Source organism: Gymnodraco acuticeps, unplaced genomic scaffold, assembly GCF_902827175.1.
Source record: "Gymnodraco acuticeps unplaced genomic scaffold, fGymAcu1.1, whole genome shotgun sequence".
Taxonomy (NCBI): Eukaryota; Metazoa; Chordata; class Actinopteri; order Perciformes; family Bathydraconidae; genus Gymnodraco; species Gymnodraco acuticeps.
The window spans coordinates 3332783-3476961 of record NW_022990042.1 but is presented as its reverse complement, the minus strand read 5'-3'; the positions used below and the strand labels follow the sequence as shown (position 1 = coordinate 3476961).

Below are 144179 nucleotides of genomic sequence, written 5' to 3'. Positions count from 1 at the left end.
GCATTATGAAGTACGTCAAAAAGTGACTGAAGTAGCATCCACTAATAACAATATTAAACTGTAAAAGTGTGATTGTGCACATTAGCAGTAGTATTTCCCAACAGTATTTATGCTTTTATTACCCGAACAGTAAGTTGCCTTGTCTGTCATGGCACAAATATATTTCAACTGAAATTTCAAAATACTTGACAAGGCTGCTGTGTGGTAGCTATGGTATTTTCTGTTTGAAATACCACAAGTTATTAGAAGTAATGATACACGCACCCACAGGGTCAGTATGATATAATGACGGCTGGAATATAATAAACAAATACATTTTGTGTGCAATTATTTACTTTATGTAAGATGTAATTACAATTAAAGCTGCAAGCAGCGTTGAGCGGGTCTTCGACGCTCCGCAGGCTGTTGTCCACATGTCGACGTGTGTGTCTAGGTGTCTCGAGGACTCGGCCGTTGGCAAACGTGGGAAGTTTCAGGCCGATCGGACAATATATTTAGGAATTACAGCAGTATCATAAACATTGTGTTTGATGGCGAGTGATCTGTCGCCATGGCAACGGAATTTGATGACACCCCATAATACACCTAGATGTTTTGAGGGCTGCATCGTTATGAAACCTGTGAAGTTATGTGCCGTTTGGAGCATGTTAACTGGAGTTATGAGAAAACCGTATTTCACGGCGACCATTTTGTTACCATAGCAACGACATTTGAGGAAATCTCAAAATGGACACATATATGTGTTGAGGGCTTGACGGTTAGCACACATGTACAGTTTGAACAGTTTTTGACCATTTACACAGGACTTATAGCAATATCGTGCTTAACGGCGAGGGGTGTGTTGCCATGGCAACGGCTTTTGGGGAAAACTCATTATTGTCATATTGAATTACGACAACACCAGGTTTATTGGTGAGGGACGCGTTGCCATGGAAACGGCATATGATGACATCCCATAATTGGCGGAGAGCTGTTGAGGGCCGGACCATTAGCCATCATATGAAGTCTGGTGCCGTTTGGACGATTTTCCATTGAATTACGACAACACCATGTTTCATGGCGAGGGATCTGTCGCCATGGCAACGGCATATGATGACATCCCATAATTGACATAGAGCTGCTGAGGGCCGGCCCATTAATGATAGTCTGAGGTCTGGTGCTGTTTGGACCATTTTCCATTGAATTACAACAACATCGTATTTTTTGGCGAAGGATGCGTTTCCATGGAAACGGCATATGGTGAGATCTCAGATTTCACGTAGAGCTGTTGAGGCATGGACCGGTGATATAAAAGTGAAGATTGGGGGACGATGGGACCGTGTCCATTGGAGTTACAGCGACACCGTTGTTTATGGCGAAGGATCCGTCGCCATGGTAACGCCAAATTAAGTAACATCAGATTTGACCTAGAGCTGTTCAGGGCCGTAGTGTTAACCATCATGTGAAGTTTGGTGGCGTTCTGAGAATGTCAGTTTGAGTTATGACATCATCGTGTTCCATGGCGAGGGACCGCCTAGCATCGAGCCAACGCGAACTTTGGCGCCAAATAACGGCTACGCCGTGCGAAAGGAAAAAACTTCCGTGATAACTTTGAATTGCCCATGTCTCGAGAAGCTACCTGACGAATTTCGAGTCGTACGGATAAAGTCCCTAGGAGAAGATAGATTTCGTATGAAAAACGCGTTTTTCCGATACCAAATTCAAAATGGCCGACTTCCTGTACGTTATTTTATACCCCTCCAAGAGGCTTTTTGGTTCGTCTCCGCACCCTAGATATGCGTAGCAAGTTTTGTTCGTTTACGTGAAAGTTAAAGTGGGGGGAGTTTACGTTAAAAACGGAAGTGGGCTTGGCCTACACAATTGTTGACGCAAAGTTCCGGAACCAATTAAACATTGAAATGTTCACCACTTCTGACGCACGTGCAACATTTGGTGTTGCGGGGGTCAAAAGTGCGCGCACTTTATTAAAATAATAATCATAATAATAATCGGTCCGATCTCAATAATGGGCTAGTTTACTCGCATGGGCTACGTACTGCCATGATTTAGGCCACTTTTAATGGGCTTTAGCCCCTCGTTTTCCCTGTTTTTCGTGGGTTGTGTGTGGTTATCGCTCGCTTCGCGAGTGACTAAATTGATCGTAACGATATCAATTATGCGAGATGCAGTCACGTGGGCGGAGCACGGCTTGCACGGCCTATCAGCCGTCATGATTTCCGAACCTTTTCTGTGCTTTTGCCGGTCGTTTTCCCTGTTTTGGGTGTGTTTCGCAGGTTTATCGGTCGCTGCGCGACCGATTTCAATAGGGTCTTCGCCGACCTAGGTCTCAGACACTAAAAAAAAAGCACACTGTAAACAGGCCACATTTTGCTTGATGTTCATTAGGTTTTCAAAACTTGTGCTTTGTGCACATTCATTGGATCTGATCCAGTGTATCTGATATCTGCCGGGATCAGCCTACACTTTGATGGCTGGTGATTCTAATGATGTTCTTAACCATCACAGGTCACTACAGCAGCACATTAAGCCACTTCCTTATTCATTATAAACACTTTAATGAGACCCAAATGAATTGTGTTAACTAGGGCAAAAGCTATTTAGAATACCTAATAAGATTAAGGACTGTATAGTGGGCCGGCGATGCTGAGAACTGCAGTGTTAACATTAAGATGCATTCTGTAATGTAATGAGGTTAGCTGTTATTAGCTGCTGTAAGAGGATTGTGGTTTCTGGTGGTGGTGTCTACAGGTTGGATATTAAGGTTTACAAACTCAATTTAAACACTACTGAGGAGTAGGAGTAATCAAAAATATGTACGTGTTCACTTGATTTTTTACTACCATTAAAGGGAATGTTTACCCTTAAATGGAAGTTGTGTATTTAGATACATCATATTTTATTGTTTCATTTGCTAGTTTAAACCACTCTCTGCTTCTGCAGAATCAGAACAGGATAGATTGAGTGTAATGATGCTCATTGGCCCTGAAATGACTTATCATCTTAACACTTCCCTCATGCCTGAAATAAGTTCTGTGGTTTACACAAGCTGGGTAGATTGTTATGTTTTGTACTGACATAAAATACATCAATGAATACCCTAACAGTTGTTTGTTTATAGCCTAACGTTAGCTTTTTTATGGCTGAAGGGCATTTCCCTTAAAAAATCTAAAAATGGTGTTAATATGAGATTATTAACTTGCGGAACAAAACGTGATAAGTACCATAAATGAGCTTATTTTCTGCTATTTACCGAAACTCAATGGAAAATCCCCATTGCTTCTTGTCAATGGAGACTGATGCTAACTTGCGGGTCGGACTACAAAGATGTCCTCACTGCAACACTCTATTTCTGTCCTGGGAGGGGTACGAACATTCCTTGATTATGTTTAGGCGACAACTTAGGTTAATGAAATGATTGTAGTTTATATGTAATAAGTACGTTATTAAGTTTGTTTTGTACTTAAGTAAGTTGAGTAGCTAGGTCTGTTGCATAGTTTGTGTAGTCAATTATGTTGCGTAGTTAAGTATGTCACGTACAGTGGTGACTGGTCATTAGGGACAGGCACAGCCCCACCTAGTGTCAGTAGAAAGTTCAAATAATAATTCCAAATAAATGCTAAAAAAATACATCTTAAAATATATTTTAAGATCATGTTTAATCATCTGATTTGTCTGTACATTGCTGTTTTAGTCTGTGTTCTTCTAATTAGTGTCTACAGTGTGCCTATTGAGCCGTTTTGAACGACGTGGGTCAAGCCCCGATCTAGCCCCTCTCTCTCACTGTCTAAGTGAATGGGTGCTGTAAAAACTACACTGCGCATGCACAGAGTATTTTTCTATTCAATGTGTGCGGCAAAAAAATAATCACCATAGGGGCATTGAGCTGCCATCCCCACCAAATGTCATCTCATAATTCAGAGAGCTGATTGGCTGTAAGTACGTGTGCCGCGAAAATAGTAATTGTTTGTAAAGAGGAGACGAGAGAGAGCAGCGTATAGTGATTACAATCAGTAGAACGCAAAGAAAATGAATGAAGTTGACCATTTACTTCAGCTTTGGTAAGTTCATTTGATGTCTTATCTTTTGTTGATCTTCTGTGTTTTGCCTATAGGCTATTACTCTGCTGGATCCGGTGATGAGTGTCTGTGTTTTCCTTATACTCCCCCCCCCCTCTCTATCGGAACCATGGATAGCGTACAGCTATTTGTTTACGTGTTTAAAAAAGCACCAGAAGCTTCTAAGTTGTTCGTGCCCCACCACTTTTGTACACATAAAAATGCCACTGGTCGCGTAGTTAAGTATGTTGCGTAGTTAAGTATATTGCGTAGTTAAGTAGGTTGGATAGATACATATGTTGCGTAATTAAGTATGTTACCTAACATGTTGCTATCTACAGACCACAATTCAAATATTTTATAAAAATGTAACTTAACAATTACTTTAAAAAGTAATCGTTGACTTTTCGTTTCAAGTTGGAAACAAATTCAGATTTCTGGGGTTAAAGCCCTGTGTCTTTGATCCATCCATCCCAACCTACTCCCTATGTTGAAATGTTTGCTCTTTATTCCATGTGACTTGACTTACTGGTTAACTATGGTGTAAGTAAAAGAGTAGAAATGCAGTTGATCCTAACCCTAGGTCTACTGACCAAGATGTCTTTCTGAAGACTTGCTAATGAAAGGACTAGACATAAGCAGTGGTGTAGTGGGGATTTTTTTACTGGGTGGACGGGGCGGGGTGGACGGAGAAAGCCTACTATGGACGCGCTCGTGAACTGTCAACGGGGGGGGGGTACACTGTGGACCTCTGTGTCGCCTGTCAGCTCAACATGATGCCGTTTAAACAATATAATAATAAAGGGCGGTGCCGGCCGTCAGCGAACCGATCCGGCCTTTCTGCGCGACTGTCACTCAAATGTGGGACAAATAATAAAAATGCTGTGTGTGCAGTCCCGCACAAAGCGGGACACCTGGTCACCCCACGCTTCAAATAAAGTTGCATAAATGCTTGAGCTACGTTTTTATTATAATTATTGTGAAATCTGCCTATTATGTTTTTGTCATTATTACAACAAATACACACTTGCAACTGATACCACTGACAATGATTTTATATGTATTAGACTGTTAAAAATAAAATCATGCTTCAAATAAGTGGGGGTACGGTGTACCCCCGCGTCCAACGCTCACTACACCACTGGACATAAGGAATACAAATGTTTGTAAGCTATATGATTCTTTCAGATCTTCCTTGAGAGAGAAATTACTGATTAATTGTAGCCTTCAATGACAGATTGTAATGTAGCCGTTGTTGTGGGTGTCTCTATCAAGACGGATGTTCAACATTACTAAAACAAATACAATTTAAACCTCATTATAAATAAATTAAAGAACATTTGAATGATTAAGTCTAACATTGACCTTGACTAAACATATATCCCAAGCTACAGCCGGTATCCAATGTATATTCTTAAAGGTGTCACGATCTGTCTGTGTTGTGTTTTGTCATGTCTAGATCTGTCTTTGGTTTCCTGTTTTATTTTGAAAAGTGTTCACCCCCCGTCTTGCCTGTTGCTTCCTGTCTCTGTGTTCCCTCCTGCCTGCTTACCTGATTGTGTTCACCTTGTGCCCCTGTGTTTTCTCCTCCCTCCTCACCTGTGTCTTGTTTGTGTGATTAGTCTTGTGTGCATTTAAGTTCTGTTTTTTCTGTCTGTCATTGTGAGATTCTTGACGTTGTTGGAAGGGTTTATGTTCTGAGCGACTTTATGTTTGGTCTTGCCTAGTTTTTTACTTTGTTTGCCTGTCCTAGTTCTGGAAATAAAGGATTCCTGCTTTCAACATAATCTTCTGTATTTGGGTCCTGTGTACCTTTCCCTCCAGCTGTAACAGAAGGTCTCCTATTATACTATTGTTAGGCATACATTATAGGTCTCAGATATATCAAAAATATTAAAAAAAATACATGTCTATGAAGTGTTTGGCTCAAAATAGCAAACAGATCACCCATTCTAGCCATGCCTCATACCCCTCTATTTCAGCCCTTTTACTAAAAGTGCTGATCCTGAGTTTGTAGCTTTAAAAAAAAATAATAATTGTGAAGAGAAAAAAAAGAGGGGGTGGAGCTTATGCCTGCTCATGCAGGAGAATTCTACCGGCAGTGATTAAAGGCCATATCATGTTCAAACCCACATCAAGGATTATTTATGAAACAGTATGGAGCTCAAATGCTGATAGTATGATAGTATGACTCACCTTTTTATATCATACTCCAGCACAGCAGTGGGGGCGCCAGATATTTTCTTTTGGGGCTGCTGTGGGGTAGCTTGACGTTTCATAGAGGGTGCTCAAACATTAAGGGTTTCCCATTAATGCACCAGCGCTACAGTTGAATGTTCTACTGCAACACGCACATACACAGTGTACCCACGACTGTTACAAGGGTTAGGGTTAGGGAAGATTTTTTTTTATATTGAAATTAAATGCATCAATCTGGTGCACTTTGAGAGCAAAATTAAGAGATCTATGGATACATCTCTCAACACCCTGAAACAGAACTGTAAACAGATTTACTATTTCTTGATGGATATTTTACAAATCACTCCCCTTTTAAACTTTATTCTTGTTTTACTGTAATATAGTATTTCGTACCTGTTTATCATTTATGCTCTAATTTTGTTATACCTATAATGATCATATAAACGTGTGCCTCGGAAATACTTATTTACATTAATCGTGACCAAAACATTTTGAGACCAACTGAGATAACTTAGACTAAAGTTAACTATCTAAACACTGAGAGAGTCCTTTACTTCACCTGAGTTGAGGTTATCTGAGACTCTCAGTCTGACTGGAGAGAGTTCTCCCTCAACCTTGTTGTTGAAAAAGCTCCTAGCGTAGCTAGCACCAGATGCTAACCACAACGATCTCCGGTACCGGTGCGCGCTCTCTCCATCTCGCTCGCTCGCGCACGCACACAAAAGGGCTCGTGCCACACACACACACAGAGCAGAGCTTGAATGAAACACAGAGACCCAGAAGTAGGCTACTTGTACTGTACTGTAGCATATTATTTTCGAATCAATCCTTTTTCAAATTATACATTTCACAGGGGGTGCTATGGCTATCCTGGGGGGTGCTTCAGCACCCCCTAGCGCCTGCCTGGTGCCACCACTGCAGCACAGTGTTAGTGCTGCTTGCTAATTTAAACAAAGCCCTTGTTACGTCCAAAACACGTTGCGCATTGATTCTGATAGCAACGTTTCTGATAGGGCCGTGGGTGTAAAGCCAGCCCACATTTCCGATATTACGTCATATCGGCAGCAAATCTGGATCAGCTCCGTTGTTCCCCCGTTTTTAGAGATGTGGGTACGGAGGAAAAGAGAGAGGGTTTTGTTTTCTGACATAAATCCGGCCCAAGCTCTCCTCCTTTGTCTCTTCAGTTAACCCTAACATCCTTTTTCATCCAAAGATCAAATAAAAAAGACAAAAATTCTAAATACACTGAACAAAAATATAAACGCAACACTTTTGTTTTTGCTCCCATTTTTCATGAGGTGAACTCAAAGATCTAAAACATTTTCTATATACACAAAATAACCATTTCTCTCAAATATTGTTGACAAATCTGAAAAAATCTGTGATAGTGAGCACTTCTCCTTTGCCGAGATAATCCATCCCACCTCACAAGCGTTTATATTTTTGTTCAGTGTAGTACAAATCTAGCAGGAGACACTTCAACAGCCCTGTCTCAGACCATGCTTTCTCAATTGTACTGGGATTACAGCACATACAAACTGTCGTGTAATGTTGAACATCTTTATACAATATGTTAAAATTGGTACTTAGAGTACCCAGGGGAATATTCTAAATTCATGGAGACCTTTTTTTGTTTGGAATAAAACTAATTTAGGTATTAAAAACCAAACAAAAACATTTGGTAGTCGCCAAATACCTCTCACATTTATACATTCGACCCACCTTTTTTTTCATGCAATTTTGAACAATCTGAACACGAGCGGAAATGGGATATTCAATACATTTCTTGCAATATTACAAAATACTTTGTACACACAATTTGAAATTTTCCATTTCTTATTTTTTTACCACAATCTTTTTGAATCGTCTTCTTTTGCCATGTATTCCAACCAGACACATCTAAAGGCTGATGTTTTGTTTTATAATTCAACAACATCAGGGTCTCAGTAACCTTCAGGAGTAGAATCTCAACACTAATGAGCTTTTGCAAGACAGCATCATGCACATTTCTCAAATACCCAAATGTACGTTTTCGTCGCCCAGGTAGAATTTGCGTCTTTCTTGCATATTTGCATTGACTTTATATGAAATCGCACCATGCACGGTACTCATTTTGTGCCATTTGTGAAACCACCATTGGAATTCAATTTAAATTTGGGATACCAAAGGATTGCAGCATATCTATTGTCTATGGATCAGCTCAATACTTTGATACCATCACACGTTAGTCATTGACTTCTTTGGTTTCTGACTGAGAGATAAGCTCATGTTTCACGAGTATTGACTGACCTTTCCTAAGCCTTAGAAATAACTTGTTGGAATTAGTCATTTAGTTGGTGTTTTTTTAATGTTAAATATTGCTCAAGGGTTTTAGAGGTGACTTTTAAGCATCCAGGTGGCACACAGAGCAGGGTTACCAACCGTTATACCGGAGAACTCTGAAAGAGACACTGTAATGAAAATGTCCTTGAGAGTGACCTGAATCTCAACCAGCTCCAGGACTACTGGCCTGTAGCTGGCTCTGACCCCTGACCTGACTGTGCAGGGGAGTAAGTGAATAAAGAAAAGGATCCCCCTGCTTTTAGGCATGATACACTATCTATTCCCCTCTGGCTGCATGGATGAGATAGCAGCAGCGGTCAAACAAGGCCAGTGAAAAGCAGGAGAACTCAGAATTATGGAAGGCTAAATTGCCCCACATTAGTATTTATACCTAAAATAATGACAGAAAAATACAGGAACTAAATCAACTCCATTTCCTGGCTGTAATCTGTTCCTTGTGTTAAAATAATTGTTGGAATTGTATGAGATGAATATATTTAACATAAAAAATCACACTGATATAAGTAAAATATGACGGCAGCAGATAACACAAATTGCTGGACCTGCAAAAAAGGCCCTTCACTATTAAATATCCAATCTGTGTCACAGCAGGAGGGTGTCTCATAGTCCGGCAGTCAAACATGTAATACATTTCTCGCTGTGGATCTGCACTGAGGTCGAATGTGAAATATCAAATGTCTTCTCTACTAAGTTTTAGCAGTCCGCCAGCGTCAAGGCCAGCTCCAACATCTTTCACGGCTGAAATAGGGGAAACTTCCCCCTCATTCAACCTGAGGAGGAAGGCCATTTCTTGCTCTCCTTTTTGGCTCAATCAGCCACGCAAATGCTTTCAGCTAATTGATTAAAATGATGTCTTTACTTCACGGCAATGTCATTAGCATCCTTGTGATTTTGGCAGCTGTATCACTGCATCTCTACATGCATTTGCTCAGTTGCTGGGAGCGATCGAGGCCTATCCTTGCAAGAGTCTGGACTAAAATTAAAAAGCAATACACGTTGATGTGAGAAAGGGAGATTTTGTTTATGTGCGTTGGCAGAAAGCATCTAGAGAGGTTATCCCATTTATGCATTTTCTCATGTATCAACAGAAAGTGTGATTTGATTACAACGACAGGCCTGAGCTGCAGCCTCTTCTCAAGAGTAAATGTGTATTGATCAAGAAAGACTTGGGCATGTAAATTCTGATTTGTTTGTGTGTGTTGTCTGAGGCAGAGTAGATGTGGAGTAGAATCCATCACTATTGGCATGTGGACCTGATTACTGGAGAGACTCTGAAAGTCTCATAGACCTATGATAAAGAACTCTGTCCAGGCCTCTTTACAACCACATCACTCAGGGTGTCTGCACAATAGGAACAGAGCATTGCAAGAAAATCACCTCGTCTTGGCACAACCGCCTCCATCCCGGCAGAGATTCTTGCCCATCTGAACTCTTCAAGGAATATTTTAAGGAAGAACAGGTTGAACAGGATAAGAGCCTAAACTTAAAACAACATTAAAACACACATATTGTGGCAGATGTTAGAACGTGTACGAAAAAATATGTAATATTATATGGAGACTGAATGATGGAATCCGACTTGCATTTGATTTTCATTTGGAATGGAAGTAAGATGCAGTGGCTGAGCTAACTTGTTTACAACAGCAGGCGAGGTGGTCCATTCTGATTCGAAATACCAGGCTGGAAAAAGAAAATAATAAAATGTGAAAAATGATCTTTCCAGCAGCGGGTATGGTAATCAGGATGGAGTTAGCATTTTGCCAGTGCAAGCAGAAAAACACCTGTCTGACTAGGCTCCTGACTCATTGAGCAAGTCCAGACAGTACATCTTGTATGAGTAACCATAAGCGGATGTAGAAATGTATCATCCTGTTTAGGGTCTCCAGTTCCAACTGAGGAAAATATCTATTCATGTTCCACGAGAAGATGGATTACTCAAAAGAACGTGCACAAAACTGATTTTCAGCTCTTTGGTGGTACTGTGACTCCAGTCCTAACCCTAACTCGTCACGAGGTGGCGTCATTGAGTTTGTTTTGCCTGTCAAAAGGTCTAATGGGAGGCTAATTTCTGAACAAATACTTCCTGAGCTGTGTTCAGAGGGTCAGTCAATGGGTTACATGGTTCATTAGAACCAAATGACCCCTGATGGAAGGCACAAACCATTTAGGGAGGAAGTTATTTGGTTGATTGTGTTCATTAATGGTCAATACAAGGATAATCATCTTGGTTAATTGATTAATCGTTGTCAGGAAGAAGGTCAGAATGCCCAAAACAATTCCCTGAAGCCAGAGAAGATCAAATTATTTATTGTGTCTGGCCAACACTCCAAAATCAAAATATATTTATTTTTTCATCTCAGTGTTGGCTTGACGGTTTTCCCAACAATTGTGATTTCACCTCATTGAAGGGGTTCAGACATAGGTCAATTGCAATTAATCCTTTCATTTCATTCATTACAATGGTCCAAACTATCCAATATGTACCAACATTACATTTGTCATTCATTTTGTTCATTATTGGTAAGTCCGACAATACTATTCTTGGTTAATCAATTAATCATTTAGGGTATAGGATGTCAGAAAAGAAGATACTTTTGTACCCTGAAAGGTCAAGATTGGAGATAAGAATTTCAAATTAAGAGACCAAATGTACTCTTTGTATTTCAATTAGAGTGTCTAGTAATTAAGTTCAGTGGTGCTAGTGGACTAAACGGCGGATAAACTGTGCCGTATTTCTGCTTCAGATGAGGATGGATGATAGGCTAACTTTAAAAAAATATTATTTTTTTTCAATGCAATGCGATCTACCCACACTACCTTTGCGATCGACGTATTGGGCACCCTGGAGTCTGAGTCCTCCAGATTTCCGTGGGGATAGCTGTGGTTCTGACCTCCATGTTAGTCGGCTTTAGCGCAATCAGCTATCCCTGGTGTAAACAAGGCAGTCATGCGGTTGCTATATAACAATGTCGTAAATGCACAAAAACAAACAAAATCTCTCTCTAGAAGTAAGTAAAGAGAGGGCACAGCTTAATACATGACTAATAGATGTTAATAAAAACTAAAATAACAAGTAAGATCAAATAAGAAAGCTAAAAGTTAAAAATAGTCAAAGATAAGATATACTGTATTAATCCCAAATTGGGTCATTTTTCTTAATGAGAAATAAAAAAGAGTAGAAAATACAATATACAATATAAACAGCTCAGAATATAAGATGAAGCACAACTGAGAGCAAATAGGAGTACAAAATCTAGCAGGAGCAAATTCAACAGACTGTATGCACGGTCGGCAGAAGATATAATAACACCTGCACTAAGAACATCCATAACATTCACCTGTTTGCAACTTACACATTATGTATCACTTAGACTCTTATGGCACTACTTCTATTCTATTTTATTGTATTTACTTGCACTATTTTATCTGTTTTATTGTGTTGCACTGTTGGAGGAGCCTGTGACCTAAGATTTGTATCGACATAACTACACTGTAGCTATGTACCAAGGACAATAAAAGCCTTGAATCTTGAATCATTGTCAAGGTTTAAAGAGGTAAACTATCTAATATGAACTCTAAAAAGTCAAGTTTAGACACAAGAATTCAACTCAAGAGTACCTTAGACAAATGCATTCTATGATATATGTATATTGTATATTACTACTTCCTGTATCATGTCAGCTAGTCTAGACCATATATATATAGTCAGTTACTGTAATTAACACTATCGTAAAAAAAGCTGATGGTGTAAAACCCCGATTGTAGGTTAAATAAAATGTAAACATTTATAGCTATATTGTATTGCAATACCACAGTGTAGGCAACTGAATCTGATGTTTATTCTCAATATGTGTTGAGTCATTTCCCATATCACAGCCATTTCATATCAAACCAGGGGAACATGTTTGGGCTTTCTCTTTTGCTTCATGCTGTGAGCTGACAATTTTCACTTTATGCTCCGCGCCTTCTCATCCGTGGAGAGGGAGCACCTGTGAGACTGCTAACAGGGAAGTGATGTCATGTTGCCGTGCACGCTGTGCTTCTCAGACACATTGTCTATAAGTGGAGTTCATTTCCTGGAAGCTCTGAACCTTCTTGTAAAGTCTAAAGAGGGAGATCCCACGGCTGCTCAAAAAGCTGTGAACCAGACAAAGCTGTGAAAACCGTTTCACAAGAACAGCGAACGGTTAAAGTTAAACCTCTAATCTGGCACGCTGCATATTATTACATGTACCACAAACTGATAGGAAACTAATGCTTTCTCATGATATGATTATTATTTGTATTTTCTTTTTATTTCCTCTTGGCCAGTTTGTATTATTCAGGCTTATTTCTATGAAAAGAAAAGCTTTCATCTTTTTCTAAAGAATGTTTTCTCTTTGATTGTTTGCAGCTTCTGCGATTGTAAATGTAAAATTATATACAGAGCGAAGAAAAATACAATTACTCAAATCAATATTTATTGCAGGATGTAACATGATATTGTGATGTCTCTCTGGATGGGCCTGCTGTGCCTCATTTTCACAATTGTATTGATTCTACTGTTAGATATTGATTGGATGTAACATAGCCAAGGCCGTTAAGGTGTATACATTGAACATCCAGCTGCGTAACACAGCTTCTCACCAGTATGTAAACTAAGGCCTATTTTACGGACACACAGGTACTTTCAAAAAGGGTTTCACAAAAAAAGTCATCCACACAAGCACCTTTTTTCTTTTTAATAAAACAGAAAAAAACACAATGGAATTGCTGTCAAGGCAGATTTGTCCACCTCTCCCCCCCCCCCCCCCCCCCCCACACACACACACACACACACACACACACACACACCACACACACAAACTGACACCTTGCCAGCAGGTCTGTGTAGTGTTGGATAATGTAGCAGTGACCTCTGTAGAGCAGCCTTTTTTACTTAATAAAGTGTAAAATAAGTTCATATTTTTGATACATTTAGGTAATAACATTTGGACATTTCTGTTCTGGTTGGATGTACATTATTTGACCTGTGGTGCACAAAATGCCGCCTTATTTTTCACGAAGGTAATAATGGAGCACACTGTCAATACAAGCTAAACATTTTGGGTATGCTGACTACAGGTCAATACAGAGTTTCCTACAATCTTTACTCTGATCGGAGTTTTACAAAATCTCCTTTGTAAGTTAACCTAAAACATTGTTTGAGGTGCAAAGGGAAGGACAGATGAATTGAAAAAGCATGGTTGCAAATATATCTGTTTAAGTGTGGATTAAGCATAACAGTTTTAATTATTTCAACTTTGATCTTGATTTCCGCTGAACTTTCGACGCACAACCAATCCGACATTCTGACATGAAGCAGCGCAAGATAGCAGGGGGGTAACCATAGGAACAAAACTTAGCTTAATGTTTTTATTGCAAATTTCGGCACCCTTCCTTGTGGCAAGCAAAGAGCAAATTCCCATATCATGTGAAGGCAGCTTTAGACAGTGTTAGCACATTGTCCACCCCAAAGATAAATGGTAAAAGAGAAATGACCTTTAATAAAGAAAAAAACATTTATATAATTCAAGTCACCTAGCCAACATGTCTGTATGATTGTTGCTATTTATCCTCTGGCTCATTAATACAGTAGCGTTTCTAATGGAGCCAAGAAGAGCTTTGATTGGGGCCCATGTTAACCGCAGGCCTCGCATATTCTGCTTAAATTAATTGGGTTCATGTTTGAGACAAGATGAGTCCAGCAATGCAGGTTACACATGATATGTTACTTTTTGTTTGGCATTCACTGTACAAGCAAAGCAACCACCCGGAAGGAGTCATTACTCCTTCATCTGCACTAATGCAAGTCCAAAGCTGAAAACATCCAAACTGGGTAATGAATGGTGGGCAAATAGTGTTATTTTACACAACACAGGCAACAACCTTGATACTAGATTACTTGAGATACATCTTGGCTTGGAGTGGGAGAGAATTGCATATAAAGTTGTATTTACAATTTACCAGGGTTGCCAACTTTGGGTACCTGGCTGGAGTGAGATTTTGATATCATGGGTTTAATTACACATATGCGCACTAAATGACTGCTATCGTGCAGCGGGACCTTAGCATATATATGATATATATACAAATACACAATATTGGACACAGACTAAAAAGGGCACACAGTTTCATTCACTAATGAAAGTCAAACACATGTTTGTTTCCACTGTTTTATTGTGTGCCTGTCGCGATAAGCAATTAATTGACTTATCGTACGATAAATAAAAATGAACTCCATAACTTTTCTGACCTCGATAAATTGCCATTTACATGAGGATGGACTAGCAGTTTGAAAGGATGTATTTGAATTATTATTATATATTATCATTATGTCAATGGTCTAAAATGGTAATACAACGGTGCCGACAATATTATCGTTTATCGCAATCATTTCCGGGAAAATGTATTCAACAAAATTAATTATCGTGAGAGGCCTATGAAACACACACACAGACCTTGGATCTTAGATCTGCGCATGCGCAACACGGGTCGGGGATTGACCAACCGGCTCCCACTGCTCTGCTGTCTGTTAACGTTGTTAAGAGTGGTGGGAGCGGGGAGGGAGCGGATCGACAGCTCCAGCAGCTCCCACTCAACATTGTAAATAACCAACCAAAAACGATCGCCGGTTCATCTTGTTTTTGGCGTGAGAATAGTTTGGCCAGCGTGAGAGCGTGAGATTGAGAGTGAAAGCGTGTGTCACACGCCAGATGCGTGAGAGTTGGTAACCTTGAATTTACTGTAGATTTCCACCCTACAGTAGTTGACTGTAGGCCAACTCATGTTCAGCCCACACGGTAACCAAGATCAATCGGAATTATCGGACACTTTTGCCCCTTGGTTTGCCTCATTAGTGATAAACATGGGCAGGCATGGTGACATGTCAATATTGTGTAAAGAAGTCAATATTCAAATGGTATGGGTTGCATAAAGTGGTCAGATCTTTTTTCATGGTTCATATTTGTATTTTGGATTTCTACTGGAACATATCAACACTGATTTAATGTCCAAAAAATCCATTATTTTATTAATACAGTCTGTTTGAGTTTACATTCTGCCAGGAATGCTCCATTTTAACACCTGCCTCTTGAAGCCCCCCAGTCCAACAAAGCTAAGTGTGCTCTGATTGGCTTAGGGAAAACAATCAACAGTAGTTCTCACGTCAATATTTGATATTCTCGGATGGGCCTCAAGTCTCCATACTTCTGCATATAATTTTAGTGCAATCCATAATCATGAATGCATGAATAAATGATGAATTGTTATTTCCAAGTACTTTTTTATCTTCCAGTGTATGAATATGTTAACACCAAATAGAAATGGAATAGAATATATATTGTGGCAAACGAACAAAAATAGAAGAAGTTCTTCAGTCCTCGTCTCTGGTTTGACGTAGGCTTTGCGTACCCTCTTGGGAAAGATCAAGGCCTTATCGATGCCCAGCCCTCAGCTCAGCACCCATATGCCTTTCTTTTCATCTTTTTTTATCACAAACCTCCACACTTGCGTTGTCCCATTTTTAGTGTGTGTGTGTGTGTGTGTGTGTGTGTGTGTGTGTGTGTGTGTGTGTGTGTGTGTGTGTGTGTGTGTGTGTGTGTGTGTGTGTGTGCAAAATGTGCAGACATGCCAGGCAGACTATAGACTTACGTGAACAGATGTTCTTAGACAGGAAGTAACAACACCCCTCCTTCCCCCTTCACCCGTCAGCAGTTTCAACTCCCTCGCTTCTCCTTTTACCAGGCAGCATCCAAAACACATTCATAAAGAATTATTTGCATAAGCTACTAACAGCTGTCTTATGTGGTGCCATTTTACAGGAACACAATGAGATGAAATTAAATGACATTAACTGTTTACCATACCATGTGATTTCCTCATAATGTAACTGTTGGTGTCAGACAAAACGTAATGCTTAGTTCAGGCACAATTCCTATAAATTGTTTATCCCTGAGCTAAACTGCTTTTAGCTTTCTAACCTCTTCTCTGGCAATACATGCATTGGTTCTCCATGCAATGTGATAACACTGCATGGAGTACCAAACAAAAGATGTGGTGTTGGAGGAAACATAATAAAAAATGTAAATTAAATTATTATTGAGAAAATGATTTCACAATTCTAATCATTTGTACCCAGCTGGTGGGAGAACGTCATTTTATTGATTTTGTTTGTTCTCTTATTTGGTATGTTGACATAGACGAAGGCACACAGTGAAGCTAACTGACTGCTATTTAATTCGGTTTCACTGAGTACCTGAAGGGAAAAGGACACTGCAGCTTCAGTTTATCAGGCCCACTGGCTCATAGCTGTACAGCAAAGAGCCTTTGCTTCACATAATTAGTTGTTTTAATCGATGGGTATTGCTTTTCATGTTAGAAAATAGAGGCTTTGAATTAGTCTGCAGATAAGTGAATACAAAGTTAATATAATGTTCCACTTGCTCTACTCTGACTGCTGAACTGCTTTTTAAGTCTGTGCCATCTAGCTAGCAGCTGGCTGTAGCGTTAGCCAGCTGCTAGCTAGGAGCGTGCACAGGTCTAAAGGAACTCAATACTTTCTACTATTTTCCTCCAAAGCCCTTCCTTCTTTTCTATTATCTATAAAGTTTATTATATTATGTTTGAACCACGTCTTTGAATTAGCCTGCAGATACACAGGTGTATGAAAAGTTGTGGTGCTTATACATGACAGTAACACATGCATCACTTCCGGGCAAAAGTGGCTCCGCCCACTTTTGGGGGAAAACAAAGCTGTCATTTTGAATGGCGGTCAATACAAATTCTGAAGTGTTTGCCAATCTGATCAGAAATGTAAGAAAACCGTCTATGTTTGGATCTTCAAAGAGGCCGATTACAATGGTCAGACATGCAAACAATTACATTAAATCATTAAAAATCAACGATCGGGCTCGATATATGGTTAAATATAGCAGTAGGCGATCAATGTCCATAGATGAGAGTAACATCTACGTAACTTCCGGGCGAGAATTACGGCCCCGCCCACTTTTGGGGAAAAACATTTGAATGGCGATCAAGCCTGAAGACACATAGCTCCTCTTTTACTGTCCTTTTTTCTTAGAGGAAGTACAGAAAAACGTAACTCTGGATTTTTTTTTTTATGTTTGATGTGCAATAAACGACACAGCTGCTTTTTGGTATGATAAAACTATTATTTTCCGCCTCGCTCATGCGAAATTACGGCCTCGCCTACTGATTTCAATGTAACCATATATCGAGCCCAATCGTCGATTTCAAATGATTTAATGTAATTGTTTTCCTGACTGGCCATCTTTGAAGATCCAAAAATCCACGGTTTTCAAAAATATCTGATCGGATTGGCATTCAAATGACAGCGTTGTTTTCCCCCAAAAGTGGGCGGGCCGTAATTTTTGCCCGGAAGTGACGTAGGTGTTACTCTCATCTATACATCAAATATTTGTTTACTTACTGTAACCTACTGTACTCTGTCTATGACTGCTGAACTGCTTGTGAAGTCTGTGGTGGCTAGCTAGCAGCTAGCTACAGCTAGCCACCTAGCCCTCCCTTCTTTTCTCTTTAAAGTTTATGAATTAGACTCATAAAATCTGCAACACAATGGTCAAATTGGTTGTCTTCGACATTTCACAGCGTTTGCTTTGAAACCGTTTTTAACTGTTGGGAGAAATATTTTTATCTTTCGGTATTATATCACATTGTCTGGATAAACAGGGCTTGGAATCTACTTAGCTTTTAGGGTCCTGATTTATTTCAAAAATGACCTCCAAAACTAAAACAATTTCTCCTTTTCTGCTCAACTTGAATGAGCCAAATGTGATGTAAAGTAGTATTGCATGCATTTGTATAATTTCACGATCAACCCACAATGCGGCCATTGATGTTTTTTTATTTGCCCACATTAAAGTTGGGCAGTGATGATTGTCAATCTCCCTTAAAAATATGCTGACAATTTGTTTTGGTCTACAAACACACCAAATACAGCAATAAAATGATGATCAACAGTATGATGATCTTTATTCTCAGTGAGTGTACACTGGAGGCTTTGAGTTTCCAAGTTGCATACTGTACCAGTATGATTATTATTCTCCTGTAGCAATTTGTACATTTGTTTTGAACACTAAAGAAACATTGTCAAGGTCCTCCACTGATATTTTTAAAGACAGATTTTTAGTATTTCTATAAAGGAGACATCACATATATCTAGCACCCATTCCACTGTGTCACATAAGTTTGTCTTTCTTCATTAAGGCGCTGATGTTCTGGAAAGAGCAGAGCCCACAGTCGGCACAGGCACATTTTTATTATTTAGTCCATTTCATTCTGTACATCTCTGCAGTATCTGGCCTTGCTTGTTGGGCAAGTGGAATTGCTGAATAAAGAAAACGCCCGGGATCGCACAATTAAAATGAAGCTCAAAAATGATTAAATCAACAACATTAACCATATAAAACCATTGTAATAGTGACAGTGTACAAATATCACGAAAATCTACCAAAATCCCGTAGTTGGTTTTAGGGGCCCCTACAGTATGTTATTAGATCATAATTACTTGAGGACAATGTGTTATTGAATAATTATAATAATTTCTAAGGAAACAGTTGACAGGATGTTGGACCCAGGGGCTTTTCTGTATCACTGATGGAGCTGTTAGCTGCAAGTGGTAACACCATTACAGGAAGTAGAGCAAAAGGTATGGGAAATGAAATGCGAGCAGGTTTTATAAAAGACGAGATGGTTCACCGCGTGATGGGTAAAAAAAGTCAGAGAGCTATTTGTGGTGTGCCGCTTTGCACAACAGATACACACAAAACAGCATGGAGACGCTTCTTTTTCTATTTCCTCAATTCAACTACATGTCCCCAAAGGAGGAAGCGTATTTCAAAATGTTTGGTCCACAACACTCGCAGGCACCAAAGATGAAGGACGATTTTAGCAGGTTGGTGTGTGAAACTCAGCTGTTTTCTATTGTTTACTTGTTTTAAGAGGAACTCATTTCATAGTCTGTTTTAGTAAATGTAGAAAAACAAGTGAACTTTTGTCATGAGTAGAGATATAGCATGTTTCTTTGTGGTCTCTTCTTACTAAAAAGCAACATAATACTGCATGATCTAATGTTTTTATATAATACCTGAAAATGAGTGCAGTTGGCACCATTTAAGGCTGATAGACTTCCAAAAGCTGTCCTCCATGATGAGTCTCTCCATGAACACGCTTACAAGCGAGACTTTTCTTCCAATTTGTATTGGACCACAAAGACATGTTGTGTAATTTATGGCACTTTAGCAACGTGTCTGCGAGGAGTTATTCTCTGATAAGTTGCTGATTTGGTTCACAGTATAAGGGCCTGACAGTTTGTGGAACTTGATGTATTTCCTCCTGTGTTTGCAGACAGAAAGACAAGGAGAGGAAGAGCCGACTCAGCCTTTTTCTCACCAAGTCGGGCTCTCATGAAAACGTCAGTCCCCATAAAAAGACAAATACGCCACCCAGCAAGTAAGGCAAACTGCATTTATATCAAATATTATGTTTGACAAGTATTACTCATGTTTAACATCGGTTTCCAGTACCCTCCATGACTCATTGCACACTGGCAGCAACATGGCATGTAGACGTGTCAAAGCACACCTCAACACTACTTGCTGCATCAATAGGGAAGAGCTGAGCGTATCTCTGATTTTCTTGCAGCATCTCACCAGAGGCGGCTTTGCAATGGAGCGACTCCTTTGAAGAACTGCTGAAGCACTCAGGTCAGATTAATGCCCAAAGGTTCACTAGTACGTCGAGGCAAATTGTTGCACAAAAGGGTGTCTTCTGCCCTCAAACTGTTTGCTACATTTGAATTGTTAACTGATAAGAAGTGCTAGGGGCAATCAATAGTTAATGGAATGAGAAGTGCTAGTTTCACTACATCTTTTAATGTTTGTCCGCACAGATAGCAATACAGAAACTGTGCAACTTCCTCATAAGCACAGAAGTTGCATTGTAGTGTCACTTTGAAACACTGTGAACCACTGAATATGCTCATTTTGGAATGGTTTTATTGATAGCATTCAAGATGTATAATACTATAAGTATAATTATGCTATTGAAGGGTTATGTTATTGCTAAGTTATTGTTTGTACAGTTGGCCCTTTTTAGCGACTTTTAAGAGGAAGGAACAGAGGTGGAAGAAGTATTCTGATATGTGTGCAGTACAAAGAGTACCATTATGATTGTGCACTAAAATACTCCCTCTTATATGATGTTTCAGAATTAATATTACTGCTACATTAATGCATATGTTTCTTTTAACAGCTTTTGATTTATGAGGGTTGCAAATTGTAACTCCATCTACACTCCATATTCAGCAAATGTATCCTCATACACAATTCATACAGTATGATATCTTACAAAAAGTCATTTTTCAATGACCACTCCATACATACATGAAGTCTTTACAAAATAAACTTCTGTCTCCACAAGAAACAACTTGGTTAGGTTTTTCTGTGGTTTAGGTTAAAATAACTAAGTCACGTAGTTACGTGACAAGTAAGTCAATGTTTAGGTTAAAATAGCTACTGAGGGGGCTTTACGTACTGTAGGTACAGAAGTTGCATGTCAACTAAATAAATTATAGTTTCACACTCACACAGAGTGGTCTGGTGTTTTTGGACCCTCCTTCTACCCTGACATCATACCTACATGTAAAACCCCCGCTCTTTTTTCATACAATTTCCCAAATAAATAGAACAAATATCATAACCATATCAACACATCTACACACATACGAGATCTGTTATCTAAATGTAATCAAAGCCAAAGGTCAGACAAATGTAATGAAGTAAAACATAATTCAGAATTCATATTTGTATTGTGTGCCTGTGAGATGTTTACGTTCTTTAATGTTCATAAGGTCTTTATTTTTCTCATACTGCCTGTTGCAGTTCACCCTCTGTCTGAAACCAGAGCCCATTCTGCTCTGATTTGTTAGATGGCCGGCTCTGTTTTGGTCAACCGCTTAGAGATGTCCCGCCCCTTAGCCTTTAGAAGCGCAAGTGTTACAGAGTGACTATGTTACGGAGGTTTAACAAAGGAGGATCTTAGCCTGCTTTTGCAGACAATTTACATGCACAAAAACCTATATAACATGCTACAGGAAAGGGTAACTGCCAAAAAGCATAATAGGGCCCCTTTAAATTCAACCAGTGGTCCTTAACACATCCTGATAATCTAATGTGAGCTTTGTTTACCCAAAGGTACTGACAATATACATTTTATGTTGAACAGTATTGCGTCTTTGTATTGTGTTTATAGTAAATAACCCACGTGTTTTTGCTGATGGGAACTTGGGTCACCCTCGCTGCGAGGGGGACCCAAGTTCCCATCAGCAAAAACACGTGGGTTTGCTATCCTGGCTCCAAAATGGTGGAATGAGCTCCCCATGGACATCAGGACAGCAGAAGGCTTACACATCTTCCGGCGCAGACTGAAAACTCATCTCTTTCGACTCCACTTCGAGCGATAGAATTACTAACAAAGCACTTATATACTGATAAAGGGCTGGCTTATCTAAAGCCAGTTGAGTAGCACTTGAAATGTTTGGCTCTATGAAACCTGATGTACTTATATGATTCTGTTTTCTTCAAGGTTGTGTCTTCCTGGTCGAATGTACGTATTGTAAGTCGCTTTGGATAAAAGCGTCAGCTAAATGCAATGTAATGTAATGTAATGTAAATAACATTGTCTTTGTTTCTCTTCATTAGATGGGGTGGAAAGCTTCTCTCAGTTCCTCAGGTCCGAGTTCAGTGAGGAAAACATCGAGTTCTGGTTGGCCTGTGAAGAATACAAGACCATTGATTCTGAGACCAAGCTGCTGTCCAAAGCCAAATATATTTATACGGTTTATATTGAATCGGAGGCGCCTAAAGAGGTACGGCATGGCATTTATATTAATCATAAACTGTGTAGGCCTAGATGTAATGCTGCATAATAGGCTATTATGTTGAGCTGCAAAGGCTCAACAACGCTTTACCTTTGCCTTTGGCTTTTGTAATGCTGTTGGAGGTTTGAAATATATATGTCATTATATGAAAATAACAGTGGGTGAATTCTTAAGCATTGCATAGTCATGAGCCTTCAGTGGTTTGACCTTTGCGAACAATCGTTAGGAGCAACCGCTTGCTGAGGTCATGCATGTAGTGCAAAGCAGCTCAGGTTATTTCTGTGTGACACAGTCGCAGTTTCGAAGGTTTCCGTTCCATGCAAGGATGCTGCGACCATGCTTTCATGACCTGCAGTGGATCTGACCGTTGAGAGTGTGCTGTCTGGTTTGTGGTTTCCACAGTCCTCTGCAGAACTGCAGAGAGCATCACCCACACACTTTCATTCTAACATGATCGCCTGTGTAAATATGAAACATGCTGTGCTAGCGTGAAAGAATAAAACAGCTTGAGTGATTTGCAGAGATATCCAAATGTAAATGAATGTAACCTTCAATATTTAAGGTGGGAGAGTTGCAGTTTGATATGCATTCATATTTGAGAGCTGTGGTGAATATTTTATATTGCTGTGTAAAAAGCTTCATCGCTGATATTTTAAAAAGAATGTCTTGCCAACATTGTCCTTATCAGTATTTAAACCTACAATTCATTCACAAAAGCAGGCATCAGATGATTAACACATGGGGAGCGGATGTTTGTCAGTGAATGCCTTCAACCGAATTAAGCTAAGAGACGGCCAAAACGGAGAATCTCTCCTCATCAGCTCTCAGTCTCTTTTATCACCAAACAGCAGGGTCATGAATAAAACCATATTTTAGCTTTGGCGCATTTGATTTCCCCTTTGGAAATACATTATTGTATTCAGGTCGGGGAGAACTTATTTCTCAGGAAAAACAACATGCATACAGACGGTGATTAATAAATGGACAGGCTTACTAGGCATAGGCCCAGGGGCCAAACATTTCTTGTTGTGAAGTCACGAGAAACAAAGATGACTAAATAGAGCAGAAAACATCCGAAAAGAGATGCAAAACATTCAGAAAGACGAAAAACAACTAAAAAGCAAATCTAATAGACACAAAGTGACCGCATTTGAACACAAACAGACCAAAATGACATGCAAAACATCTACAAAGAGATCCACACCAATAAAAAAGAGACAAAATACAACCAAAGAGAGGTGCAAAACGCCTGCAAATACATGCAAAATGACCAACAAGATGTATCTGTTGGCCTGAAGCTCCTGTTCTTCATGTATGTAGGGGTGCATTTGCCCTGGTTACGCCCAGGGGGCTTTTTCTCCTTTTCCATCTATGCTTACGTGCAATGCCTGCACTGTCATAAACCTTATCCAAATCATGACAAAAAAACGGACTAAACTGTGCATCATTGTATATGGTGTATTATTTGATATAGATGTAGTTGAGTTTTCATTCATTGTGTTTTAAATAATTTTCATTCATTTAGGTCAACATCGACTACAACACCAAGATGGCCATTCAGAAGGTCATGGCAAAGCCCACAATGAGCTGTTTTGAAGCAGCCCAGATAAAAATCTACAGCCTGATGAAAAAGGACTCCTTTCCCAGGTTCCTCAACTCTGACATTTATTTGGGTCTCACCAGGAAGAAAGGGCCTGGGGCCAACATGTTTCGCAGAAGGTCACGCTCCTGTGTATTCAATGACAGGGGTGAGGCTACAAATGAACCTTTGGCCTGGTAGAGATAGCATTTCAATGTTGTCCCTCACTCTGTGAAATAGATTTTTAAATAACAGATATTCCATGAGTAGCATCATAATTGTTTAACCGCACTGTGCTAATTAGCCACAGGTTTGCTTCTGCAGATCGAGTGGGTTATTTGCTTTCTTTTCAAGAAATATATGAGAATATTGTTACCACTCTCAAGGATGTAAGATGAATACAGCTACAGCCGTCTGGTTAGCTTAGCGTAGCATAAAGACTGGAAGCATAAGGAAATAGCTAGCCTGGATGTGCACAAATCTCTAGCAAAATACACCTAGCATTAGGAGTAACATGTTATAGCTCTACTGTTTAATCTATTCATTGACTGGATAAATTAAATGAGGGTAGCCACCGGGACGTAACCCATTGGTTTGCGGAGTTTGGCATTTTAGCCATCTTGGTTGTCTGAGACCAGAAGTGGCCATATTGGAATGATAGGATGAAGCTGAGGAAGAGCAAGGCCCTAATGAGGAACCAGCTAAAGCTAGAGCTAGCTAGCTACTGACTTCAAGCTAAATGTGGGAAGCTTATTTTGTTTAATTAAAAACATGCTTATATTACAACACAGTCTCATGGCATTTCGTGTTATAGTCACAAAATTAATCTATTGATTTGTGTTCACCAACACAATTTCGCCATTTTCTTCGTGTCACACAGAACGATTTTAAAAGCAATGTAAATAAAAATAAATTAGAAGGAAAAACAGATTTAAAAAAATACAGAATTCAGTATTCTGAGGCTCTTTGCCCCATTTATTTTCCTCACGGACAGCAAAAAAACCGACATTATACAATTTAAAATAAAAGGGATAGGGTTAGGCTTAGGGTAAGATATTGAGTAAGACCCGACCGGACAAAAAGACGTGGTGGAGGCACGAAACATACTACCAATAGAAATACATTGCTTTTAAAATCGTTCTGTGTGACAAGAAAAAAATGCAAAAATCGTGTTGGTGAACACGAATCAATAGATTCAATTAATTTAATTTTGTGACTATAACACGAAATGCCGTGAGACTGGGTTGTATATTACAAGTAAAAAATGACATGTTGGGTTGCGGGAATTACACCGAAACTTCCTGGAGTCTTTGTTTGTTACCTGACAACTTCACAAAAATGAGGACAACAACACTCTAGAAAGATAAGATAGCTGTATCCCCTCATTTCCGGCTAAGCTAAGCTAACTGACGGCTAGTGGTAGATTTGTATCTATCCTACAGACAATTGGTATACATTTTCTCATCTCACTCTGTTTTATCATCTTGGCAAGAAAGTGAATTAGCGTATTTCCAAAGATGTCGAACCATTAATATACTACCCCTCTGTACAAGAGATGACACCACTAGCCGTTCAGCCATACGAATACGTTTGAAAAGTTACGAGGCAATTACTTCAGACAAATGTGGTTATCTTAAAATAATCTTCACCCTCTGGCCGGATCAGAACTGAGTATTCACTTTGCACATATGGAACAATCTCTCTATTTACTTTCCTTGGGGTCAAAATACTGCTTGTGGATTAAACCTTTATTGAAGAATTGTATGTTACTTTAAATCTTGCAAAACTTGAATGACAGGCAGTGGGATGTTTCGAGACAGAATCTCAGCTGAAGTGCCTGAACGCTACCGACAGTACCCAGTCAGCCGTACAGGCAGCCACACTGAGGCCCCTCTCCTTCTTCAGAAGCATTACACTTCAATTGCTTTATCTTCCAAACCAGCAATAGAACTGTATATGTCCATAATACAGTTGAAATGGCAAATAGGCTAATTGTACCATTTCTAATAAAAATGGACTAGATTTTATATTTATATTTAAAAAAACCTTTCAGTCTACCTTGCAGTGATAGCCTGCAGCTTAGGTGACTGCAAAGCACTGAACGCTTTTAATGAGGGATTTACAGTATATCCCTCTTTATAATGAATTAAAATGTATCAATTCTCAGTCCGAAAATCCATATCTTATATGAATACTAATATGAAATTATTATATAACTTATGATTGCTGCTTTTTCAGTTTGCTGCCATCTAATATAATTTATCTATGTTCATATGTTGCCTTGCTGTTCTAAAATGTATACTAAAGTCAAATAAACACTTTTTAATAAAGTCGTTTTAATGAGGGCTTCAGTGTTATTAATTAGTTTGAACCACATCTGAATGTGAAAAATGGAGACATAATGTGTACATATTAGACTAGTGGAAAATTGTTTTTATGTGTTGCTCCCTATTCCAAACCGCTGAAAAATGAATAGACCTTATCAACTCCCATTGCTCTAGCACAAAACTATTCATGTGACTGTATATGTATGCACAGGCTACACTTCTGACAAAGACAAATACATTTGAATTTGGAATGTCAGAGATCCCACTGAGTTCACCCCCAAAGTATGTGCGTGGAAAAAATAAAGGAGTAATTAATAATGTCAACTGCATAGAGAATACACACATATTAGGGCTGTCAAGTTAACGCGTTAATAATGTGTATTTGTCCTCGGCCCGCCCCGTAGTTTCAGAACCCAAAGGCTTGACGTTGTTGTTGTTGATAGTTGGATGGTGGGAGAGGGGGGGGGGGGGTGCTAGTGAACTGTCAACTGGCGGGAAGCCTCACTGCGGGGAAACGGCGGACCTCTGTCGGCGCAACTTCGATGAGGTCGTTTAAAAACATAATAAAGTAAGGGCGGTGCCGGCCGTCAGCTAATAGCTGGTTTAAATGATTTATTCAATGTTTTGAACAGACATCCCCGGTCAACTCGTTTTTCTTTTTGTAGTCCTCGCTGTTCGCGTCTGGATATCGCCATCGTAACCACAACCTCACACACTGGTACTGAATGTGCATCAAAGTCTTCCTACCGAGCCAAATATACCAAAAGATTTATGTAAACGACAGAAGAAGCGATCAAAATGGGTATTTCAGTCGAAGGCCACGTCCCTCACCTCTGTAAACCAGTTGATCGGAAAACCAGTTAATCCGGAACGCTGGCCGTCAACCGTACTTGACGACCGGCCGTTCTGTGGTTCTCCAGATTCTACAGACGGCCAGTCCGCCCCTGCTGACAGCCCAGCTCCTGCCGCTCGCTTGCAGCAGACCACGCTTGAAAGTTTGCCGGGGAGACGCCTGGACAACAACAGCGATAGCTAAATGGGTGGCTACAGCTTAACATTGTGGAGGACGAGGGGCTGCGTTAGATAATTCGGATCGCATCCAACGTGTCGACTGCACATCACAGCGCATTATTTTGACCCTAGGTGGGAACTTCAATCTCATGCTTTGACTGTTATGAAGACAGAGGAGAGGCATTTTGCCGACAACTGTAAACAGGCTTGTCTGTTTGAGCAACTGGCTCAGTGCAAATAAGTAGACAGGGTTGGGAGAGAGTGTAAGAGAGAGAGGTTCCAGGTTGTTGTGTTGAGAATATTCAGGAAATGTTTTGTCACATACATGAAACTCATTGTTCCAATGATAATAAACAAACATTTGCATAAAGCATATTTGTCCACTCATATGTTGATAAGAGTATATTCCTCTAAGGTACATTTAGAACAGATACATTTTTTTGTGATTAATTGGCGATTTAACTATGGACATCATGTGATTAATCGTGATTTCAATATTTTTACATTTTATTTATCACATATACAACACAGAAAGAGTTGGTTTATCTTATTTACATAGATGCCAGGGTTCTTTCAAGAAGCCTTCCCAGACATCTCAGCCTAAATAACTATAATTTTGAAAAATAAACTAAGAAACAGAATTCAATACCTCACATTTCACATGAATTAGGCATCCACGAGTCCACTCACACACGGAGAAGATGGGAAAATGTAATGCGACTACTGAGTTCTGTAGAAACAGCTTCCAGTTTGTGTTTGTGAGGCAGACATCCTCTCCACTTTTAAGAGTATGCTTAATACTTTCCTTTTTGATAAAGCCTATAGTTAGGGCTGGCTCAGGCTTGCCTTTAACTGTGGGGTTTCTTTGGGAGTTTTTCCTTGTACGATGGGATGATCTAAGGACACAAGGTGTTGTATTCTGTACAAACTGTGAAGCCCCCTGAGACAAATGAATAATTTGTGATATTGAGCTATATAAATAAAATGTGATTGATTGATTGTCGATTGATTGGATGAAGTTGTAACAAATGTCGAAGGAGCTGTCCTGGTAAATTCATTACAGTTTAAGATTACCTGCCCACTAAATACAAATTCTCATTGGTATTTAAATGTGTGACTCAGTCTGCACAAAAAGCCTCTGAAATGATCCACAAGTCAAACATGATCCACTGGAGGGAAACAAAAGACTGAAAGAACAGTTAACCTAACAATATAATGCTTGTAAAACTAAATGAGAACCAGTACTACATGTATAAAACAAAACAAAAAACACATTCTCTCAAACAAATGGGTTGCTTTTTAAAAGATTCCTCAATCTTAGCAAAAGTCAGTCAGAAGTTTTACACCCTTGGGCTCTGGTACTAAAACTTTTTCACCACATGTTCCCAATTTAAGAACATATTTGTTTCATCTTTGAAGCTTTTATCTAACTCTACGTGAGACAAATTTAGTAACAGAGTTGCCGACTCCCAGGCTTAGATATTGACTTGTGAAATGTACCCCATACAAATCCGTTTGCACTTGATGCTGCTGGCCTGCAACGATATTGACAGTCTCAAGGTGAAACTTTGTACTTGCAATACTAAATGCCAAACCAAAGTGTTGGGACCTCAACAAGGAGATTGTGTTTATATGGGGGAAAACTAAGATTCAGTTGAATGATTGGCGGGCAACCTCCTACAACTCTGAAAGCGACCACATGTTCGCCAATGAACAGTTGAGTGGTTTTCTTGAGAATTTAGACAGATTCTCTGCTGAAGGCTAAATATCATTCAAACCATTTCTGTAGAAAAATACTCTACCATCTGTCAGCTGCATTGGGCCAAGTGGAAACATGCTGAACATTTTGTATCTTTGGGTTATTTTTCACTGAGGTCAAGTAGATGCTTGACCTTGAATTTGTCTATAATTTAATTTGCTCAATATGTTATTTTTAGGGCCTTCAAAAATCGGAAAAGATCACTGCTGAAAAGAAAAAAGTAACAAATCTCACCGCAAGGATCCCTGTTGTTTGCTATTTTCATGTTACAAGTCGAGACAAATAGATGAAACACTTTCTAATTAAATCACTGGCATGCTTACTGATTTACTTTCAGGGCTTTGAAAACTAATTGGAATAGGTTTTTCGTGCACCAGCCCCCACCCTGCAGGAGAAGGGTCAAAACCATGTTTGTGATCGGATAAATAAAACAAGCAGGACCAACAGCAAAGAGAAATTGCTATCAATGACAGAGAAAGCTAGACAAATGGTGCTGTTGTCGAATACAGATTGGGGGCCTGAAGAGGACGAGAGTGCCACCCTGTGTAAGGTTGGAAAAAATGTATCTTGGTATGAAGTGCTTTGCTGTATCACCAAAGACACTTGGTCTAACCCATTTCAATTTATTTGGGAATATATCAATGATCTTTTACAATAAGCTTTTTCAGCGTTGTCCCTTTTGCTGTGGATGGATACACTGACTGTTCAGAACAACTTTTGATCGAAGAACATGAAAGGCTGAATTACAACAATACAGAACATCTTGAGAACTTTGCAATGAGTTCACAAAGACACTCCCCAGTACTCCTTTCCTGGCTGTGCCATTTTTGAAAAACAAATTTCTTGACCTGGTGCGTCTACACACATGCAAATACGGGTAGCCTGGGTGTTTTCCATCACCTGTTGTGATTTACATTATTGGTTTGTTTGGACCCTCAACATCTCCACCACTGACAGGACAGAATAAAACCATGGGTTATAACACACTGGAAGTATTGTATCTGATATACTGTTTGGTTTACAATTTAATGTTCCTTTTTTTTACAGCTAAGGGACATTGCTCCACATATAGCTCAGGATAACGTGACTATGTATGTTCCCTTCGGCTTTGTAATGGCAAGTCAGAAATATCTTTCTTGTGTTGATCTATTTGAGTCTTTTTAAAAAACTAATTAAGGACAAGAACATTTAAATCAAACATCGTTTGATGAAAGTTGAAAAGTACACTAAAAACACTGAAAAGAGTTCTGGGAGTTACAATCGTGCTGGTTTCCTTGAGAAAAAAATCAATATGTTCTTTCCATTGGAGTACTGCAAAATATAAGCTCTGTGTAAAACATAAACGATGAGGATACTAACACTTTTAGTGTTTAGTGCAAGATGGTCTACACAAATGAAAGTTTTACTTTTCTGAAGCGTAACTCCAATCGTCAGAAGAAAAAGATAACGGCTAAAAACAAACCACACCAAGGATTCATAAATTCATGTCAAAAACATAAAGGTGAACTAATGTTCAGCTTGATGGCATGTATAAGTAACTGCCTTTTTAGAGACAAGTAAAAGCTTTGCTTTACTTAATCTAACCCTAACCCTAGAACCCTAAACCTGTCATAGAACACAACGTAAAACATTTCTTGAGCCTGTGAAAACCACCAACCTTACTTCAGGCATCTTAAAAAACAATATTAAAAGAAAACCTTGACGGCAAGGGAACGAGGAGTCCAAAAATGGTAGTAATAACACTATTGACACTTTTCATTAAATGATTTACCTAATATTCATGCTCACGAAAATGATCTAAGAATGCTAATGTTTATTTTCTGCCAGTTGGTTGGACTGTCAACCGTTTTAGTCCACACTGAAAAATCCCAATGAGTGCTTTACGGATTGCCATGGAAGTGATTAAAGACAATCCTGTTCCCCAGAGGATGAATCCCACTCACTCTGGGGCTCCCCAGACTTTTCCCGTAGCACCACCAGAAGATTTGTTATGAACTCTTGACCACCATTAAATAGATAAACAAGGACATTTGTACAGATATTCATGTTCCCCATAGGATGAATCCCAACAACTGTAGTGATTCTCTGACTTTCCACATAGCTCTGCCAACATGTAAAAGTTCAAACTTAGAAATATCTTAACCTACTCAATGCATCGGCACTAAATGAAGTACCTGAATTTGGTGATCCCCTGAGTTTTTTCCTCGAGGACCACTATGAGGTTCACGCCTTGACAACTACTGGATGGATTACTATGTTATGTGGCACATTCATTCATGTTCCCCTCAGGATGAATTGTAATACCCTCATCATTGACTAATGAACATGCAACGTTTCTTCCCAAATGATACGCTTTTAGTTTCAAAGGTTGGTTTTCCCCAGCATTACCTGAGGTATAAGGCACACATTGTTCATTTAATGCTTGTTTATGCTTTTGTCTTGATGAATAAGGAACACTGCAGATATGCAAATGGCAGGATGACGAGAGTTTTCCTTAATAGTGAATTTGTTTTTGGCTATTTGTTTATGGTCGGGAGCTTCCTGACCATTGCTTAATCCTTTAGTTAAATCCTGTTCTGAATTTGACATGTAGTGCTCTACCACAGCAGGCAGAACTTTATGTCATGATATACTGTATATGATTATACTCGCTTGCCCAAAGTAGAATATACAGTAGTTATTACTGATGAACGGAAATCTAAAGTAGTTAGTAGTTTAAATCATCTTAATTCAGGTTATTTATATTACTACTTGCTATCTTCATTTTGTCAAATCCACAGTTATGATGAGCACAGTTTTGTAGAACATTTGCGGTCATTTAAAATCACAGCCGAGCTCTTCCAGACACGGAAGGATGCCCCGTCTCTCCCGACAACACTTTGCATAAAGATTTCCATATATTCCATTCATGTTGGGTGTGGGTCATTTAGATTTGTTCAGTCACTTGACTCCTTCCTTTCCAAACAATCACAACCCCATCTTCAGTCTGGCAGGATCTTATCTTTGTCTTTCTTCCTAACAGGACTAGGAGATGGCTATAAAGTGAGTTACTGCATATTTAATTTTTTGGAGGCCTTTACCTTTTTTAAGCAGGCAACAGCTTACAGCAACCATGTGGAAAATATCGAAGAGTTTTCTCACTGTAAGTCTCAATTTGCATTGTGTCTTGAGATCTGAAGGGTCTGCTAGTGATTTTTTAGGTTGATGTCAATGCTCTGAACTGTTTGCAAGTCATTTTAAAACATGCAAGTGTGGTTTGCAGGTGCATTGTGCTGTTGAGTTCACAGATAACTTGGCTAGTGATAGATCTTGATGCTCTTTTCAAGGGTAGATTGTGTTGCTTTCCCAAGGATCCACTGGGAGATGTTGAGACTTGGAGTGAGTCCGTGGACAAAGTCCTTGGTTGTAAAGGTACGAGTCTCTCCTGTCTGTGCATATACGTGATTGTATATATTGCTATCCAACCTAAAAAATGTTGTGATTTTCAGCCGGGCAGATAGCTTTCCGGGAGTTCCTGAAGTCCCAGTACAGCGAGGAGAACATTCTGTTTTGGCTCGCCTGTGAGGAGTATAAAAAAATCAAGACGGCGCCAGAGATGATCTCCTCCGCCAACAGGATCTACTCCGAGTTTGTCCAAACAGAAGCGCCGAGACAGGTAAACAACTGCAAGCTGAAAGAGAGAAAGAGTTATTTATTCATACTCTGAATTTAGAAGGCCTTTAGTGGCTGCTTCACGGTGGTAGAACCTTAGAAATTTGCTCACAAGTTGTTGAAAATAGCTGCTGTAAGATGCCTTCGGGCGATATGGTTTGATTCCAGATCAACATAGATTGCGGCACCAGAGAAAACATAACAAAGAACATCTCCAAGCCCTCCCTGACTTCCTTTGATACGGCACAGAAGCTCATCTACAGTCTGATGGCCAGGGATTGCTACCCGCGCTTCCTAAAATCTGACATCTATCAGGGACTGCTGAGGAGAAGCGATTCAAGGTGACTCCAAACTGACAGCCTCTCAGATGGAGGCTCGCCAAATCTGCTTTCCGACTCTCATCTGCTGTATAGCGCTCTTTGATTTCAGTGTGGTTAACAGGTTCATGCCATACAATCCAAATCCCAAGTGTAGCAGAAATAGCTTCTTTTTTTTCTTTCCTTAACCTGTGTGATTCAGTAGACAGTTACATCTCAAGAGAATTTGCAGCTTGTATTATACCTTATCTCTTTAATTATGTCAAGATAAAATCTATAAAGGGATTGTGCACATAATGCTTGTATGATTACCTTTTTTTTCCCTCCAGATTAATTATTAAAAAGATTCATTGTAAAGTATTATTATCCCTTTATCTAATTGATTATACCAATATAAATCCAAATATCCTTTACATTTCAAGTGCAAATAAATATGTGAGTGTATTGCTATGCTTCTGTTTCAGCTTTTCTTGCCTGATTTGTGGTATATCTAACTAAACATAAATCAGTTGAATGACATTTGAGTGTGGCCCTCTTGAATGCGATCCAAATCACTTTTGTTGTCGTCTAACCCTAACCCATCTGTATACTATAATACGGTCATTGGTTGTAAAATAAAACACCAGGTGGCAACAAAGTCCTTCATGCTGCATCATTCTGAAAACAAGAAGAAGCAACTGAAAATGAAAAAGGGAAAAACTGCCTCACACTTCCGTTCTGTCTTTGTGTGGTTTACATCTCTGCTGCATTTTGTACATTGTGTGGAGGAACCGCATGAACGTCTTCATTTAAATTAGCCAAAGACCGAGGCGTTTATGCATCATGAAAAAGTACAAGGAGGGTTCAAATAATCTGATGTAATGGGAAAATCCTCTTTAACTAAGCTTATTCTCCCTTATTTAAATCTACCATCAAAGAAGCACAGTTTATATTGTATCTATGTAGTTCTTCATAGTGTTAGACAGTAGTCATTGCTTTATCTGTTTGTTTTTTGCCTTGTCATGACCAGGGCATGGCGGATTATACAAACTTGTGTCATCGCCTACTGTATGTAAAACGCATGCAAATACAAAGGAGCACAACAAAACACATTTGGACATAATGTTCACATCCACAAAGAGAGTGAATTCAGCATGTAAGAATGACCTTCAACAATATGGAAAAATAAAACGCTACATTGTTCTCTTTCGCCTGTGCGGCCTTAACATTTGTTTGTTGTCTGATTTTTGTGTTTGGAAAGTGGAAGTAGACATGGAGTGGTTTCTCCATGTGACGGTGGGTGATAGACGAACATGTTGTTCTGCTTCTGTTGGTGGCATTGAATGTACAGGGGGGAATTATTTTAGGGCAACACAGGCTGCTCACCACAACTTCCTCTTCAACGACTGTGTGTGGAAGGGTGAAGTTCATAGTGTAAGGGAAACTTCTGTGTAGCAATGCAGTGGGAGTCACCGACTCAGGAAGGAGACACGGGAAGAGCAGGAGCTTTGATGTCAAACACTGATGGTTTATTTGGAGTTTCGGCCGGAGGGTTCACATCACAAATCACAGCAGTCCCAGTGAGACTGCACGGGTGGGTTGCCACGTCAATTCTAAAGAACTCTACCTCAGACCCATGTATTTAGCTAGTTCTGAGAGCATCATCAACATGCTGCATAACAAGATAGAATGATAACACCTCTATCAGCTGACGTCAACAGGCAGGAACATAGAATCATAACACTGAGAGCACAGCAGCCAAGGTTACGAGGTGCGTGTGCTCAGTCAGGACAGTTTGAACTGATAAACTGGGTCAAAGTTATGGGCCTTGGAAAATATTTCCACAACACATAGGGTACTGTGAAAAAGACTGAATTTGGCCTACTTATTCTCAGGCCCAGCAAAAGTAGACGTTGCTTGAAGGGAAGTGAAAGAGTTATCAAAAACTGAGCCATAGATATAATTGTCTGACTGACGGAGGAAACTCACAGACGGGTGCAGAAACCGATAACGAAATTGTCTTCAGATAAGAGTTCATGTCACCACAGCGAGCGTTTTAACATCCAGCTTGGGTAAAGCATAGTCACATGAAAATAGATAAAGTGATAAAACAATTCCGACTTGTGACTCAAAAGCAACTTATTAAGTTTGCTTAAAAACCTTTTCTTAGGTTAAGACTTATTATCATGTATTTGATGCCACCTCATTTATCAATCTTGAAAATGTTAGGCAAATGAGTTATGGCATATTTAAACTTCTTATGTTTACGAGCATGGGTTGATTCAGATGTTAACATTTTTTGCATGCATTAACTCCCAATTGAGTGTTCTCTACCTTTCTAGCAGAAGACTTCCCCTACATATTGACGTGTGTTGTCATGGTTAAATTGTGTCACAACAGTATAAAAATCAGCTTGTATCCAGGCTTGATATTCTGCACTGTGAATATATCGATATATTGTCCATTGTTATCAAAGTTACATTATGATTTAGAGTAGTAGCAAAGCAGCTGTAAGTGCAGGTAGCAAAACATTGCAACAAAATGGCCGGCTGAAGCACATACGGGGAATGACATTGAAATAAAATGGAGGTAGGTGAAACAAATCAGGATAAAGTGAATGTAAGAGTGGTAATAGAAAGACACATTGCTGGTTATCCTGTAGAAATACAATTATCTGAAGGAACCGTAACTAAAAAGTTGTTGGTCAGCCCATTGCTTTGCTCCAGACTGAATTATCTCAACCACTAATGGATTGTTGCCATGGCATTTCACATGCAGTATTGGTGCCCAGAGTAGAAAATCTAATCAGAAATCTCTGCAGCAGCAGAGTTTACCAGAATATTACCTCTTGCTCTGCAATACTGAACAGATGTTCAATTATCTGAAACTATTGAATCTGAGTTATGTTTATAATTACCAACTTTACTAAAAGGAATGGTTTGGGAAATGTGGTTAATAGTTTTCAAAAAATGTTGAATCATTCCTTTAACCCACATGTGTCAAACTCAAGGCCCGGGGGCCAAATCAGGCCCTTGGTGGATTTAATTTCGGCCCGCAGGATAATTTCTAATTACTATTAGGTCTGGCCCACCGGTATATTGCACGCACACCTTCACTCCATCCTGAGGGTCTCCTCAGCTCAGAGCCTGACCCTAAACATTGATGAACTTGCACCCAAGACGAGATGCCAAGTAACTGGCTTGAACTAGCATCACAGAGCAGCACACTGAGTTTAAATGTCCTTTTTGCACTTTTTCTCTTGCGACAACAGGGCATGTTTGTTTTTTTCTTTGAGGGAAATTGTGGAAGCTGTGCCTGTGGAAAAATGTACTCATAAAAAATGACTGGAAAAGCTGCAGATAGAACCATAAGAAATGAATGCAACTGATTATTTAATGTTTAATGTTGTTTTCATAGGCAATAATTTAAGCTTTGTTAGTTCCAGGTTTAATAAGTTAATTTCAATAAGTTTTGCAATAAACATTGAACCAGTCCGGCCCTCGACTAGTACCCATTTTTTTTATTTTGGCCCACTGTGTATTTGAGTTTGACCCCCCTGCTTTAACCCTTAAAATACAGTATAGCCCTAAGGTTGGAAAAATCGTAATTTCACATGTTCTGAACTGTATGTATTTCATGTATTAGTTAGGCTCAGTTCAGTTCACTACCGTAAATAAAAATAAGTACAATTTTAAAATGTTTAGTCATAAAAAACAGCAACAATGTCCTCCTACGACATTCAGTGTTATATTGCTTACATCATGGGTACTTTACTACAGCATACATACAAGGAAGTCTACATTAGACATTTACAAATCTAAGAAAAACAAAGGACTGATGATGTTCTCTTTTAAAAACTCACTCAAAATTCCAGGGGAATGTACAGATAACAGGTGAAAGCCTTTGTTTTGGGCAGATTCCTGTCAACATAACAGGAAGTGAATACAACAGCTTTCAGTTACACAGTTCACACCATTGATTAAGAATCCTGGTAGGTGGTGACCGAATGATCTTGACAAACTGGTTAGAACCAGACCTAGATGTTAGATGTTAATTTTTTTTCTGATTTTGAGCCAGCTGTTTAAGCTCTTTCCTATGCGACATAAAGATGGTATTACTTCTGTCTATGAAAACACTGGGCCTAATTGCCCCCCTATATGCCTACATACTACCAAATAGCAGTCTAACTTAAAATCACCATAATGTTACTTCAAATTGTGAGTATTTATCTTTTGCTAAACATGGTTACTGTATGGTAAATTCTTAATCATAAAAACATGGCAAAAGCGAAAATAACTTTTAAGTCATTAGATACTTTCTTTATACAACTCTTTTTTTGGCAGATTTTCAATTCGCACTTAAAGAAACCTGAACAAAGGAAAAATACATCTTTAAATCTATAAAAACATTTGCACGATCTATAGTTTTTTTTACATTACTTTTCACTATTCAAGGTCTGATTATTGCTGCACCCTCTTGTTATGCAATGATTTCCAACTGGACAATGGTGCTACCTACTGCTTACCTCAGTGAACAACGCATAGTTCGCTTACCGATATTCGATAGAAACAAGTGTTCATTCACATTTTAATGAGTTTGTATTTAAATGTAGTTAAAATGTTTGTTACATTTGGTCAGAAACCTGACTACTGGCTAAAATATGTAAAGCATAAAACAACATCTGTCAAACTAGTTAATTGTATAGTTAAAAAATGTTTGACATATGCTAACTGTCACTTCAAGGTTCAAGGCTTTTATTAGTCATACGTACATAGCTACAGGGTAGTTATGACGATGAAAATCCAACAGTGCAACACAATAAAACAGAACAACAGAAAAAACAGTGCAAGTAAATACAAAAAATAAAATAGTAAAATAGTGCAATAAGAGTCTATACAGTAATTGGAATATGATATATTAGATAAATAATTTGTAAGTTGCAGCCAGATGAATGTTATGGATGTTGTTTCAAAAGTTCTTAGTGACCTAGTTAGCCAATCAACATTAATTGTATTTATTTGGGCCCTTTTGGCTTTTGTATTAGAAGTTAGATTACATAAGAGTAGATATTAGTAGAAACCGTTTGATACATTTCGACAGAAGCAAGCTAACTGTTTTCCCCTGCGTCTCGTCTTTATGCTAAGCTACGCTAATCGCCTACTGGCTGTTGCTTCATATTTAGAATACAGACACTGACGTCTATCCACATCTACGCTGCATTGGTTTTCAGGCAGGGTGGATTAAAGACTAAATTATTTGCCTATCTGCTGCTGAATTTTCCACTGCCCTATTTGCATCTGGACTTTGAAACAAACATGTTTCAAACAAGACAGTAGTTGCAGTCTGCGCACATGTTTGCGTCATCCCCAACTTCCTCTTTTTCTGTGGTTGGCTCAGCATGATAGTGTGACGCTACTCACCAACACTTCTGCTCTACATATATAGTTGAGCAGATATATCAAACAGACACAGCAGCAGTCACACAACTCTCTAAGAGCAGCCCAACACACACACACCCCACGCACAAAGCATTGGTGCCATGCCGAGTATTGACGTATCACCACAAAGGGAGCTACAGAACCTTAACATGGACCTTGATAACAAGAAGAGGTAAATATTTTATCATAACTAATCGATGTATCATCTCCTTTTGTCTCTTTTTCGATTGAGCTTCACTAAATAAACCTTGTGTTTGATCATCAGGGGAGGAAACCTGAAGTCTCGGCTGCAGTGCAGATCATCTCAAGATGCTAACAATGAGGGGTAAGCAAAGAAAACTTGAAACTAACATCTCTGTTGAAATTATTGTAGTACATTTGAGTGACAGTGCATCTTTTTTTAAAGGCTTTGTTACGAGGAGATGTCCCAGTGGTCAGAATCACTTGAGAGGCTTTTATCATCCAAATGTAAGTTCAGTAATAGGCTATTAAGCCCATATTCAAGCCTTATCGTCAGTATTCCTCCTCAACCTTGGCTAACTGGTTATATTTTAATCTGTTTAGATGGCATGAAGATATTCCAGGCCTACTTGAAGTCAGAATTCAGTGATGAAAACATTGAGTTTTGGCTTGTTTGTGAAGACTATAAGAAGATGAAGTCTTCCTTCAGGATGTCCTCTAGGGCCAAAAAGATCTTCAAACGCTACATTCAAGCCGAGGCTCCGAGAGAGGTAAGCAGAGAAGAGTTTATTAGGCAGACTGATTTACAGTTCTTTTCACACACCCTTTCTACTTCTTTGTTCTAATCATCCTCATTACTTTACTCTACGCTTCTAGATCAACATTGATCACAACACCAGAGAGCTGATCAGGCGGAACATGAAGACGCCCGACTCGTTGTGCTTTGACGATGCCCGAAGGATTGTCTACGGGCTGATGGAGAAGGACTCGTACCCACGTTTCCTCAGGTCGGACCTCTATAAGGATCTATTGGAATCTACATCAGAATCGGTGCAGATGTAAAGACACCAGAAACATTGCGTCAACAGAATCTGCACTCTGAAGCTAAGCTCAATGCTGGACTACCTGAGAAAAGCTGTGGGGTTATTGCTTGTCTGGGAACACTGGTGAAACACCAAAACAACTTTGAAAACTTGTTTTTTTACACTCATTCATGCCTTATTTTTGAGTTGGAATAACAGACTGGGGTCAGCCATGACCCAAGATGACTGTGTAGAGGAAAAGCCTTAAAAAAACATAGGAGTGTTTAAATACTACTAGCTGGTATAATGGGAAAGGATGGCTACAGTTATTGTAAAACACAGGACTTACAAGAGATGCCGCGCCTATGTTGTGAAAAGGGTAGGGACTTTTCTGCGGAAGTGTATGTGTTGCAAACACCCTTCCCACCCATCATGCACAAGCTACATTTGCACACCATCTTCAGTTTATTGTTTCTCACTAAAGCAATAGATGCATATATGCTATCTACATGTGGATCTCTATGCAGGGCTTTGCATTTAAAAGTTTTGCATTCTGACATCACACTGAAAAAACTGAGATGTTACAATTACCATCATTTGATATAAGCTACATGTTGTGCAAAGTTTATGCGAAAGTTATGTAAATGTGAACATTGAGGTGGATTTGTACATATTGAATAAATTATCTATATTTGCTTTCTAATGTCAAGTGTCACAATGACTAAAATCAGCTTCTGTCAGATCTACAGACAAGGCCATGTTTGTATAGAGCATAAGAATCCACAAACGTAGTCATCAATGTAGTGTTTCTTCGTTCTGTCGTATACTTACTCATAGTTAGATTAGTAACTGTTTCTTATGACTCGTAGCTTACTTTACTAGTGCCAACTATACTTAAAGGAATAGTTTGACATTTTAAGAAATATTCTTTTTTGTTTTGACAAAAAAGTCGAGACCTTCTTTTGACCCTTAATAAAACAGTCCTTTTTTTCCCCTTTAAGCCCCTGTCACACTGTCCCGAAGTTGACACCCGATGGACACACGAATATGGAATTGTGAATTTCGCACGAAGATGGCCCCGAACCACACACGAAGGCAACATTTACATTACATTTAAGACATACAACTGCAATGAAAGTACCAAAAACAATTATGTTACAGTACTATGATACTGTACTGATATCTTCAGACTTTGTTCTTTACTTTATCCGTCGTTATATGTAGAAAATATTACGTTTTCTCCGTAATGTTGTTTCCATAACAACAACAACTTCCTGTCAACTCTCCTTCAAAATAATATATTATATCCTTTTTAGTTTCACAGAACACAAATTGGTTTATTTACATAATATGTTTACATGATTTTGTTGTGCAATAAAACAACCCGATGGACACACGATAAAGGAAATGTTCAAATTCGGCTCTGATCGTAGCAACATCGGGCCATTCGTGAGGGCATCAAGCCTTCGTATGATCGCCAGTGTTGTTTCTCAGGCTCCGGCAGCAACTTCGTGAGCGGTGGGAAAATCTTTAGCATGCCAAAATATTGCCGAAAGACCTTGTGAAGGTTCATTTTCGTGTTGAATTCATGTGTCAATTTTGCCCTTCGTAATGCCATCGTGAGGGCATGTTGTTATCATCGGTGCCATCGGGCATTCGCCCCGATCAGAGTGAGGGCGAATGCCCGATGGCACCGATGATAACACGAAGATGACACGATTCGACAAGATGCCCTCACGAGTGCCTTACGAAGTTGCCGCTCACGAAGTTGCTGCCGGAGCCTGAGAAACTCCACCGACGGTCATACGATGGCTTAGATGCCCTCACGAATGGCGCGATGTTGTTACGATCAGAGCCAAATTTGAACATTTCCTTTATCGTGTGTCCATCGGGTGTCAATTTCGGGACAGTGTGACAGGGGCTTAAAGGGCATTAGGGTCGGAAAAGAACCTCTTATTTCACAATATGTGACACTTTCCAACTTTATTTTTGAATTATCTTATCTCTGCTCCTAATCTTAAAACAAGTTCTTCAAATCAGCATTCAGTCAAATTGAAATATTTAAAGGGGCCCTATTAATTTTTGGGGGTTTCCCTTTCCTGTAGTGTGTTCTATAGGTTTTTGTGCATGTAAATGGTCTGCAAAGGCTAAAATCCCTGTGTTCCCTCCAGAGGGAGTTTCTCTCCCACACTCCCCCCCTGCCTGAAACACCTCCATTGGACTCCTTTGTTTAACTCCGTAACATAGTGACATCACTACGTAACACTTACGCTTCTATTGGCTAGCGCTCCAACACATTGTATGTGATAGGCTAAGGGGTGGGACAGCTCTTAACGGTTGACCAATCACAAAAGAGCCGACCATCTGACCAATCAGCGCAGACTGGGCTCTGGTTTCAGACAGAGGGTGAAAAGAGGTGCTGCAGCACAGGCAGCATGAGAAAAATAAAGAGCTTTTTGAACATTAAAGCATGGAGACATGTCCCAGGAGAGACACAAAATACAAAAATGAACCTGAAAATAAGCATAATTATGTCCTCTTTAAGATGAAATGTACATTATGTCTTGCTAATTTGCCCAAAATTCAGCATTGCACATTTGTCTTGGGGGCCTTTGAGGTTACCACTAGAATCTAAAATAAAGTTCTGTGGGTTTAAACTGTCTGGTTGCACGACATGAGATTGCAATGCGGCTCTGTGAGGTTTGAAGGGTTAACAGCTAGGACCGCAGGGAGGAAGGTTGTCGCTCCCACCTACGCAGCATCTTACATCAGTCAGCCATTGATGCTTTTGAGTGTGTTTCAAGCACATTCTACAATTCATTCAGCTTTTGTTTCACCGTCCACTCAATTATCAGCTAAGCACTCAGACGTCCCCCACAGAAATTCTTCAAAATGAAACAGAACGTTTTAAACTTGCATTCATAACAGACACAAGAAAGCACCGAAAGGGAAGTTGGAACACATAAAGTATCAAACCGTTAAAGGTCACAACATTCAGGGAGAAGTGTTAAGACCCAACTTCTCTATCACATCCTCTTTTGACGCACAAACACTGGGGCAGGTGAACACACAAAATGAAGTATTCCCCTGGAAATCTTTTGTGCTTTATGTAACAAAGTGTTTGTATAAAGGTGGTTATTTACTGTTTATGCCGAATGGGCTATCGGCAAAATCTGACAGAGTAGTCATAATTTCCTTATTTGAAATGCTCTGTTCATAAGAAACAACATGATCCTGCTTTATATTAGTCATAGGGCCATGAAATGCAAAAGAAAATAGAGGTCACATCTGAGAAACAGGATATCGAAGTTGTCACGCACCATATGCCGTGTATCTACAGATGTAAAACCTTGAGGATATCCTAATCACTACAGACAGCACTCAGTCAGTCAGAGCATAGGTTAAGATGCAGTGTGTCATGAGACAGAAGTCATCGGTTTCAAAACCACATGGGTATACAGGAGGTCACTGGATGACTGTGTGATGTTGCTCAACCAGTTGAGCAACTCCACTCAACAAAGGAAGCTTTGTTTCAGGTCTATTTCAGAGGCAGGTGAAAAAGTTCCACTGCGGAAAGTTGCAACCAGATAAAAATCAACTTCAGTCAAACAAGAGGTAAAAATATCCCACCAGTGGTTTAACGAATTAGATCACGGTAAGATTAAAAGAGAACATTTTAGCATTTGAAGCCAATCTTCTTCTTTTTTTAAACCATATCTTAAGGCACAAATAAATAATATAGGTTATTACAGGAGTTCTTAAAAGGTCTGATATAGCCAAGCAAATACCTTATTTTGTTTTATTGGAAGAAAAAGGATTTGCTGTTGATGTAAAAAAATGAAGAAATCGTTTTTTTGCCATAACTCTTTAAATAGATGCACAATATGACTGGGAATGTGATCTTAAAGTGTTTGAAAGGAATTTATTTCAACTTAAAGAGGCCTTATTTTTAATTTTTGGGGTTTTCCCTTTCCTGTAGAGTGTTATGTATGTTTTTATGCATGTAAATGGTCCGCAAAGACTAAAATCCCAACACATTGTACATGATAGGCTAAGGGGCGGGACAGCTCTTAACGGTTGGCCAATCACAACAGAGCCGACCATCTGACCAATCAGAGCAGACTGGGCTCTGGTTTCAGACAGAGGGTGAAAAGATGTGCTGCAGCACAGGCAGTATGAGACAAATAAAGAGCTTTTTGAACATTAAAGGTGACATGTCATGCTTTTCTGGTTATTACCCGTCCCCTTGTGTGTTATGAAGGTTTTTCTGCATGTAAACGGTGTGCAGAGTCAAAATCCTCAAAGTACACCCTGTAGCGAGTAAAACTCTAACACAGAAAATACCTCCTCAAAACGCCTCGTTGGAGATACGTCATTGTCCATTTGATTCTTCCGGGTACGCATGATGTCATCCGTACCCGGAACGAAATGGACCAATCCGTGGAGCCGTTACGTTAAGCCTCCGCTGATTGGTCCGAATTGACCAATCCACGGACTTCCTCACACACTCAGTGCAGGCAGCTCTGCTGATTTCTCCTTCCTGGCTGCAGGCTGATAACAGACAGTTGGGATCGCGGCGAAATTCTCTCTGCAGACCCATTCACTCTGCAGACCCATTCACTCTGCAGACCCATTCTCTCTGCAGACCCATTCTCTCTGCAGACCCATTCTCACAGCGTTTATCAACCTTTTTCTTACTCAATATCAAGCCACACTTATTGTTTTTACTTCGGCTGTGACTTTGTGTGTGCTCAGGATGAGTTTGGCTGTGTTTCGCTGTGTATCGCTAAACAAGGAAATCACACCTCCACGGAGCTCTGCGCGATTCACAACGTCCCGACTGGTCCCGACCAATCGGAGCACACTAGGCTCACAGGGAGGGGGAGGGGGGCAAGAGCTGCAACGAGCCGTTTAGTGGAGAGAGTGAATACTGCTGAATACACATACTTTACAGAGATGCTGTATGCGAAACCAATGTGAGTTTGGAAAATTGCACAATATAAATCTATTCTAGTATACCTCAACAATGGAATTATGATCAGTGGAAATGGCCATGACATGGGACCTTTAAAGCATGGAGACATGTCACAGTAGAGGAACACAATACAAATATGAACCTGAAAATGAACATAATATGTCTTCTTTGAATCAAATATAACCCAGCATGCATCAGCTGAATGCAGGCCCAGTTCCAGAACAAAATGACTCAGTGCATCTGAGATTAGAGAGGGTGCAGTGGTAAAGTGCTATTTTTACAAGAGGGGAGTGGACCTAACACCCTCTAGGGGGGTCCTCACCTCCTCTAGGGGGGTCCGGGGGCATGCAGGAAGATTTTTTTTTTTTAAATATTGAAGTTAAAAGCATCAATCTGGTGCACTTTGAGAGCAACATTAAGAGATCTATGGATCTATGTGCTCTTTGCTTGATTCATGCCTTCCCAGTCCCTTATCACGTAGCCTATAAGAGCATGGCGCCAGTTGTTGTAGCCAGTTGTGGTGAAGGCATCTGACTTACTTGAACCAAAATGTCTACATGCATAGCAGAAGATGGCATCTTTTTTACATGAATATTCCAGCCAATCTCTGTTTTGAAACCATGAGCTGCAAAATGAGCGCCTTACCCCACTGTACAGGCGAGTTGGGACTTGCGGACCGCCGAGGGGTGGCGGTGTTTGGGGCAACGAAGACGGCTGCTCTGCCTCCGTGGGCGAGGCGGGCAAAGCCGGCGAGTCGGGCGGGAGGACGTTAGTGTCCACGACAGTGGCCGCGGGTAACGTAATGTCCCCATGATCTGAATTGTTATTACCTGCAGTAGATGCAGTGTTACTGCTGGCGATAAGGGCTGTGTTTTAACCATTTTCTGAGTTCCATCATTGACTGCTGTGTAAGCACCTTGCAGATGACGAACGCGCAGCGGCACAGGTCACGCGCACCTGACATAATAACGTTACTTACCGTTTAAATTGACCAAATAAATGCAGCAGACAATGTTATTTAACCACAATTACAATTTATTTTATTTCAACTATATTTCTCTTCTTCTTCTTCTTCTTACTACTATTATTATTATTGTTATTATATATGTAATATGTTTCATTTATTTTAATTTTTCACTTTTAATTTTTCAAATGAGTGTGCAAAACGACTCAACTGAGGGTGCAATGCATCCTTATGCACCCCCGTAGAACCGGGCCTGGTTGAATGACAGGGAAAAAACCATGACACAAATATTCTCAGTGTTCACATTGTTAGAGCTACTTGACCATGCTTGTGGTTAACATTACATTACAACCCAACAATAATATGAACCACCAGCAGCACACTGCCTTGGTGTGGATAGCAAATTAAAGGTTGTAAAATTATTTTTAACCTTGGTTTTGCCTGTCTGATCTGTATTATGTAAAACTAATATATTTGTGTATATCTGTAACTACAATGCTCAAAGCCTATCATACAAACATACTCTATTATTATATCTACAGCATAGAGGGGTTGTATACATTCTTAATTTAGACAACACAGTTTTATGAGCTGCAGAATGTACTGAGTCATCCGATAGAGTCCTGCAGGCCACAAAAGTTTTTATGATGATGGTGTAGATCAAAGATGCTGCTGATACACTCTGAGCTTTTACTAAGACATCAAACTGTAACATGTTTGTTTCATAATCTCCCCTTTGGCCTTAATAAATGTGAATTAACTGGTTTTATGTAGGTAATGGTATAGCACTCACGCAAAGGGAGACCTAGATATTCTGCTTTACTTGGCTCTAAGGTCATGGCTTCCTCAGAATTGACCTTAATAATGAATTGTGTGTGCAACAAAAATGTGGTCATATTGTTAGTTTTTACGTCCTGTTTATGAGTGAAATCATTTAACAAGTTTTCAGTGCAGTGACACTTGATTAAGATATTCAATTGAAAGAAAGACTTGTTTTTCACAGCAAGAAGAGGATTTTAAGGAGATAAAAAAAATACTAACTATGGTGCCTGTAATTTGTATTGAGCAACTCGAGTTTTAGTTTTGCATATTTATAGTCTGTCGAACAGATTGAAAAAGTATTTATAGATTTGTTTTTTGTTGCAAGTCGCAGTCTTCAATAGAAACTCTAAAAAAGTTAAGCAGGAGAAAAATCTGCTACCCCATGTTACTGTTTCTTATGATTAATGGCAGGTTTTTGTTTTTCAGGTCTCCAAAAACAAAACCAGTATGAAAATTAGTATTATATGAAATTGTAGAGGTAAAAATCAAGTGTCCCTCAGTATACTTTTGTACATATAACTTAGGCCTCAACACTGAGGTCATGAGTTGCTGATTGGATAGAAATGACTGTTTCTGATCAGTTCTATCTGTTGATTTGATCTGTTAGTAATCTCCAAAATCAAACTGCATTATGAGTATTAAAACTAAATGAGGGTCCACTACCTGCATGATATCTCTGTTAAAAGTGTGCTCACAGCACATAGAGTTTGTTTCCTGACCACAGAACAGGTTGTGAACATTTTACAGATCACTTTTGGATGTATGTATGAGACTGTTGGTTTTTCTGCGCACAGCTACTTCCTGTTTGAAACAGCCCAGTCTGGCTCTACAAACCACATTCGTGTGAATCAGGTCCTTATGTCACTGGCCATTTCCAGTTTGATCTTGTATACAGTTTTTTTATTCGGGGGTTTTCTAATATCTCATTCCCAATGACGTGTGTTTAACAATTCATATTCATTATCCATTTACTGCTAAGCACAACATGTCTACTTAAAGACATAAAACAGTTATTACACATGTTTTCTATTTACTCAGGCAGCCTCCTTAAGATCAAAAATCTCTTTCACTGAGACACATTTACATTTTACAGGTTGTATATACATGTATATCCTAAAGTGAGAGTGATCATTTTCACTTTCAGTTTCTGACACAAAGCTGTGGCTATTGTTGCTCAATCTTGGAACCGTCGGCCTATCAGTCTGGCCACAATCAGACTCTGGGAGCGATGACTAATATATCGGGGCCAATACCTTCTTCTCTGTCTGAATTTAAAAATAAACTTAATCAGAGAAATTAAAAACTATAAAACAGAATCAGTCAGTAGGCCAGGAAAATACGGTTAACAAAAAGAAACAAAGTCAGATCCTTTTACAAAAATCACATTATGCTCATATTTTGTAGTAATGTTGTAATCCTGCTAATCTCCAAATGACAAAAACATTATTAGCAGCTGCTGGGTTAAGCAGCTGCTGGGATGGCAATGACGTTCAATCCAATGAGAATGTCTCGCCTGGCACATACTTGCTAGCAGTGGCGGCGCTAGGAGGTGACTACTTGGGCTCAAGCCCCGGATGTTTTCTGAAAAGCCCCGGATGTTTCACTTAAAAAAATTTTTTTTTTAAAAAACGTCTCGGGAGTAAGGTGCAGTACCGGAGTCCACCAGAGAGGCAGCCACTGTGGGGCATTAGCCTGGGTACTGCGTAGCCTGCCCTGAAGAAGAAGTGATCCTTCCTAGTGCCTGACGAGTTTTAAGCTAATAGCCTATACAGTTATGGATATTAGAAAGTTATTGTCATCGAAGCAGGCGCCACAAGCTGCAGCAGCAGCAGTATCAGCAGCAGCAGTATCAGCAGCTGACAACAATGTCATCACCAGCAGTCAAGAAATGGATGATGTTTCAAGTTTGTTAATCTAATGGTGATATCTGCACTCTGGCTGACTGAGTAAGAAGTGAAAAAGAGTGATGTAACGTTAACGTTATAGCTAGTAAACATGGAGTAACCACACTAAGTATACCCTTATATGTTAGTATGTATACAGAACATGACTAAAAATTATCCTAAAATGTAACGTTAACCCTTCATACCTCAGTCTACTTTTAAGACACTAAAATAACGTATTCCAATTTTTATTTTGTTTTCGCGCGTGGAATTATACCGGCTCTCGTTTCAGTACACATAACAACAGAACTGACAGGCAACCCTCTGAATCAGACTCCGATTGGCTGTGACTGCATCCACTCAGAGTGTCCGATTCAGAAACGTGACTCTTACACTCTTTACGTCACAAACAAAGATGGTGGATGAGAATAGATCTATAAAACGATAAGCAATGCGCCAGAATAAAAAAGGTGAGACTATCCACATCCTTTAAAACTCTACGCACATTCGTTTCACCTTAATAAGTAAACGACTATTTGAGTGAGTTAAGGCATTAGTTTGCTTCATTAAAGGGTGTTAATAAGTGTTCTCCAGTGCCTTTTGTCCGCTTTAAGGTGTTATTAAGGTAGGGTTAATGTTGCTCTCAAAGTGCACCAGATTGATGCTTTCAACTTCAATATTTAAAATGCCCCCGGACCCCCCGAGAGGAGGTGAAGACCCCCCTAAAGGATGTTCGGTCCACCTCCCACTTATAAAAAATAGCACTGTACCCCTGCACCACGCCCCCCAACCCAACGACTCCTGGGCTAAGCCCCAGATCTCCTGCAATCCTAAATCCGCCACTGCTTGCTAGTTATGTGGGCCTCTGAAAATGAAAATTCTTCTTCTTCTTCTTCTTCTTCTTCTTCTTCTTCTTCTTCTTCTTCTTCTTCTTCTTCTTCTTCTTCTTCTTCTTCTTCTTCTTCTTCTTCTTCTTCTTCTTCTTCTTCTTCTTCTTCTTCTTCTTCTTCTTCTTCTTCTTCTTCTTCTATCAATTTTACAAATGTATAACCTCCATGGATCAAGACTCATTATGGAAGGATTCATAATTTATTTCTTTTTGCTTTTTGAAATGTTCTAGCTACTTTCACTAGTGGCCACTGGGCAAATTGGAACCAAATGGTGGTCCTATATTCAGTAGTTATTATACTTTCATGGCTTAAAGTCACGACAGTCTCACAGAGCTGGTACAGATAGACTTTTTGTATACTCTTTATTTACAGTTATTATTCAATGCAGCAATAACCCTTACACCAAAATACATTCAATACACTTTATATTTAGTGAAATAATTGCAAATGTGGGAGCCAAAAGATTTGATCATGTATCCTCCTCTTCCTTCTATATTTTTATTAAATCTTGATTCAATGTCCACCTCCAATTTGTACAATAGTGTAAATGTCCTTTTATATTAAATCTAAATTCAAATAGATTACCTCAATTCTTAATACTACAGTTATCGTGTTCATTTTGTCAAGTGTTATTAAAATCTACTTTCATTGTTCTGGCCGCGGTGCTGTTGCTCTCAGACAATTTTTGGTTATCTGCCTGAGTGCTGCTACTCTTAAAATGATAAAGAGGTACTTATCAGATTGGTGAATGTAAGTGAAGTGTTTTACCCTGGGGTAATAACTCCAACCCCTAAGAGAGTGTGCATTGAAGTATAATATCCAATTACATTACATTACATTACATTACATTGCATTTAGCTGACGCTTTTATCCAAAGCGACTTACAATAAGTACATTCGACCAGGAAGACACAACCTTGAAGAAAACAGAATCATATAAGTATATCAGGTTTCATAGAGCCAAACATTTCAAGTGCTACTCAACTGGCTTTAGGTAATCCAGTCCTTTATTAGTATAAAAGTGCTTCGTTAATCGTTCTAACGCTCGAAGTGGAGTCGAAAGAGATGAGTTTTCAGTTTGCGCCGGAAGATGTGCAAGCTATCTGCCGTCCTGATGTCAATGGGGAGCTCATTCCACCATCTTGGAGCCAGGACAGCAAACCCACGTGTTTTCGCCGATGGGAACTTGGGTCCCCCTCGCAGCGAGGGCGCAACGAGTCGTTTGGCTGATGCAGAGCGTAGTGCACGCGCTGGGGTGTACGGTTTAACCATGTCCTGGATGTAGGAAGGGCCAGATCCATTCGCAGCACGGTAAGCAAGTACCAGTGTCTTGAAGTGGATTCTAGCAGTTACCGGAAGCCAGTGAAGCGAGCGGAGGAGCGGAGTGGTGTGGGAGAATTTAGGAAGATTGAAAACCAGACGAGCCGCTGCATTCTGGATGAGCTGCAGAGGTCGGATGGCACATGCAGGTAGACCAGCCAGGAGGGAGTTGCAGTAGTCTAGGCGTGAGATGACGAGAGCCTGGACCAGAACCTGAGTCGCTTTCTGAGTCAGCTGGGGACGTATCTTCCTGATGTTGTAAAGCGTGTATCTGCAGCAACGGGTTGTAGCAGCGATGTTTGCAGTGAAGGACAGGTTGTTATCTAGGGTCACACCCAGATTCCTTGCAGTCTGAGTCGGGGAAACAACTGAGGTGCCGATGTTGATTGTTAGGTCAAGAGTTGGACAATCTTTTCCCGGGAGGAAGAGCAGCTCAGTCTTGTCAAGGTTGAGCTTGAGGTGGTGAGCAGACATCCACTGAGAGATGTCAGCTAGACAAGCAGAGATGCGTGCGACGACCTGGGTCTCTGAGCGGGGAAAGGACAGAATTAATTGGGTGTCGTCAGCGTAGCAGTGGTAAGAAAAACCATGCGGGCTAATGACTGATCCGAGCGAGTTTGTGTACAAGGAGAAGAGGAGGGGACCAAGAACAGAGCCCTGAGGGACCCCCGTAGTTAATTGACAAGGGTCGGACTCAGACCCTCTCCAAGTCACCCTGTAGGTACGGTCTTTCAGGTATGAGGTGAGGAGGGAAAGTGCAGAGCCTGAAACTCCAAGTTTTTGGAGAGTGCGAAGGAGGATCTGATGATTCACCGTGTCGAATGCAGCAGACAGGTCCAACAGGATGATGACAGAGGAGAGGGATGCAGTTTTGGCAGTGTGCAGTTCCTCCGTGACAGCAATGAGAGCAGTTTCTGTGGAGTGACCTGCCTTGAAACCTGCCTTGAAACCTGCCTTGACCTGCGGATCCAGAAGGTTGTTCTGATTGAGATAACAGGAGAGTTGTTTAAAGACAGCGCGTTCAAGTGATTTAGACAGGAACGGGAGGAGAGAGACAGGCCTGTAGTTTATAACATCAGACGGGTTGAGAGTGGGTTTCTTTAGGAGAAACCCACTCTCCAATAATTTGCATGTTTCGTCCCCTGGTAATACGAAGCTAAAGGTATAATGTCGTTCAAGTAAAGCTTATAAACACTATAAATTAAAACAGACTTTAATTTAAACAACAACAAAAACCTATAGTTATTCTGTATATGTTATCAAATGTATATGTACCTCAAAAATGAAAGATTTGGCATTTAAATAACTGGACAGTAACAATAAACAATATGAATTAAAAGGTTTATACTGCTGATATTTAACTTTCCCTCTAACCCAACTTCTGAGTTTTATATTTGTACAATATAATACATTTTTCTTGCACAGTTTCAAATAACATGCATGTTTATAATGATCATAACACATTATTATTGATTCCTTACAGAGGCATATCATTCTTTTGGAAAGATTGAGAATGTTAAAAGGAAATAAACTTCAAAATTACACTTAAAGGAATAATACACCCACAAAATGACAATTTGTATTAAAATGTCTCTCCCCATGTTACCATGAATTCTAGAAATGTACTTTCTTGCAGGCCTCCATGGTGAACAAAAACTCCAACAAATTGAGAAATGTTTGGATCAATAGAAGTAAATGGGGGCTGGGTTTACATCAAAACTGTATCAAACATCCTATTTAATACAGATTTTTTGGAAAGTAGTGTAGTCGTTTCTTTTGTGACGGTAAAATCCATGTTTTGATAAAATGTTGCTGTTATTAAATGTAGCCCCATGTACTTCCATTCATCAAGACTTTTGCATTTTTTTAATTCTTCGTTCACTGTGGATTCTTGAAAACATCACATTTTAATCTTCAAGACTTTAAGGTAACACAGCATGAGTAATAGATTTACAAAGGATCATTTTGTGGCTGAGGTATTTCTTTAATTGTAATGTAGCATCACAAAATCAACAGCATTTTACGAAGCCTAAATTGAGAACTGTGGGAAGAAGCAACAAGGGGGGGAGGGGAGGTTACCCTGAGGCTATGAAAGAAAGACACATAAGTAACTGCATTGAAAACAGCAAAACTCATGACCACTCGACCTGTGACTAAGAATAGCTCAGACTTGTATAGTGAGCTAAATAACGGAGGGGAATGTAATGCATTTAACTGTGGAGAATGTGAGGGAGGTCATGAAACACAGCAGCATTCTGTTCTATCACTAAACATTAGGGAAGAGCACAAGGTTTGACGCACTTGCAGAATTCATGGGGCTCCTTCTCATAATGTAACAATCAGGCTGTATGTCAACAGAGGTGGAAGAAAGAGCTGAAGCTCACTGATATACCATTCGGATATCACTCAGTAAGAAGAGGCGAGAGACTATAGGGAAACATATTTCTGATTCAGCTGCATCATGAACGCTGAGAGAAACCTTCAAATGATCATATGGTAGTGCAGTTCAATTTCAATATGAAGCGAGCAACATCTTTGGACCTCCAGGACACAAAGAGAATGTGAGTAAATGATGTGTGTGTTGTTGTTACGATACGCGGTACGGTACAGTGCGATAATACTTTATTGTCACATCAAGTCTGAAATGTTTCTTGCATCATAGCAGCGACATTTGCAACAACAAGGACACATTTAAAGACAAGATACAAGGAAACAGACATTTAACTTAAAGGTTACCTATTGTGCAAAATCCACTTTTCTTGTCCTTTAACCATACATACAGTGGGGCAAAAAAGTATTTAGTCGGCCACCAATTGTGCAAGTTCTCCCACTTAAAAAGATGAGAGAGGCCTGTAATTGTTATCCTAGGTATACCTCAACTATGAGAGACAAAATGAGAAGAAAAAATCTAGAAAATCACATTGTCTGATTTTTAAAGAATTTATTTGCAAATTATGGTGGAAAATAAGTATTTGGTCAATAACAAAAGTTCATCTCAATACTTTGTTATATACCCTTTGTTGGCAATGACAGAGGTCAAACGTTTTCTGTAAGTCTTCACAAGGTTTTCACACACTGTTGCTGGTATTTTGGCCCATTCCTCCATGCAGATCTCCTCTAGAGCAGTGATGTTTTGGGGCTGTCGCTGGGCAACACAGACTTTCAACTCCCTCCAAAGATTTTCTATGGGGTTGAGATCTGGAGACTGGCTAGGCCACTCCAGTACCTTGAAATGCTTCTTACGAAGCCACTCCTTCGTTGCCCGGGCGGTGTGTTTGGGATCATTGTCATGCTGAAAGACCCAGCCACGTTTCATCTTCAATGCCCTTGCTGATGGAAGGAGGTTGTCACTCAAAATCTCACGATACATGGCCCCATTCATTATTTCCTTTACACGGATCAGGTCCTGGTCCCTTTGCAGAAAAACAGCCCCAAAGCATGATGTTTCCACCCCCATGTTTCACAGTAGGTATGGTGTTCTTTGGATGCAACTCAGCATTCTTTCTCCTCCAAACACATCTAGTTTAGTTTTTACCAAAAAGTTATATTTTGGTTTCATCTGACCATATGACATTCTCCCAATCCTCTTCTGGATCATCTAAATGCTCTCTAGCAAATTTCAGACGGGCCTGGACATGTACTGGCTTAAGCAGGGGGACACGTCTGGCACTGCAGGATTTGATTCCCTGGCGGCGTAGTGTTGTACTGATGGTAGCCTTTGTTACTTTGGTCCTAGCTCTCTGCAGGTCATTGACTAGGTCTCCCCGTGTGGTTCTGGGATTTTTGCTCACCGTTCTTGTGATCATTTTGACCCCACGGGGTGAGATCTTGCGTGGAGCCCCAGATCGAGGGAGATTATCAGTGGTCTTGTATGTCTTCCATTTTCTAATAATTGCTCCCACAGTTGATTTCTTCACACCAAGCTGCTTACCTATTGCAGATGCAGTCTTCCCAGCCTGGTGCAGGTCTACAATTTTGTTTCTGGTGTCCTTTGACAGCTCTTTGGTCTTGGCCATAGTGGAGTTTGGAGTGTGACTGTTTGAGGTTGTGGACAGGTGTCTTTTATACTGATAACGAGTTCAAACAGGTGCCATTAATACAGTTAACAAGTGGAGGACAGAGGAGGCTCTTAAAGAAGAAGTTACAGGTCTGTGAGAGCCAGAAATCTTGTTTGTTTGTAGGTGAGCAAATACTTATTTTACCGAGGAATTGACCAATTAATTCATTAAAAATCCTACAATGTGATTTCCTGGATTCTTTCCCCCCATTCTGTCTCTCATAGTTGAAGTGTACCTAGGATGAAAATGACAGGCCTCTCTCATCTATTTAAGTGGGAGAACTTGCACAATTGGTGGCTGACTAAATACTTTTTTGCCCCACTGTATGTGTCCCATCTATGTAAAGAGATTCTGAACGTTTCAGGAAAGAAGATTCCCTCTCTTTTTATCCTGATCCATCGATATAAAACCTGTCTGAAAATCAGCTGATCAGATTTCGGCCCCTTTATGATGTCATATCGTTTTTGGCTTGTGTAAACATTAGCCAATCACCAACCAAGGTTTATGGGATGCTACAATGATCTGTTTGGTATTTGAAGCCAAACACTTCAGAGACATGTTTTCTATATAACTGAGACCTATAATATATTGATGAAAAACAGTAAAATAGGGGACCTTTAAAATTACAATCCCTGAAGACAACATTATCAAGACCCTTTAGCATCCATTGATCTTGGATTAAACTCTGTATTCATTTTTAGGATTAATGGTTGCTAAAATAATTTTCCAGGCTAACCTTATTAAATCTTTTGACTCTGTAATCTTATTTGATGGTAACACAAATTATTTGCTGTTGGCAAGCCTTAATATGTTATGATGGTCGGTTGATTTCAAGAGTTTTTCAAAATATAGTGGTCTCTGAGTATAGACCGCAGTGTATATATAGAATACAGAATAAGGTAATAGACGGTCTACCATAAAAAAAATTCAACAGGTGTTGTTTTAATTTACTTTATAATAATATTGTGCTGACTAATGTTTTGACAAATCACAAAAACCTTCTTGTCTTCCCTCTGCAGACAAGAAACAAATGAAACGAGCCCACCGGGAGAATCTCTCGAGACCATTCTTTCCCAGAAATGTAATTTTCATCCGCTTTCAAGCAACACAAAACTAATATCACGCTTGGTTTCTGTTCAGAAACTTCTTTATAAGGAAGTTTTGTTCCCTTGTGTAAAAAAGGCGGACAAAAAGTATTTCGGGACTTTCTGAAGTCAGAGTTCTGTGAGGAAAACCTGGACTTCTGTCACGAGTTCAAAACCTCTAAGCGTCCAGAGGAGCAAACACGCAGAGCAGCAAGAATTTATGAAGAGTTCATCAGGGATGAGTCTCCAAAACAGGTGAAAACAAATTCTATTAGGTGACTGAATATGCTCAAACCATGGCAGTAAGTATATGTGAATATTGGTTGGCTATATATTCAAATTTGCTTATAGATGTCCCTCAATATATTGATGAATTGGTAAGTAGTTGGTAATAATAGACACCTTGAAACCAATGAGAGAATAATTATTAGTCTTTGTTAACTTGGCAGTATATAGTCTACATCTACATTTTAAAGATCAGCCGTTTGGAGATTTGTTAAGGTCTCAATTTTCTGCACTAAAGTTGACCCTTGTCGGATGAACAATGTGTGAATGAAAGTTCCAAAAAGTCGGATGAACAATGTGTGAATGAAAGTTCCAAAAATAGGCCAGGATCTACAAGACCTAGGTTATCTTTTCATACTGGAATAAAAAAATATGTTTCTGTTTGAAATTAAAATGGTCAATTTAGTCCGTTAACTTTCAAAAAAGTACTTTTGTGTACATGTAGATTCCTCCAAGACTCCCCTTACGGTTAGGTCAGAATTAGGGTCTCCTGTCACCATCTAGTGTAGGGGTGCCCAACCAGTCGATCGACCCTCAAGTTGTAATAATGTGCTAATAACGTTATTCTGAGAGTTATTTCCCTCTGCATTATGAACGCGCATCTAACCCACGGGACCGCGCCACCCGGCACGTTCAAGTTACGTGTCCCGACCAATCAGAGCACACTGTGCTCACAGGAAGGGTGGGGGCTGGAGCTATTGGAGCTACAACGAGCCGTTAAAGGCAGAGAGTGAAATTCAGTCAATACACGTAGTTTACAGAGATGCTGCTTGAGAAACCAATGTGAGTTGCGTTTATCTTTACCCATGGATGCACAATAAGAACGGACCCATATCGTCTTACTGCCAGCCCACGGAGCTATAATAATGGATATTGCACATGTTTGCTATAATTCATTATCATACTACATGGGTTGTATGATTAAATCTTGTACCGTAAATGTTGTATTAAATAAAGTTAATATTACTTATTATTATAAGTATCCAGGGGCGGTTCTAGGGGGGTAGGGGGGCCAGTGCCCCCTAACACTGACCTCTGACCCCCCTGTGGCCCCCCTAATTTTTTTTTAAATGTATATTTTCTGGTACTCGGTTTGCCAAAAAACGCAGGATTTTGTTGCTGTAATGTGAGATTGTGCAGACACCCTTATGTAAAGTAGAGATGTAACTGTTCATTGCCTTTATTTTTATATAAATATGGTGTTAGTGCAAACATTGCACTATAACTTAAGCTGAAGCTAACAGTAATAACTATAAGATCTATCTGAAATAAATAAGTGTACTGAAACAAATACCAATAACTGTATTGCATTGTTTTCTTATGCGCAATTACTTCATACTGTCTAGTTCTCTTTTTTGTCCTGCATTTATTGTGCCCCCCTCAGAAAATAACTGGCCCCCCAGTGGCCCCCCCAGTCAAATTGTTCTAGAACCGCCACTGTAAGTATATATATATATTAGTGCTGTCAAAATTATCGCGTTAACGGCGGTAATTAATTTTTTGAATTAATTGCATTAAAATATTTAACGCATGTGCAGAATGGCCCGCCCCATACGTGCCACCAGTGGCAGCACCAGGGTATGGCTGGGGTAGGCTACACCCATACCAAGAAATGGCTTAGCCCCACCATGAAAAATGATGTTAAAGTAAGCCAAATAAAGTCTGCCAACTCGCGCGGAGTAAATTGCACAGACAGCAGTTAGTAAGACTGATTTCAGTAGCCACGGTTTTGAAAACTTTTGTCACGTAGTGATCGTCTTCTCAATAGAACATCTTTGATAATGTCTTCTGGCCAATCAGAATCAAGATAACGGCGTGGTGTTGTTGCAGGAATACTTTTGCTGTAGTACAGGCAGGGCCGGCCCTAGACATTTTGGTGCCCTAGGCGAGATTATGATTTGGTGCCCCCCCCCCCCTCCAAGCAATACACAATAGAATATCTAAAGAATAAATGAAAAATCTCTACAAAAGCCCAATACACTACAAAAACAGAAACTTATTGACATAGGTAATATACATAAAGGTTTCAAATGTATTCATTGTATGAACATGTTTTAATTGGGGGGTGGATGTCACATTCTCTAGGGGGGTCCGGGGGTATGTCCCCCCGGAAAGATTTTTTTTTTAACATTTTAAGGAAAAATGCTTCAATCTGGTGCACTTTGAGCACACAATTACTAGAGACCTGATAGGAGGTACAACGCTATAACTCCATATGAAAAAGATCGGTTTACATTTTAATAACCAAATAAGTATGTGAACATAACCAATAACCCACAGCCAATAACAAATAAATGTAACATATTTATTTATTTTATCCTTATTATTAATATTGTAGTTATTAAATGAAAATCACTCATCAAACAAAAGTAGCTTCTCTTAAAACTTTAAGAAAAGAAAGTGCAAACGTGGACACAAATATAGCCAACGGAGCTCTTACAACTGAGATTATTGCAAATAAATTAAGATAATGAACAACATTACACACACTATGAATCAAATGAAACAGGCAATCAGAACAACACGTCTCTGCTATGTTATTGTGTCATTTAATTAGTCCACATCCTTAAAGTCAGACACGTCTGGACTTCCTTGCTGCAAATTCATTTATTGTATCGTCAAATGATATTTGCCCCGAAACCTTGCGATTGATGCTTATTAAAGCTAATCCATTGAGGCGTTCTTGAGCCACTGACGACCTCAGGTATGTTTTAATGAGCTTCAATTTGGAGAAGCTCCTCTCCCCAGCAGCAACTGTCACTGGAGTAGTGACAGCGATCCTGAGGGCCACCCACATATTTGGATACACTTCGTTCATTTTCTTCTCCTGTAGGAAAGTCAGAAGTTCCAGGGTGGTCATGTTGGCTTTTGGCAAAGCTGGGAAATTCTGCATCTCCAGTGCAAGTTCCCTCTTATCCAGGTCTGACTGTCCACCCCAGCTCAGGGTGTTGCTGAGTGTTTCACACTGCTTCGTCAGATCTTCCTTTGGCAGGTCAGGGAAGTTGAGTAGCACCCCAAACTTTTCCTCTACTTCACCTAAGGCCTTGAATCTCTCCTGCAGTGATGCAATGGAAACATCCACCACCATATTGAAAAAAGAAACTTCGAGTTTCTTTAGTGCATCACTCACTTGCTCCTCCGGGGACTCATAGGAGAACTGTCTCTTGGTTGTTCTCAGCCTCTTCTGCTTGAGAACAGCTTCCACATTCATTTGGCCACAGATGTCTTTTGGCAGATGCTTGGGCAGAAGCAAATCCATTGCTTTTGTAGCTGACCAAAGAAACTTCTGTTTTTCTCAGGAGGTCAACAGCAATATCCAGCTGCATTGACACTGATTGCAACATGTTGCTGACATGTTTGATGTTGGTCAGGATGTCATACCATACCACAGTGCATATTGCAAAGCGGTATGATCCAACCTCTTCAGCCAAAGATTGTGCCTCAATTTTTACAACTCCATCTGTGGCTTTATCCCTCACCTCTAGAAGTGCATCTCTGACTTCTGCAGCCTGATACCTTACAGCCTCTATTAGGGCTGTGCAATTTAATCGATCCTGCGATATATATCGATATTTAGTTTTCCGAGAAAGTATCGATATTTCAGCTGCGGGTATCGATACATTAAGTCTGATAACTGTGTTCGTTATTCTCGCGTCCAGAAGAGAAGCTTTAAAAAGGAGACTAATTGAGTCTCTGAGAAGGTTCAAATGTATACTTTAATTAATAAAAAGTGCGGTAATGTTACAAGCAGAAGATGGTTCAGTCAGAAAAACAGCTGTGTTCTGGCTCTCGTGAGCGAAGGGAAGAGAGCGAGCTCCACCTTTCCAGCTGTTAAATATCCTCTGCTGGCTCCTCCCTGTGGGCCGGTTGGCGCTGCTGGGGGCCGGCCCTCCACGTCTCCAATGTTCGTTGTTGCGCATTACAGAGGATTCAGGCATTGTACATTAAATATATAACTAAACACGCCTTTTCTCCTCCTTATCTCTTTCATGACTTTTCATTTAATACATTTTAAACGCTGTAATCAATACTCCAAAAATACCTCACGGCTGGTATCATTTCTGGTAGTTCCGGATGTTGTCTCATGCTACCCACGTCTGTAAACAAACGTATTCAAATAAACTGTACCTTCATTTAATATTCAGCAATAATAATATCTCGACGTCTATAGTTGTAGTGTTGAAATCAGTAGGTTTCGGTGTGCAACACTCCGTGTCATATCGCTACTAAATTCACCTCTATAGTAAATGGTATATTAGCCACATGCTAAATGCTAACCGGAGATGAAGGATTTTCAGAATAAAAGCTTAACAACTGGTTGTGCACAAGAACTTCTGGTTTTTCAGTATAAAACAGCATTTAAACTGACGGTATGTTTAAGGTACTTTATGCCATCAAAACATTGATTTTAATTTCTAACAAGTCCCATTCAAATCCCCTGTGTTCCGCCACCTGCTGCACCTTTTAATTCTCCATTGTCCATTGTGATACTGCACTTTATGTACTTACGTTTCAAAGGCTTGTAAGTTACAGTTTGCACTGTTTCAATAAATGAAACACATTTTCTCACCACATCTTTTGATTCATTTTGTCCAGCATTTGCAAGCTGTAGACTCTCTGTCAGAGCCATATATTGTATAATTGATGCTTTCAGTTTTCAGTTGAATTAATTCAATCCAAGTCAATGGAACACTCACAAGATGTCACCAAAATCACACTGTCCCTTTAAAATCTTTCAGAAAATGATATAAGTGTATCGAATTATATCGAATCGTATCGAATCGTATCGTTGGCTGAATATCGTGATATATATCGTATCGTGAGCTGAATATCGTGTATCGTATCGTATCGTGAGATTAGTGTATTGCTACAGCCCTAGCCTCTATGCTGTTGATCCGACTCTCCCATCTGGTATCAGACCATGATTTCAATGTGATGTTCACATGGCTTTTCTCACTGTATCACTCAGTGCTGGCCAGTCAGCAGGATCTGAGGGGACTGCAATGTTGGACTCAGATGGGCCTGGGCAGTCAGCAGGATCTGAGGGGACTGCAATGGTGGACTCAGATGGGCCTGGGCAGTCAGCAGGATCTGAGGGGGCTGCAATGGTGGACTCACATACTGTGCTCGTTATTCCTTCACCTGCAGGCAGGCAATCCAAACATGCAAAGAAGTTATTCATGCTTCAGTTTTCATTATTTATCATAATAATAACAATAATAATAATGACAAAAAGTAGTGTATTAACGATTACACAGAGACCATAAATGTTTGGCAAAACTTACATTCTTCAGAGTGTGATGTACATGGGAGATCAGATGTTCCTTCTCCAGCAACTGGGGGCTTTTTGAGGTATTTCTCAAGTGCAGCTGGAAAATTATAGGGTAGATATTAGCACATTACAAGCAAAAACATGTATATACAGTCAGGCAAAAATAACTGCTGCAATCTGCCTCAGCTGTATGCAAGTTCACAACTGGCCTATATAAAAGTTAGGTCTGGACTTTGAATCAGGGGGTATCAAGTTCGAGTCCCACTGCAGTCAGCATGTCGTTGTGTCCCTGGGCAAGACACTTCACCCCAAATTGCTCCTGTGGGGATTGTCCACAGTACTGAATGTATGTAAGTCACTTTGGATAAAAGCGTCTAACAAATGACATGTAATGTAAATAATAACACATGCCCATATTGGTTGGTCAGCCTCACTTTATACAAAAGAGCAGTTATCCAGATAGCTTTCTTCTGGCTAACATTCACATTATTTCGTTACAGAAGCATATAAAACAAAGCATTGCACAATGATTAGACATTAAAAAGAGCAGAAAATAAACAAATTCTAAAATATAATAGAAAATAAACAGAAAAATAAATATATATATAGGCCTACACACAAGTTGACCGTGAAAATAAACTATCTGACAAATTAAACACTATTGGAGGATCAATTTACAGCTATCACAATAGAAAAGTAGTATATTATTTACAAAAAGATTATATAAGAATAATAACACATAAATAAAAACTTTAAATCATTTGTATTTACTATTTATCATTCTGTATCAGAGGCTCGCGGCTAGCATGGCATCAAAGCTGTATCATGGGCAGGCTACCTCCTTAGCTAGCTAGCTAGCTTAAAATCAAATGTCTAACGGTACAGTACCATAGCCGCGGGAAGTAGGGGTGCAGGGGGTGCTGCAGCACCCCCTGTTGGCGAGTGGTGTACATTTGAAAAACCACCTAAATAAAAATAATTAAGCTACATAAAATAGTTATGATTTTACTTAAAATAAAATTAGCTGTATACAGTAGCATATAATAGTCATAGTATATATTTGTATATATCAGGTGGCTTGAATTTATTTTCCAAATAAATAAAATCCGAGTCATCTAGGTCATAGGTCGTGGGAGAGTGACGTAATTGACGCGACACACACACTGCAGAGTGACAACTTTCTAGAATGGCGCAAAAAAGGATTTTGGATTTTGTTCTCCAACAAACAACGCAATAAAAAGAGTGGACCACCTCAGCCCACCACCTCTACAACTAGAGTAATATGACACAGAAGAGACTGACACATCTGACTTTAATGCATGTCCATAGTAACATTTTGGACAATGTGGATGTATCTGCTCTAATGAGGGTCTTCATTAGTGCCACCCCAAGCTACATTTGGAGTTTTGTGAAGCCCCAACACAAGGTAAGACGATATGTTTCCTTTAATGCTGCTGCCTCTGGGCAGTGTTTTGCCTTGTCAATCAGTTAAAATTGAATTCATAGTTTTATTAATATTGTAAATAATATTTTCTGACTATTTGTTATGTTATGTAGGTTTGTAAGACCCATAGTTAGCATGTGGGCATGTGCAGCTGTTGCTAAGGTCTATAATGGTTTATTAAAGTTAAGGCGAGACACCCCAGGTGAATAGGGTAATTTCTCCAGTTAATTACCTACAATAAGGCAATAGTTTCTTATATTATAAGTTTTCTGAATATGCAAATGATCCATTATCTCATTAAATTTGTGCATATTTTAACACATTTCAGGAACCGAAATCTGAACTTTGGATAAAGCCAGGTTCAAAATTCTCGTTTCATTTTGTAGTCATATTAGCATCTAAGGCTTTCACAGAAGGGATTTTGGATATCTCTTTTTATCACTCCATAAATCAGAAAATACTGTCAACAGCCCTAAAATATCAATTTTCGCCATGTTTCTAGGTATAACATCTTATATAATTCAGGCTATGAATTTGAACAAACCCTTCTGTAAAAGCCTTCATAATATTGATAGGAATATAACTGGAAGGTTTGGTGTATGTAAGTGCAACTGAAGTGGACATTTCGAACTCAGAGTAGGAGAAAAAACTCATTTTGAGAAAACGACCTTTAAAGATTGCAGTGAGGCGCTAGCTAAACCCTCCTGTTTTTTGGATGACAGCTTGCGCATCGACGCACTCCGTGAAGGTATTTCATGTTCGGGGTCATTTGTTTTTTGTATAACCTTGCTTCGTGCAAGTGACAATTGTTGTTGTCTTCTCTGTGAACGTTTTTTTCGCCGTTTTTTTTGCCATTTTGAGATCTAAATTTCTAGCGGAAAGCTAACCAGGAAGTGTTTTAGCACATCACGTGACGCATCTGAACGAATCACGTTGTCAGAAGTTGACACCAGCCAATGAGATTTCGTTTTTTGGTTTAAGACCCTTTTGTACTTTCACGATTGGTTGCTGATACAAAGGAAATGACCATATTTGGATCCGATGAGATTGTGCAGGAGAGACGGAGCTTTCCAACGATGACATTGTGCAAACAGCGGTCGCGGTACTTTATGTTACATTAGAATGCTAACTTTTGGTGAATTTAGGAGAAATATACAGACGCAAATAGACAAACTATAGTAAAATGAACATTTAAATGTGTATTTTGTACGTTTTCCTTCCAAAAGCCTGAAAGAAAACATGTTATGGAATCAAAATAGCACAACATCTCAAAATTGACCAGTGCATGAAAAACGATGTTTTTGCCTGCCGTGTCTCGCCTTTAACAAACAATGTATGCGGCTCGTATCGCTGACAGCTGGGCCCGGCCCGGCACCGCCTTTTTTTTTTTTTTTAAGCGGCTACCTCCCCACTTTTGGCAGCACCCCCTGAGCAAAATGACTTCCCGCGGCTATGTACAGTACTGACTTTTTTCTTTTTTACACAAGCCGACGTACCTCTGTCTTTGACTTTCGATTCCTCCTGTTCTTTTTTCCGTTTCCTTCCCGTTGCCCTTGAAGGCTTGGACCTTTTCATTATGCTAATTGTTTGCCTTTTGCTGTTGCATCGTTGCAATCTCTGACACTTTCAGCTGGAGCTGCCGCGTCACTTTGGCTGTGAGTCGCGGCCCGTGGGTGCCAGATAAGCGACCATCCCCCCCTTTCATCACTTACAGTTACAGCGCCCATCGTACAGGGCAAATGCTAAATGTTGCCACCGGCCCGGGGTGCAAAAGGTGTTTACTTTATTCAATTATTAATGTAAACGTATTACATCAAGGGCATAAAATTAGGCAGGAATAAAACTTTTTTTTTTTTTTAAATAAAAAAACTTTTTTATTATTATTATTTTTTCTCCCAGCGCAGCGCCCCTCCAGATCTGGCGCCCTAGGCGACCGCCTAGTTCGCCAGTGGGAAGGGCCGGCCCTGAGTACAGGGGTATACATAACTGGTACGCAGGTTATGTGCGTAATCTGAAATGCGTACCGTCACTTGTGTCACAAAGCGCATTTGCGTACCGACGTACTTGTGAAGCTTTTCCAGAAGGCGGTTAGATCACCGGACGACAGAGTCGGTCTCCGTGTGCACAGACAGGGCTGCTGTTAACGTCGGTCTGTACAACGGAATTGTGCCAAAACTACGCCAACCGGCTGCGGAGGGAGACTCCCCCCCCCCCCCCCCCCCCCTTCACTGGAGAACTGCGCTAAAACAGCTGATCACAACGTTCACACTCTGTGGTCACGAAGTACTCCACTAGCCGCCGCCCCCCCCCCCCCCCCCCCTCTGTCGACTTTCCTGAATGAATGAATTAAGACCCCACGGTTTGATGATTGATAGGTGGGTGGGTTGTCTTTCATTTTGACACGCAGAAAATATTTATAATAAACATAGATACTGTATGTTAAATGGATATATCCGCCTTCTTTCATTTATCTTTCCATTCCCACAACAATATACATAAATAAATGGCATATTTTGGACATAGTTCGAATGGTGATTAATCATGATTAATTCATTTTTAAGCTGTGATTAATCTGATTAAACATTTTAATCGTTTGACAGCCCTAATATATATATATATATATATATATATATACAGTGCAATCATTCTTTCATGCTAAATTAAGCTCTGTTGCTTGGATATCACTAGATCCTGTTACAGCGTAATATAAGTACATAACGATTGATGTTTACATTAGCATAATGACTCGTTAATATCAAAACCATCATAATAACAAATCATTACCATGGTAATGATTTGTTATACACGTAACAGCATGCTGTCATGAACGTGCGGTGCTGTTACGTGTACGCAAATTGACGTGCTTGATGTGAACGAGCATTTTGGTTAAAGTTGCGCATGCGCTATGAGCGCATACGGGTACTTCTCAGGCATGCCGGGTAATCTGTGACGTTTCGCTCTCTCAAAAATTGGGCCATTTTATCATCATGCGCTAATGAGCAACTCTCATAGGAATGAATGAGGCCCGCCTCCCACGCTGTATCCAGTTCTTATTATACATCCATGGTGTCAACAGGAGTGACAGTCCGCACACACACAAGACCGCAATTATGGCAGAAGCAAAAAAGCCCAAAATATATAATTTTCACTCGGAGTGGGAGGATGATTATTTTTGTATCTATTCCAATTCAAAGTCCATCTGTCTCATCTGCAATGCGAGCGTGGCTTTATCGAAGAAGGGTCATTTAGGAGCGGCATTTCAAAACAGTGCACAAACGCTACGAGACGGAATTCCCTCCTAATTCTGCCCGACGCTCCCAAAAGGGGAGGGGCCTGAAAGGACAGCTAAATGCACAGCAGTCCATTTTCACCAGGCCCAACAACAAGAGCAAGGCTGCTACCAGAGCATCTTATCGTGTCAGTCACGTTCTTGCGAAACACATGAAGTCTTTCAAAGACGGCGAAGTTGTGAAAGAAGCATTCCTGGAGGCTGCCGACGCGCTTTGGGGGACAGTAAAAATAACAGAAGCATTTCAACAGGTTTTTGATATAATAAAAACTCAAGTTAGATACCGTAATTAATCAGCTGTAAGTTTTTGTTTGTTTGAACCTATTCATTATAATTATTGTACAAAATGGTATAAGAATTAGGGGTGCACCGAATGGGAAATTCTTGGCCGAAACCGATACCGAAAATAGGAAACAGTTGGCCGAAAACCGAATGCCCGAAAATGATTAATAGAAATATATATATATATACATTGGTAAAAAATGTATAATGTGTAGGCCCTTTCGGCCGAAAGCCGAAAGGGCCTTTTTAACCATTTTCGGCCGATAATTTTCGGTGGCCGAATATTCGGTGCATCCCTAATAAGAATGCAAACTTAAATTGATTATAGTCTATTATCAGTTCAGGTTAAGAAACTAGTGTTGCTTGCATCCTATTTTAAAGGCATTTATTGTTATACTCTACTAAAATGCAAAAAAAAAAGGGTTTGATTCTATTAATTTTGTCTTTTTTATTGCACTTTGGAAGCAGATTCCTGTGTAGCTTCAGATCTGAGTTGTCTTATTACTAAGCCTAATTTATACTTTTGTACCAACACTATTTTTATATAATGGCAAAGAAAGGGTTCAGAGTCTTTTCTTTCGTGTCATATGTGGCAGCACTGCTCAATGTTTCTTGAAAACATTACCCACTGTAGTATGTGACGTCTGAATAAACTCCAACTCTGTATCAACAACACTGTTGTGTAACTTCAGTTAAATACTTGTATGTGTGTAGATTAGAAAGGGGTAAAATAAAGTATCTGCAGTATTTTATGAAGTATTAATCGTACAAAGGTCAGTTTTATACAAGTAGAAGTGTGTATTTACCTGGTAGTAGGCTGTCAGTAATGGCTACGCCTCTCTATTTGGACTGGTAGATCTCGGCAGACTGGCAACTTTAAAAGTAGCTCTCGGTTCAAAAAAGGTTGGGCACCCCTGATCTAGTGGATGGGTGTGTGTGTGTTATTCGACATATGGGCAAATGTGAGTTTTTAAAAAAAAGTGTTTTGACCAATTCTGGAAAATGTGTATGTTTATGACTGGTTATAGGCTGAGGGGATCCTGGGGGAATGTGATCTAAAAAGTCAGGAGAATAAAGGAATTCTGGTTCCCAGTGGGAGGAGCAGCTGGAGCCAGAACCAAGTTCTAGAAGTGAGCTGAGACCCGGAGACGGCTGGCCGGGCAACGGGAGCCCAGGAGACGGGCCACGGGAGGGATCAGAGTGGGTTAGTGACTAAGTGACCCTCTTAGTCCCTTTCATCACGAACCCTCCCTGTTTTGGGGTGTGGTCTGAAGGAACCCGTCGACCGGCCGAGCCCGACCGGAGACCAGCATCATCCGTTAGGGTTAGGGTTAACCCTCCCAACATATAGATGATTACTGGCCCAACATCTAAACTAAGCATGGGACAAGAGATATGACATTACATTACATTACATTGCATTTAGCTGACGCTTTTATCCAAAGCGACTTACAATAAGTGCGTTCGACCAACAAAATACAAACTATACATACATCATTAGTTTTCACATTAATAGTAAATGTATTTATTGCACAAATGACGAGAAGTGGCATTTACTAGAAAAATAATCAAGTATTGAAAGTCCTAAAAAAAACTCTGACTTGTATCATTTACTGTACATCAACCACAGTAACCAAGATTTTAAATAGTTCCTTTCCAACAATAGTTATGCAGGTGCAGCTGTTGATTGCAACATTTTACATTGAATCAGCATGTTTCAGTTATTCAAGTTGTGTTTATGTTACATTTGTTTGCAGGTGAACTTAGACTTCTACACAAGAGAGATCATCAGGCAGAGTGTCCGGCAAGCATCTCTGTCATGTTTTGTTGTGGCGCAGAGGAAAATCTACAGCCTGATAGAGAATGACTCCTTCCCCCGCTTTATTGAATCGGAACAATACAAAGTCCTGTTTGATGCGGCTTCTAAGCAGAGAGGCCTTGGAGATAAGGAGAAGCAGAGATCTGATGCAGCCTGATTCTAAAGCCATCAACATGCAGTGTGAGCTCTATCTCCTGCAAAAGGACTGACTTCATGCATGTTCAAAGAGTCAGACACAGGCTCAGGAACTGTGTTCAGTGATACTGTGCAGACACTTCTCCCTTCCTCATAATGTCACCTTACAATTGGAGAGCTGTGTCTGTGCAATGGACAATGCATTGCAGGTGCCACCTGGTGCACAAAACCAAAGGCTAAAGTAAAGTGTATAGGGCTTCTTAAAGGTAAACCTTAACAGGTGCAGGAATTAGTCCTGAAAACCGGGAAATGAGTTAACAATTTACCCTTGCGAGGTCCCTCATCTAAAAAAACAGACCTTTACGTTTTGTTCAATAACATAAAATACAGTCTGTTAATTCCACACAGGTGAATGCCTAAAGCTTTCATGTATCATACAAAATGGTGGATGCCAACAAGTGCTGGCTAAAGTAACCTACTAAAGGTCATCACTACTAATATTAGCTCACTTTAGCTTAGCGGTTTTGAAGTGCAGCCATTCGACCATGATGTAGTTTGTATGTTAGCTTTTCATTTGTGGCGATTACGTTACCTTTCAACAATCATCAAAGTGGTGATGTTGAAAGGTAATCTATGTGGAGATAATCCTGCTGAACAAAACGTGTAAATTGCCTATCATAACATGTGTTTGCCACAGATTTTATTTTATGGATATTCCAAAATCCAATGGAGAAATATCATTGACTTTTTTGCAGAGGGGAGCCCTTTTAATGCTAACTTCAGGGACAGCCTACACAAATACACCATAACTGCACCTCTCCATATGGTGCTAAACAAATACAATGCACATGACTGCAGGACGGTTGTGTATTTTGAAATGGTGCTGGTTAGACACTGTTTATGGAAATGTGAATGGTTTTGCCAATTTGTATGACACATTGAAATATTACAGACTTTATTTTTTTGTTATTTCATTAAAACAAATGTATAAACTGAGATATGGATGTGAGTCTTCATTGGTGTCTTAAAAATGTCTCGTTGATGTCCTACTGCCACCCAGTGGTGACTTGGAAAACTTACACTCAAAATTTCAATATTTTAAGAGATTTAGGTCATAAAGGTTGGAAACATATTTTCATTTCATTTTTTTTAAACACAGATCATAAGTATATTTATTATTAACCATTGTTTTATGCGATTTTATTTCAAATACCATCAAAAATGTCATCAAAAAACATCAGACAAAGGTAGAAATAACTCGAATAAGCTGAACTCTAGTCGGCACAAGTTAACTGATTATTTTTATGGTTAAGGAAAATGTATCAGCCAGCCACCGTGGCCTGGTTGTTCCTGGCCCTAGAACCACGATGTTATGGGGCCAGAAAAACTGTGAATTAGGACCCGCTAGAAGGTACTAGGCCAAGTGGAAACGCAACCAAAAAGGGGCCCCGCACGGCTCGGCACGCTTAAAGCGAGCTACCCGCTGCAGTGGAAACGCGCCATAAGTGTGAATACAATTCCCTTCATCCCCTTCTGTTTCAGGCCTTCTCTAGTGTTTTAATGGAGCCATCGGGAAGTACGATATCTTCATCGAGCAACCACCCCCTGAACTGAACAGGCGGTGTCTGTCAATGGGAGGTGAGCGATAAGGCCAAACTGTGCCGCTTCCTGTGCTATGGCTCGGAGGGAGACGTATACACTGCCAGAGGAGGGGCGCGTCAGCATGGAACACGCCGGAGCCCTGGTCTCCATGCTGCAGGAGGGCCGAGGCGCTGAGGTGGTGGAGGAGATCAAAAGGTTCTCTCAGCAGGGGCGAGCCGTCACACTCGACCCGTCCTTGTTCGCCCTGGCTTTGTGCTCCCAGCAATCAGAGCTGAAGACCAGGCAGGTGGCTTTCAAAGCCCTGAAGGAGGGCTGTCGGGACCCCGCACACCTGTTTTCTTTCATCCAGCAGAAGAAGGAATTGAGAGAGGGTATGAAGTGTGGTATTTGGGGACGCGCCCTGAGGAAAGCAGTGTCTGACTGGTACAATGAGCAAGATGCCATGAGTCTGGCAGCAGCTGTGACCAAATGTAAACACAGAGAGAGGGATGGACACACCAGGACCTGCTCAGGCTCTCACACACTAAACCAGCTGAGTTTAAACAGAACCACGTGACCACAGCAAATAATCATCCAGCTCCTATTGCAATATCTATAAATAAGTCACAAGGCAAATCCAGTTTTCATCTGTACATTTAGTTTGTTTGTTTTCATCAAATAAAATGTTTGGATCACAATTATAAAGAACAACCACACAATGCCAAATATATTAACATGTTGTATTTTAGTTTTTCGCCCAGTATTGCAAATAGAAAAACAAGATAGAAAACAATCCCTTCTTGATATTCACTAGTAGTCACAGTATATACACATATTAAAATAACTTAAAGGGGTTCATTTATGCTGGGTTGAACCAACAAAGAGAGAAAAATCTAGTAAATGACAAATGTGTTCAATAAAAAAACAAGACAATTTGTAGTTTTTTAGGTAATTTTTTGTTTGTAAAATGTCAAAGAAAATTTGCTACTGAGCGTTTCAAATGTCTTTTTTCGTATGACTGATACTTTTTCACTCATCATTTTTGGATTTTTTTAGTCGCTGACGCTTTTAGTTTCTGAATCAGCACTGCACAGTTAACTGCCAATTAAGAAAGCTGAGTGAAGTACTAATAAACATGTGTTAGTTTAATATGTATATATAAAACTGTCGTCATACGACTGATATCACCTGATGGAGGTGTGTGGCACAGTGGGCTAGTGCGTTGGTGTTGGGATCAGGGGAGCACAGGTTCAAACCCCACTGCAGTCAGCATGTCGTTGTGTCCCTGAGATACTTCACCCCAAATTGCTCCTGTGGGGATTGCCCACAGTGTTGAGTATGTTAGACGCTTTGGATAAAAGTGTCTAACAAGTAACATGTCATGTAATGAAGAGAGGATACCTTTAAAGTCATAATGGACCGAAAAAGAAAGAGTGTAACATAGTCCCTGTTAACAACTGTTTAAACCCAACATGATATGAACCATCTCTTTTATTACGCAGTTGCTGTTTTGTTGTAATACTTGTGTTATATCTGACCTGACCCTGTACATTTGTAACCCTTTCCACTCAGCTGTAATGGTCCTACCTTTTGTGTTGTTCAGCTATTGCCTTGATCAGCAAATATGTAACAAAAGGATGGAAAGAAGTGCAGCTGGCTTACTCTGACAAAGAGAAATCAGAAGAGGTTGGCACGGTGCTTTCCTACCTGGAAATGGTAGAGAAGGTCAAGCACAGTTGTGATGAAGCAGAGATCATTAATTTAATAGAAAAACACAAACTGGAGGGGGGGGGACATGGAGAAGGGTCTAGCTGTGGAGCTCCAGGCTTAGGCCTACCTTCTCCTCCATCTGACTGTTTTTGGTCCTGAACTCGGAGAAGAAGTGACATCTCAACTTCTTTAGGGCAGCCAGGGACAAAAATCAGGATACCATAGAATTATTAAGCCACCTGCAGCCACCAATTACACCGACACAAAATAAGAAATAACAAAAATATGAACTTCATATTTGACTAAAACTGTAAGCTATTAAGTTAGCTAATGTAATTTTAAGCAGCAAAACGTTACATTAACGTTTTGAGTTAGCACAGCAACAGTTAAAAAGATGTCAAGGGATTGTTTTAATAATTCCAGCTATTGTAAATGTTTGTTTGCCAACAACATTAGCATTACTTGCTATGGTTGATCCAATCCAATTTATTTCTATAGCACATTTAAAAACAACAGAGTTGAACAAAGTGCTGTACATCAACAACTGTATAAAACATAAAATACATAAAAAACAGACAGGACATGAAACAAATGTAAAACACGAGACAATGAAACCAGATCAGACGCCACAGACTGAATGACTCTCCTACATGACGTAAAAACAATACAAAACACTAGTAAGATAAAAACCCAAATTTAACAGCACACAACTGGTCTGTAAATGCCAGGGGAAATAAATGGGTTTTTAAACGAGATTTAAAAACAGGCAGAGTTGGAGCAAGTCTAACCTGGAGGGGCAATTTGATCCATAATTGTGGAGCTGCAACAGCAAAGGCTCTGTCTCCTCGCTGCTTTAACCTTGATTTTGGGACTACCAGAAGGAGTCTGTCAGCAGACCTCAGTTTATCTCAAAGTTATTTGTTGCTTAAAGCTGCAACTTTATTCGTTAAATGTATTTAAAAATGAACGTAATACAATCATGTAATAAATAAACGCTAAGTAGGCTACTTAATTCATTAACAAATAAAACAATAAGTTGCACAATATAATACACTGGCATCCATCCATCCATCCATCTTCTCCCGCTTATCCGTGGTCGGGTCGCGGGGGTAGCAGTTCCAGCAGAGAGCCCCAAACTTTCTTTTCCCTGGCGACATCAACCAGCTCTGACTGGGGGATCCCAAGGCGCTCCCAGGCCAGCGAAGAGATATAATCCCTCCACCTGGTCCTAGGTCTACCCCTTGGTCTCTTCCCAGCTGGACGTGCCTGGAACACCTCCCTAGGGAGGCGCCCAGGTGGCATCCTAACTAGGTGCCCGAACCACCTCAACTGGCTCCTTTCGACGCGAAGGAGGAGCGGCTCAACTCCGAGTCCCTCCCTGATGACCGAACTCCTCACCTTATCCCTAAGGGAGACACCAGCCACCCTGCGGAGAAAACCCATCTCGGCCGCTTGTATCCGCTGGCATAAGAAACTATATTTATTTTAAAGGACACACGATAAACGTGTTTTGTTCAACCTCAAAACATGTGATAACCGGAGGATTTTTCACCAAGGGTCATGGGAGATGTGTCCTAGCACAAGAGGTGGGCCTGAGCATGGAGCTCTGCAGTGGGACTGTTGGGTTCATGCTGTAAATTGGGATGCTCTGACTCCGAGTAATTAGAAATAGTTTGAAAGCATAATTTCATTGTCAGGTCAATTGACATTTTGTAAAGATTGTTTCTACATCACATCAAGGGGATATGTATTTTTTCTTCTGAAAGGTATGGAGAGCGTTGTTGAAGGATATGCCTCTCCAATCAGTGCTGAAGATTTTGGGTAAGATGACTTCAAACAAAGTTCTCGAACCAGGAAGTTCCGACACCCAAGCTCTATGTGACAGATTCCAGAGTCAGACCGCACTAACGAAGGTAGTGCAAATTGATTCAAAGTTATGTTTTTTATATTTATTTAAATAACAATGCCTGTTTTGGAATCACCAGGCAAAGATCCACCCTTTCCACATACTCTTGTCTTCTGAAAACTACAAAAGAGACCAAGGCTATCAGGTTAAAACCAAATGGGAACCAGACAGCAGCATCCTCAAAGCTATGGACTCTGCCTTTTACAAGAGTTTTATGGTAGGTCCTTTTTTATTTTCAAATATTCTCACAGAACAACCCTTTAACCAAATGCATACACTTACTCTTAACCACTCGTGCTGTTGTGATCTTGTCCCCAGAATGTGGAGCCTGTGTCTAAACGCTTCGTTGTGGCCGTAGACCTGAGCACATCCCTGAGCAGCGTTGTCCCGGGGACGTCTATCAGCACTGCTGTCACCGCAGCAGCTATTGCCATGGTAACACTATACAAGACTAAGATAGTAGTCGTTGTCCAAAATGGATGCAATATACTGTACATACTGGGACCAATAAATGATTGGCCGATAATGGGAAATGAAGAAAATTATAGATTATTCCGATAATAAGTTTAGCTGTTAAATTATCGGCCTATAATATGAGGCCAAATTGCTTTTGTTAGCTTAACAAGTGCTACATCTACACTAGGGATGAGATCATTTTGGATTTTAAGGCAGATCACTGATCTGATTTATCCTGTTAAATCCTTATCAGAATAATCGTGAATAAAAAAAAGCTATATAGCTTGAAGAATTAAGCTTAAGTAAAAAATAGATACAGGAAAGATCATGTAAGAAAGAACAGACTCACACACTGTTGCCATGCATCTGCCACAGTTATTCACCCTTTTTTATGCATTAAAACTAAGGGATCAAGTATGTTTTTGTACCATATTTAAGCAAGTTTGTAAATGATCGCCTTGATAATGAGGTGAATCGCAATGACTTTGGTCAAGATAAAGTGATAGTAATAGTGATGCCAGTTAGATTTGGTTAGGTCAGAGATAGTAATAAACAATAAAAATACAAAAATGTTGTCTCTGTATCGGCCATGATAAGCAGCTGAATATCAGTTATCTATAATGGCTTTTAAAAAATAAAAATGTCCACCCCATTTATATATAGTCTATATTTAACACAGACTATAGATTCCTTCAATTGTCAATTATCTTATAACATAAAGATTACATTACGCTGTGTAAATAGCACATATTTTTTATATAGTATGTCTATTTTATTTATATGTATAGTAAGTCTTTATATTTTAAACGCACGCTTTATCTTTAATTTTATCAGCACCACGTCACTATTATTTATTTATATGTACCATTTTAGCAAGTTTTTATATTGTCCTGTTCCTGTAAGCCAGTACAACGAAATTTCGTTTTAATAGTACACTTTGTGTCTTGTTGAAATGACAATAAAGTATGTCTATGTCTATGTCATGTCTATCTTGGTCCCTCTGGGAGTTATTAGCTGAAAGACATGCCATCACAATGATGTTTGTTGTATCTGCAGTAGTGACGTCATGCTTTTCCTTCTGATGTTTGTGGCTCAGGTTTTTGCGAGGACAGAGGCAGACACACATGTGCTGGCCTACTCTGAAGGCGTTCCTGTTCCCTGCTCCATCTCTGCTGATATGACTCTCGCACAAGCAACATTTGAACTGGTTAAGGTAGGGCACAGCATCAAAGAAAAGACATGAGAACAGGTCCTCTAAACCAGTATTTCATTTAGGCGGTATTTACCGGATTTACCGACTGGGAAAATCTGCTGAAGTCTGGCAAATGATTACAGTCAAATCTTTGCATAATTTTTTTTTTTTTATTTGCACTATGCACAAGTCTGATGAGGGGACCATTTGAAATAGCCTACTTTTCAATTAAATATACATCTTCATGATGTCATTCTTCATATAGCCTTACTAAAATGAGCTTTTAAGCTTAATGTTGGGAAAATGCTGAATGAACTCTTTCAATATCACGTACACGTGATAACAAAGGCCCAACTGTAGCTGTGAACATGACAGGATGTATGATTACCTAGAAGAGCATCAGGACTGTTTTAGGCATATGATAGCTATGATAACATGATGATTCAGCCTCTATGGAGATAGACATGTGACAAGCATGATCATTTCTGACGTTGGTCTTAGCCAATCTAAAACTAAACATTATATACTGCTTTGAACCGGTATTCTGCATCTTGTGACTGTAACACCCTATAAGCATGTGATAGACACTGTTCAGGAACTAGTTGTACCAAATGTATGTGATGACTACTTTCATTCTTGCAAGGATAATAAATACATGTATCCTGATATTGAAGCTCAGCCCGGTGACGAGTGATATTTTTCTAACACTTAATAATAAAAACAGATAATAGTTGACCAGAATCTCTCCCATTTGTATGCGACATTGAATTATTCCCGAAACACGTTGACCAGAACCAATTTTTTCAGAAACGCTGTTCAGTATAATTGAGGAATAACGGCATTTTATAACCATCTGTAATTACCAGCTGCATTCTGTCACAAATGATCTTTCAGTCACTAGTAGGACACAAGAATAGTTTTATTATTGACTACACTGAACATTCCTTGTTATTGTGGTCTGTTTCTGACCTTTCTGCCTCTCTGTGTGTTGCAGATCCCAGGGGGGAGCACGGACTGCACCCTGCCCATCTCCTGGGCCACAGAGAGCAGGAAAGGTGCAGACGTGTTCATCATCCTGACCAACAACCCTGTGTGGACGTTCACTGCCAGCCCAGTGCCATCTCTGAAGAAGCACAGACACGTACATTTACTCATTTATACTTGGGGGCAAGCTAGCATTTAATTGAATAAATTCCTCTTTGATAAAAATTGTTTTATAAAACTACAATAACAGCAGGACAATTTATATTCATATTCACTTCATATTGAGGGGCCCAGACTCAATCAGGCTGATGGGATCAGGTTTATTTTGCTATCAATTTCCAGAATAACTTGACATTGAACAGTTTATGTCACTCAACCCTGCCTGAAACACCTCATTTGGACTACTTTGTTTACTTCCGTAACATAGTGACATCTCATAATGTAACACTTGCGCTTCTATTGGATAGCGCTCCAACACACATTGGGTGTTTCTCAATCGCGAGTATGCTTGCTTGGTAGCACATGTCTTCCGAGTCACTTGCTTCAGAAGCGAGGCAAGAATCCTTCCTGGCATTCGAAAAACAAAGAGTGGATCAGGCTAGCAAGTGTGCAGGTGTGCGTCATATGAGAGGCCCCGCCTTACATTTTCCGCCACAGATTTGGGGAAATTGGTCCGTGCGTGTAGTCATTGTGGGGATTTTAAGACCGCGGAGTCTACACGTGCAGACGGTGAAAAGAGGTGCTGAAGCGAAAATGAGCATGATGGGGCCCCTTTAACTGTATGACAGCTACTGCAGCCCCCTTTATAGATATTGATTTTATAACATATAGATTTTACATTTTCAGCCTATATTGGCTTTAAAATAAGGGAAAACATAGCCATGCTTGTTGCAAAAAGGATGACTAAAAAACTCTTATATTTTATGTATTTTCTCAACAGCAATCAGGAGCCAATTCCAAGCTGGTGATGTGTGGGCTGACCTCCATCGGACACGCCATCGCAGACACAGAGGACAGAGGTTTAGTGAGCATCTGTGGCTTCGACCTCAGAGCTTTCAGCGTTATTCGTAACCTAGCCCATGACCTGATCTAATAAAAGCAATGCAACAGTCATAAGAGCACTAAAAGAAGGCACTAGTTAGCTCACTTAGCATGTTGAGTGCCCTAAAACAGCACTAATCCAAAAGATATTGACCTGAACAATTCCAATGTATCTATTTGTATTATGCCGCTTAAGAGTCATTTGAGCGGGCTGGACAACACTCTGCAAATATTATGTGCATATATTTTCTAAAATTTGAAAACAAAGTGATAGGATATGTTGTTGCATATTGTGCTGTAACGATTTAAGTGCAAACTGCACTCTATATGTTAAAGGAATCATTTGGCACCTTTTTATGTGGATGTCCAATCCGTGTTGATGGTAAATGTAGTCCATTAAAGCAAAACACTCCATAGTTGCTATATCAGTCGACAAATCTCTGTCCCAGCAGTACCTATATGTACCAGCCAGGATGTTTATATATAACTCAGCTTTCCCAGTTAAAATAGTACACACTGAGGAATTCTAGATTCAATGGACTTCACTTTTTTATGATGATCACTGATCGGACAGCCACTTCAAAAGTGTTACTCTTCTCCTTCAAGTGCTTTGATGGTTATTGGTGGGACACTAACCCACTAAACAAGAAATTCTGATCGTTTATTGCAAGATTTGGCTAATTGAATTAGAGGGACAATGTAAGAGTCTGAATGTTTGAAGCTTAATAAAACTAGTTTAGTATCTAGACTGATGTTTCTAGTACTATGGTGTTCTGTAAAATTACAAAACACCAGAAGTCAAAGAACTGCAATGAATTCCGTTGACCTCTCCAATTCTTTGATTAGTCGGTCAGATCTTTTTTTTTAAAAACACCAATGTCTAGAACTATATTGACACAACTTTTTACTTTACATTAAGTACAATCTTTAGATGTATTAAAAAATGTTCTCTTAAATTATTTTTTTATTTCTTATTTGATTTGTCCATTCTGCTCTTGTTGAATGTATCCTATAAAAGAATAGCCTTGGTGCTTTTCAATGTGATGACACATTTTTGGAGGATTATTTGGGAATTGTTCCTTTGTGAAACACTAACGCCAATGTTTTGGACTATAAATCAGTTTACTGTAGTTGGAAAAATAGACAATTTCGCCTATTTTTGCCTGAAATAATGCGCATCATCATAATAATCACAATCTAAGTTTTTACAGAATACAGAAAAGACAAATCATTGTCATTTAACTTATGTTTACCCTGTTACTGCTAACCCAGTAGTATGTCTGTATTTTACGTCAGAATCTTTGCTATGCAAAAACAAACAGATAACTGCTACCTTCCCAGAGTAAAATGAATTGAATGTACTTTTGTTGAACATTTTACTCAAGAACAGATTAAACTGTGTTATATCATTCTTGCAGCACCTGCTAAATGTCCTTTATCTAGGTCAAAGCACCGCCTATTTTATGTTTGACCTAAAAAAAACTTTTTTTGTTGGCAGCATTAACTAAACTTGTCAATTGCCACTCAGAAATGTGTCAAATGACTCGTAAGCAATCATAATACAAATAGATACATTGGAATTGTTCAGGTCAATATCTTTGGGATTAGTGCTGTTTTAGGGCACTCAACATGCTAAGGAAAATAACAAAAGTAAAAGTAGCCTACTTGTTAAGCGTAATGGCCCATTTCAAAATAACATAGAATTCTGGGGAAATGATCATTGATGCATTCATTTGTTTCACAGCTGGTGATGATGAAGATACATTTAATTACTTTGTATACTGCTGCTAGTTATCTTTAATAACCTTTAATTATTTGTCAATGTTCATTTATTAGTTGTTTTATATTATTGTATTAATAATGTTCATCTGTAAAGTAACTATGACTAAAGCTCTCAGATACATTTTGTTTTAAAGGTACTATATTGACTTTCAAAATGTAATGAAATAAAAGTAAAACGTAGCATAAAATGAGTACCACCAAATTGTACTTGTACAATACTTGACTAAATATAGCCTACCAAGTGTAGCCTACATACTATGGAAGGAGTGTCCTTGGACTCTAAACCGTATTGTGGGAATTACCTTTATCTATATTGGATGTTTAATTAAATCTGGCAAACGTGACGAAGATGTTTTTAATGGACGTTTATGTCTAAAAAGTTTGGTTCAGGCATCCTGCGAGGCCACATGATGTTGATAACCGGGGTCCTGGCAAACACACTACATCAAGACAAGTGAAGATGGCGGATGTGTTGAGTGTTCTCCGTCAGTATAACATCCAGAAAAAAGTAATCGTCGCTAAAGGAGATGAAGTTATTTTCGGGGAGTTCTCCTGGCCGAAAAATGTCAAGACCAACTACATAATCTGGGGGTATGTCACTGCTAAAACCTCTTTAAATCGCTTCTGTGGGCCCGCAGCTGGAGCTCATCGGTGCCTTGTGCTGCCACTAACGGCGGAGAGGCTCATTAGCTACATGCTAATATGCTAACCTAACTCCTCTCCTCGCTGTAACTTAAAACTTTAAGCAGTCTTTTTTAACTTTAGCTTAACACTAAAATACTGTTCATACACTATGAAGCCATTATCCGAATCCTTATGCATTTTTATTTCTATTTTTAAATGTTTTTATGACATTGCTACAGCTAAACTTGCATCTGTAATGTGATGCTAACTAGTTAGCGACGTTAGCTAGCGTTGAGTTGTGTTCCCATGGAGTCAGGGGTACAGTGGATGAAGTGGAAACTTCATGTGTTTATTAGCCACAGTCATAAGCAGATTTGTTTATCTTGTAGAAAGGCTCAATATAAGGCGGATAATTAGTTTGCTGAAGGCTTAGTAGATTAGCTAACCGGATAACTGTTGATAGTTCTGTAAATGTAGTGTCAGATATTAGCTTAAACCTGCACTGTACATTTCAGTATTATGCTATGCCTCTCCAATGAACTCTCAGTAATGTTTCTCTTCGCTTGTTTTTCTACCTGCAGTACTGGTAAAGAGGGCCAGCCCAAAGAGTACTATACTTTGGACTCTATCTTGTTTTTGCTCAACAATGTGCATCTCCCGCATCCCTCCTATGTCCGAAGAGCTGCAGTAAGTGATCTAGAATAACTGTCAAAGTACCTGTCAGTGTCAGGTCGATCCTCTAATTCTGTTTCATTTGTTACCTTATATGCATCATATTATTATTCATAGAGTATTTGTGTGTCATTGCTTGTCGTTTATAGACCGAGAACATCCCTGTTGTCAGACGACCTGATCGAAAAGGCTTGCTGTCATATCTCAATGGAGAGAGTTGTAAGTAACATTTGTGAAATCATGTTGATTGTACATTGATTTTCTCAATCGTACAGGATGTACATTTTTTCTCTCGTATATATAAACTCTTTCCTGGTTTAAATTGTATTAAGCATTATAAGTAAATGACAGTTCTCATTGATAAAACCCTAAGAAGAGGGGCGTAGCTATACTTGGTCCGATTGGTAACCTATTAACGCAGTTTCTGATTTTGTGTTTTCACAGCTACATCGACAAGTATTGACAGAAGTGCGCCTATAGAAATAGGTTTGCAAAGGCCTACGCAAGGTGAGTTCACACACTACGTACTCAAATGTGGTATTGATTCACTGGGATATGAGATATTTTCTATTGGGGTAGTGTCCATATACCTTATATGTGAACTATGAACTCTATCGAAATCAGTCGGAAGTCACAACGGCTCATTTCAAAATAAACGTGGGTGTTTTGTTTGATTTTAAACAAAGTCTTGGCTTTCAGAATATGAAACTGTTATTTCCAAAATCACACGATAAATACATTTTTGAAGCTTGTAAAGGGAAGATGACAGCTCTCACTCACCACTCTGCTGTTCCGCAGCGCCGCCCCCCCTCCCTCCGCTGACATTATGAATGTAAGGCGTATAGTAATCATAGATAACACGGCAGGGTCCGTTACAGTTTGTTTTCATCTGATTTCAAATAAACAAAGTCTTCAGAATATTAAACTTATTTCAGGCAAATTCAGATGATAAATACAACTTTGAAGCTTGTGACGGCATAATTACAAGCGGAGAACGGAGTAACTTAACGTCACAGCAGGCATAACAACAGCCGGTGTTTCTCGTGAGGGTTTTCCCTGGGAAACAAACACAATACACACACACACAATCATACACACACACACACGCACTCGCGAGCTTCCCCCAGACCAGTAATACAAACGAAAATATCTTCCCTCCGGAGTATTTTGATCATTTGCTAATAACCAATCAGATCGATGGATTCCAGAGAAGAGGAAACTTTAAAGGCCTTTTTCTCAAAATGATGACTCGGTGACAGTCATTATATAATGTGACATATTTCGCTTAATATTTGGAGTACAACAACAATCCTGATATCATTAGAAAGCTAGGAATCTCCTCTTTCCAGCAGTGTATACAACTCAAAAGGTGTCTTCGGGTCAATGTGACTGATTTCGATAGAGCAGGTCACATATATGAGGTAGTGTCTCAGTCCGTTACAAGTTGGTAACTGAATTGACTGCAGCGAAATAATACAACTGTTCTACTTTTTTTTCAGTCAAACGAGCAGCTGATGAGGTATCTTCGGAAACCAAAAAACCAAGGATTGAGGTAAGCTGACATGAAATATCCTCCACTAACATTGGCTTTGCGTACTCAAATGATGGAGCTATTCCTCGAGTGGTTGCAGTACATAAATAATGTAATTCTAAAGGGGGTAACAATGTAATTGTTTATTGGTATCAGAACAAATCTATAAGTTCCTGAATCGAAATAAATGTCAGGGAGCTTTTGTCCTTAAATGAGACCAAAATGTTTGCAACCATATAAAAGAACATGACTATTTTATCTAAAATGTCGGTTACATTTAGGATTTAAGAGAATTAATGAACATGACTCAAAATATTTAGCATCAGATGATTTTGCTTATTAAATATTTAGTTCAGTCATTATACATTAAGCCAAAATAAATTGGTCAGTGTTTTTATGTTTTGTAGTGAATAAAATGCATTCTTGTTGAAGTTGCAAAATAAATTGGTTCCTGGTAAACCATAGATATAACATTATTCATCCTGTTTTATTCTTTAGTTTGCTAACAGTGTGTACAATGCTTTCTCTTCAGGATGAAGAGCGAGTGCGTCTGGATAAGGAGCGCCTGGCCGCCCGTCTGGAGGGCCACAAAGAGGGCATCGTGCAGACTGACCAGATCAGGTATTGTAGCGGATATATCTCCTCACAACAAAAACCAAATCAAACCAAATGCCGAATAAAGTCCATTGGCCAGGCACACATTTAGTTTGTTCCGTTTATTTTCTTAGGTTTCAACCAAAACAGGAGCATTGGCTTTAACGTTTTCTCTTGCCTTTTGCCAGGAGCAAACTACTCCTCCACCTGTCTACCAATGAATACCTAGGCCTTCAGAACAAAAGCATCTACAACTTAACGACACTAAATGATGATCAAATTACTCTTTACAAAACAGAAATGTGATAGATATTTTTAACTATAAAAAAATACAAAGCAATGAATTTGTATTTGAAGTGTTTTGTGTTTTTGTTAAACTTGGCACATTGTCAGTACTAACAGCTCAATTTGAATGTAGTTGGTGGATTTTGGGCTGCACAATGTTTTATTTATTATTTAATCATGGTTGCAAAGTCAACCTATAGAAAGCTACACTTTTAAATGTATGATTCTTTGTTTCGTGTTTGGTTCAGTGAAATAATGTTGGAAATAAGACATTTGGCATCTGAGGCTTAATGGTGACTACCAATCACAGGGTCAGTTGGTCAATCCCAGCCCTGTAAAGTGTCTCCCTGGTTAAAATACTTATCCCTAAATTGTTCCTGTAGGCACGTCTAATATATATTAAAGTGTATGTAAGTCGCTTTGGGTAAAGGCTTCAGTTAAATGTAATGTTAAAACAAAAACGAAATACAGTAGAATGGCAGACCTGTGTACAGTTTAATATCTGTTTACTATCGTTACAGCAGGGATATTAAACAGCGTTATCGTTTATATATTCCTCATATCGTGCAGTCCTACTGATTGTCATGTTTTACGACATGAAGCAGTGATCTTTTATTAAAACAATATCTTAATTTCACAAGTTATAATTGAAACGTGTGGTTGTGAAATTCATTTATTTATTTTTGGCTTCATGACGGTTGGAAGGACTATCATTTTAGTTCACACGTCCATACTTGAGTGTTAGTTGCATGAGATGTTTTGTTAATATATAATAATATGAATAGTGTGTGGATATGTCTGACGGTCTGTGTGGACCCCAGAAACCAGAGGTGTGGACTCGAGTCACATGACTTGGACTTGAGTCACCAATTTGATGACTTTGGACTCGACTTGACAAAATCACAAAACACTTGCGACTTGGACTTGAACACCAATTACTCGGGACTTGCGCCTTCTGACTTGAGGTGACTTGATAATTTAATTCAGAGGTCTCCAACACGCCGATCGCGAGCTGCCGCTAGAAGAGCAGACTCCCGTCAGGGAGAACAGAATCTTCAGCCGCTCCTACTCTTGCTGAGAATCCTTGCAGGCAGGGGCGGGACTTTATTTAGCTGGGCCACCATGCGGCCAATCATATGCGAGGACACACTAGGATCATACCATTATGTGAAAGAAGGGTGGGGGGCAGACGCTCCAAAGACAGCAGGTGTCGTGGTACAGGACAGGGAGACGGATTTAAATGCAAGCGCGTTGGAAAAAGTCAAGAAATGACCGAAAAAAGAAGCAGCATCTGCTGCATTTCAATGATATTGGAGAAAGCAAATCTGAGTGCAGGATTTGTAAAATGAAAATAACCTTCAGAGCGGTTTTTTTTTTTGGTAACCTCAGGATTTATTGTCAGGTGGGAGAAGTTCAGATCTTGTACTTGAGTAAAAGTACCAGAGTCTAGGAATACTCGGTTACAATAAAAAGTCCTGCATTCAAAATGTTACTCAAGTAAAAGTAGAAAAGTATTATCATCAAAATATAGTTAAAGTACCTGCAGAGGGATCTAGATTCAGGTGTTCTTTTCCCCATAGAGACGCCTGGCTGCACATTATCCCTTACATTAAGATAGATTGTGGGTCCCTTATAACATGTTGTACACAGTGGAAATAAACATTCTGGTTACCTCAACATCAGGGATCTTATCCATTAAACTCCTTCTGAATCAAATCGTCACGGTAGCCTACTGATCCCTCTTAAATTAGAAAAACACACGTTACTTTACCAGCAGAGAGAAAATGGATTATTAAATTATTAATGTGACTAATAAAGAGCGGTTTGATTATTAAGTATTATTCTGTTGATCGATGTTATTACATTTGGTGAAAAGCACAAAAGGACTTGTTTATGACTCGTTTTGTCAAAGTTTAGGACTTGACTTGAACTTGCCCATCCTGATTTGAGACTTGACTCGGACTTGCAAAACAATGACTTGGTCCCACCTCTGCCAGAAACACTAGCTAAAGCTCATGATAGTGCCTATTGGGATCCTAATAAAGATAAATATCTATTTAAATTAGGGATGCTCCGATCGATATCGGCCGATATTCACTCTCTGCCGATCGATCGGTGCTCTCTATAAAGGCCGATCGTGAGAGCCGATCACATGAAGTAAAATACATGACTCTGTGTGCGGCAAAACAAGCTCGCCAAAATGGCTTCACCGGTCTGGCAGTATTTAAGGTGTCCGAAAAAGACAATAAAATTGCGGTATGCAACGTGTGTGAAGCAGAAATCCTGCAGCTCCACCCGCTGAGACGGACCGGTGAGCGGAGCGAAACACACAAGAGTTAGACCTAACACACTTAGCTATTGTATCTACCTCTGGAACAAGCTAAACTAGTATGTATTCTTCCCTGTCGGGTCACTCATTACTCGATCAGTGAGCTGCATGAGATCCTGGAGAGAGAGAGAGGGAGAGAGGAAAAGAGAGCGCTCATTTCTCCCGTGTTATTATCCAAAGTGAATGTAAACTTGAATAATGTACATCATTTGAATGTAATAATTATGTTGGTTGTTGTTTGTGGAAGCGCCAGTGAATGAGCATTAACTGAGTTTTAAACATCACTTTAAATGGAAGACCCCCATAGGCCCCGCCCGTCCACTCGACCGGTATCGGCCGATACTGATTCTGGCGATCGGCCCCAAAATTGGCGATCGGAGCATCCCTAATTTAAATGATCTTCACTATCATCCTCTTCTTCCAGATCACTGTCTGAGGCCATGTCTGTGGAGAAAATCGCCGCCATCAAAGCCAAGATCATGGCCAAGAAACGTTCCACCATCAAAACAGATCTGGACGATGACATCACCCTGAAGCAGAGGAGCTTCGTGGACGCAGAAGTGGATGTGACCAGAGACATTGTCAGCAGAGAGAGGGTGTGGAGGACCAGGACCACCATCCTGCAGAGCACCGGGAAGGTCAGAGTCCAGCTATTGGTATCCAATCACTGTGACAATTCACCCAACCACTGGAATAATTAACAAAGTATATTCCATAAAACAATTGATAGGAATGCTATATAAAGTAGAGAAATCAACAAATGATGTACATTTTAGGGATCCAACGATACATTGGCCTAACATCAGAATCACCCTGTGTTAGCTGTAACATTTAAATATGGTAACATGCTCTCATGGCAGTAACCGATGTTTATCCGTTTCACTCGGCAATGTGACCAAGTACAGTTATCAAAGGTTACATTGGCTGTAAAAAAATATCTGAAGACTAACACATGCATGCTCTGTTATTTTATGACATACCATTTGATTAAATATAATTGTTTTGCTATTTAAAAAAATGACGGGTTACAGATTGAGGACAGCGAAGAAGTCAAACACTTGGTACTTCACATCTTCTCATTGAGGTGCTAATTATAGCAGGCTAAAGGGGCTGCTGTATACAAAACATGTAGAAATGTGTGCTCATTCAAAGTAACTGTGAAAAAGAACTGAGAGAAAGTTTGACCTTCTTTTATTTATAAAAACAATTAGTTTCCTAGGTGAAATGAGTAATAAGTAACAAAACAAGAAACAGAAAATCTTGGCTGGAGATTTCCAGTCTCTGCATATCTAGTGATTATATAATATTTTTAAGCATTACCAGATATTCAATTTGCCATTATTGTGACCATTTAGCAGTGCCTTCAAACGGTGCATGTATGAGAGACTTTGTAGCACTTAAATGTGCATACCTGATCCAAAAATGCCCCGACCGTATTTATCAAACGTGCTGAACTCTCTGCCACATTTGTGTCAGAATAAGACAGCCCAACTGGTTACCACACCCTGAGTGTGTAGCTAAATAGAAAGCCCAACCACTAGATGGCAGCAGCAGAATGTTTTTCACCCCGAGTGTTAGCTGGGAAATAATGAGTTTTTATCACTGAAGGACTTTGGCATGCTCATCTCAAATCCATGATATTGTCCAGTGGCCATATGTTTACAGTAATTATTCCGGCAGCCTTTAAACCATTTTCCATATCTAATCTGTACACAGATGGCCAAATCTAAAATGTATCCCTTGCGCCACATCATTTTAAGAAGAGCATTTTGCAGTTTGCTTTTAATACCAGGGCTCTCGACTAACTTTTTCCCCCATCCTCCCGGAACCGTCCCGAAATACAATCTAAGCCGTCCCGAAATTAATGTGGACCGTCCCGAATTTAAAATGTTAGTTTTTCTACATTATCATTAGTTAAAATCATTCAAAGTGACCTTTAACATAAATAAAACATCATACAAATCATTAGATGATAATTCATCAACCTTTTTATTTGAGTAAATCATTCAATCACATAAACAAAGGCCAAATATATTTAAACAAACACACAAACGAGAAAGTTACTCTAATATTGAATCCAATCAAGTCCCATCCAATTAACAAAACAATCCAACACTGTCCTGAAGACAGAACCCAGAGTAACCACTAACCAGGATGACAGTCTGTAACACAGTCAGGAGACCTTTACAAACGGCCCGCCCCCTCGCACACAGGCGGGAGAGAGAGATCTCGTCTGGATTGGAAAGCTCGAAAACACATCATAGACGCATGTTGTAGTCTTATTGCATATTAGAAACGGAGTTGGTGAAACTAAAACTGCGATATAATGTGTATGTAGCAATAATACATATGACATATATTTTTTAAATGTCTCCAGTACCGATAAAAAGTCCGATAACGTCGGAGCTTTTCGTTACCACTGTCTTTAATTCCGGCCCGGGGCCCGTTTAATACCGGGGCTCGGTACCCATCCCTACATGGGGAGAGGCAGCATATTGCTAAGAACTCAATACGATGGAGGGTTCTCATCTCAGCCTTATTACCCATAGGGGATGAAGAGGAGTAAGTAAATAAAGAGGCCGGCGCTCCAGGGTCTGGTTCTGCTGTGCGTTTTTGTGATGTAACGGTAAAACATTTCAGAATTCCTCCACGGGATGCCATGTACATCACTCAACCCGCGAAATACACACACTCAGTACATAGCTAGACCCGAGAAGCACAGCTGTAGCTACGTGTGTGTATTTCGAGGGTTGCTAAATGTTTTGTGCGTGTGTGTTTATGTTGACAATGTTGTCCTTAAGCTCGAGCCCTGTAATACAATTTCATATTTATTTTACACAATTGTATCTTTGTTGCATTAGGTTCTTTTATTGGTAGAGTTTTGGGGTTATTCATTTAGGGGTCTTTTAATGACTGAATAATTAAATCACAGTGTATTCACAATATTTTCCTTATTTGTAATAGACAACTTGAAAGCACATCATTCTATCCAGATATGTTGCAAATGGTTCTAATGAAGGACAGTTTCATGTGTAAGCCTTATGTCTGGTCCCAAAAGCCTTGATGTAACTCACTTACTGTTGTTCACCAAATTATGAAAAAATCATTTATTTTGTGCAAGGTGGTTGAATTCGGCACATCCTTCTCTCTCCTGTTCCTCTGCAGAACTTCTCCAAGAACATCTTCGCCATCCTTCAGTCGGTGAAAGCCAGAGAAGAAGGGCGCGCCCCCGAGCAGAGGCCCGCACCAAACACTACTCAAGTGGTAAGAAGGACATACCGTGTGCAGTAAATATGCGCTATATACAAGGATGTAAAACATAACTGAATACAGTGTTGGAGGCGGGGTACCATTCATTCCTATGAAAGTTGCTCAGTGGCGTTTAAAGCCTAAATGGCCAGACATGTGTCCATATATAGCTGAAAGCAGCACTAAGCCACTCCTTAAAGACAGTATAGCCCCGCCCCCTTTTCAGTCAAAACAAAGAATTGGCGCTAAGCGGGAAAGAATGCTTGGACGACCTCAGAAATTGTATTTACTGCCAGTTAAATGACAGCAGATATTCAGACCCAAAAGGGGTAGACGGAGACGTAAAGTACTCTGATGCGTTTCTCTCATAAGGCATGCATTTCAATAGCAAGTATTCCTTTATTTATTTTAGAAAATATGGTATCATTTATTTCCTAACAAAGCTCAAAATGAACTGAAAGGTTGTTATTTAACTTATTAAAGCAGTGGCAAGTCTATGAATTATTGCTTGGGTTTTGACCCTGTAGTGTCCTACTGACAGGCACATACAGTAACACATTATTTGTGTTTGATACATTCAGGACCCGTCCCTAAGGAACAAGCAACCTGTCCCTGCCGCCTACAACAGATACGATCAGGAGCGATTCAAAGGAAAAGAGGGTGAGTTTGATTTCTGCTTTTGTAGCTCATTTTAATCTTCGACAAATGTGTGTGTGTGCAGTACTCGCTACATGCTTTGCCCATCTTAATTTACACACAGATGACAACGCAAATGGAATGAAAAAAAAAGATTGAACAAAGATTACCAGGTGTAACAGCAATCCTGTTCACAGAAGTCGACTTTCTCTCGTTTCATGTCCTTCACATAAATGAGGGCGCTTTTTACATGTGATATTTGATTTGACAATAAAATATTATCATATTGAAAATCACTAAATTATTTTCTGCAAATTCCATTTTTCCCTCACGTTTTATATTGCATTTTAATCTGATATTTGTCAAATGTTCCTCATGTATGGTTCCTCAGTGTCATCATTGTATGTTATGCTTTCTTTTTTTAAATGTCCCATGTTATTCTGTCTGTAATCTACATATTCTGTGTTGTTTTTATAGAAACGGAGGGTTTCAAAATTGATACCATGGGCACCTACCACGGCATGACCCTGAAGTCAGTGACGGTAAGTGCTGATGGTGTTGTAAAGTGACTCATCCCATAGATACACTGCATGTGAATGCCACTCCATTTATAATCAAGGCTATCTGCTAGAGCATCTGCTAGTGTTATCATATTTTCGATTACTGCCATGTAATGACTTACAGCATCGGACTTCCCACCCACTTAATCTGTCTTTTGTAGCTAAATGAAGTTAAACAAACATGTTTTAAAAGGTAAAAAAGTAATGAGTTGGTGACTGTAACTCTGTGACATGAGTAGTAGTCTGCGGAACTTTTGTGCTACATATGACTTCAAATTTACTTTCTCAAATGTTATTTCTAGGAATACATATTATTGCATTACGTTTTGGTCGCTAGCTGAAGCTTTAACAAAATAAAGAGTAACTCAGTTATCTCTAATCATTAACCCATGGTTGTATAATTGAGTTAACTCCGTGTGTTGCTGATGTGGAAAAGTTACTCGTGGATGGGGCTACAGAGCTACTAGAAAGACAGTGGAACCCGGTGCATTCCTCCGTCTGCATGTGGTGCACTTTTGCTAAATGTTTAGACAAATTGCTCGTGTTACCGCCCTTACATGCTAAACTCTTATTGCACTATTGGCAACGAGCAGGGGTAGACATTAAGGGTAAAATGCCACTGGCCCTCCGGGCCGGTGGACTTGTATTATCACTGGCCCCACCAGTGTGACCACTGGCCCGGAGCATTCGTCCAAAAATAAATCCACTAATAATGAAGAAAATGAACACATTTGTTGCAATAGTAATTTATGCACTAACTACATTACTACTTGTACTACAACATTTGAATCATCAGTTCTTCCTCATTTTCCTCAATTGTTCATATTTGGTTTATTAAAATAATGATATTGTGGTCATTGTTAACAAATGCTATTATTATGAGTATTATTATTTGTATAATGCGCTTTCTGCCTTCCTGTCATTAGGAGTTAGAAATGTAATGGCTATAGATTAGATTAGAACCTTCATTATCCTAAACTGCTGGGACATTTCCCTATAGCCAATAACTTTATATTGTCTACTCTTCACTTACTTGTCAGCATAGCTCGGCATTGATGTACAGAGCCGACAGAAGACCTTGTTTATATTGGCATCATATTGAGAGGTGCAGCCAGTGACGCATCCTAAAACCAGGAAGTAAGCTGCTGGTTCCCTCCACAAAAAGCAATGGGATTTCTCCACAGGGTTTTGGAAAATAGCTGGAAATAAGGTCTGTGGAAAACAAACCTGTTTGATAAATGCACGTTTTGTTTGGACGCGTCACTGCACCACTAGAAGCCAACTCCATCGATCAAGCTGGCTGAAACGTTCTCTCCCTCTTCTTCTCATGCTCCCTGTCACTCTCCTTTAACTCCTCCGGTGACTTTCTTTCATTTGAAGATGGTTTTTGCCCGGTGCTTGGCCGGTTACCGCTGGTATTAAAAACATTTTGGCGAATGGTTAGGTGGCGCGATAGTCTGTAGTGAAGGAGCGCGCTCCCGCTCACGGGAGCCTGCTCGCGCTGCGCTCTGCAGCAAACAGCTCTTTGCTTTTCACCCAACAACGACAAGCGACTCACGAAACGCTATGTTGTAGCGTTGATAAACGAAACAATTTAACAAAATTGCTAGTCAAAATACCATGACCACAGGAACCATTTTTTTTTTTAAACAATATTTTTAGTGGCCCGAGCGGGCAAGTGGAAAGTACGTTATGCTGGCCCGGGGTGTCTAAATAGTGCTTCCGGGCCAGCGGGCCATTTATAATGTCGAGACCTGACGAGCATTGTCCACCTAGAGACGGGTAACATTTAACCACACCTTGGAGCGCTTCTCTCCGCCATCCCCGCCGTGTGTTGCTGCATGGAGCAGCCGCGTGTGTGTAAACTGCCCCGCCCCCTCGCACACAGACGGGGGAGAGAGATCTCGTCTGGATTGGAAAGATCGAAAATACACCATAGACGCATTTTTTGGTGTCTTTTTGCATATTAGAAATGAGTTGGCGACACTAAGACTGCGAGATAATGTTTATGTAGCAATAATACATATGACATGTATTTTTTAAATGTCTCCAGTACCGATAAAAAGACTGATAACGTTGGAGTTTAACGGCGTGTAAAACACACGTGACACCAACGAATCGACGACTGAATTAGTTGGCAACTAATTTGGTCATCGATTTTAATCGATTAAGTCGATTAGTTGTTGCACCCCTAGTAAACACATATTATTGAAAAACAGTAGCCTTTGCACCACAGTGACACATCTTATCCCATTGTAAAATATACCGCTGTACATTAACCCTCCAGTAGTTTGACATATAAACATTTCCCATCTTTAGTACAAAATTGGTGATTTTTTTTTGTTGAGAATTTGAGTTCTTACACAACATGAATGCAGAATTTGGAGTCACCATATGGTTCATGTGTGGATTCATCCCTTGATCTCAAGGTAAGAAAAGCATAAGCTGAGATGACATTGTATCCAAACAAAGAGTGTTTAATGATATTTTCTTAAGTTATTGAGCTGGTCTCTCTCTGTTCAGTCTATTGGAGCGTGTCCTCCCTGCTCTCGATATGTTGATGCAAGCGTTGTGTTTGTTGATCTGCAAGTGATGCCAGTATTTCAGCAGTTCATTGGGATGGAACCCATGTGACGTTATAAGATGGCTGTACTTGCAGCTTGAGTAAGAAACACGCCAGTGGTTGAACAGGAACTCATTGGGCGGAGGAGTGGGCTCGATCCGGAGCTTGGCCAGACATACTCCGACATACACATCCTCCAGATGCAGGTGGCGAATTCTTAGCGAAGCGCGATAGATTTTCATGGCCAAATCTCCGGAAAAGACATAACCAGTACCAGAGCAGAAGGTGGGATACTTGTCGCCCGGGTACAACTCAGGGGGCATGTACCACTTGCTGTCTTTGTTCCGGTTGGGTGCAAAGTTTCTCATGTTATTTCCTGTGAAGTAGTTATTCCGTAGCTGCTGTTCTGGCCTGAGCAGCTTGTAAACGAGGTTCTCCGTGTTGACGAACATGTCGCTGTCCGTCTTCATGACGTATCCGGCTTCTGGGCAGTGAATAGCAACCCAGTTCATTCCCATCAATGTCTTATAGGTCAGGTTTTTGTAGGAATCCAGAAAGTCCTGCTGAATGATATCATGATACCTCCGGCTTTCTGCCTCCAGCATCTTTTGCTGTAAAAGTCCCAGCTCTCCGTCGTTTTTCCCCAGCAGAAAGAGCCGGATGAAACCCACATCCGGGGCCACGCTTTCGTTCCCCCATGTCTGTCGTATGGCATTTCTTGCCTCCACCTGCCGAGCCTCTGTGGCTATCAGCAAAACCAGAAATGGTGCGGGTCTGCTGTCTGCGCATTTGTCTGGCTCGTTGAGGATATAAGTGAACGGTCCTTGGGTTATAGTGGCACTAAGATCTTCTTCTACACTTTGGCTAGTGTTGGCTGCCAGAGTGTTGTGAACACTTGGGTCCCCTTGAGGAGAGTAGACGGTATCCTTCTCACGGGAGCTCATGTTGGCATTGGGTTTGAAAGTTGGCTGAGGAACAATGACGAACCTCCACGCTGAATGCGGGGCGCTCATGTTCCATTTGGCTTTAGTGGTATGAAGTTCACCACCCCCGAACACCACAGGGTGACCCTTCCACCACTGCATACCTGTGATTTTAGGCAGGTGGACCAGAAACACCAGTAGACCCAACAGTGAGAGGAGATAGAGGAAGTTAGTGACGTGCGTACAGCAGTGCCGCCGTCTCCACTGCATGGTTTCAACAGGACCGATTCACTCACACAGTGTCACGTTTGTAAGGCTGATTGTCTTCTGACAAGTCCTCATCCCCTGGAGGCTGATTTATTCGCAGGATTGCTTAAAGGGCAAAAGTTGGTCTCATTTCTCATGTATGTTCATCACATGACAATCCCATACAATGATGTTGTCTGACAAGCCGTAAGCTGCTATTCTGCTCTTCTGTTGCATGTCATGTGATTGCCTAGGAGACAGAAGAAGACATATATGAGCAACAAGATACAGCATGTCACATTTAAATGGCTAGACTTTAATTATATGGACAACAAATAAGGTATGTACAACAAAGCCATGACATAAATATTCAGGGTACATTTCTAAGGTCAGTTAATTGTCATCAATTTGTAGACTTCAGTTAATCAACCTCCGTGTTCATGAAGTTGATTTAGCAAAAGCCAGAATTGGTCCCTTTCACTCTTTCGGCTAACACCCACAGCTCTAATCAGGCAGCTGCTATTAGATGATAAAAAGCTCTTATAACTGTATTGCTGCCCTGCACCAAACGACAGATGAACAATGTTAGTGACCAGCTGGTGAAAATATTGGAGCATTTAGCAGCCAGATATTTCCCTCAGGAGTTGGACACTGATACTAAAGCTAAAAGGAGAGCCAATTTGTGGACTTACATTTATCAAGCAACCAAATGTACTCTAAATGATGTATTATGTTGCTCTGTTACTTCTCAAAAGAGTAACTGTATGCTAACAAATTTGACGTATAAACCCAAGAGATTATATCTTCCTCTGCCCCAAGGTAGTATGCAATACATTTATTGTAGGTTGAGGTTTCCATGATCGTTTTATAATCCTAGTCTTTAGTTTTGAATCAAAGTCAGTTACCTCCTCTGCTGTCAGGATTATTTTTTTACAAAATCAAGTGCTTGTATTTAAAAAAAATGTTGTCTATTTTTCCATTTGTCTGAAAAACATGTATTTTTTTCATGCAAGTATCATAAAGTGAAACGACATCAAATCTATTTCCCTTCTTGCCTTGACTCTTTCCTGCCTCAGTCTCTCGTGGCCCCACAGATGAGGAACATCCAAAGGCTAAATACTCTTCTAGGAACTTCCCATGCACATTTATAACGATAAACATAATTCTGTATTCTGTAGGGTTAGTTCCCCAGCAGGCTAGAACAACAACATGCCGTTCACTGTAGACTTTCCTAGAAGTCACACTCACTTTTTGCTTTCTTAATATTTAACTGGACTTTCTTCCATGCGAAGTAACGTTTGTTAATAGTTAAACAACATACTTTGGCTCTTGAACAGCATCGAAATGAGTAATGGTTACAGAATGAAGAGCCTGTGTTTGCATGCTGCGAGCACCCAGAAGTCGAGTGTGGTCTCACAGTTTGTTACTTAGTTACACACTACCCTCTTAAAGGACCCCAACGAGACAAAGAGCGGTTTGTGAGATCGCACAGAAGCCCTGAAAAGACTTCTGTCGGCTCTCTTGCATGAATCAACCAAAATAGAACTAGTGTTTCCTTTTCATAAAGACACGCCCATCATATCCTCTACGGCACATAACCACTGAAACATTTGTCAGCTTAGCATTGAGGTAATTTGCATCTCAACAGCATAAACTCACCCGTTAGAATCTAGAAACTCATCTCTTTCTGGCAGCGATCGTTCTTGAATGTGATGCATTGCCCTTTTGGTCACTGCTCCTGCTGTGCCTATAGCCACATCACAATCACAAGCAGTGTGTGCTTCCTCCATTTATTTCCCCTCAATGTGCGTCAAATCTTCTTTAACCCAACCCACATGTGGCTACCCAAAATGAAGGGAGAATGTGGTCCTCTTACAGACACTCGTAGATGTCTACCACAGGCATGTGTCTAGGTGTGCGTGAGGACATGTGCCGAAGCTCCAGTGTTGCAGTCTCTCCATCTTCCTTGGCGCATTGTCCCCCGAGGCTGCCGCTGCTGCCTTTGGCCAGCGAGTAGAGAGCCAGTGGTTGGACAGCTAGCTGGGTGCTTTAACTGCCCCTGCTTATCCTGTTTTGTATATCAAACCAGCAGTGGTTAGATAATCTCTGCATGATTAACATGTCTTAAATCTCTCCGTTGGTGATGCTTTTCTTCTATTTTTGTGCTGATGCTCGTTTCCTTTCGCTCTTTCTTTATGATTCACATGCTCTGGTGTTGACATCCTTCCCCCTGTTCGCCTCTTGCTCCCTTTTCTCTGTTTCCATGTTCCTCTTTTTCACCCACCTCATTCACTGCGCTCTCTGCTGTGTTGTCTGCGAGACGGGTGAAAGCAGCAGCAGCAGCAGCGGGGGAGGAGGAAGACGAGCAGGCGGTAGTGCTTTGCTGTGCTCTGAAAAGCAGTTCGAGGCTCGGTGGCGATACGCTCTCCCACCACGTCACGCCGTCTCTGCTGCTGTTGCTGCCTGCTCTGTTAAAGAGGGGGGGGGGTGTTGGGCTGCTGGGCTGCTGACCTATTTGTATTCACGCCCATTCTCCAGTAAGAGGAATAAAGCACATCTCAATTTGGCATGCTGTGAAGTAAGACCAGAGGAAAGAGCCCTTCCTGTCGGGACTTACACATATCTTGTGGATTTCCTAATATGATTGAAAAATATTACTGCTTACATGAGCAATGACGGACAAGCACAACTCAAAAGCCCATTTACTCGCAGTCTTAAATGCTTCCAATGCCAGTCTATTGTATCAGATGTGAATTGGAACAATGTTTCCGCTTCGCTCAGTCAGCCGTGGGGGTCCACAATGCCAGAATGTTCATATCAATGCATTGTCATTTAAATTTGACCACGGTATGACTTGCAGCACTATTTTTTTTGTCCTGAGGAAGCCTTAGGAAAAATTGGGTGCTTTTTTTTTTGTGCTGATAGGTGTTTCTACAGTTGCAAGAAAAAGTATGTGAACCCTTTGGATTCTCCACACATAGCGTTGTGTGTTCCTTCCAAACAACTCAACTTTGGTTTCATCTGTCCACAGAATATGTTGCCAGTAGTGCTGTGGAACATCCAGGTGCTCTTTTGCAAACTTCAAACGTGCAGCAATGTTTTTTCTGGACAGCAGTGGCTTCCTCTGTGGTGTCCTCCCATGAACTCCATTCTTGTTCAGTGTTTTACGTATCGTAGATTCGTCAACAGAGATGTTAGCATGTGCCAGAGATTTCTTTAAGTCTCTAGCTGACAATAATGTTAATAATGTATTATAAAGCTGTGATTTAGAGCAGAGCATCTCTTGGTGCAAAATGGACTATCACTGATGGAGAGGAAGTACAAGCACCCAAGCTGCTGTGCTTCAGAAGAGCATTTTAGGTGTAATTGACAGTGATCCTGCAGTGGGTTTCATCCTGCAGCTATGGGGATCCTGATAGGAGGAGATGCATTGAATTTCAAATGGACCTCCGAGCCCACTCATAGTTTTTTAAATTTTTTATTATTATTAAAGAATTGCTGACAATGCGCAAATGTTATCCTGAAAACCACAGCTTTGGCACAAATGTTTTTGCTTTCCTAATGCTCACTTTAACATCAGAGCTGCTTTTATTGGCAGGCAGGAAGTGTCAGTTGACAGGATGGGGATGGGGCCTTGTAGCGACACATATTCAACTGCCTGCGTCATCAATCTGTTCCCTTTGCCAAGGACAAGCAACAAGAGGATTCAAAACAAGAGAAAGACACAACACATCGCTCAGAAAACCTTGAAGATGTATCACTGCACCCGCCTGAGGAATGTCTTGATTATGGGAAACCTGAGACAAATGGAGGAGTTTCCACCGCCCTTCACCCCCCCTATCACCTTTGAGGATACTCTTCCTTCACCCCACAGCTCTCTCTACTCACCCTCGCCCACCCTCCTTGAGATTGCTGAACACATGGAGATACAGGATGGCACCAATTCCTTCCTGGAGTTCAATGACCGCATTAAGGCGATACGCAGGGTTGGCAGCATGCCCTTTACCCCCGCCCCTCAACAATGCCCACCATCTCCCCCGTCTTCATCACCATGCCTATGTCAAACACCTCCCCCCCCCTTCAAGACACCATCTGCGGTCACCGAAGCCTAATAAGAATGTGTGTGTACCAGGCTTGGATTTTCGTCATTTTAGGGGCAAGGCCATTTGGCCTTTGGTGTCACACATTTTTTCAGGGCGGAAAGGCCACATGCCAGGGCACAAAGGCCATTGAGGGAAAAATTAGGATTTGGAGCTTACAAATAAATAACTTCACTTTCTAATGACAAAAAACAAATCACTTTTTTAATATCAATAATCGTATCATCATATAGGCCTATGCCTCCTTAGTATTACCGTATATAAAATGAAATACTTTACTTTGAATAATTAGTGTTTGCTATGTTTTCCATCTACTACTACTCCCATTCACAAATCCGAAATGAAATCTAAAAATCTAAAATTCTATTAATATGTAACAAATATATTCCATTTCAGAGCAGAAGAAACAGCCTTCAAGGGTCAAACTCTGCACATACATCATTCAGCAGTGCACAGTGAAGCTCCAACATCCAACTGTATGAACAAGCAATACTTTGAAATGCAAAAGTGTGTGCGTGTGTGTGTGTGTGTGCGCGTGTGTCTCTTTAATCAACTCCTCACAGCTCCTCATATCTGTTCAGAAACTGGACAAAAGTTAAAGATGTACAAACCACAGACTGTCTGTGTCATGACGAATACAGTCGCTGCTTTAATTCTGTCTTTAGGACGTTGTGAGTTTGGACGGAGCAGCTACAACGTTAGTTTAGCTTGATCGATCCAATCTCCATTCACAAAACACGCATTTTAAAAGGTTTTTCGCATGCCGTCTTGTCTGCACACTTGTCAAAGCATTAAAGCATGGTTTTTACTAACCGTTATCAGTATTAATTTTTACTTCGGCATCATTTTGAAACGTGTATAAAAATAGGTTAATTTGGTCGTAGTTGGTTTTTCCACCACAGTATTTACATGGAGATACGCCCCGCCCCCTCTCCAGCGCGTCCCGTTTGAATGACAGGAGTAAACACAGCTGATAGCCGCGGTGAAACTCCAGCGGTTAGAACAATGAGAGTATTCGCATCGCGTCCGTTGTGAACGCAGCATAATGCAGTTCAGAAACCACTGTTCTGACGCTTTTTAAAGCAACTTTTAACAGTGCGAGGGGCCCAAAGGCCATGGTGGCCGTAGGACGTACAATTATTTGTGGGGCATAACGGCCAGACCGAGGGGCTACGACGGCCATGGCCGCCGTGAAAATCCCACCCTGGTGTGTACAAAACGCAGCAAACTCTTACTGATATGTGCTGGGTCCGGTAATAGATTGAGAGCGGTGAATCAGCTTAGAAACAGGAAGTGCTCAAACGTTTGAGTTTATCAAATTTAGCAGTGACTCCATGTCAGCCACAAAATGTCACAAAATGTCTGACAGTGTGTTCAACAAACTTAAACTAGCTTTATTAAATGTCAGGTCTTTGGCAGGAAAAACGTTTTTAATCAATGATTTTATCACTGAGCACAATCTTGATTTTATGTTTTTAACAGAAACTTGGATTGAACAAAATAACAGTGCAGCTGTTCTTATCGAATCAACCCCTCCCAACTTTAGTTTTATGAGTCAGGAAAGAATGCATAAGAATGGAGGTGGAGTTGCTATTTTGTTCAATGATTCCCTTCAATGCAGGAAGACATCTTATGGGAACTTTGCTTCTTTTGAATATGTGGCCCTTCAGCTGAAATGCTCCTCTCGAGCTCTGAACAAAATGAACACATTTTACCGTGATTAATTGTAATACACGTTTCAAAATGATGCCAAAGTAACAACATACTGATACCAGTTAGTAAAAACCATGAATTAATGCTTTTACAAATCGGCAGGCGAAAAACCTTTTTTTAAATGTGTGTTTTCTGAATGGAGATCGGATCGATCAGGCTAAGCTAACGTTGTATATGCTCCGACCGTCCACACTCACAACAACGACCTATACAGACATAAATAAACAAGTGACTGTATTCGCCTTGACACAGACAGTCTGTATTTTGTACATGTTTAACTTTTGTCTAGTTTCTGAACAGATATGAGGAACTGTGAGCTCTGAGTGCTAACAGCTAACGGCTGATGTTTTGGTTTTGTGGTTCGCATTGGAGATGACGTCACGGCAGTTTTACGCAGCGTTGCTCCGCCTACACTGCGTTACTATAGTTACTGCCCCAGCTACTAAACTTGAATGGGAACGCAGCATAAAGTGAGCCTGGCCTACCAAGGCCTAACCATACCGTACTAAGCCGTGCTAGGTCCTGCAGTGGAAAAGCACCATAATAGCCAGCTTTTTTTGTCTCCTCTGTCATGGAGAAAGATTGAATAAAGCTAATGTGTCCCGAAACAATTTGTCAATAGCCTGAAGATGAATCACCAACCAATTTTGTAGTTGATTACGTATGTGACTAATTTAGGAAACTAAAATGTATTCTCGCTTCTTAAATGTTCGGATTTTATCTTTTTAGACTTGTGCATCAGACAACAAAAGTAATGTGGAGGCCTCACAAAGCCCTGGGATTTTGATGGGTAATATTCGCCATCTTAACAAGGTCTGCATGTTCTTCAGGCGCCTCTGTCAGTGTGAGCTTCGGCCTGCAGAAATGTCACTGGATGATGGATTACTGCTTGTCTGTGACCCTTAGTGTGCCCCCCCCCCCCCCTTAGAGCCCTGGCCTCCCATTCAACCAATCACGCACATGCATACAAACTCGCACGCATAACTACTTCTCTATGGTGAATCAATAGTGACATGGAGGGAGACCAGCAATGCGCAAAGAACTATGTTTTCCGAGGATAATTCTATTAACATGGAAAAAAGCTCAACGTTTCTTAATGGAGCTTCTTTATTTTCCCCTCACACAACTTTTTTTCTTAATCATTACATTGCATTTAGCTGACGCTTTTATCCAAAGCGACTTACAATAAGTACATTCGACCAGGAAGACACAACCTTGAAGAAAACAGAATCATATAAGTACATCAGGTTTCATAGAGCCAAAAGATTTCAAGTGCTACTCAACTGGCTATAGATAAGCCAGTCCTTTATTAGTATATAAGTGCTTTGTTAATAGTTCTATCGCTCGAAGTGGAGTCGAAAGAGATGAGTTTTCAGTCTGCGCCGGAAGATGTGCAAGCTATCTGCTGTCCTGATGTCAATGGGGAGCTCATAATACCATATTGGAGCCAGGATAGCAAACCCACGTGTTTTTGCCGATGGGAACTTGGGTCCCCCTCGCAGCGAGGGCGCAGCGAGTCGTTTGGCTGATGCAGAGCGTAGTGCACGCGCTGGGGTGTACGGTTTAACCATGTCCTGGATGTACGAAGGGCCAGATCCATTCGCAGCATGGTAAGCAAGTACCAGTGTCTTGAAGTGGATTCTAGCAGTTGCCGGAAGCCAGTGAAGGGAGCGGAGGAGCGGAGTGGTGTGGGAAAATTTAGGAAGGTTGAAGACCAGACGAGTCGCTGCATTCTGGATGAGCTGCAGAGGTCGGATGGCACATGCAGGTAGACCAGCCAGGAGGGAGTTGCAGTAGTCTAGGCGTGAGATGACGAGAGCCTGGACCAGAACCTGCGTCGCTTTCTGTGTCAGCTGGGGACGTATCTTCCTGATGTTGTAAAGCGTGTATCTGCAGCAACGGGTTGTGGCAGCTATGTTTGCAGTGAAGGACAGGTTGTTATCTAGGGTCACACCCAGATTCCTTGCAGTCTGAGTCGGGGAAACAACTGAGGTGCCGATGTTGATTGTTAGGTCAAGAGTGGGACAATCTTTTCCCGGAAGGAAAAGCAGCTCAGTCTTGTCAAGGTTGAGCTTGAGGTGATGAGCAGACATCCACTGAGAGATGTCAGCTAGACAAGCAGAGATGCGTGCGACGACCTGGGTCTCTGAGCGGGGAAAGGACAGAATTAATTGGGTGTCGTCAGCGTAGCAGTGGTATGAAAAACCATGCGGGCTAATGACTGATCCGAGTGAGTTTGTGTACAGGGGACAGAGGAGGGGACCAAGAACAGAGCCCTGAGGGACCCCTGTAGTTAATTGACAAGGGTGGGACTCAGACCCTCTCCTAGTCACCCTGTAGGTACGGTCTTTCAGATATGAGGTGAGGATGGAAAGTGCAGAGCCTGAAACTCCAAGTTTTTGGATAGTGCGAAGGAGGATCTGATGATTCACCGTGTCGAATGCAGCAGACAGGTCCAACAGGATGATGACAGAGGAGAGGGATGCAGTTTTGGCAGTGTGCAGTTCCTCCGTGACAGCAATGAGAGCAGTTTCTGTGGAGTGACCTGCCTTGAAACCAGACTGGTGAGGATCCAGAAGGTTATTCTGATGGAGATAACAGGAGAGTTGTTTAAAGACAGCGCGTTCAAGTGATTTAGACAGGAACGGGAGGAGAGAGACAGGCCTGTAGTTTATAACATCAGACGGGTTGAGAGTAGGTTTCATTAGGAGAGGGTTTACTCTTGCCTCGTTGAGACTGTTTGGAAAGTGACCAGAAGTTAGAGAAGTGTTGATGAAATGGGTGAGAAACGGTAGAATATCAGGAGCGATAGTCTGAAGGAGGTTTGAAGGGATAGGGTCCAGAGGACAGGTGGTAGGGCGGGCAGAGGTAATGAGGGTAAGAACCTCACTTGGAGAGAGAGGGGAAAAGGAGGTTAGTGTGTTGGTGGAAGGAGGGTCTGGTGACCCAGCGGTGAGTAAAGGTGAGTCAGAAAAAGAAGAGCGAATATCATCAACCTTTTTTCAAAGTGGGTAACAAAGTCGCTTGACAGAAGTGAGGAGGGGGGAGGGTCCAAGAGGGTGGAGAAGATGGAGAATAGTTTTTTAGGATTGGAATAGGAAGATTGGATCTTATCTTGAAAGAAAGTGCTTTTTGCCTGAGAGATCGAAGCAGAGAAAGAGGAGAGAAGAGCCTGATAGGTTAGGAGGTCGTCACGGTGTTTGGATTTCCACCGTTTCCGCTCTGCTGCCCTAAGGACGGTTCTATTAGCACGCAGTGCATCATTTAGCCAGGGAGCAGGAGGGGACTGACGAGCCTGCCGAGATGTGAGAGGACAGAGAGAGTCCAGAGTGGATGAGAGAGTAGAGAGGAGAGTTTGAAGCAGAGTTTGAAGGCAGGAGTTGGAACGAGTCAGAGGAAGGGAGGGCTGAGAGCACCGACGAGGCAAAGGTAGAGGGGGAGAGGGAACGAAGGTTACAGCGGACAAGTGCAGGATGAGAAGCGATTAGTTTGTTATGTTTGGAAAGGGGTAGAGAGAATGAAATGAAGAAGTGATCGGATGTGTGGAGCGGGTTTACAGAGAGGTTAGAAGTAGCGCAGTTCCTTGAGAATATGAGATCAAGGACATTGCCAGCTTTATGAGTCGGTGGGGATGGAGACAGTGAGAAAGCAAAGGCGGTTAACAGGGATGTTAGTTCGTCTATCTTCCCCGTCTGGAGGTTGAAGTCCGAGAAGTACAGCGGGAGGGCCAGTTTCAGGGATGTGTGAGAGGAGATTATCTAATTCCTCCAAGAAGTCCCCCAAGGCGCCTGGTGAACGGTAGAGAACAACAATGGTTAACTGTATAGGATGGGTTACTGTGACGGCATGGAATTCAAAGGTGGAAGGAGTGAAGTTAGGTAGCTTGAAGAGGGAAAAGCTCCATTTGGGAGAGAGCAGGAGACCAGTGCCACCTCCTCTGCCAGTTGGTCTGGGTGTATGGGAGAAGGAATATGCAGTGGAGAGAGCTGCTGGGGTGGATGTGTTGGATGGAGTAATCCAGGTCTCAGTGAGAGCAAGGAAATCCAGAGACTGCAGGGAGGCGTAGCCAGAGATGAAGTCAGCCTTAGGAACAGCTGACTGGCAATTCCACAGGCCACCTGAAACTAGATGTTGGATCTCAGTGGAGCATGTGGGATAGATGAGAGCAGGCCGGTTATAGCGATTAGGAGATACACGGGGCCAGTGATAATTGCGAGAAGACACATGAACAGGAATGGAGAAAATACACATGATTATAGCATGAGGGGCTAGAAAACTAAAGAAAAGAGAAATAAGACACCAGCTCAATCAGAGTAGGATTTGCCTCCTCTTTGCCTCCCTCGTGACTCCCGTAGGACTCCAATGTCTTTGTCAGTCTTACTCCCGTAGGACTCAGTCTTGTCAGTCTTCGGCTGTCTGACGCTTAAGCTGACGCTCCAGGAAAGAGCTACCTAAAATGGACGCCTGATTGCTGAGTTCTCACAGCTGTAGGGCCACGCCCCTCTAATTAGTTAACTATCTACAGCTGATGGGCGACAATAGACTGGCCCTGCCTCTATTGTAATGCAGGCTTGAGTGCTGAGACCTGTGCAGTAGGTTTCGCCTGAGCAGATCTGAGATTTAAAATCTCTCAAAAGCGCTGTATAAGCTACAATAACTACAGAACAATTATACAGAGTAGAATAAATGAAACAGAGAAGTCTAATTAAACAAGAATATAACTTACAGTGGTTGCTGCGTCAATAGGTAAAATCTTCACCCGGTCCAGATGCACACTGAGTTCATCAGATTTTAAATGCGGTATTTAAATGCTTTTTTAGGTGAAAGGTGACTGAGTCACGCTGTTGTACTTCACGCAATCAATAGACTGGCCCTGCCTCTATTATAATGAAGGCTTGAGTGCTGAGACCTGTGCAGCAGGTTTCGCCTGAGCAGATCTGAGATTTAAAATCTCTCAAAAGCGCCGTATTAGCTACAATAACTACAGAACAATTATACAGAGTAGAATCAAAATGTTCTGCTGAGACTGTCCATGATGGTATTTAACACATTCTTACTTGTAGTGCCTGTCTGGAAGTCTAAATGAGTGTTGTTGAGCAGTCTTAAGAAATCATTACCATTCATGGGGTTAGGCCTTTGAATAGAGTGGAGCAGTGATGACGTATTTCTGTAAGCCGACCCAAAAGACAGCATCACTCAGGGCTCTCTTGGCAGAAAGCAATGTTTTTTTTTCATAGGGTTTGGGAATATCGCTGAAAATAAGATCGGTGGCTAACACATGTTTATGATGGTAGTCATGTTTTGTGGCAATTATTGTACATTTGGTTTTGCGTACCATGAGCGGGACAAATAAAAATGAAATGCCTACCTACATGTTTTGTTCAACTGGAAAATCAAAAACACTACAACAGTTGAATTGCAAATGCAATCGCCAGATTAAATTGCTCACGTTTGAACTAAGGTTATAAACAGTAGCTCAGTCTGTCGGGACTTTGGTTCGTAAATGAGAGATCGCTGGTTCAAGTCCCAATCATACCAAATAAATACGGAGTGTGGACTGGTAGCTGGAGAGACTCTTGGGATCAATGAAGGTATACTACTTTACGCTGACATGACTTCACGTCAATATGCTAAGCTAAAGCCGGCTAATGTTAGGCAAGTTGATGTTTCGTAATCTATTTGAGTCACTTGTTAGCAACGACACTTGTATGCCACATAAAAGCTTCAGACGTTCTCCAGTGGGGTATTTACTGACATTTTTGTTGTGGAACAAAATGTGAAAATCTATTAAGCATGTGTCAACCATAGACCATATTTCTGGAATTTAACTGAAAACCATTTATTTGTGTCGAAGGAGTAAAGAAGCAGTAATATGCTAACTAATTTCCTGGTTTAGGACTGATTCCTAGACCACTCTATTTCTGTGCGCAGCAACACAAATGGACATTTACTTGGTTTGAGGCAAGCTATATTTAATATATTCTATATTTAATAATGTGACCCTTTGGTGGTGTTGTGTTTTGCAGGAAGGAGCATCCGCCCGAAAGGCCCAGACTCCAGCGCTTCAGCCGGTCCCGCGTCCAGGTCGGTGTTTCTCTCTGAGATTTGTGCAGAAATACTGCAGAAATACTTAAAACATTAATGGAACATCCATTTTTTTAAGATTTGATGTCCATGACACGTACTAGATTTGGACCAGAAATCTGTCTTTGTTAAATGGATACTTTTTATATTCAGAATAATATATATTTTTTTTTTATCCTTGGGGTTAGTAATAGTTGCTAAATTAATAAATAAAGAAAAAAAATCTATAACATATATTTAAAGGTGGGGTAGGTAAGTTTCAGAAACCGGCTCGAGTGCACTAAAATTTGAAAGTACACAGCCGAAAAGAATCCGCCCCTTCCTTCAGACTTCCTTACAGAGCACCTTCTCCAACACACATGAACGCGCACATGACGTCAGCAGACTGGTGAAAGTGGCCGCCTGTTGCTGGCGAGTCAGTGAAGTACTGCTGCAATGCACGCCCAATGAGGGCACGAGATACATTTGTGCGTGCACGAGATGGAAGGCTGACAGACGGGGCGGCAATCCAATCCGTTTAGCCGGGCCGGCTAAACGGATTGGTTGTACTTTTTACAGTATACGGGTTCCACAGATGACATTTTTTTTATGGATTTTTTTGTCAAAGCACTTCAGATATTCATTGCTATCGGGATGTTAAGAGCATTCCATGGAATATAACAAAGTGTATCTCGAGCCGGTTTCTGAAACTTACCTACCCCACCTTTAAGTTGAAATAAAATAAACTGTAACAAATCAAATCTACATATATTTAGATAGATAATAATAAGTACAATTGAATGAAATGTCCACTTCCAGCATCTTATCTATTCTTGCTGTCATTTTCGATCCGGAGGAGCAGGAAAAAACTCTACTAGATTAAGAAAAGACTCTGTGAAAAATAAAACCACTTTCTTTCCATTATGCAGTAAGTTCCTTTTTTTCTAAAAGGTCAAATATCCAGCTGTTTAGTCTCCCTTTCTGTCCTTATCCTCTGTAGCCTTGACCTGAATGACATGTGGCTGATTGTGATTTCCAACATTTCCTGTCTGTCTTGCCTGTCAGTAAATGTCAGGAAGCTGTCCTCATGTGTCAGTCAGTTTAAACCAAAGTTTCCTCAGGGACTCTGCGAGGCGAATACACCATATTATCCGACCAACCAATCAATCACACTCAACACTACCAGCTGTTGCGTTTGAGTTGTTGTAGCTCCAGAGATTTTCTCACATGTACCTGAAATTGTAAAAAAAAAAAAAAATGTTTGTCTGTGACCAGGTTTCATTTTAAGGTCACAATGTCAGAAATAAATTATTCAATACCAGTACCAGTGAAATTCTAGGATTGTCATTAACCAATTTGATGCATCGGTAAAAATAAATGTCTATGAATACTTTCCCTTTCAACAAAATATTTTATAGATGTTTTACATTTGAACACATCATCATAACTTTATAATTTACCTTTGCCCAATAACATTATTATTTCTGAATGTGTGCTGCCCACTTGCTGCTAACAGCTAACATAACTAGCTATCCTCTTGTCAATTTCAAAACTAATCGTTGTTCACTACGTAGCATACAAAGGGCAAAAGAATATGCCTCATCCTCTAGAGCAGTGGTTCCCAAACTTTTTGTGCCCAAGGCACACCAAAGGACAAGTACAAATCTCAAGGCACACCTATTGTGCAAAATAGCCCTTATAACACGTGTTATCACTCATATCATGTCAAATATCTGTAAATGTGCATAATTATTTACTAATGCCAAATAAAATGTGACAAAGACAACTATATTACTCATGAAATATTTATTAACGAAATATTTCAGAAATTAATTTGAAACTTTATCAAATTAGGCTTCATCAAAGCAGCAACACACTCATTTAAACCAGACAGGTCACAACATTAAAAATGAGGCAAAGGAAACTCAGCAGAAATTCAGCACAGAGAACTGTCAATGCAAGGAAGCTGCATTGTCCATGGTCCTGAACTACAAATTATAAATGTATTACTTTAAAAAAAGTAATATATTACACTACTTCGTTACTATCTACATAAAGTAACTTGTTACTTTACTCGCCGAGCACGTACGAACTTGCACATGCCTGAGTGGCAATAACTTTCCTTACCAGCAGGCGGCGGTAGTGTGTATTTGTCATTCAAAACAGGCAACAACCGGAAGACAGAGAAGAAGAACAGACGACGTGATATCAACAAACAACAAATAGCTGTGCGGTAGCTTCACCTTAGCATGTGTTCTTTGCAGGTGTTTGTTGAGGTTTGACGTGGTGTTTACAGCAGTGGATAACAGCTTCTGGCCTGGACACAGTTTGCACCTCACCGTCACATTCCTGTCTATTCTTCGGACGAACTCAAAATAATGGGCAGACCTCCACCCCTCGAAAGTTATCGCTGACTCAGCCATGTTTATGCAGCACTGCACGTGGAGATGTGGACGCACAAGTCGTGCAGATTACGTACATATAAACCTACAAAGTACTGATATAGTAAATTCAAAAGTAATTATTTTTGTGTAGTTGTATATTGCAATAATAACGTATGGTTGCACAAAATCCCACGGCACACCCGGACTTGCCTCACGGCACACCAGTGTGCCGCGGCACACCGTTTGGGAACCACTGCTCTAGAGGCCTGGAGAAGATCTATGTTTGTCCGACACACATATTTCTGTTGTCCCTGGGATGAGAGGGTCCCATCATTCTTGAGCCTCCTGGTACATGCTGTACTGTAGAGAAACAAGTTCCATCACAATTTCGAAATGTTGGCATCAAAATTAACATCCCTACTCTTAGATATTTTAGCATTTGACCTTCCCCTGCTTACCACATAAAATGATACGGAACTTATCTCGGCCTTGAGCATAAAAACTGCTTGGTCCAAATTGCTGGGATATCTACTTCTGCTCGACATAACCATACTGTGGAAAAAAACTTCTGGGTGAAACTGCCTCCATGAAAGGGACTTTTGTTTGAGGAGAAGAATCAAATGTGTGTTTGACTCCTCAGCAAATATGTGCCCAAAGATTGGAGTTGAGGATATGTGAGAACACAACAAAGCAACATCAGTCTGCATCTTGTTCCATGATGACTGGACTGAAGTGACATGCATAAAGAAGGGCTAAAGGAAGGAGTCACCTCTTGCAGATTTAATAGTGTATTTGCTGACACAGGATCTTTTATTTATTTTAGTTTTTTATTTGAGCTATTGCCAGTCAATTATTTCACAGAATACTTTGGTTATATTTCTAAAAAATGAATATTCTTAGTGGAATTGTTGTACTTGTTATTTTAGTTTGTTGAAAAAAAGTTGTTTACCTAAAATTGTTTTTTTTCCCTTCTAGTTTCACAAGCCAGACCTCCACCGAATCAAAAGAAAGGTACGTATTTCACTTAATTGGACTATGTTTTTGGTATTTATATAAAAAGCAATATACTGAATATGATGTAACATAACAGAATTTGTTTTCTTTATTTGCATAAAACTGCATTTTATTTGACTGTCTATTTGACACTACCAATATTTTTAAAGACCTTTTTATCATCATTTTCTCAACAGGGTCCCGGACCCCCATTGTCATCATCCCTGCCGCCACCACCTCACTCATCACAATGCTCAATGCTAAGGAGCTCCTGCAGGATCTGAAGTAAGTGTATCTACCTGTTGACCTTCTTGCTGCCCCCAATCAGTCAACTAAACATTAGTCGGCTAAAAAAGTATTTGTCGACAAATTATTCATTTGTCTTTTAGTCAAAGGGGGAAAAAAAGTATATTTTATATGAAGCACAACGTGCCATGCTGTTATAACGTTCTTTATGAGCCTTTGAAACTGAAAATAATTTGGGAATATATATGCATAAATAATATTAATAATCATAATTTATCATAAACATCCAACGATTAGTGGACTAATCGCCTGAATTGACGACTATTGTTCGACTAGACAAATCTTTAGTCAAAAGCAGCCCTAGATGTGTTTTTTTTTTTACGAAAATGGGTACCAAAAGCTGTTTTTATAAGTTATGAGGTTGCTGCACTGTCGAGTAAAATGCATATTTAAAAAATAAATAAATAAAATGGTGAAAATATTTGGGCCCAGAATTTATCCCTGTGGCACGCCCATCCTATTTGTTATGGCTCAGTGCCGTCAATAGCCTCGACTGGAGGCATTATGTTTAAGGGATTTTTCGTCAATCCCATTTCATCAGAAACACCTAGAGGAAATGTCTTCTAATTGGGCACAGATATCCACTATATTTTCATGGACAAAAGTTTCTTCGACCTTAAACACTTTTTTTCCCATAAGTCATACGTTAGTCATGACAATCTCTCGTGAATGACTAATAGGATAACATGTGGATAATAGTGATAACTTGTTTCTAACCACTTAATATCTATTAGTCATTTTAACAGAGTTCTTCCTGATTTTCTACCTGATCTTTATTTACAACTTCCTTCTCTTCCTGTCTGCCAAGATCACTTTACCTTGCTGAGGATCACAAGATCAGGCCCGGGGAAATGTTACTTGGCAGAACTTGGCCTTTGGGCACATTTTTACCACAGCACTGAACATAGCGTCATAAAACCAAACAGAAAATGAAGAAACTGGCAATTTCCACAGTGCAACTACATGTCCGTTTTATCTAACTGGCTAATGCAGTATCCCAATCCCATCCATTATTCTCATTCACTCAGAAAAGAGGAAGACTCGAGCATTATATTACACAATCAAAGTGGAAAAAAGCTCCTGAACATTTGGTTTCATACCTTTGTTTGTTTTTCTTTAGCATTAATTATATATTACTTAATAACCAACAGTCACATCTCAAGTTGTGGGAAAAGAAAGTCTACGTTGATACCAAAGCATTTTTAGGAATATAGTATTGGTGTTTAGCAAGTGTGTTTAGCGTCTATAAAGTATTATAAATGAGATAAAGTAACACTATTCATTTTGTTTGTGCCAATTCAGGTTTGTCACGCCGGAAGAGAAGAAGAAGCAGGGCATCCAGCGTGATAATGAGGTTCTGCTGCAGAGACGCAAAGACCAGATCCAGCCGGGGGGGGCGACTGTGAGCGTCACCGTGCCGTACCGAATCATCGACCAGCCGCTCAAACTGGCTCCACAGGACTGGTAAGGATTATAATTAATAGTGATGTAAAATGTTTTTCTATATTTGTAATATGAATTGCAGGTTAAAGTTGAACAGCATGTTATTTATATTTTTATCTAAAATAGTTATATAATCATCAAGTTCATTGGAAAATTGTGCAACAAAAAGCTAAAAATATTTATAAAAATGAACGCCTATTTTTAGTCTACGCATGAAACAGCCACCTGTCATTTATCAGGGTGAGATTGAGTCTTTCACAAATCATTTCAGAATTAGTATTATCTATCTGGTACAAAATGCTCACTACTTTGTATTCTCATGTTTTACCTTTTTAGAGAGCTCAGGGTCCTACTTTTTATTTGGTTCACAAGTTCTTTATAAGAAAGGAACGCCTCACATCCTGTCATCATGGAGGCAGTTGGTGTGGGGGGTTCACTGGGCGGTTTCACTCCTGTTTCTAGTACACAAACCAAACAGTAAAACATTCATTTAATCTAATGGCACTGTTCAAGTAAGAGATATTATGCAGTGTACGACCTTGCTTATTACACGGAAACTAAATAAATCAACAATTGGACACAACAAACTGATTTTAGCATTAATTTATTGATTGAAAATAGTCCCCCTTCTGCGAGGCAATTGCTGAACTGCAGTTACAGCAAAGTCACTTTAAATGGCGGCAACACTGTTTTAGGTGTTCTGCCACTGTACTGTTTAAGTCCTGTTACTTCCTGTCCGTCTTTCGCTGATTCATGTCATCTCTCTTTTCATCTGTTTCCTTCCCTTGTGCTTTTTTAATTATTATTCTTCTCTTATTTTCATTTACCGGGGACAGTTGAGCCACCATGAATCAAGTGTCATGCTCTCAACAAATATATATATATATATTAGGGCTGTCAGTTGATTAAAATATTTAATCGCGATTAATCGCATGATTGTCCATAGTTAATCGCAAATTAATCGCACATTTTTGATCTGTTTTTAAATGTACCTTAGAGGAATATTTTTCAAGTTTTTAATACTCTTATCAACACATGAGTGGACAAATATGCTTTATGCTAATGTTTATTATCATTTGAACAATGACAAATAATCTCATGAATATTAAACACAACAACTTCTGAACATTACAAATATTCGCCTCAATTCAACCTGGAACCTAATACAATAAAAATTGTGGTGTGTGGTGTGTGTGTGTGTGTGTGTGGTGTGTGTGTGTGTGTGTGTGTGTGTGGTGTGGTGTGTGTGTGTGTGTGTGTTGTGTGTGTGTGTGTGTTGTGTGTGTGTGTGTGTGTGGTTGTGTGTGTGTGTGTGTGTGTGTGTGTGTGTGTGTGTGTGTGTGGTGTGTGTGTGTGTGTGTGTGTGTGTGTGTGTGTGTGTGTGTGTGTGTGTGTGTGTGTGTGTGTGTGTGTGTGTGTGTGTGTGTGTGTGTGTGTGTGTGTGTGTGTGTGTGTGTGTGTGTGTGTGTGTGTGTGTGTGTGTGTGTGTGTGTGTGTGTGTGTGTGTGTGTGTGTGTGTGTGTGTGTGTGTGTGTGTGTGTGTGTGTGTGTGTGTGTGTGTGTGTGTGTGTGTGTGTGTGTGTGTGTGTGTGTGTCTGTCAGGGATCGAGTGGTGGCCGTGTTTGTGCAGGGTCCTGCCTGGCAGTTCAAAGGCTGGCCGTGGCTGCTGCCTGATGGATCTCCTGTTGACATTTTTGCCAAAAGTGAGTAAGGTCCTTGAGACATTGTTGCCACATTTTACTGGCGGTAGGCTTGAGCAGTATAATGATTTTACGAAGCACCAGTACATTAAAAAATCCAGACAGTGTGATGTTCATTATTACAGATGAGCGGCTTTCTATGATGCATGCATTGTGGTGCACATTGTAGTTAGGAAACCAGTTTCTAAACTGTAGGCTATATTTATTATCAATATAAGTATGATTCTTTTTCATCAGCCAGCGCATTTCTGTAAAGCATATATTTCTCTATTATTTATAATAATATTTTGTGAATATCTAATTATTGATTAATGTTCTGTTGTTGCGCTTCTGGTTAGCACAATGATATCAATCGTCCAAATGTTCAGGCAAAAGGCTGTGTTATATAAACATTTTAAAATAAGTTACATTAGTAAGTTCAGTCTGTAAGCTTTTTTGGTTATCTGAAGTAATATTAATGGGCCAAAATTATGTAAAAGTTGCAACGTTTTCTCAAATTTCCTTGGAGCATGATGAGCAAACCTGTACCGCAAAAGAACGGTGAAATGTTTGTAGATCAAACAACTCTTATATTAATTAGGAAAAATAGATCTAAAGTTGGGTATTGGTGGAAACAGTGGCCTTCAGCTAACATAAAGACACGGCCCCTAGGTGAGCGTTTTGTTTGTCCACTCTGGGTTACTGTGGTGGCTATGCAGATACAAGGGCCAGTTTGAAGCTATTGAGAATGCAACGATTCATACTGTCATGTGATAACACAATAAAATATTCAATTTCTGCTAATAGTTCCCTTTTTATACTACACACTGGTCCTTTCTCTAAGCAAATCATCAATGCATAAAACTGTGAAAGTGCTTTTTTGCCAGGAAATATATGCAGTCCACCCAAGCTAGCAGGATATTAGCGGCCGCCTGCAGCAGACACAGATCTTTAGAGCTTAAGTCACTCTGGTTCTCAATTTCTGAAAGTATTTGGCACACGATACAAAATGCAAATATGAATGTGAAGATTATATAGTTTATATACTGAGGGTGGCTCGTTTTATCCTGCCCTTGACCCGGAATCCTCTATATAAACGAATGCTTTACGTTTCCCCTCCAGTTCGAGCCTTTCATCTGAAGTACGACGAGGCGAAGATCGACCCCAACGTGCAGAAGTGGGATGTGTCCGTCCTGGAGCTGAGCCGCCACCGGCGCCATCTGGACCGACCCGTGTTCCTGCACTTCTGGGAAACCGTCGACAGGTGTGCAATGCTATAATTATTTGGGCCTCATCATGATGTATTTAAAGTCATGAAAACAATGACATTGCACAAACTGACCTTTTTTATTTTCTACTTTTTCCCCAGATACCTGGTCAAACACAAAGCTCACCTCCGGTTCTGAGCCCAGATCACTGCGTCCATCCCCGGAAAAAATACTATGACCCCCTCCAACCCTCCTCGGTCCAACTTGTATCCCCATTATCCATTTTGATTCTCATCTCGTGGACTTCCTCCTTTACTTCCTCGAGGACTACTTTTCTCTGGACACCTGCGGGGAGATTTAGGGAATTTTCTGTTTTTGGTTGTAATTATTTCCTAATATTTTCATGTAGAAAAATACCAAAATATGTTTTATATGAAAAAAATACTGTGGAAATGATTAAGATGCGATATCTAGCAACATAATGGGGTCGGAGGGAGAGGTTTCATTTTGTCAACAGTAAAGAGAACTGTTAAGGTCAAAATGACTCTTGGTAAAAACAAAGCAGTTTGAGGAAAGTGACTTCCTTTACACTTTTTCCTTTTGGGTTTCTTTGGTCTGAATGTACATATATGATATGATGATTGCTGTCAGATCACAGCTCTGAGCGGAGAGAAGGTTGCCAGTGATTTGTTAATACGACTGTTATCACGTCAGTCTGTTCCTAGCTCAGTTTTTGACTGATCAGCATTTCTCTGGGTCATGCAATGGCCTTGTTAAAGTCTTCGTTTTCTTCTTTGTTGGTGTTGTGCTAGAAGAGAAATATGATGGAAAGTATTGCTTTAAGTCGTCACATGAAAATAGACAATAAAGCCTCAGAAAAACAAAAGTCTGCGTGCTGCTTTTTGTAGACGATTTGTGTTTGTGAAAGGTCCCATGTCATGGCCATTTCTACTGATCATAATTCCATTGTTGAGGTCTACTAGAATATATTTACATTGTTCAATGTTCCAAACACACATTGGTTTCTCATACAGCATCTCTGTATAGTATGTGTATTCACTCTCTGTCCTAAACGGTTTGTTGGAGCTCCTGCAACCCCCCCCCCCCCCCTCATCTCTGTTCTGATGAGTCCACCACCGTTACAGCGGAACATCAGTGATTATGTGTTACAATGGCGTTTGTTAGCAACCAGAACATGACACCAGTAATGACAAACAGATGAGAATGCTGCGTGGGGTCTACTCTGGGTGCAGTGTTGGCAGGACGTTGCAGGGCTCGCTGCTGCGCCCTTTGAGGCTCGAGGAGTGGACAGTGTGAGCTGGATTACTGGTGTCGTTTCGTGGTTGCTGCGGGGTCTGCGAGACACTGCAGAACTCAGCCTGAGCACACACACTCACAGCCAGGCGGAGGTGTGTGTGTGTGTGTGGAAGAAAAATCTCCAACGAGGCGCATGGGGCAGCATCAAGCCCCCAGGAAGTGCGCCGGACTCAAATGAAAATATTCGTGGTGGCCTAACGGCGGTACTACACTTCCGTTTGGTTGCCAGACCCGGAAACACTTTTTCCCATTGACTTACATGGGGAAAGAGTGGTCTGTAAATCGTTGGATAATTTTGTTTTTAACTAAATAAACTACCCAGTATGAACACTTGGATAGCCCTTATTAAAAACATTCGTTCCTCAAGTTGTAATAATGTGCTAATAACGTTATTCTGAGAGTTATTTCCCTCTGCATTATGAACGCGCATCTAACCCACGGGACTGCGCCGCCCGGCACGTTCATGTTACGTGTTCAGCACTACGTGCGTTTATCTTTACCCATGGATGCACAATAAGAACGGACCATATCGCCTTACTGCCAGCCCACGGAGCTGTAAGAATGGATATATTGCACATGTTTGCTGTAATTCATCATTTGTAAAATATTATACTACATGGGCTGTATGATTAAATCTTGTACCGTAAATGTTCTATTAAATAAAGTTAATATTACCGACGTTAGATTAACGTCCCTGAAGCTTATTGCACTATATATATATATATATACAGTGCAATAATTATTTCATGCTAAATGAAGCTCTGTTGCTTGGATATCACTAGATCCTGTTACAGCGTAATATAAGTACATAACGATTGATGTGTACATTAGCATAATTACTAGCTAGCTGCTAACTGCTGCCTGGTTAATATCAAATTCATCATAATAACAAGCCATTACCATGTTGTCATGAACCCGCGGTGCTGTTACGTGTACGCAAATTGATGTGTTTGATGTGAACGAGCATTTTTGATTAAAGTTGCGCATGCGCTATGAGCGCACATACGGGTACTTCTCAGGCATGCCGGGTAATCTGTAGAGGCTTCTCAATACTCAAATTTCCCCTCCTCGACTCCTCGGTCCTCGGTCCTCCGGAAATGAATTTCAGCGCGCCATTTTGAAGGACGTCTCATTTCTCTAAATGCACACCGAGGACCGAGCATCGAGCGTCGAGGAGGCTCTCTGGAGGAGCTATAACCGAGGATACACTGATGGTTCCTCCACTGATGCATTTCCGGGAACGGTGGAGGCGTGATGCACGGCCGGACTTATCTCAGCCAATGACAGCCTATGCATGCATCCCCTGGATATTAGTTTAGAAACTGCTTTCATCGCGTCGCGATGTTTCCATGCAGAAAGCAGAGCAGTGTGTACAGGGTCGGCTCTAGAACAAATCGAATGGGGGGGAAATTATTTACCAAGGGGGGGCACACACTGCCGTCAACAACCAACACACAAACACCAACGCAACTTCAGCTGTAAAGTCTATTGTTTTTCACACGCATTGCAGGGTGTTGCGCTATTTTATAGCGCACCTATGACTTGTGCATACATGCACGGTTGTGGCACGACCACCAAAACAGAAACATATGGACATAGGCCACCATATAAAAGTGTGCAAATGTATTTAGTATCCTATTCATGTGAACATGTTTTAGGTGGGGGTGGACCTAACCTCCTCTAGGAGGGTCTATTGAAGTTAAATGCATCAATCTGGTGCACTTTGCGAGCAAAATGAAGAGATCTATGGATAGCCTATCTCTCAGCATCCATATGACACAGAACTGTACACAGATTTACTTTTTCTTTATGGATATTTTACTAATCACTCCCCTTTTAAACTGTATTCTTGTGTTACTGTCCTATAGTATTTCATACCCGTTTTTCATTTATTCTCTTATTTTTTAATAACTATAATGATCATATAAAGGTGTTCCTCGCAAATACTTGTTTACATAAATGGTGACCAAACCGTTTGAGACCCACTGAGATAACTTACACTAAAGTGAACTATCTAAACACTGAGAGAGTCCTTACCTCACTGAGCTGACGTTATAAGATCCTCTCAGTCTGACAGGAGAGGACTCTCCTCCACCTTGGTGTAGAAACAGCTCTTTATATCCGTTAGCACAGCCAGCTAACCAGATGCTAGTTACAACATTCCACGTTACCGCTCGCGCACTCACAAAATGCGCTCGAGCCATAGACACACACAGAGCCGAGCTTGAATGAAACACAGAGACCCAGAAGTAGGCTACTTGTACTGTACTGTATATCATATTATTTTCGATGGCTTTACTGTATAATCAGTTTAACAGATCGCCACTGGGCTTTCATCTAAACACACAGCCACGTAATGATAACAAAACAAAGGTCGAGGGTCATTGGTCAAGCAACACACCAATCAGAGAGCAGCAGTGAGCACACCTCAGGCTGTGTTTTATATTTGTATTCTTTATTTCTGATGTATTTCACACACAAAACCTTTACGGGCCGTCCACACTACAGCTTCGACAGCTTCAAAAACGGTTTCCAACGCGTCTGCCCATTCACTTTGAATGGGGTAACGTCACGTTGCCTCGCTTTTCACCGAACTAAATTGTGAGTAGCATAGCGGTCCGTCTCCGGCATCAGAAGTTGAACAAATGTTCAACTTCTGACGCCGGAGTAGCCAGCGCCAGCCAATCAAATCCCGTTTCTGAAAATCTGACAGCTCAAGCCCTAGCCAATCAAACCGCGTCTAAGCTGAGAGAGATATCCCGACGTTCATTTCTATATTTCAAAAAAAGATGGAGGAGAAACTAATTATCGCCGTAGCAAATCACCCGGTTTTGTATGACCAGACCCTCTTCACCTACAGGGATACAAACCGGAAGAACCAGTCATGGAGGGAGGTGGCAGAGACAGTGGGTGAAACTGGTTTAAAACTGAGTTTATATATATATATATTGCTCGCATAAAATCCCCGGGTTTTTTTTGCTTTGTATGTCGGGGGCGGGAGATTCATGTGATTGGTTGTTGGTCGCGTTGCTCGAATAAAATCCCCAAGCTTCAGACACGCCCAGCTCCAAGCTTTTTTTGAAGCTGTAGTGTGGACAACGTTAGTGGAAACATTTTCACTTATATGATTAAAAAAAAAAAACGGCAAAGTGGCAAGGCTTGCCCACGTGTTGGGGGGGCACAGTGACTCATTTGGGGGGGCATGGCCCGCGAATGACCCCCCATGACGCCGACCCTGAGTGTGTATAATATATATCACTCAGTATAACAGGCCTACTCTCTTTATTTGCTTTAGTTTAGTAGATATCTACAAACAAAGAGTCGATATTTTTCTAAGACCATTGCTTCACATAATAAAATACACAACGGCTTATGCTTTTGGAGCTGTAGGTGTGTGTGGTACAGTGTGTAGGTGTGTGTTGTACAGTGCGTAAATGCGGCGGACAGACGGGTCTCAGTTGGTTTGGTGTCCTCTGCTTACTTTTAATAGGCCTACTTGTAAATACAACTTTTGGCCCGTCATTTCAATTCCCCCTTTCAGCGACCAGAGAGAGGGGGGGATATATCCAGTCTCTGATTGTGTTACGTTATTATGAGAGTGCTCTCATACTTTAAATTGTATATATTTCTATAAATATATTTGTGTGTGTGTGTCCGCATCTGTAGCCTGTTATTGTCTCATTATACCGCACTCTCAATGAATTCAAAGTAAATATGTGGGGGAACAATGTTCAGCTGATCTAACAGAGATACAGCGCTATGACAAAACACTCGACAGCTGATGCAGCTGTTGCCACGTAATAATGAACGGACGTCTCTTTAAAATGACCGCTCAGAGGAGAGGAGTTCTCATTTCTTTAAACGTCTGCTGCTTCCCCTCCTCTCTCCTCGGTTCCCCTCCTCGGTCCTCCGCTCGCATCTCCTGTGGGCGGGTCTAAGTCTCGAGGAGGGGAACCGAGGAGGGGAGTCGAGGAGGGGAAATTTGAGTATTGAGAAGCCTCTTGTGACGTTTCACTCTCTCAAAAGTTGGGCCATTTTATCCATAGACATATAAAGAGTGGGAGAGGCAGAACTGCTCTTTCTTTTCAACATAATTTAAGTTACACATGATTTCTTCCAAGTGGTTTGGCTTGTTAAAAACATCTTGCATTATGATACAAGAATTTGCTGGCTTTGTGTTTACAGAAGTACCTGACTATGCCGGACTTTTGTGCAGCCTACGGATGCTCCAATCGCCGCTGTCTGCAAACAAGAACCCGTGGGATCACCACATATGTTTATGTTTGCTCAGTCTAATAAACCCATAACATGGTTGTGAAAGAATACCAAAGCTGAGGCTGGACGATGATTGATTGTTGGTGTGCCATGTGTCACTGTGTGTCTTATTGGTTTTGTGTTATACTGTATTTTATTGTGTGCAGCTGGTCCTTATCTCCAAGACACATTTAAAACAAATAACCTTGAACCTTGAAGCCCCATCTCTCCCCACCTGCTCCTGCTTCCTACATCCCCTCCACACCACACCAAGTTGTTCTTCTTAATAATAATAATACATTTATGTTGGGGGGCAGCCTTTCATAACACCCAAGGACACCTTACAGGGGCATAGGGGCAATATAGGCAACAATTTAAACAGTGGATTTTGTGATATATCAGCCGGGGTGAAACAAGACAAACCACAAATGGACTACAGAAGGACACAAAAGGACACATGGTACAGTTTATATTATTATTGGTCTTTTTTCAATAACATATTTCAAAGGTTCTGGATTTGTTTACAAATCTAGAAACTAAATACAAAACTAGGATGATATAAAGATCTCATGTCAAAAATAATTGTGATAAATTAGACAGAACAGGCCTGTCTGTGAGCACATTTTATGTTGGTTTGGTACTTCTGATAAAGGTGTGAATATCTAAATAATATACCAACATATGCTATTGTCATTAGTTGTGTCCCTGTTCTTCAAGCTAAGGCATTGCTAAATTAACAACTCTTGGCTTACAGAGTGGTAACATGAGACCGATTTTTATATATAAAATATAAATGTATTTTAATTTAATAATTTATTTTAAATATTAACAATATAATAAAATAAATGGAAATATATACACCGGCAAATATTTAATATAAATACCTTGTGTGTGTGTGTATAGCTATTGCTTTATCTGATTAATGTTATTTTCATATGAAAGTCCATGATTAAACTGAAAACTCATCTCTTTCGACATCACTTCGAGCGTTAGAACTATTAACTAAGCACTTTTATACTAATAAAGGACTGGCTTACCTAAAGCCAGTTGAGTAGCACTTGAAATGTTTGGCTCTATGAAACCTGATGTACTTATATGATTCTGTTTTCTTCAAGGTTGTGTCTTCCTGGTCGAATGTACTTATTGTAAGTCGCTTTGGATAAAAGCGTCAGCTAAATGCAATGTAATGTAATTATAAGTATGCAGTATCATAACTACATCTTTGATGTTTATAAAAAACCAAACCGTTTGAAAATTGGTTGAAAATTGAGCAAGCTATGGTTATTTAAATAGTAAACCATAATGTTTTGAATGAGAGCACTGTCTGTAGCAAGATGGCGGCCAAGTGGCAACGTCGGTCTCCATTGGCCAGCAGCGCGGGTGAGTCATCTAGTGTTTATATCTATGACCAATACAACACAAATTACAAAAAATACATAAAAAACAAACAATAACAACAATCAGACAAGAGGACAAAACTATGGAAAAATAAACCCTCCCACCCCCAGATCCGGACCATCCTTGTATTATTGCTCATTCAATCTATTATAGCATGCTAACAAATGGTACTTACTTTATTTTTACAGATCTGCATGGGAGACGATGGCGCGATGCAGAGCGCTGTCTGTGATTGTGCACGGGGGGATGTACAAATGCAGCCACGCTGCAGCATTGGCAATATTTGCCATGTGGCAGATCAGCTCCACAGATGTTGAGTGCCAGTGGAGGAAGCCTGGCACTTCAAAAGTAGTCCAGCCGGTGTCTCAACTTGACCAACAGCGAGAGGAGACATACAACCCACTGGCCAGAGACATCGCCAACTGTCAACTGGGGGGTTGTAAACGAGGCCGAAGGGGTGAAGGCTTTTGTGGAGGCCTATCAAGTGACAGTGTTCGAATCGAGTCTGGTCTCTTTGTGAGTGAGTCGGGTGTTCTGGGAGCATCACCCGATGGACTTGTGCAGCCATCTGCCCTGCTGGAGGTGAAGTGTCCACACAGCCAGAGGAACATGACCATCGCGGAGGCAGTCCAGTTACCATCCTTCTGTCTCCGTGAGGAGGGTGGGTCACATATTCTCAAGGAGAATCACCCATACTGGCACCAGGTCCAAGGGCAGCTGCACATCACAGACCGGAGTCTCTGCTACTTTGTTGTGTGGACCACGAAGGAGGCGATCATCATCCCCATCCCCAAAGACCCTGCATGGCATGGAAATCTCCTCCTCCTGGAAAAATTCTACACCCAGCATATGCTCCCTGTGTTGGCCAGTAGAGAGGAGGACATTTAAATAAACACACTCTTAACACCCTCGGACTCTGCGTTGTGTTTCATATGTGTGATGGGGTGTTATGCAGGGGGGAGGAAAACAGGACACAGCAGATTGGGATTGTGGTGGAGATGCTGAGCAGTTATTTAATTGTTGCATGTAATTATTATTATACTGCGTGCTTCTTAGTAGATCTGTATGTAACTCTATATTTACTTGTTATCTACCACACTTCCTTCTACATCATACACCATCATTATACATGATGGTGTATATAGGATATATATATTTGTATACATATCTGTAAATTGTATAATTTTATTTAAACGTCTTTTTGATCTCTCTGTCTATAAACACAAACTGAGTAAGATTGACAATAAAGTTGACTTTGAAAAAAAAAAAAATTCTTTATGAAAATAGTTGACTGTTGTCAAATGAATCCAAATGAAACGTTGGACTGAACTACAACTACGCCTTTAAATCTCTACGGACTGTTTTTCAGTGGGATGGCAAGTTCCTATCTTTAAACATTTATTAGTTTTTTCTCAGAACAGATTTGATTTTCTGAAGTTAATTTAACTTTGCCGACCATGTAAGGTCATTAAAAGATACAATCAATTTGTCTAGGGTTGACTAAAATAATGAAAAACATTCATTTGGATAATTTACTGACCGAATAAGAAACTCAATGATGCTCTACTCACCTGTTCCCTTTTTATAAAGTGAAACAGTTGAAACAATAGATTTTAGTAAACTTAAAAACAACCTTCTCCAAAAGCTATCAAGGAATATACCGAATACTTGTTTTAGAACTTTATTACATATTTTTATATAAATAGTTTGAATGATCCATAATTGACAGAAGCTTGTGTTTACAGGCTTCCTAATGACGTCACGGGATTTCGCGGCAGACATCTTGGAGTACCACTCTACTGGCGGCAGCGTTCAAAAATGGCAAAAATGAAAGGCTACTACGAATCACTAAACCCGGAGGATAAGACCGTTTACAGAGAAAAATATACGTCGATTGGTTCGGTGGACCCTTATTTGATTCCCGTTAAGGATTACAGCACCGATATAAATTAATGGCCTTCACTTTCCTACTGTGATATCGTGAACTACCTGGTTTTTTCGTCTATTCCATTGTACACCGAAATGAAGGCGTACAAAGGACTCTCTAGGCCAGAGGTGCCCAGTACGTCGACGGGGGGGGCAATGCTGGTAGACCGCGAGTCATTCATTAAAAAGAAAAATCCAGCTCCGTTAAAATAGACAAAACAGGTTTTGAACCCTCCTCCCTTACGGCCCGTACACACAGCAGCTTTTGGCGATTTGTCCACCGCTTCCAGCGCGTCTCAGCCCATTGACTTTGAATGGGGATGACGTCACTTTCCCTTGCTTGTCGCCGAACTGCATTGTGGGGGGGCGAGGCGAGGATTTCCAGGATTTCCAGGATTTTCAGGATTTTCAGGATTTCAAAGTTGAGCAATGTTCAACTTTTGAAGCTGAGCTGGAAGCGTCAGCCAATCAAATCCCGTTTATGCAAATCTGACAGTTCAAGCGCTAGCCAATCAAACCGCGTGCAAGCTGGGAGAGCCAGACCGCAGTTCATTCTATATTCCTAACAAAAATGGAGGAGAACTTAGTTATTGCGGTAGCAAATCACCCGGTTCTTTATGACCAGTCCCTATTTACTTACCGGGATACAAACCGGAGGAACCAGGCATGGAGGGAGGTGGCAGAGACAGTGGGTGAAACTGGTAGGTTTTCGCTTGTTTGGGGATTTTATATCCAGTTTACTTCGTTGCTAGCAAGCATAGACAGTATCATTAGCCAGCATGGAATGTAGCATAAAATAGCACCATAGACATTAATCTCAGAAATTTTCAAAATGTTAAAAGAAATAGTGGAGAAGAACCGGGGTTTTTTGCTTTGTATGTCGGGGGCGGGAGATTCATGTGATTGGTTGTTGGTCGCGAAATCCCCAAGCTTTCAGACACGCCCAGCTCCAAGATTTTCAAGATTTTTGAAAAGCTGCTGTGTGGACGTACCGTTAGCCTCCCTGCCACTTAATTCAGGAGTTTACTTGATTGACAGAAAAAGCGACCTATCGCTTTCCAGTCTGTTAACCCAGAATGCAAAGCGATATAAAATCAGTCAAGTGCGGGAAAACTCAAATTAATGTAAACAAGAGACAAATAACAAAATGAGTGCGGGACCGAGCAAGAAGCTAAAAACATACCACTTCCACCCAGAATGGGAGGAAGAATATTTTTTTGTGATGTCACATTCAAACGTGATTTGCCTTATTTGTAAAGCAAGCGTCGCTCTGCCAAAGAAATGTAACGTGGAGAGGCATTATCGGAGTGTTCACAAGGCATATGACAGCGACTTCCCTCCGAGTAGCGAGTTGAGAAAGAGAAAGGTGAGGGAACTTAAGTCACAATTAGCTGGACAGCAGTCACTTTTCTTAAAGCCGACATCCACCGCAAAGGCAGCCACTGAAGCATCTCTACGAGTGAGTCACGCTATAATCAAACACAAAAAATCCTTTCAAGATGGAGAGATGGTGAAAGAAGCCTTCGTAGAAACAGCAGACGCCTTGTTTCGGGATTACACAAACAAAACAGAAATAGTAAACACTATCAAGGCCGTCCAATTATCACGGAGCACAGTCACACGTCGCTGTGAAGTCATGGCTGAGGATTTGACCCAGCAACTCAGGAAGGACATAGAAGACTGCGAGTGTTTCTCACTCCAACTAGACGAGTCCACTGACGTGAGCGATACAGCACAATTGTGCGTTTTTATCCGGATGGTGTTCACAGACATGACGGCGAAAGAGGAACTGCTGACAATTCTGCCAATGAAGGAACACACTCGGGGCGAGGACATTTTTCGGACGTTTAAAAACTTTGTTGACAAAACTAAACTCCCCATGTCTAAGTTGAGTTCCATCACAACGGATGGTGCGCCTGCGATGGTGGGCCGGTGTAATGGCTTCATCGCAAAATGCAGAGAGGATGACATATTCCCTGACTTTCTGAATTATCACTGCATCACACACCAGCATGCACTTTGTGCTAAAATGCTGAACATGAAAGAGGTAATGGATGTGTCACTTAAAGTGGCCTGTTCTATTCGGGCAAGACCTCTTCAAAGACGGCTGTTTCGTGCATATCTGGAGGATGCCGACTGTGTTCACACTGACCTCTTACTACACACCGACGTAAGATGGCTGAGTAGGGGCAATTTTCTCGAGAGATTTCGAGTGCTTCTACCGGAGATAAAGGCATTTCTCCATGGCACCAAGCTTGCGGAGTACGCACGTCTAGATGACGAGAAGTGGCTGTTAGATCTGGCGTTTTTAACAGACCTTACACACATGTTAAATGAGCTGAACTTGGAGCTACAAGGGAAAGACAGAACTGTGGTTGACATGATCAGCTCAGTTAATGTCTTCAAACGAAGACTGCATCTGCTGTGTTCAAAGCTGCAGCGCAAAGATTTGGCCAACTTCCAAAACATCGCCTCTGAGCTGGAGAAGCAAGGGAAGGACAGCGCGCTCCTTGACAGTGCACGCTACACAGAGCAAGTCAATAACATTACATCTGACTTCGAGAAACGCTTCCGAGACTTCGCTTTGCTCGAGCCAATCGCCACTATCCGTTTAGTGAAGACCATGATATTGATTCGCTGGCCCAAAACATCGGAGCAGTGTTTCATCTGAACCCGTCTGCGCTGGAGGATGAGATGTTGTCGCTGCAGGCTGACATCCAGTTGAAGGCGCGTGCCCATGCCGGACAGTTTCGGAACTTATTCAGGGTTGAAAAGTATCCAAACGTCAGAAAGTGTGCCACCTCACTGACCTCACTCTTCGGCTCGACTTATTTATGCGAGTCAGCCTTCTCCCAAATGAAGATAGCGAAGTCGAAATACCGTTCCCAATTAACTGATGAACATTTGGAGGCCTGCCTGAGACTAGCCATCAGCAGTTACCGTCCTGATTATGCAACATTGACGGACTCCATTCAGTGCAAGTCATCAGAATATGGTAGGGACCCACCTAAATATATTGAATTGTGTTTTGCAGCATTATATCAGGACCATGGAGAGATGTTTCTTACCCTGCTTGTTTTTATGTGTTTCTTAACAGGGAAATTAAGGGACAGTCAGCAAGAGAGAGAGAGAGAGAGAGAGAGAGAGAGAGAGAGAGAGAGAGAGAGAGAGAGAGAGAGAGAGAGAGAGAGAGAGAGAGAGAGAGAGAGAGAGAGAGAGAGAGGCCTATATTGGACCTATGTATATATCATTATAACTTTGAGAGACTGTTCATAGGACCCATTTGAGTCTGGTGTCTAATTTGAGTGTTCTACTCGTTTATTGTATTCCTTGTACTTATATTTGTGTTTTATGTTTAAGATTTCAGGACATGGAGAGTGGTTTCTTAGCCTGCTTGTTATGTGTTTCTTAACAGAGAGAGAGAGAAATAGAGAGAGGTTAACATGCCATTTTAGTTTTAGGTATTCATGTATTTGTTTCTGTAGTTATCCCATGTATAAATAAAACGTGTTATTCAGCCCCTTGCAATTTGAGATTTTATTTTTGGTTGGTAGACCTCGGTGAGCTGGTCATTTCAAAAGTAGCCCACCGGCCCAAAAAGTGTGGGCACCCCTGCTCTAGGCACATAAAGAGTTCACATCCGGGTGGATCCGCGACGTTTGCGTTGCATATCAAGGAGATGTGGCTGTAATAGCTGGAAAAGTGAGTAAATATTTCTTGAGGTCCTCTTCAGCTGGCTTTTTAAATATCCCTAAAGTCCCCCAAAATAAAATGGGTGAGGCTGCTTTTATCCACTACGCTACCAAGAAATATCAGAGGCCAACTCAGTGGACATTTTTAAACACCAGCTTTTATTTTTGTTGTACCTATATCTATATGTTTACTTTATTTTAGAGGGTTTTATATTGTTGCATCAATTAACTTAGTCTTGTGTCTTATTATGTATTTTTATTATCATACTTTTTACCTCGCCGTGTATCTTAACCTTTTAAAATGTTGTTGCTACGTACCTGTAAAGGTCTTAACATCTGATCTGAGGGGAATTTCTCGTGGTTTATCTTTAACTTGTGATTGTAAAGCACTTTGAGCTACACGTGCTTTATGAAAAGGGATTTATAAATAAAGCTTTATTATATATTGCAATATATTTAAATTCCAAAAGTTGTGAACCTATTCTTGGTTGTCAGCTTCTGTTATGTGCTACCTAGCATATGACAAGGTGGTTCTAAATAGTCAACAATCCAATAATATTTTTGTATTTTATTTTTCAGGTATTGCATTCTCAGAGTATTGGGCTGCCGCCAACATGTACGTGGGTACTGATGAAGAAGGATGGTGCAGTCATCACAGCTAACTGCAACTGCAAGGCTGGTTTGGGATCAACATGTACCCATGTTGCATCTCTCCTTTTCTACATAGAAACATCTATACGGATACGTGATGCCAAGACAGTTACCCAGGAAAAGGCGTCCCCTCTCAAAAGAAACAGAAGTACTAATCAATCTGAATGACAGTGTATATATTTATTTGATTGAACTTGTTTATTTTACATCAAATCTATATAAAGAACATGTAAGTACACGGCACCTCTGTTGTTTCCCCGACTCAGACTGCAAGGAATCTGGGTGTGACCCTAGATAACAAACTGTCCTTCACTACAAACATAGCTGCTACAACCCGTTGCTGCAGATACACGCTTTACAACATCAGGAAGATACGTCCCCAGCTGACTCAGAAAGCGATGCAGGTTCTGGCCCAGGCTCTCGTCATCTCACACCTAGACTACTGCAACTCCCTCCTGGCTGGTCTACCTGCATGTGCCATCCGACCTCTGCAGCTCATCCAGAATGCAGCGGCTCGTCTGGTCTTCAACCTTCCTACATTCTCCCACACCACTCCGCTCCTCCGCTGCCTTCACTGGCTTCCGGTAACTGCTAGAATCCACTTCAAGACAATTAGGGATGTCCCGATCACCTTTTTTTGCTCCCGATCCGATTCCGATCATTTGATTTTGACAATCTGCCGATACCGATTTTTCCCGATCCGATCTTTATGCAATGCATTAAGAGAAAAAAAAGGTAACAGATAACGGCTGGTCATCCAACGCGATGAATTCAGCTATCTTGGCTGTTATTTTTTTGGCTTTTTCACTGTTCTGGGGCAGTTTCTCTTTCCTTTTAAAAGTCTCTGAAAGTGTCGGTTGTTTCAGTGCCGTTACCTGAGTGGCCGCTGTGTACTCGTCGTGTTGTTGTTGGTGTTTGTTTATCAGGTAGCGTATTAGATTGGTCGTGTTGAACGTAGCTCTGTTCTTTCCACCACGCGGAACCTCCGCCTTGCAAACATTGCCTCTGGCTGTTACACTGCCTTCGCTTTCAATTTTATAATACTTCCAAACTCCTGACATTTTCTCTGTCCCGCCTCCCAAGTCACCAGCTGAACGTAGCCTCTCGTTAGCTTACTGCTACTATTGGACACTGCGCCCACTCTGTTGCCAGATTTGAGAGAAATAAGCAACCAGGTCTGAAAACAAGCCCAAAAGAAGCAACACATACATGATGTTGTGTAATTTTAAAACAAAACTAAGTCCTCAGGATGACTTTAAGACGTGAACATGGTCATTTTTGTTTTGTAACATTAAATAAAAGAATACAAATATTTTATAAAAAATAAAAAAATCATCTCTAAAGACAATGGTACTTGCGTACCATGCTGCGAATGGATCTGGCCCTTCCTACATCCAGGACATGGTTAAACCGTACACCCCAGCACGTGCACTCCGCTCTGCATCAACCAAACGGCTCGCTGCACCCTCGCTGCGAAGGGGACCCAAGTTCCCATCAGCAAAAACACGTGGGTTTGCTATCCTGGCTCCAAAATGGTGGAATGAGCTCCCCATTGACATCAGGACAGCAGAAAGCTTACACACCTTCCGGCGCAGACTGAAAACTCATCTCTTTCGACTCCACTTCGAGCAATAGAATTACTAAGAAAGCACTTATATACTAATAAAGGACTGGCTTATCTAAAGCCAGTTGAGTAGCACTTGAAATGTTTTTGCTCTATGAACCCTGATGTACTTATATGATTCTGTTTTCTTCAAGGTTGTATTTTGTTGGTCGAACGCACTTATTGTAAGTCGCTTTGGATAAAAGCGTCAGCTAAATGCAATGTAAAGTCATGTAAGTGTAACAATCAAAACAAGTTGTGCACACTAAAATGACACAAATCATCATTATTTAAACTGACACTCAAAGAGCAAAACCTCAGCTCAAATATCCAAAACTCTAAACACATGTTCAGCTCTGCACCCAATTTGCAATTCAACTTTCCACTTTTTGAAAAGTAAAAGTATAACAACAGTATATTTGTGTTTCTGCACATATTTTGGAGACTTGAACAATCTTTATTTGCAGAATTCTCTATATCAAACGCCATAAAACAGTGTGCTTGAGCACGATGGTGTGTAGTTGGTTTTACAAAATGTCTTGTACTATGAATGAAGTGTGTGCCATTTGGTGCAACAGTTTGGTTTTGGTAAGGGTTTCTGTAGTTCTGGGTGCAGTGCTTAAGTCTGCAGTATATATGAGGTGTGTTGCACTTTGTGTGTATGGTTTTGTGAATTGTGTTTAGTCTTTTGAGAAAATAAGCCCTGCTTTCAAAAAATGTGTTTTAGCATTGAAAATAACTGTAATATGAACACAATGTTAATCTATCTCTGTTATGTGAGGTGATCTATGCAGCTTACAGTTAAAGAAGCATGTACTTGTTTTTCACTGGGTAAATTGGAAACCTGTAATAAATATAATACTTTGCCCTTTCAATTGTTTTTTTCAAAATGTATTTACCCAAGCTTAATCAGTCTGAGTTGCAGTGCCAGTCTCTGCTTTAATCAGTCCTTCTTCTTCCCCAGTGGCTCCCAGGACTGGTGTGGGCTCTTCTAAAGATGGTATATCAGATACCATGCTGTAGAGATCAAGTAGTGCGATGGATGACCTTTTTCTGGCGCGTTTATAACTGGCATGTGTAGCAGGGGAAGGTGCTGTAATTTTCTCGTGGCCCAATTTGACAGACGGTGCCCAGTCAGGATGATTTTTGTCAAAAAGTGCAACTTGTAGGTCAGTTATATCCTGGGTGAACTGTTAATTAATACAAATTTGACCTCTTTTGACAGGACACTTTAGATATATTTAAAATGCTGATGTCAAGACATTGGAACATGACAAATAATTGAGGAAACCAAAAGCCTCTGAAAAGGTGCCAGGGACTGTACAGCCTTTACTGTTTACATATAATCAAATGGCCAGTAGGGGGAGGGATTACTTTAAATTGCAGTTAAACGAAGCACTGCAGGGGATTGACAGACTGGTGTGAAGATGACCAAGGGATGACTTTACTTTGTAGATACTCCACAATAATATGATATGTATATATATATATATATATGATATGATATTACAATAATAATATGTCGATCGATGACAGACTACAGGATTCCTATTTCCTTGTTAAGATGCATGTCTTAGTACGTGGGTTATATGTTCATTTTGAATGTTTGTATGTAAAACCCGACACTTACCTGACGTGAAATGATCCCCACAAACGCGAGTATAGTTGTGGTTGGATGGTTTGAGATCCTCCCGTCCGATCCTATTGAGCAATTTTTTCTGGCGACGCTTTGAAAGTTCATGTGTTGCTTCACCCTGGTGTGTTATAATAACCGCGGGCAGCCTGTAAAATAACTTCGGCCCCCTGTTTCGATCACCTCTGTTGCTGCAGCCAACAATGGCACAGAAGTGAACCATTGTATGTCCGGTAAAAAACAAACATTGAACAGGTATGGCGTATTACGGTGTCTGTTTTGGTACTCCAGTATGGCCGTTGCGCTGACTTCACGGGTAACGTGACGTCATATGCAAAGCCTCTATACATCCATGGGCAGCATTGACACGTATTTTCTGTGCCTACTTCAACATCAATGCATACGAATGTGCTCGGAATAGGCTGTATTGAACAAATAAACTAACACAAACTAACTGTATCACTATAACATGATGGTGATGAAGAATGCACCAAACGTACCACAATACAAAAACGGCACATTAAGGCCCAATCCCAAACCGCCCCCTACACACTTCCCCTCCATTTGCGCGTTCGCGCGGAGGGTCCGCCACATTAGGCACATTCACACCGCAGTACTTTTCCCACAAAGGTTCATGAGAACTTAGTTCATGAGAACTCTTTAGTTCTCATGAACTAAGTACAGATCGCGTTCACACCGGAATAAATCCCTGGGGGAGGATTAGGCAAATGAAGCCGCTGACGTCACTTCTTCTTCTTCTGCTTTGGGTTTACTGGCAGGCCGCAAACCACTTCACGGCGTATACTGCCGCGCAAAGTCCCCGGCCGGAAGTCCCCGGAGTTGGAGACTGGCTTCCGAGTAAATCGCCAGAACGCCGACACCTCCTCATCTCCACCGCTCCCATGTTTTATTTTGTGTTGCCATAAGTTAGTCTCTCTGCGTTTCTGCGCTGGGCTAATGCTAATAATGCTAATGTGAGGATAATAAAATGGCGGCTTCACAAAACTTTTTGGGAGTTTTACGGGGCGTGGTTTGCAATCCGCCCAGCCAATCAGACATAGGAACCTTTTTCTCCCACGAAAGTCCCTGCTCTCTAGCAGGGACTGAAAGGGGGTGAAAAGGTTCTCATGAACTAATTTTAGTTCCGGCCCCTGGCCAACTTGGGGCTCCAAGCGACATTGTGAGATGAGGCCCCCCCCCCCCCAACCGACAGGAGTGAACAACACATTTTTTGGAAACAAAGTAGGCTACTTTGTAAATATAATTCCTGTTTATTATTATTATCAACACTTTTTTATGCAGTGAGGTAAATGGTAAATGTGCATGTATGTCGTTCAGTATGCGTTTACAGGTGAATACGTCTGCATTTCCTGCCAAATACTAGCCTCAAAAAGATTAAAATATAATTAATGCAAATAAACAACTTCTACTACTAATAATAATAATCATAATCAATTCAATAATATAAATACTATATTATTTTATTATAATATAGTTGTAATATAGTCAAGACAAAACATGCTTATGACATGCTCAAAAACTGATATTTCTTAAATCTGTATTCTAGTTCCCTCTGTCAGCAATGTATCAACAACTACACACACATTTCTATCAGTATTTCGCTGTGTTGTGGTTGACATGATGACTGTTAGGAGTTAAGGGGAGAGGCTGAGCATCACCATGAAATGTGCAAATTGACATAAAAATGAATATAAGGGGGAAAAATGCTCCATGTTTTTTAGGCTGTAAACTTGAACTGTTAGCTAAGCCAACTAGACAGACAGTGTATCACTCTTCCTCCTGTACATCAGCAGATCAAAGGCATCACATACTTGAATGAATGGTAAATAAAGAATGCTGGAAATAACTGCATCTCCATTAGCCTACATGCTATGCAGAGTCTGCCTTCTTCATGTCATGAAATGCAGCTGATGTTTTAATATGGCAATTGGCCATTTGACTTATACAACATTCGCAAGTTGTACATTTGACTCATACAATAACCCACCTTCGAGTGATGCTCTAGTTTCTTCATGTTTCGTTTTTTTCCCCTCTTGCTTGCGCCGGACTGAAACTGTCTTTTCACCGACATCTCTTCACCTGCACTAGTGGCCGTATGAAAGCCGTGATTTGTCAGATGTCGATTCATTGCAACGGTGTCGGGTTACAGACGTGCTCCCCTTGTCACCTCTCACTCTCGCGTGTCAGCCGGGGGTGCGCGGAGAACTGAGCGGAGAACTGCGCACAGCAGCTGAGGCCCTCTGGGCGGGGCCCCCTGCGCAAGGCGGGGCCCCATGCAGCCTGCGTGATTGGCCTGTAGGGAGGGGCGGCCCTGAGTATTCTTCATTGAAATATCGCACTTATCTTATGGCTCTGCGGTTCAAACAGACCGTCCATGAATGCAGTTTATTCGGTAAGTGAAATTCAAGCACTTTATTTCTTACTTGTCTTTTTATTCAGCTAACGAGCGAGACGAAGCTACATCTGTGCTAACGATGCTATCTGTAGCATACAAGTTAAAACATAATAGAGAAGTGTAAAACATTAAGAAGGATTATACTGTAGAACAAAAGGCTTCTCTGTGAGGTTGGTAAAATAAGGTCATGCTTGTACATTAGTTAGTTTGCTAGTTAGGTAACTATGCATTCTTATTGTTAATTTAAAATAGCTATGCTCGACGATGCAGACAGCTAGCGTCACATTCGAAGAGCAGAGTACTGTATGAGATTAACCTCACTATAAGATCTGTGTATCTTAACAATATGAATCTCACATTTCCAGTTGGCTCCAGAAATAACGTTAACGTAGAGATTGCAATATGGTTTGTTGAACTGGAGTTGATTATTGAAGCTTACTGGTGCGGCTCGTCTGGTCTTCAACCTTCCTAAATTTTCCCACACCACTCCGCTCCTCCGCTCCCTTCACTGGCTTCCGGTAACTGCTAGAATCCACTTCAAGACACTGGTACTTGCTTAGCATGCTGCGAATGGATCTGGCCCTTCCTACATCCAGGACATGGTTAAACCGTACACCCCAGCGCGTGCACTACGCTCTGCATCAGCCAAACGACTCGCTGCGCCCTCGCTGCGAGGGGGACCCAAGTTCCCATCGGCAAAAACACGTGGGTTTGCTGTCCTGGCTCCAAGATGGTGGAATGAGCTCCCCATTGACATCAGGACGGCAGATAGCTTGCACATCTTCCGGCGCAAACTGAAAACTCATCTCTTTCGACTCCACTTCGAGCGTTAGAACTATTAACGAAGCACTTTTATACTAATAAAGGACTGGCTTACCTAAAGCCAGTTGAGTAGCACTTGAAATGTTTGGCTCTATGAAACCTGATGTACTTTGATGTACTAATTCTGTTTTCTTCAAGGTTGTGTCTTCCTGGTCGAATGTACTTATTGTAAGTCGCTTTGGACAAAAGCGTCAGCTAAATGCAATGTAATGTAATGTGTTGTGGATGGAACACAACAAATGGTGCTCTTACCTGTGATGCCTCCTCCAAACATTATAACCAGACTGTATCATTCAAACTATATAAGTAACAGTTCTAGCTACTTGACTTTAGACAAAATCAACACAATTTATTGAAAGACCAATCTTTATTTTACGGTGCCTCTCCTTTTGTTTGTATTATTAAACCCTGTCAATCTAAAAAACTGAGCAACTCAACAGTTAACTTTATATTTCTTATTGTCCAAAGCATCTATTACACTATTTTTCCCCTCTCATATTCACAGGATGGACGATTAGAGACTTTGGGGGAAACCTCAGCTTTATGAACGTCCTGTCTGTTGGTTTGGCCAGAGAGGGCTGAGGGTCTTTCCCTGCGAGGAGGACCAGGCCTGAGGGAGGAGGACCTGCACCAGCTGCACCTACAGAACTTAGCCCATGCTGGGCATAGCTGTTACCACATGCACAGGCCTAGCCTGTCACTTTATTTGACAAAATGTGTTTACTTCATCAATTAACAGATTAACATTTAGTGTAACTTGTGTATATTATTTCGTTTTTATAAAAAAAAAAAATGGTGATGGTTCATGCTTGATAACTTTGAGTTCACATTTCAATAAATTGTATTTGCACTCCTTTTGTCCTTTATTCTTACTGCAAATGTTAAATTACACATTCACATCTGACTGAAGATTGGCACCATTTATTTGTGACGTTGCAAACTCTGCGGTACAAGGCACAAGTATTGTGAGGCTCATAAAGTGAGGCAAATGCATTTGATCAGCTGACTTTTTTTTTTGCCAAACTTTATAGGCCTGACCAGAGGTCGCGTTAACCGAATATTTTCCGCCTATGACGGATTTTTTTTAACATTGACGGAAAAATCTGAAAGCAGTCCGTCATTTTGACGGATTAGAAAAAACTCGGAACAGCGCCAAAGTTTCCCCGCAGCGAGGTTCCGGTGTTAAGCATGCCTGCCAAAAATAAAATGATACCGTTTCCAAACCCAACTTTGCCCATTGAAATGTCTGAGTTTTGGCTTTACGCTGTGCGCACTCCCGCGAGGTGCAGTGGGCATGCATAACACGGCGCTAACAGTTCACAAGCGTGCGCCCCGCCCCCCGTTGACAGTTCACGACTGTGCTCTCCCCCCCACACCCCCGTTGACAGTTCACGACGTGCTGCCCCCCCCCCCAGAGTGTAAAGGCCGACGGGTAATACTGAATTTTGACGGACATTTTACGATCCTGTCCGTCAAAATGTGAAAAAGTCTAGCGCAACCTCTGGTTCTTTGGCCTGACAATAATCACACTGTGTCTGAGGTGCATTGTAAAACACAGAACAACACAACAATTAAGTTCCTGTTAGACTACAAAACTAGTCAGTGTGCAGGCCTTTGTGTGGGCCCTTTCTCATTTCATCAAATCCCCCTCCTCGACTCCTCGGTCCTCCGGTAGTGACCCGGAAATGAATTTCAGCGTGCCCTGTTGAAGGACATCTAATTTCTCTAAATGCACTTCGAGGATCGAGCGTCGAGGAGGCTCTCTGGAGGAGCTCTAACTGAGGATACACTGATGGGTCCTCCACGGCTCCTTCGTGGATGCATTTCCGTGAACAGAGATGTTTCAAAGAGTCGTGACGCACGGCCGGACTTATCTCAGCCAATGACAGTTCTGCATGCATCCCCTGGATATTATTTTAGTAACGGCTTTCATCGCGTTGCGATGTTTCCAGAGAGAACAGCTGTGAGGTCCGTGCAGAAAGCAGAGCAGTGTGTATAATATATATCACTCAGTATAACAGGCCTACTCTCTTTATTTGCTTTAGTTTTGTAGATATCTACAAACAAAGAGTCGATATTTTTCTAAAACCATTTAGTGCTTCACATAATAAAATACACAACGGCTGTAGCCCGATTATATGCTTTAGGAGCTGTAGGTGTCTGTTGTACAGTGTGTAGGTGTGGTACAGTGTGTAGCTGTGTATGGTGTACAGTGTGTGCGTAGATACAGCGGACAGACAGGTCTCAGTTGGTTTGGTGTCCTCTGCTTACTTTTAATACTTGTAAATAAAACCTTTCGCCCGTAATTTATTTTCCTCATTGTAGCGACCAGAAAGGGGGGGGGGGGGAGGGGAGGGGGAGACTATATCCAGTCTCTGATAGTGTTACGTTATTATGAGAGTGCTCTGTTTGATTCTGAAATTGTATATATATATATATAGGCTATATATATATGTGTGTGTGTGTGTCCGCATCTGTAGCCTGTTATTGTCTCATGATACCGCACTGTGAATGAATTAAAAGTAAATATATAAGTGGTCATGAACACATCTGTCCATCAGACAGAGGGCTGCTGTGCCTCCTGTCATCATTTATGGACGTCTCTTTAAAATGACCGCTCACAGGAGAGGAGTTCTCATTTCTCTAACCGCCTGCTGCTTCCCCTCCTCTCTCCTCGGTTCCCCTCCTTGGCTCCTCCGCTCGCATCTCCTGTGGGCGGGACTAAGTATCGAGGATAGGAGTTGAGGAGGGGAGTTAGAGAAATGAGAAAGGGCCTAAGTGTCTTCTGTCCTGTACTGCTCTTAAATCTCATAACATCAGCTTTTCCTTTCCCTCTTGGATGTTCTTCTGGACCCTCAGAGAAAGAGAAAATGGTGAAGCAGTCCTGTCTCTCAGGCATGTCCTTTCCTAACAGAAATATCAAAAAACATATTATTGCAGAGCAAGTGTGTTATTTAAGATAGAGGTGTGTTTGTTTGTTAAAATAATATTTAGCTGTTATCATAACTTAGTGCAACTGTAGAAGAACTGAAAGAATCACTGTTAATGTTTTTTTATAGTCAGTATGCAGAGACAAAGGGTCGCAGTTCTCACTATGTTCAATAATATTTGCCTTAAATACATTGAAATGTGAAAGTTGAACAAAAAAGTTATGTTACTTGGTAAAATGTAAATGTAACCTTTTGCTAAGAAAGTACACTCAACATCACTGATGTGTAGGTGATCTAGTATTTAGTCATGTTTAATGGCATGTATATTTGAGTCATTACTTTATGCATTCTTTGTAAAGTATGAAAAAGGTGTACCTTGGAATCCGTGCTGAAGTTCTCTGTTGTTAGGAGTCCAGATCTGTCTCTCCTCCTCTGGTCCAGCCTGTCTGGATCACCTAAAGGACACTTTGAACAAACAGATGTAAAGTCATAATCTTATTGTTATACTTAATAAATTGCTGGATATCACAGTCCTTATACTGTATCAGTTTGAGTATTATTGTGTAGGTCCTTTTTATTTTACTGTTACTTTGGATGAGTTTTTCATGAGTCAGTCAAATTAATTTGTTTTCATATGCCATATTCATATGTATCACACACGTAAGGGTAAGACACAAACCTATTGAACAAATGCAATGGATAAGCTTAATTTTCACTGAAGTCACGGATAACGTCATACTGTATCTAATATTTAAACAAATCATTTCCTTGATTCCTATTCATCGTCCTTAAATGCAGGCATTAAGTTACATGTTCCGTTCTACAGCAACCAACACAACAAACACGGCCGAGTTCAAGTAGTGTTCTTCTCATGAGCTGAGCCCCTGTAGCATCACGGAGCTAACGGAGCTAGCAGTGAGACAGAGGAGCTAGGAGCAGTAGTCCCGTTGTCATGAAGGGGGAATCTAACTATATACAGAATATGTTTTTGTGGATCCAGGCTAGAAACATGTTCATTTTCTGATGTTAAGTTGGACATTTTAACAAAGGGTCTACGGGAATTGCTCCCATCTGCATCCATCGCCTACAGTTTGCAGCATTGGGCTTCACCGCACTATCCCGGGGTTCACCGCTTGGCTCTGATAGGCCAGAAGTCGGTTTGATTGCATTCGGGCTCGATTGCTTATCTTGTCTGAGTAGCCCGGATGATGCTGCATCGCAATTTTTGACGTCGAATTTTATACACCGAATTTTTTGACATCGAATTTTAAACACCGAAATATTTGACGTCAAATTTTTTTCACTAGAATTTTTGGGATCTGAATTTGAACATTCACATTTTTTTAACTTGAATTTTTACATTTTTATTTCACATAGGTAAATTCGGAGCAAAAAAATTCAGATACATGATTTTCAAAGTAATTATTTTCAATGCTATAAATTCGGTGTCTGATCAAATTCAAATACTTCTGTCTCTTGTTTGCTTCCATAGTGATTATCTTTGTAGTACAAAGTGATGAATTTAGAAAACACATAAAAAAAACAAAAAAAAAAAACATTATTTCTACAGCCGCTAAATAAACAAACCTCTTTCATAAATAACACACTTACTCTGCAATAATGTCATAGGTTTTATGTTTCTTGTCATTTCTGTTAGGAAAGGACATACCTGAAGGACACAACTGCCTCACCGTTTTCTCAGAGGGGCAAGAAGAAAATGAAAAGCTGATTTCAGATTAAAGACCAATACAGGACATTCACTAAGAAACTACTCTTTTATTGTGAACACAAAGTCAAACAGGACCATCATTTGTTTGTGACAGCTGTGCCCAGCAGGGACGTGCACAGGTACGGGCTAATATTGCCCGGGCAACAGCCCGTTTGCCATTTTTGTCTGACCTGCCCCTCTGGAGAGAGTGAGAGGTTTTTTTTTCTTTTCATGATAGGCCTAAGCCCACAATTAGTATTGTAGCGTCTCGCTGCAGGAAACACACCGGAAGTCAGCGCTGTCATCTGCCCCCAGTAACGTGACTTTGTTTACAATCTGACGGCTGGAAGCAAAGGAAAGCCCTCCGAGTCCGGCCTCATATGCTATGGTGATCATACCAAATGCCCGCCTGGCTTTGGTGGCCAATCCCCGGGTCAATCTGTCCCCGTTTTTAAATATGCTTTTACCTTTTTCACCTCTAGTGTCAGATTTTGGAAAATTGATTTTGAGTTTTCTCATGGCAGCAGTGGCGATTCTACGGGGTGGCACAGGGTGGCAGCTGCCACCTCAGAAAAATGCCTTGCCACCCCAGCTGCCACCCCAGTTGGCAGCTTTGTTTTGAAAGAAAAGTTGTGGCTCATCGGACATTTATGAGAGAATATCTAATGTCCGAGTGCAAGTTAATGCAGCACAAGACGCGAGCCTTGTAACCCCTCCCCCGGCCCTGGCGCGAGCATGGAAATATGATTGGCGGCGATTTCATTTTCATCAACGGGGGGACAGCGCAATACGAGAAGCATTTCGGATCCAAGTAGACGGAAGGAATGAGGTATTTGCGGTCTACAATGACAGAGAAGAGCCTGTCAAGTTTGGCTGCAAGGCAAGTTTATTTATATAGCACTGTTCTGTACGCGACAATTCAAAGTGCTTTACAAAACAAATTAAAATACTTTTTAGGAATACATACAGTAAAAACACATAATGGCATTTTAAAACAGGCATTACAAAGCAAAGATAATAAAAATAAACACAACAGGTATACAATACATGTTTAAAAGGCATACTGTAGTGCGAATATGAGCAGCTCAATTAAAAGCAGCCAAAGATATATGTTTTTAGTCTCGATTTAAAAATAGCAAGCGTTTCTGCGGACCTACATGATTTGGGTAGTTTGTTCCAGATTATCGGGGCATAACAGCTAAATGCTGCCTCTCCAGGTTTTGTTTTTACTCTCAGAGGGAACAGATAGCAGACCCGTCCCAGAAGACCTGAGGCACCTTGATGGCTCGTAATTCAACAATATACTTTGCTTCTAAACCATGTAATGATTTAAAAACTAGCAATAGTACTTCAAAATCAATTATTTGGCCGACTGGAAGCCAGTGTAAAGACTTCAGAACCGGACTGATGTGATCCACTCTTTTAATGTTAGTGAGGACTCGAGCAGCAGCGTTCTGAATCAGCTGCAGCTTTCTGATGTTTTTTTTTTGTCAGCCCTGTGAATACACTATTGCAGTAGTCGAGTCTACTAAATAGTGCTGGGGGGAAACGATTATTTTGAAAACGATTAATCGGGCGATTATTTTATCAATTAGTCGACTAATCTAACGATTATTTTTCTGTTGTTCGATTAATAAAAAACATAATGTATCTCAAATAAATACCAAAACATTCTTAATAATATAGTTTTTTTTTTTTATTGCACAGCAAAATAAGAAATATAGAATAAAAGTATACAAAAATAAAAAGGCCAGCCTGTTTAGTCTTACAGTCCAACAAAAAATCTCTTCTGTACAAAAGATAAAAAATGTAGTGCAAAAACTATGGGCATAGATATGTCTCATAATTATTTGTGTGAACATACAAATAATTTGTGTGTAAATATGTGATTTGTAAATGTAAAACATCCACAAATGCATTTAAAAGATTAGCAAACTCACAAATACATTTGCAAGTGTAAAACGGATCTGCAAATACGTTAAATATGTTCACAAATTAAAAAAAGATCTGTGAATATCTCTTTAACATTTACACCTTTCGATCAGGCATTTGTGAATCCATTTTGTATTTGTCGACCAAAAATGCGCTTGCGGATCTCAAATCTCTGTTCACGGATCTCAAATCTCTGTTCACGGATCTCAAATATCTGTTCGCGGATCGTCATTTTACACACACGGAATTTTGAGACATATTTTCCGCCGGTCTCGGCTAAAATCTACTCGTGTCACTCGGTTATTTTCGGAAACCACGTGATGGCCTGCTGATGACGACATTTCCGCATGATTTCAAAGTAAGAGCATGATGGTTTGTTTAATGCTCTGTTTTTGTATTATAATGAACAGCGGAACGTTAGATGCATTCTTCATCACCATAACCCTGACCTAAATACGGTGCTTTTCTACAGATTACTTTATTACTGCACTGGTAAGGTAAAATTAGGCCGATTAATAAGATGTGAAGTGCTTTGTAACTTCGACCCGCTTGACTGAATACACAACAAACAATGAAGAAAGAGTTTTATCTGGGCTGTTTCGCTGCCAGCTGCTCCCCCGGGACCCGAAAGTGGCGTATAGCCTGCACTTCAACATCAACGAAAGTGCTCGATATATGCTATATTGAACCAATAACACAAACTAACTGTATCACTATAACATGATGATGATGGTGATGAAGAATGCATCTAACGTTCCGCTGTTCATTATAATACAAAAACAGAGCATTAAACAAACCATCATGCTCTTACTTTGAAATCATGCGGAAATGTCATTTTAGCCGAGACCGGCGGAAAATATGTCTCAAAATTCCGTGTGTAAAAAGACGATCCGCGAACAGAGATTTGAGATCCGTGAACAGAGATTTGAGATCCGCAAGCGCATTTTTGGTCCACAAATACAAAATGGATTCACAAATGCCTGATCGAAAGGTGTAAATGTTAAAGAGATATTCACAGATCTTTTTTAATTTGTGAACATATTTAGCGTATTTGCAGATCCGTTTTACACTTGCAAATGTATTTGTGAGTTTGCAAATCTTTTAAATGCATTTGTGGATGTTGTTTTACATTTACAAATCACATATTTACACACAAATTATTTTTATGTTCACACAAATAATTATGAGACATATCTATGCCCATAGACACGGCTGTACCGTGCACAGTACATACATTCCTCAGTGTTTAACACAATATAACAGTCCCAACACAGGACCTCTTCTTTAAGTTTCCCTTCAGATTGTCAAGGACACGTTGGTATGCTTTCTCCAGCTGCTTGGTAAACCACCACCTGGAGGGACATTTGAAGCCTGGGCAGGCATATTCAATCATATCTATGAAGGCTTCACCCTCAACGAGAGACAAAGGCCTCATGTCTTATGTTGTTGTTGTTATTAATAATAATATATTTGTTTTATCTTACAGGTGATCGTCAAAGACCTTTCATAGAGCCATGTTGCTTACAGTGTAAGAAGCTTAATTATTACACAATCCAAACAAGGACACAAATAAAAAGACCAAGTGAAGAAACACCTATAAACTAGCTAATAAATCAGGACACAATAAATGGGATCAGGACAGCCATTCCCTCCTAAAAGATGCTCAAAGGAAGCAAATAATTACTTACTCTCAAGATTCTTTTGCTGAGTTCGGCTGCCTTCTGTGGAGTGCATTGCGCCTCTTTCCCAAGATAGGACGGCAAGGTTCTTTGCTTTGTCCTAGAAAACACAACAGCAATGAACAATGGAACAACAGCTATGACAGTGGGGCATATTAAATCTACTCTTAAAACTCATTGCAGTGCTATGGTATAATTAGCTTACTTGAAGGCTAACGTGGTTACTTTTTAAACAATGTTATGTCCAACAATGCATTTCATGTTTATCTAAAAGCTTGTAGAGTACTATATCTACACAGTGAAAATGTTTGGTAGTGCAACTCATATGAGCCCTATCAAACTTGGATGTGCTGGTGCTCATTTTAATGTTTTCAATGCTCATAAAAACATTAATTAATTCATGACAACTGCGCACCAGCTTACGTGCAGCCCTGGCCTGGACATTGCTTGGCTCCGTTAGTTGACATACATTGATACTATAAGCTGACTAACGTTAGTGTAATGTTATGTTTGACTCGTAAACGACCACAACATGAGTTAGCTCTCTGTGCAGTTTGTTCGTTCCGGGTTAGTAGCGGCTAGCTAGTGGTGTTCTGCAGACGTAAACTAGCTACCATTCCAGCCAACATTAAATGCTGACAAATGTTAACTAACACACAGCTGGCGCCGCTAGCTAGGTAGCCAACATTAACTACTAACCAACCAAGCACGGAGAGCTATAAGATAGTTAGCACTACCAAAGTGCACAGAACTCAAGCTGCACAACACACTACACAAACGTGGAATTAATTTAGCCAAAGTTAGTACTTACTTATCATTGTTCCCTCCACGAGAGACAAGGGGGTGCCTCCGCTTTAAATGCTCCAACATCGAGGAAATATGTTGTCAACGATATTTTGAAGTCGACGCGTCGCTACAGCACTACGTGGCCCCACGCACGAACACAGGCATACTCTTGATCTTGTCCTGTCTTATGGTCTATCAATATGTAATGTTGAGATATGCGACCCAATTTTCTCCGATCACATGCCTGTTCTATTTGACGTCACTATCCCTTGTGTTGTTGGTAAACAGTGTCCACAGTCTGCTCATTTTCGTCGCATGCTTAAACCCTCCACCGCTGTTCAGTTTTCTGCTGCCTTCAAAAATGTTGTGGATAATAGAGCATATCCTATTACTGGTGATACAGAGGGGTTACTTTCTTTAACTCTTGTCAAGAGTCAAGACATCCTTGATACTATTGCTCCACTAAAAGCTGTTCGCCCTAAAGTTAAGTCTGAACCATGGTTAACTGAGTCCACTCGTACTGCCAGACAGGAGTACAGAAGGGCTGAACGCAAATGGAAAAAAGACAGGCTGCATGTGTCTTATGATATTTTAAAGGGCTCCTGGTGTAGATATCAGAAAGTTGTTAAAGCGGAAAAAACGCAGTATTTTTCAGATGTTATACGTAATAACTGTCATAAACCCTGTGTCCTTTTTAGCACTATAAACTGTATACTAAATGTCCCACAATCCATCAACTTAGTAACCTGCACTGAAACCTGTGAGGCGTTTCTACAGTTTTCCATTGACAAGGTCGCCGCCATCAGAGCAAACATCTCACTTCCTTCCCATGATCCATCTGTCACTTGCTCAGCTGTTATGGATCAGTTTGAGCTTGTGTCACTTCCTGCTCTAAAAGAAATTGTTGCTCAATTGAAACCCTCGGGTTCTCCAAGCGATGTTGTCCCTGCGCGATTTTTTAAAGAAATCTGGGACATTGTTGGACTTAACGTTCTTAATATAATTAACAGCAGCCTGACTACAGGAATAGTACCAAAGTGCCTACAACATGCTGTGGTCCAGCCTTTGATTAAAAAAACCAAACCTGGACACCTGTTTTTGACAATTTTCAACCTATCTCTAAACTTCCTTTTATGTCCAACATTTTAGAAAAAGTGGTACTGAAGCAGTTGCAGTCTTTCTTAAATGTGCATGGCATTCTTGAGGTATTCCAGTCTGGGTTTAAACCCCTACACAGCACTGAATCTGCTCTTTTAAAAGTGTTTAATGACCTGTTTTTAGCTACTGACTCTGGGAACAGTGCTGTTCTTATACTTTTAGACCTGACAGCTGCCTTTGACACTGTAGATTACAGTATTCTCATTTCTCGCCTGCAACATTTTGTGGGAATCAGTGGTACTGCTCTAGACTGGTGTAAGTCGTATCTGTCTGAAAGAAGTTTTAATGTAAATCTTAATGAATGTATTTCCTCCTCTGCTCCTCTCCCGTATGGGGTACCCCAAGGCTCCATTCTTGGGCCGATTTTATTTCCCCTGTACCTGCTCCCCCTGGGCGCCATCATTAAAAAATATGGTGTCTCATTTCATTTTTATGCAGATGACTCGCAAATCTACATGCCCCTGAAAATAAATGACCCAAACCCTCAGCAACGTCTGTCTGACTGTCTGCAGGACATCAGAGCCTGGATGGCCTTGAATTTTTTTTAATTCAATGAAAAAAAGACTGAGGTGATAATATTTGGAACCAGTGGTGGCCTGTGCTGGATTCTCTTGTCCCATATGTGAAACCCATTGTCACAAACCTGGGTGTACGGATTGATCGTGATTTTAAACTAGACAAACAGATCAACTCTGTGGTAAAATCCAGCTTCTTTCAGCTAAGACTTTTAGCAAAGGTCAAGCCTTTCCTTTCTTTTAATGACTTTGAGAAAGTAATACATTGTTTTCTATCCACTAAACTGGATTACTGCAATGCTCTGTATATTGGAGTAACCAAGGCTTCCCTGTCTCGCCTACAGCTGGTCCAGAATGCTACTGCGCGCCTCCTTACAAGGACAGGCAGGCATGAACATTTTACGCCTGTACTCGCCTCGTTACACTGGCTACCAGTCTGTTTTAGAATCCAATTTAAAATGTCACTGTTCGCATACAAGGCCCTAAATGGTTTAGCCCCACCGTATACCTGGCAGATCTTTTAAAACCATACACACCCACACGGTCACTGAGGTCTGCTGACAGACTCCTTCTGGTAGTCCCAAAATCGAGGTTAAAGCAGCGAGGAGACAGAGCCTTTGCTGTTGCAGCTCCAAAGTTATGGAACAAATTACCCCTCCAGGTTAGACTTGCTCCAACTCTGCCTGTTTTTAAATCTCGTTTAAAAACCCACTTCTTTTCCCTGGCTTTTACAGACCAGGTATGACACTTTCCTCTTGCCACTATAGAGCGGGGTTGACGACACGCAATCCAAAACAATAAGCAGCCGAAGGTTTTAGTAAAAAAAATGTAATTTATTAACAAAGTATTGACTTAAAGTCTCAAAATAACAAATCTTAAACAATATTTCGGCGATATACTTTCC

The 144179-nt window shown here is 40.5% G+C and overlaps 5 protein-coding genes, 2 long non-coding RNA genes and 1 pseudogene across 7 annotated transcripts; 5 read left to right on the top strand and 3 right to left on the bottom strand.

The window, feature by feature from the left end:
* The first annotated feature begins 19352 nt into the window (after positions 1–19352).
* On the top strand, positions 19353–28449 carry rgs18 (regulator of G protein signaling 18). The gene is made up of 5 exons (XM_034215334.1): positions 19353–19551; positions 20004–20108; positions 20301–20362; positions 22358–22524; positions 24062–28449. The coding sequence occupies exons 1-5, from the start codon at positions 19430–19432 to the stop codon at positions 24314–24316; spliced, it is 711 nt and encodes a 236-aa protein (XP_034071225.1). The 5' UTR covers positions 19353–19429; the 3' UTR covers positions 24317–28449.
* Positions 28450–29699: 1250 nt separating this feature from the next.
* LOC117545624 (regulator of G-protein signaling 21-like) lies at positions 29700–34272 on the top strand. The gene is made up of 4 exons (XM_034215477.1): positions 29700–29757; positions 32444–32623; positions 32701–32867; positions 33032–34272. The coding sequence occupies exons 1-4, from the start codon at positions 29700–29702 to the stop codon at positions 33206–33208; spliced, it is 582 nt and encodes a 193-aa protein (XP_034071368.1). The 3' UTR covers positions 33209–34272.
* Positions 34273–38624: 4352 nt separating this feature from the next.
* On the top strand, positions 38625–40283 carry LOC117545521 (regulator of G-protein signaling 13-like). Its single transcript, XM_034215338.1, has 5 exons — positions 38625–38769; positions 38863–38922; positions 39004–39065; positions 39162–39328; positions 39435–40283. The coding sequence occupies exons 1-5, from the start codon at positions 38699–38701 to the stop codon at positions 39618–39620; spliced, it is 546 nt and encodes a 181-aa protein (XP_034071229.1). The 5' UTR covers positions 38625–38698; the 3' UTR covers positions 39621–40283.
* A 12667-nt stretch (positions 40284–52950) lies between these two features.
* On the top strand, positions 52951–68880 carry LOC117545623 (annotated as a pseudogene).
* Positions 60754–64123, bottom strand: LOC117545529. The gene is made up of 3 exons (XR_004568851.1): positions 64074–64123; positions 61147–61230; positions 60754–61003 (listed from the first exon to the last, which is right to left on the bottom strand). It is a non-coding gene; the product is annotated as an uncharacterized LOC117545529 (long non-coding RNA).
* Positions 68881–69101: 221 nt separating the features above from the next.
* Positions 69102–113741, top strand: LOC117545622. Its single transcript, XM_034215476.1, is given in 30 exon segments — positions 69102–69107; positions 69645–69678; positions 69721–69809; positions 69811–70179; positions 70182–70314; positions 71287–71496; positions 71892–71920; positions 73160–73306; positions 73379–73516; positions 73618–73734; positions 74852–74968; positions 75942–76088; positions 76872–76950; positions 79135–79345; positions 79960–80065; positions 80200–80269; positions 80495–80557; positions 81550–81602; positions 82114–82202; positions 85214–85427; positions 87955–88053; positions 88620–88698; positions 89152–89216; positions 104806–104863; positions 108202–108237; positions 108417–108504; positions 109828–109989; positions 111571–111671; positions 112770–112911; positions 113017–113741. Coding segments are annotated over 30 exon segments (3288 nt in total). The 3' UTR covers positions 113054–113741.
* Positions 91228–95416, bottom strand: LOC117545514 (beta-1,3-galactosyltransferase 2-like). Its single transcript, XM_034215329.1, has 2 exons — positions 94626–95416; positions 91228–93216 (listed from the first exon to the last, which is right to left on the bottom strand). The coding sequence occupies exon 2, from the start codon at positions 92988–92990 to the stop codon at positions 91731–91733; it is 1260 nt and encodes a 419-aa protein (XP_034071220.1). The 5' UTR covers positions 92991–93216; positions 94626–95416; the 3' UTR covers positions 91228–91730.
* Positions 113742–135932: 22191 nt separating the features above from the next.
* On the bottom strand, positions 135933–142831 carry LOC117545528. The gene is made up of 3 exons (XR_004568850.1): positions 141628–142831; positions 140826–140916; positions 135933–135962 (listed from the first exon to the last, which is right to left on the bottom strand). It is a non-coding gene; the product is annotated as an uncharacterized LOC117545528 (long non-coding RNA).
* Positions 142832–144179: the final 1348 nt, after the last annotated feature.

Coding starts and splice junctions, on each gene's coding strand:
- rgs18 (XM_034215334.1), top strand. CDS start 19,430: ATGGAGACGCTTCTTTTTCTATTTCCTCAATTCAACTACATGTCCCCA. Junction 20,109..20,300: donor ACAAATACGCCACCCAGCAA/GTAAGGCAAACT, acceptor ATTTTCTTGCAG/CATCTCACCAGAGGCGGCTT. Junction 20,363..22,357: donor AGAACTGCTGAAGCACTCAG/GTCAGATTAATG, acceptor TCTCTTCATTAG/ATGGGGTGGAAAGCTTCTCT.
- LOC117545624 (XM_034215477.1), top strand. CDS start 29,700: ATGGTGCTGTTGTCGAATACAGATTGGGGGCCTGAAGAGGACGAGAGT. Junction 29,758..32,443: donor GGACGAGAGTGCCACCCTGT/GTAAGGTTGGAA, acceptor ACTGTTTGCAAG/TCATTTTAAAACATGCAAGT. Junction 32,624..32,700: donor CAAAGTCCTTGGTTGTAAAG/GTACGAGTCTCT, acceptor TGTGATTTTCAG/CCGGGCAGATAGCTTTCCGG.
- LOC117545521 (XM_034215338.1), top strand. CDS start 38,699: ATGCCGAGTATTGACGTATCACCACAAAGGGAGCTACAGAACCTTAAC. Junction 39,066..39,161: donor GAGGCTTTTATCATCCAAAT/GTAAGTTCAGTA, acceptor TAATCTGTTTAG/ATGGCATGAAGATATTCCAG. Junction 39,329..39,434: donor AAGCCGAGGCTCCGAGAGAG/GTAAGCAGAGAA, acceptor CTACGCTTCTAG/ATCAACATTGATCACAACAC.
- LOC117545514 (XM_034215329.1), bottom strand. CDS start 92,990: ATGCAGTGGAGACGGCGGCACTGCTGTACGCACGTCACTAACTTCCTC.